Here is a 110,788-nt window from a genome sequence, read left to right as displayed (position 1 = left end):
AATATAGCCAGTGCAACACATATTCTTTAATCCCTTCAATTTATTTTAATTTTTTTTTTTTGTTCTTTTGAAAAGTCTTAACAATTCATTATAGGCACCCAAATTATCCCTCATATTAATTTTTTTCCTTGTGTCAGCTTCTGTTGGGGATAACCATGTTGGTGTTTTGTTTTCTAATAAATTTTTGTATTTTTCCCATACCCTAATTAAGTTTTTTTTTATAATAACATGGTTGGCAAAGCTTTTATGTATTCCAGCTTTTCCATACCAAATACAAGTGTGCCAACAGTATTTGATGACATGGCCCTCCAAGTCTAGCAACTGTGTATTTTTTAGCAGCAGTACCCAATATTGTATCCAGCACAGGCAAGCAGTTTCAAAATACAATTCTAAGTCAGGGAGTGCGAAAACTCCTCTATCTTTTATGTCAATAAGAATCCTAGGCTTTATCCTAGGCTTCTTCCCTGCCAAATAAACTTAAGACAGATCTTTTCGCCACTCTTTCAGACATTGTTTGGAAAAGAAATAGCATTTTTGGGAGAGTATTCATTTTTATTGCCAAGATTCTCCCCAATAATGATAATTGCATTTTGCCCAATATATCTAAATCTTTTTAAACTTCTTTCCAAGTCCTTGCATTGTATCTTTATAGATATTATTTTTATTTATTAATAGCAACACTCCTATGTACTTAACTTTTTCTCTATCTTCATCTCATCTGGTAATTTCCCCTGATTGGGTTGGTTATCCATGTTCTTAACTAACATTTTGGTATTATCTTTATTTATTTTGAAGCCCACCAATTTTCCAAATTTGATTATCTCCTTTAATACTTCTAGTACACTTTCTAAGGGTTGTTCCAGAGTTAAGACAATATCATCCATGAAAGCTTTTATTTTGTAGTTTTGTTTGCCCACTCTTATTCCTCTAATTTTATCATTATTCCTTATATTTTGCAATAAAACTTCTAAGGTGAGAATAATAGCGGAGAGAGTGGGCACCTTTGTCTTTTTTTTATATATATAAATATTTTATTGAAATTTTTAAGTTACAATATAATAGACAAACCAAGTTATAACAAAACATAACATACTTTCTTATCTTCTTGTGACCTCCTCACATCTCCCGCCCCTACCTTCCATGTTAAAAGAATTTAGTCCAGCAAATTATCACCTTACTTCCATCCTTACTGTCTAACTATCAATTAAATTTAACCAAATGTTTATCCAAAATAAAGATTGTTTTTTCTTACATTTTAACCTATCTTCCTACTTCGCTTCATCTATTTTAATGGTGCCAAATTGTTTATAATCAAGCATCCTGCTTAGCATTCATACAGTTTACAATGTTTTTGCAAGTAAATCTTAAATTTTTTCCAGTCTTCTTCTACCGTCTCCTCTCCCAGATCTCGGATTCTGCCGGTCATCTCGGCCAGTTGCATATAGTCCATCAGTTGCATCTGCCATTCTTCCAGTGTGGGTAGATCTTGTGTTTTCCAGTGCTTCGCGAGAAGTATCCTTGCTGCTGTTGTTGCATACATAAAGAATGTTCGGTCCTTCTTTACCACCCCTTGGCCCACCATACCCAGAAGAAAGGCCTCTGGTTTCTTAGAGAAGGTATACTTAAATACCTTTTTCAATTCATTGTATATCTTTTCCCAGAAAGCCTTCACTTTAGGGCAGGTTCACCAGAGGTGAAAGAATGTTCCTTCATTTTCTTTACATTTCCAACACTTATTATCAGACAAGTGGTATATTTTTGCAAGTTTGACTGGGGTCATGTACCATCTATATATATCATTTTCATTACATTTTCTTTTAAAGCATTACAAGCAGTGAAATTGAACCCAGTAGTCCACAGCCTTTCCCAGTCCTCAAACATGATATTATGCCCAATGTCCTGTGCCCACTTTATCATGGCTAATTTTACCGTTTCATCTTGTGTGTTCCATTTTAACAGCAAGTTATACATTCTTGAAAGTACCTTAGTCTTAGGCTCTAACAATTCCGTTTCCAACTTCGATTTCTCCACCTGGAACCCTAACTTTTTGTCAAGTTTAAAAACTTCCTTAATCTGAGCGTAATGTAACCAATCTCGCACTTTATCTCTCATTTTCTCCATACTCTGCAATTTCCAGTTATCTCCATCTTTTTCTAGTATTTCCCAATACTTTGGCCAGTTGGCCTCCATATTGGATCTTTTTCGGGCCTTAGCTTCCAATGGTGAAAACCACCTTGGTGTTTTATTTTCCAGTAAGTCTTTATATTTTGTCCAGACATTAAACACTGCTTTTCTGACAATATGATTCTTGAAAACCTTGTTAATCTTAACCTTGTCATACCATAAATATGCATGCCAACCAAAAGCATTGTTAAAACCTTCCAGATCCAGCACATCAGTGTCCTCGAGAAGTAGCCAGTCTTTTAACCAGCAGAAAGCTGCTGATTCATAGTAAAGCCTTAAGTCTGGCAGGGCAAAGCCCCCTCTTTCTTTCGCATCTGTTAGTATCTTAAACTTAATTCTGGGCTTTTTGCCCTGCCAGACAAATTTAGAAATATCTCTCTGCCACTTCCGAAAGCACTCTGTCTTATCCACAATCTGTAATGTTTGGAACAAAAACAACATTTTTGGCAATACATTCATCTTGATAGCAGCAATTCGGCCTAACAAGGAAAGTTTCAGTCTTGTCCAGCTGTCTAAATCTCTCTTAATTTCTGACCAACATTTCTCATAGTTGTCCTTAAATAAACTCAGATTTTTTGCTGTTATGTTCACCCCTAGGTATTTAACTTTCTTGACCACATTTAACTCTGTCTCTCTCTGAAACCGTTCTGACTCTGCATCTGTCAGGTTTTTCCCCACTACCTTAGTTTTCTGCTTGTTTAATTTAAATCCCGCCACCCGACCAAAATCTTGAATTATTTGTAATACTCTTTTCGTACTAGATTCTGGCTCCTGCAAAGTCAAAACTAGATCATCTGCAAAAGCTTTAAGTTTATATTGTTATCCTTTCATGATACTGCATTTTTCTGCATCATTCTGAGATGATGTTGTTTACTATAATATTTGCCCATTGTTCCTTATGTAAAGCGTTGATACCTCTTAAGAAGGCATCACCTGGGTCCATTTTTTCAAACACTTTTTTCATAAATATCCAGATGATGTCATGCTTTTTCTGCACTGAGAAAAATCAGGGCAGCCGGTTTTTCACTGTGTACCTTCAGATATTCTATTATGTTGTTAACCTTCCTTACATTATTTTTCAGTTGCCTATTGGGGAGAAATAGCACTTGATCCATATGGATAAACTCATTCAACACTTTTTAAAGCAATCCCACCCCGCAAATAGCTTTGGAGCCTTCTTGCCTCTAGCCTAGCCCTCACCCCTTTTCGTGTTCCCGCTGGAGTCTTCTTTTGCTTGCCACGCCTGCGGGCTCTCTTCCGGCCAACGCTGCCAATGACAGATCTTAAAAACTTGGGGTCGGTGAGATTCGGCAATCACAGCACCTTGCGCCTGCTGGACCTCCTGAGCGGAGCGGGTTGTGTCTTGCTCCTCGTGAAGTAGGGTGAAATGTGAGGAGTGTTGCAAGCTGGTGCAGAGGCAGAAGGTCTGGCCGAGATGGTAGAGCACGGCTTCTCTGTCAGGGGTTTCTTCCTAACCCAGTGGAACACCAGTATCATACGCCTCTTAGATGGGTTGGACATGCTGAAGGAGGTGCTGGAGGCCCAAAGACCAGAGTGACTTAAAAGCGGAGGACGCAGCAGGCAGTTCTCTATCAATGGTGCCAAATCCAGGCAAAGGTTAGCTCCAGTCCTGTTAAATCGATCCAGCAATTATGAATGTTAAATAAGGGATTAATTCCTCAGGCAGTAGGAAAAGACTTTCTGTGGCTTTTTAATAGATGGGAGCCCCCAACTACTGCCACTGTTGCCCCTTCACTCTGCCTGAATAGCTTATGTCACAATGGTTCCTTCATCAGGTGTTTGTGAGCATGAAAATGCTGTTGGGAGTTTCAGCAATGAAGGCTCAGGCATAACATACTGTTTGAAAGTCTGAACATTTCCTCTCTTTTTATTTAACAAAATTTATATACCACTTTTATAATTTATATACAAATTATTAGGAGAGTAAGTTAAAAATATACTGTAGTTTATTCACTTATAGGCTAGTTAACATACTTTATTCCTTCTTATACTTCTATCCCACCTTTCCTCCACAGAGCATACACACTTCAGCCTCCACCTTCTCCATTTTATCCTGACAGCAATATTGTGAGCTAGGGCCATAGCTCAGTGGTAGAACAACTGCTTAGCATGCAGGAGGCATCAGGTTCAGTCCCCAGCATCTCCTGGTGGGTACTGGGAGCGCTTCCTCTTGGGAGGCTTTGCGTTGCTATCGCTGAAGCCAAGGAGCCTGCATTCGCTCCTTAGGACGCACACACATTTCCCTTTAATTTTGGAGGGGGGAAAGTGCGTCCTATAGAGCGAAAAATACGGTAACTGTACAGAATAGGCACCTGAATGTAGAAGCAAATCCAAAGGGAGTGGTGAAAATAGTAACTGGGATCTGTAAGTCCCTGGCGAGACCTTGAAGTGCTTGCCAGTCAACTAATAAAAGAGTTCACTGCTTCCAGGCCCTTCTTCCCAGGGCTCGCCTGGCATTGTCCAAACAATAAAGTCTCTACCCGGAACTTCAGTCCTGCAGCAGGAATCCCTGAAGTTCTCTGCTCCAGTCCCTAGTTTCCCTTTTCCAGCTTTCCACCAGCCTGGTTCTCCTCCGCCTGTTCTTCCTGCAAACCACATCAGTTAACAAACATGGCTACATATGCTATAATGTTATTGTACTAGTTAAATACATTGTTTAAATTGTTATTAAGGAAGTGATTGTTTTTCTCCTTCCAATAAAGTACAGGAGAAAAGTTGTCCAAATATAAACAGTTAATTTATTAAACCTCACAATAATTTCATAATTATCCGTCTATGTATGTGCTTTGCTTTTATTTAGTTTATGGGAAATGTTACTGAATATTGCCATTGCATTTTTATTGTGCATTGTTCCATTATTGTTTATATTGTTAGACAGTGGGTTTTATTTCAGTTGGGCGGGTGGGGCAGCCAACATGATACCCTGCAGATGATTGTTGGAATAAAGCTCCCATTAGCCCCAGCAGCATGACCAGTGGGCATGCATGATGGGAGTTATAGTGGAACATCATCCAGAGGGCACGAGTGAGAACACAGAGTGAGCTGAACCATTGCAACACCTGTGTGAAGGAACCAGTGGCACGATGTTATCTCAGATAGCCTCTTGCCATTGTTATAGCTTCTCTCAATTCCGGAAGGAATATTGGAAGTCAGCCGATATAAACTGGGCAGAAAGCCTTACCACAGTTTCTTTCAGTGTTACGTACACCAGCATTCATCTCAGAGTGGTCTAAAGGCATGTGATGCTGCCACGTTGTTGTTGTTTTAATTGGGTTTTGTTTTTTTTAAATGGTGCAACATTGTTAAAGCTACATAAGGGTCAGACTCATCATCACTTCAATAGTAGATTGCCTGGGAATTCTCTATAAATGGTTGAGCTTCCTGAAGGAAGAGTGCAGAACACAGCATGTTAAATAAAAGAAGTCACAAGCAACAAACTCTTCTTTTTCCCCTGTGTTGTTGATTCCCCCCCCCCCCCGAGTAAATCCCTTCTGGTTGGCATGACTGAATGCAGCTGAATGGGAGCCAAGCAAGAGATAGAGTAGGGGGCCAAATGACTAGTTAAACTGCTAATATTAGCCTTACTCTGTCATTTCACCTGGAGCTTAAATTCACATGCAAGGAAGTGAGAGGATGCACAGGTGTGCCAGGTCTGAGTCATACACACATAAACATATCCCTGTAACCCTTAGTGTGTTCATCGCCTGCAGTGGGGATGTCAAATTCAGATTCATTAATAAGGCAACAAAATACAGGTTGCAGTCAAAGATTATACATAAGAATTATACAAAATGATAAAAATGGAAATCTATGCAATAATACCTAAAGTACCTAAAAACCAGAACTGACCTCCTTTGAGGTACATGCCAAAGTGTCTCTCTGTCCCCACTGCTGTTTGCAGTGTTTATAGAGGCACTTTCCTTAAAACTTTGTGGGAACACTTCAGTAAAAGAGATTAGGGAGAGATGCGTAGAACACAGCATGAAAATGTTTGTGGATGACACTCTCTTGATGCTCCAGAACCCCCAGGTGGCCTTCCCCTATATATTAGAGCAACTCAATAAATTCCACAAAGTGACATGTTTGCAAAGTAATTACAGTATTCAGAATCCACCATCCTTTTGGTCGACCTGAACACAGAGGATCACAACTGGCTTCTCTCTAACTCATGGTTTCTCTAACTTGAGTATTCAGCTGTTTTTTGGACTACAACTCCCACTGCTAGTCCGGCCACCCAGGGATGATGGGAGTTGTAGTCCACAAACAGCCGAAGACGCAAGTTAGGGAAACCCTGCTCTAAACCTCCTGCCACAGTCCTAAGAATAGCTCTCACACCTGATATTAAACAGTTCCCTGAAGGAACTACAGGGAACTACCATTTTGCACGTGGCCAAGGCATGATAATGTTGGTAGTAAGCAAGTGAGAGCCCAAGAGACAAATGGCAGCACTAAAGCACCATTCTTTATTACGCACACCTATTTTACAGCACGCGCCGCTTGATCACTTGTGCGGCTTACTTCCCAGCAGCATTGCACAGGATCAGGCCCTTAATGCTGTGATCTTAAACAAGGGCCCTGCCCAGAGGAGAAGCTCCCAGTCCCTTGCACACCAATGAGAGGAAGCAAAGCATAGCATTAAAGCATAGCATTGTCAGCATCGCCCTTGAGCCAGTGCACCAACTGGACTCATGCACCTCAACCCCGACTGGGCTAGGCGAGCTGGGTAGCACTGCCAGAGACCTCCTTTCTCACAGGAACAGGTCACAGTGCTGTGGACTCACAGCTTAGAGCTGAGAGCACCAGATTCACTGTCTCAATAATACAGTCGTTGCGCAGCAGAGTTTTGCAGAGTCTTGCAGAGTATAAACCACTCGGAGAGCAGCTCTGTAGAATATCTTCCTTTTATTCTGTAACTACAACTATGATACAAAACTATATACAGAGCTGAATATTCTAAGTATAAATCAATGCTACACTGAGAGTCTGCAACTGCACTTAGCAGCAACCTTATCTCTAGGATCTCTAACACACTCTCTCTCTCCGATACACTGACTGACTGACTCTCTCACACACACACATTGATGTGGTGCTGGGCAGAATAAGTAGATAGCAGGACATGCCTCCTCCTCTCTGGAGAGTCAACAGAGACCATCAGGAGATCATCAGGAGATTCTTGGGTATGGGAGGGGTGAAATCTCCTCAAGCATAGCATTCAATCATATATCATTCTTTCATAACATTGGAAGTAATGGGCATGGTTAACTTGGGCCCGCTAGGTCTACCACACCCTGGGAACAGCTTCGACTGGCTGGCTAAACCAATGGGTCTCAAACCTTTGGTGAGTTAGGGACTTCCTCTGCATGTTGAAAAGAACCAAAATGCTCACCAGCTGGTCTCCAGTTCTTAGGGGATTCCATGAGCCCACTAGGTGAAAGGATTCCCTGCGGTCGGAGGGTTTCAAGAAAACAGGCAAGACCCAGGCAAAACTTAAAGCAAAGTGGCTAAGAAGCCTGACCTTTATTTGTAAGCAAAACTGCTATAGCAGGATCTGCACTCCCCTTGCAAAGAGAAGAGTCAAACCCCTCCCAGAAGGTCTCCCAACTTTTATTAGTTTCCCCATTTCCAGTTCCCCCTCCCACCTTTCATCATCACTACATCATTTCTACATCATCAGAAGGGGAGGTGCATGGGCAGGGCTGGATGTCAGGTAGCTTATCCTCCGTGCCTTTTATCTATCACCTGACACCCGATAAAAACAAGATAATAAAACTACACTTCCTGACCCAACTGGTCAAGTTGCTCGCTATCCTCTGTTCTCCAGAGTCAGAATTCATTCCTGGGCTGCAGCTCTTTGTGATATTGATGGCTACCTGTCTGGCACTTGGGTTAGGTAAATGACCGTCTAGAGTCTCTTTTTCCTTGTGCCAAGCAGGACTTATGGAGATGGAAAGAACAGATGCTTTTAGTGGATTCCTGAGGTTCTGCACAGTGAAAGCTGTCAATGAGGTGGATTCATTCCATTTGGCTGCAGTAACAGTATTACATGCTCTAGGTGGCACTGTTTGATAACATTCATTGGCTGGAGCTCGACAAGTCATTAAATACAGACACTTCTAAATACTCAGTTCTTTCATTAGCTATAGGTAATAGTGCTGTTCTCTAGGGTTTTTTTTTAGCTGTCTTTATGTACAGGGACTGTCCACTTTATTTGGAGGCTTTAGGTAAGCACACACAATATAATCAAGAACAGAAAACTGTACTCCTTGTTTTTTCTGTTGTTCAGATCTGCCCCCAGCCATGGGGGTCTTCTGGAGCTTGGGCATATGCATAATTGCTGGCTAATCTGTCTGCTCTGTCCCCCCCCCCCCAACAGGAACAGCTTTGCAAAAAGAATGTAACAGCTACTTGACTCAGGATATCTATAGATTTCCGCTGGAATGTTTGTGGCCCCTTGCAGTCTCATCTCCTGGTGCACATTTCCTAGTAAAAGGTAAAGGTACCCCTGCCCGTACGGGCCAGTCTTGACAGACTCTAGGGTTGTGCGCCCATCTCACTCAAGAGGCCGGGGGCCAGCGCTGTCCAGAGACACTTCCGGGTCACGTGGCCAGCGTGACAAAGTTGCATTTGGCGAGCCAGCGCAGCACACGGAAACGCCGTTTACCTTCCCGCCAGTAAGCGGTCCCTATTTATCTACTTGCACCCGGGGGTGCTTTCGAACTGCTAGGTTGGCAGGCGCTAGGACCGAACAACGGGAGCGCACCCTGCCGCGGGGATTCGAACCGCCGACCTTTCGATCGGCAAGCCCTAGGCGCTGAGGCTTTTACCCACAGCGCCACCCGCGTCCCATTGATGTCCCCTGATGCACATTTCCTAGTACGTAGTCCCAATGTCTGCATCTAATGAATAAACTATTGTCGGTTACCCTGCCTGGTGTAATTTGTTTCACTGAATGTGTGAAGTATGTCAGTGTAGTGTATCAGAAGGCTTGTGGAGTCACCTTTCTGCAATTGTGGTGTTTTTCCCCTCAGGAATAAAGTACAGTTTATGATGTACAGGATTCCTTCATAGTAACATTTCATATAAACATACAAGGTGGCCCCCACCTTCACTGTGTTTAGCACATTGTGAAGCCAGGCTCCAGTAGATTGCAAGGACAAGACCAACAGTGTGGGTCCAGTGGTCAAGAAGGTGGTTTCTGCACATGTTGTAGAGGGAAGTGAGGGGCAGATGGGGTTCGTCAGCCCGGGAAGATAGCCCATCTAGGAGAAGGAAAACTCTGATCCTAACCCTCCGTTGCAGGAGATCTTCGGGAGAAGAAAAGGCTCAGGAGTAAACCCTACACAAATCCAGAGTGGAGCCCCTAAGACGGTTGGATGGTGTTTTGTATGCCACCGTCTGGCAATTTTGGCAAACTGGTGCTGAACGTATTGCTTGGATTTACTTTGGACCACATCAGCAAGGCGGGGGGGGGGGGGCTTTGTGTTTGGCCAACCGAGGACCTCCATACCCATTGCCCAGTATTGCACCCCAAAACAGCGGTTTGACTTCATCCCAGTAAGCACACTCCATTGTCTCTCGAGGCAGACAGATGCCAACGACAATTGTTCCTGCACTGCAAGGGATTGGACTAGCCTTTGGGGATCCCTTCCAACTCCACAAATTTGTCCTGAACCATCCAATATTCAGCTTCATGGGATGTCTACAAGTTCTAGTTGGGGTGGGGAGAAGCGGGTGGCATTTTTCTATCCACTTTCCCCATGGCAATGCATCATTTTATCAACTTCTATCATGTCCCCTCTTTTTAGTGCAGAGAAAAGGTGGCATGACCGAAGTACCTTCTTCATAAGGGAGTTGCTCCATCCCCTTGATCATTTCGATTGCCCTTTTCTGGACATTTCCCCAGCTTGCATTGTTTATTAAATAGGCTGTGTTATTTCTTTGGAAGGCCCGCTGCAGGGAAACTGCATACACACCCTAAGAAATTGAAAGCACATGACTTCCACTCCCAAGAGAATCTCTGAAAGGAGTCTGTAAAGGGTGCTGTGAACAGTATCCCATCGTTTGGTCGAGATATCCAACTCTTTATTCCATTCCTCCTTTAATAACTGTGCATCAAACTGGTTTGCTACTAATAAACATTTATATAAGGTTATAGTGGGTTGTTTGTTGTAGTTACATAAGAGTTAATCAGCTGTTTTAATATCTCTGAGGTCTCTTGAGCCTGTAAAAGCTGCTGCTGGAGGAGAAGAGGGCTCTTGTGCCCAGAGCCTGTCTGAAGGTTTCCCCACGTTGTCACCCCTGAGAACGGGGCACTGGACTAGAAAGGTTCCTTTTCACCTGACCCAGCAGGCTCTTCTTCATGCTTCTCCTGACCATAGTGACAGTGGTGACAATGAGCTAGTGAGAACCCGAGCTACATATGGCAGCACAAATGCTCCATTCCTTAGTCACCTTTCCTTATTCGAGAACATGTTCCCTCGAACAATTGTGGCGCTTACATCCCAGCGGCCGTGTGCAGGATCAGACCCCCTAATGCTGTAATCCTAAACAACTGCCCCGCCCAGAGGCGCGGCTCCCAGTCCCTTGCGCACCAATGAGGAGGAGAGGGAGCCTACACAGGTACCTTATGCTGCACACCAGGGCGGCTTCCACCCCCGCCTGCCTCTTCCATTTGGTATCGCCCAGAATCCTTCGCTTTACGTCACCGCCCACTCTTTCCTTCATCCTCCCTCTGGTGGTATCGCCCCCGCGCCACAAGCCGCAGCATCCCAGCTCAACCCCTCGCTCCCCCTGTTGCCTGCGCAGTGGTACAGCCCGAGCTGACTCGGCCCCGCGGAGCGCCGCCCCTCGCAACGGCAGTGGTGCTGCCCGGTATTGCCCGGCAGCCTCCGCCGCCGTAGTTAGGACCGCGTTGTTTGTGTGTCTCTCTCTCTCCCCCCCTGCGCTTTGTTGAAGTGGTAGAGGCGGCTATCGCTCGGAGTTTCGCCAGCCGCCGCCCTCGCCCCGCTCTCTCGCCTCCGCCGTCCCGCCTTCCCTGGGGGGCCGGTGGGGCTGGTGTGTATGAGTGATTTATAACCGCGACCCCGCGATGTCCACGCCCGCCCGGAGGCGCCTCATGCGGGACTTCAAGAGGTAAGCGCGGCGGAGGGACGGTTTCCCGAAGTGGGGGAGCGGGCAGGAGAGCGAGGAAGGTGGTGAGGTGATCAAACATGGCGGCGGCGGAGGGAGCGCTGCGCCGCTAGCGTAGTGGGCAGTGTTGCGCTACTTGCGCAAGGCGGGCAGGCGAGCGAAGGGCGCCCGTAGAACGGGGGGGGGGGGGAACGCTACGCAGTTTGCGCAGGCTGGGTGGGAAGGCGGCGCTGTCACTCCTGCCACTGAGCTGCTGTTGTCCCTTGTCCCTTTCCCTCCGAAAACAGGCTTCAGGAGGACCCCCCGGCGGGAGTCAGCGGGGCTCCCTCGGAGAACAACATCATGGTGTGGAACGCGGTTATTTTCGGGTGAGTAGGCAGACCCTCTCCTCCCACCTGCAAGTGCTCCCCCTTTCAGGGTAAACATTGGGGAGAGGGACCGGGAGGGCAGAAGAAGAAAAAAGAGGGCTAGAAATTTAACCTGTCCTCCCTTTCTCTGAAGATGGGTTCTGAAGACAGCTGGTGCGGAATTCAAGGGCCAGGTTGCAAAAGGGTTTGAGCCTGTGACACCGATCCTGGTCTGACTCTTCGCTGCCAGTTAGTTTCATTCAAATTGCTGGTTTTGACCTATAGAACCTTAAAATGGTTCAGGACCACAATATCCCTGTAAGGGGCAGGTGCATATTCCTGCATTGCATAGGGTTGAACTACATGGTCCTCGAGGTTCCTTCCAACTCTTATTATTGTGTGAGATAACTGAGATACTTCCAGTTCTGCCTCTTCCCATGTGAACCGATCTGGACCCTGCAGTCATCCATCACCTGAGGTCCTTCTTCATGTGTCCACCTCTAGGAGAGGTCTGGAGGGTGGAAACATGCGAACGAGCCATTTCTGTGGTGGCCCCACTTTTTGGATTGTTCTCCCTAGGGAGGCTTGTCTGGCACTTTTGTTCCACATCTTTAGGTGCCAGGCAAAAATATTCCTCTTTTCCCAGCCCGTTGGATAATTAAGCAGTCTGTGGCCTTTTAAATTGCTTATGTGAGTGGTTTTTTTTTTGGTGGGGGTATTGTTCTTGTTTGTCGCTATGTTATTATGTTTGTATTTTATATTGTAAACAGCTCTGTGTGCCTCAGATGATGGATGGTATAGAAACTGAATAAATAAATACTAATAATACAGTTTACTACTAGTAGTACTTATTCGTGTTAACTCCTGAGCCTTGCTGCACCTTCAAGTGATCAAGATGTCACTGATCTGTTTTTCACAAACATAGGCATATGCGTACATTTATTCCCAAACATAGGAATAATAGCTGTAATTATTATTATATTAGAACACAACAGCTTGTATCCCATGAAGAAGAGAAAGATGATGATGATAGTATCATCATCATCATCTTTATACCCCACCCATCTGGCTGGATTTCCACAGCCACTCTGGGCGGCTTACAGCATATATCAAAATGCAAGTGTAGGAATTGTAATTGCTATTATTGTGCTGGTAGTTGCATCTTGCTCCTCTACTTCCAATATGCTCAGGGTGGGGCGTTTGTGTTGCTATAATTATTGCTTTAATGATTATCATGGTCATATCTTGCTTTGCTCTTTGTCCAAGGAGGTTAGGGCTGTGTGGTTCTGCAGGGATGACAGTATAGCAGCTATTTTTCTTAATCGTATTTTGCTCTTTGTCCAAGGAGGGCAGGTGGTGTTGGTTTTTAATCTGCACAACAGTGCTAAAAGGCTATATATCCAGGCTGAGAAGCATGTGAGAGAGTTTCCAAATACTAGATCTGGCGTTAGCCATAATTTTTTTAAAAAAATCTCTTCCTGTAATGCAGTGATCACCAACCTTTCTGGGCCTGTGGACAAATAGACTTGAAAAAAGCATTCCGTTCTGCCCAATAGAATAGGCTGTGATGTGTGTGGTGCTCACAACCATTTCATCCATTTGCACAATTTCTGTTGGGGGCAGAAGAGGACCTTGTGGGCTGCAGCGGAGGCCTCTGCAGGCACATGTGTGCTCATGAGCACCATGTTGGCACCCCCTGCTCTAAGGAGCTTTAGAATGTACACATGGTTGTCATTCCATCGCTCTCCCTATTATCCTTGTGACAGACCTGTAAGTAGATTACTTGGGGTTGGTGTGGAAATATTGTTGCCAGTGGTGACCAGGAATCTTAATTTTGTTGACAAGCAAAGCAAAACTCCCTATATACCCCACCAGGCGCAATGTTTTTATTTTTAAAAAGCTGCTGGCAGTGCAGGGTCACAAGACTGCAGGTTTCATGTTTATATTGGAGCACTTTCAGTGCCTTGGTCTGGGAAAGGAATGGGAAACCTGTGCTCCTCTAGCCAGTGTTAGAAATGAAATATGAAAGCTGGGAGCTAAATGGCACCTTAAACCTAGGTTTATAAGTGCTGCAATGGAACTTCTAGGTGTGCATTTTTATAACAAAAATACAAAGCTGAAAATGAATGAACTGCAACTAAAATAATATGTTCATTTCCCCGTGGTCTAGTCCTTCCTCTGCCCACCCCCTTAATATTCTTACGAGGGTCTTTTATCCAGTCTTCGGAGAGTAGCTGGAAGTGGGAAGGCAGTTTTAATCTGCAGTTTTAATCTGAAATCTTAGGCGCAGTTCTACTCCCAGAGCTCAGAAACTGCTTGCGCTAATGAAGTTCCCTGTCGCAAAATGTGCCTAGAATAATGGGAGTTTCGAACACTGCCTCTAGCTGTTGCTGGACTACAACTCCCATCATACCTGAATATGGGCCACGTTGGCTGGGGCTAATGGAGTCTCACAACATCTGGAGGGATGTTCCCACCTTGGTATAGAAATAAAGGGTTGTTAAAAGCATGCAGTAGAAACATTGCTCCTCCCTATAGCCCTATTTTCTGCTATACAAGGGATATACATTACTTTTTGTGGTGCAGAAAGCAAGCAAGCCAGGCTACTAGAAACAACTGTTGGCTATCATGTCTTGCTAGCTTGTAGTGAACTTTTGTAAGTTAGGGTGAGAGAGTAGCTGTAACTGGCCTAAGAAATATGGGGCAGTGGTTGTTATTTTTGTTTGTTTCAGTGTAGGCATTTTATATTGTAAACCACCCAGTGATCCTCGGATGAAGGGTGGTATAGAAATTTAATTTAATTTAAAATTAGTAAACATCCTCTGTGAGTTTTGTGGCTGGGGAACAATTTGACATCTAGTTCAGGTCCTTGCCCCCAGCAGCATTCAGAGGGATACTTTTCTGCTAAGGAACTGCTGTTCACTGTAGAGCATTCTAGAGTTTGCTTTAGGTTGGAGACTCAAATCAATAAAGCACTGACTGAACTTTACTGCTCCCATATACTGAGAGTAAACTGAGGAGTGTAATGAATGTGCTTCCTTGGCTGCACTTTGCAGGGAAAAGTCAGTAGTGCTGGGCAAACCTTCTGAGCGCAGTTTCTATGTCATTACTGATCTTTTAATTGAGAAACTCCACAACAAGCTTCTGAGGAATTGTTCCCTCTGCTAGATAGAAAAACACTGCCACCTCTGTATCCAACCGTATTATGCAAGTTTGCAAAGCTGCAGTGAAACTCTCCCCCTTCAGCCTGTTTTTGTGGTGGTGGAGCCGATTCCTGCCCCAAATTTTCAGCAAGTATTCTTTTCTTCTCATATCCAGGGAACTTCCTTGCTCACTCACTCCTATTTAGCAACCACCACATGCTGTAAGATTGTCCAAGGAGTAGGTACTGTTTCTGCCTTCTGAAGTAACAAAGCCACTTAGGTAGAGCCTGTGCCAAAGCTCCTTGAGTGACCTAGTCAAGAGCTGGTTGAATGATTTCCTCCCCCCCTGCAATACACATCCTTATTTTTTTGCATGGGATACTAAGCTTGCCTTGCCTTAAAGGCTAGGGAAACACTATATTGGGGTAGGAAGTATCTTTCATGCCTTTGGAAGTATTGTTCTTTCATTTTATTCCCTGCAGAAACTGTGCTTCAGTAGTGCATAGCTCAGTTGGTTAGAGCATGGTGCTGATAATGTGAGGGTTGCAGGTTCAATCCCCGCAAGGGACAGCTGCATATTCCTGCATTGCAGGGGGTAGAACTAGATGATACTCAGGGTCCCTTCCAGCTCTACAATTTTGTGATTCTGTGTGGGACTGTTTTGTTCATATTCTTCTCGTTTCATTTATCTCTGCCTTCCCCAACAGAATTTAGGCTGCATTCCTCGGGGCAGGGATCTTTCTCTTTTATGTTGCTCTGCAATGTGTTATATATATTAACAATAGCTAGAAATCTTCAGGTTGGTCAGCAAATTGAGCAAAAACCCAAAATCCACTGAGTGTTGTGTTCTTTTATTCAGGGGAGGAAGTATTTTCTGAGTATATGTCCAGTTACCTGTGGCAAAGGGACGCGGGTGGCGCTTGCTGATCAAAAGGTCGGCGGTTCGAATCCCCGCGGCGGGGTGCGCTCCCGTTGCTCGGTCCCAGCGCCTGCCAACCTAGCAGTTCGAAAGCACCCCCGGGTGCAAGTAGATAAATAGGTACCGCTTTATAGTGGGAAGGTAAACGGCGTTCCGTGTGCAGCTCTGGCTCGCCAGAGCAGCTTCGTCATGCTGGCCACGTGACCCGGAAGTGTCTGTGGACAGCGCTGGCCCCCGGCCTATAGAGTGAGATGGGCGCACAACCCTAGAGTCTGTCAAGACTGGCCCGTACGGGCAGGGGTACCTTTACCTTTACTACCTGTGGCAAATTGGTTGCCATCAGCTCCGAGCCATGCACAACCCTTGCGCTGCTGCTATATTGAATTTAAAAATACCAGCAAAACTGGAGTTGGGGATAGTGAGCAGCGGCAAGCGTGCAGCATCCTTAGCTCTGCCATTTTAAAATGAAACAGTGCTATGGAGCCTTTGGGTATGGCACCCCCACAATTTGTCCTGGATAGTTTCTAGGTTGAGAATAGAATTAGAGGTGGCAGCAGCATGGGAATGGGTGTCAGTTTTACTTTACACAAGTAAAACTACCCAGGTGTAGAAATTGTGAAACTGCTAAAACTTTGTTTCTTGTTCTAAAGCCCTTAAGCCTTGCTCATTCTGACTCCTGTTTCTGTTCTGGGCACGGATTAAACTACATGTCATTTTGTAAAGGCTGAGTGCCAGTTTAATAATGAACTAACTTCACTAAGCCAAATGTAAGATGCTGACATTCTCTCTCCTCTTTCAGGCCTGAGGGAACCCCATTTGAAGATGGTAAGTATTAAAACAAAACAAAACATTTTCAATGGGCAGAAGGGTGATGTGATCAAATTGTTAATCAGTCTTAGGATTCCACACCAGAATTTCATGGATCAGTGTAGCTCAGAAGCCGAGATTCAACTGTTTGCAATCTCTCCCTGGCCTCTCAGTATAATTTAAATGTTTCAGAGAGAGAATGATGCCAAGTCCTCCTCCTCCCCCCCATCAGCCACCCTTTCTAGAAAGGGGATAGGTGTGTGGGAGAAGAAAAACTTTGGTTGGAAGATAAGACAGCTGCAGTTAAGCACTTTGCTTTGAAGTGGTGACCAGGCTTACTGTGTAAATAGTACCCTTTACTTAAGAACTTTCTTGAAGCTACTCCTATAAACAAAGTCTGTTTAGGGTACATGTTCAGAAGCATCATATCTTTCATAACCTGTGTATTGGGGTACATGAAGGATGGCTGTCTCCATAAATAGGGAATGTTACAAATATATCCCTTGGATGAAAACTGTATCATGCCCTCTCACTTTGACTATTGTGGCCTTCTCAGTCCTCTTTCTAGCACTTTTCTACCAGCAGCATTCACATCCCTAGTTATTCTGATCACATAGTGGTCTTTCTTAAATTTGCACATTGTTTTCTTGCCCTTCCCTTGATCCAACATACCTTCCACACCAGAACCCTTCATGGCCTTGCCTTCTCTTAACACCCCAACCTATTCCTGCTCTTTTCTACTCCACCTCCCTGCTCTCAGCCATCTCAAGATCTGTAGCTTCCTTTGACCCACTCTATCCTTGGTGCCGCTTATGCTTAGAACTGCCATCTAGAACTCCTGTCTTCCTTCAAATCCCTCAGAACCCACCTTTTCCTTGATGGCTTTGGCACAACTCCTTAGGTCCCATGTCTTACTGTAACTAGGCCTGTGTACACGTAACTGAAATAAACAAAATCTTCCTCTTTTTAGCGCTGCTGCTTTCTCCGTGTCAGATCATATAAGCCGTGGGGCAGGAGCCTTTCTAATTGTACTCTGTGATGTGCTGTTCACATTTGCGGTGGTACATAAACAGTAACTCTTTGGCTGTGAGCTTCCTAAAGCCATTTGGCTGAGGAAAGGTGGACTAATCTTTGAATCTCATGTACCAAGAGAATTTTGTGAAATGGTTGGTGCTTCTGCACTTGAGACCAATGGGAACAGGGAGTTTCCATTTGTGAACAAGATACTTATAACTTGCCTCTCCCCATTGCAGGAACTTTCAAGCTTACCATAGAATTCACAGAAGAATATCCAAACAAGCCACCTACTGTTAGATTTGTGTCTAAAATGTTTCATCCAAATGGTATGTACCACCTAAAATGAAGCGATTTGTTTCTTAACTGCAGTAGTGGTCACAGAGGTGGACCTGATACTGATAGTTGCAGGGAATTTTGGACTGTGTGTGTGTGTGTGTCCCCATATGCTAATTGTTGCTGAGTTCAATCCTACCTGGCCTCTCAAGTTTCTAGTGCAATCAGATTATTTCCCTCAGTGACTTCCTTGATCACAAAGGTGTAGGGTTCTTTAATTTTTAAAGGCAAGGGGGAACATATTTAAATAAAACCAGATCTACTTCATAGCAATACTTGCTCAGTTTTAGGATTCCTTATAATCCTAGTTCTTGTCTGCTGATTCTGTTTTGGTTATATGACTTCTGATGGAAGCATGAAGAAACTTTTCTTGTGGTCACTAACCAAGTGCACCCAATTTAATTTGTAGCACTCCTACAGCTGCTGATGCTTTTGTAAATGAGTTTTTAATGGCTTTTTTTAACATGATTTTGTCATCTTGCATTTATATCTTCCCCACTTTATGAAGAATTTTAAATCCTATGTTGGAAAGTTCACATTAGGCAATGGGGTACATGCTGTCACTAGGGTGATTTGCATAGATCTTTGAAAGAAGACACATTACTGCTCTTTAAATTTTTTTCTTGAAATGCCATGCTGTGAACTTTTTAATAATCAGAGTTGTGAGGTTATAAAGGAGGACGTGTTGGTGGAAACAAGGTGAACTTTAAAAATTCATTTCACCAGGGGCCTGTTCCATAACTTGTTGAAATCAGGTATTTGAGGCACAAGCTGCCAGATGCTTGTTCTATGGGCAGCTTAAGATAGTTATGCAGGAAATGTTGATAATTAGCTGGGAGTGACAACATAGCAAGAGAAACTTGAAGGCACTGATTCTTGTTATGAAACTCATTAATTTCCTTTTGCAGTCTATGCAGATGGTAGTATATGTCTGGATATTCTTCAGAACCGTTGGAGTCCTACCTATGATGTGTCATCCATCTTAACATCCATACAGGTAACATCAGGGCTACTGATGACCTTGCTAATACAGTTTGAAGCAGTGTAATAACTAAGGTGGAAACCTCTATCTGCCATGGGATTCCATCATCATTATTTATGACCCATCTTTTTATTTCTGTAAATTGGTTTGTGAAAGTATGGAAATGCGTATTTATTTCTCAGTGATTATTATCCACTGTATTCACAAGTGTACTTAAAAAGATCAATAAAATGGTTTCACAAACTGAAACAGCTATATATTTAAAAAGCATTGCATCTTTTTCTAGTGGCGGTAATTATATTTAGTCTATTTTTGTACCATTGTGTTTTTAGGTGTATTTGGTGTAGCAGAGCCCTATTCTTACAGTTCAGAACGTACTTTCTTCTCCCTTTGCTTTTTACACTTCTGTCATTCACCATCAAAGTCTTGCCTGAAGCCAATGCAAGATGACTGCTGGCAGACCAAAAGCCCTGTCCCCCCCATTCTCCATTAGAATGATGGAAGAGCAGTCCATCAGAGTTGATTCTGAGTCTAGTCCTGTAGGCTTAAAGAAGTGGCTCGCTGTGCACATTAAGCTTTGCTGTCGAAACAAAGATAATTGTTAATCATGCAACTAGTACCTGTGCAGAGTCCATGTCATTGTGTTAAAAGCAATGGGATAGGTGCAAGCTAAGCAGCGGGCTTGAAATAGTCAAGAGATGTTCCTAATATGCACGGCATCTTTTGCTACATTAATCACTTTGCTTGCATTGTGTGAAACCTCATTATGACGCCTGATTCATCTTTTCTTTTCTCTCCCCCCCCCCAAACAGTCTTTACTGGATGAGCCTAATCCAAACAGTCCAGCAAACAGCCAGGCAGCTCAACTATACCAAGAGAATAAGCGGGAATATGAAAAACGGGTTTCTGCAATAGTAGAACAAAGTTGGCGTGACTGTTGACCCTGGATGATGCAAATGAACACTCTGATGAGGAAAATATATGTATGAAGTGTCTGAGTCATCCTCCTCCTCCTCCTCCTCCTAGCATCACTGCATTTACTTTGAAAAGCAAAATAGCTGTTGTGCTGTTGCCACCCACCCTTGCTGAAGCTTCTTTCTCCTTGGACATCAGAAAGCACCCCCTCCCCTCCCTCTTGAGGTCAAATGTACCGTACTTGGGTTACTTGTGAAAGAATTACTTAAGGCTGAATTCCACTGTCTGTGATCTACCATCTCCAGTCTTAGGGCAGCATTGTGCATTTCTGTAGTGGACACTAAGCTTTTAAGTGTAATTGTGTTATACACAGTGATGCTTACGTGTAGCTTGATTTTAAAAAAAGGGATATTTATATACAGTATACATTTTTAAGTATGATTCAAGTGCTAGCATTTTAACTGCTGCTATCAGCTTCAGTGCATCTGTAAGTACTGTGTGAAGAACTAGATTTCCCTTCTGCTTTATCTTCCCCCTGGGTTTTTTTTCCCCATTTAGCAATGTGATGAAAGTATTTGGAATTGAGATGAAATTGAGAAATGGACTATTATGTCAAGCTCGGGAGCGGGAGGAGAGAAGGGGGTTGCAGTCTGCTCTATGGGTCATGGGCAAAGTGATCTATCATTGTGTGTGGTAACATATTCAAGGTTAAGTGCTAGGTATCCTTTCTGTAGGGCTCTGCTTAGTTGTTTTTCGAAGCTTTTGAACATGGTTATGGGACAGGGGCGGACAATAACTTTACTAATGGTAAAAGAGGACAGAGAATGAGGAAAAACCAAAGTGCTTCAAAAAACTTTTATTTCCCTTAAATAATTTTCATCCAAACTGCTCTTGAGAAGATATCAAGAAGCTACTGTTATGTTGTTGAAAAAAGTAGCAAGGTCAAAAGTGCTACTACTGTATGCTTCATTTTTTCTTTCCCCACCCCTGTGCAGTTTTACAAGTTCTGCCTTTGCAAAAGCATTTTTGTAAAGCAAAGCTCAAATCAAACATTTTGGATACCCTAGGCAGCAGTGTGGGAGGAGACTGTCAGTGTGCTTGTCTGCTCTACCAGTGTCTTCTGTGTACATTGATCTGTTCAACTTTGCACAAGTAACCCATGTAAGAAACTGTACATTTTTCAATTACTTGTAAATAAATTCTTGAAGGGAAGATACCTATCACTATTTTTATTATGGCAAATTCTTCTGGGGGTAGTTAATCCTCCTCAATCAAGCTGTCTTAATCCACTGTGGATGGTTACATCTTGTAGAAACAGTCTTGGAACACTGACCTCATCTTCCTATCAGCAGTGGGGAGCCTATATTCCTGGGTGTTGAGATACGACAGCTCCCATTTTCTCTGACCTTGCTGGCTGGGGTGGAAGGAAGAGTTCAGCAGGATTTTTGCCTTACGTTGTATCTTGATGGTAAATTAGTATTATATACAGTTGTCATAAGGCATCCCTCTTTGTTAATGTCTACATGAAGGGAGAGCTCATCGCACTTCTGCCACAAGTGGTACCCCACATGCTATTTTATAAAGTAAAGCAGTTTAAAACCCAATGGACAGTATAAGGTTTCTGGCAAAGTGTTTCTCACTACTTAACTTGCTACCCTTCCCTGAAACTTGCAGGGGCCAGTTGTCAGCTGTCACATTCCATTTACACTCACATTGGTTTCTGAGAGCATTCTGTGCCGTATTCAGCAGCTGCTTGGGGGCTGTGCATTTCCCAGCATCCTTTTTGTAAACACCACAGTTACTTTTTGTATTGGCGACTGATAAGCAAAACAGAAAACCAAGAGCAGGTAAGCTTGCATGCTAGGGAACAGCTTGCGGCATAGGAATAAGCTACTCTTAAATGGAGGCTGGTAAGCTAGCATACCAAACCAACTCTATAGAGCCCCCCTTTGTTTTCAATTAGCTTTGCTATCACTGCTTTAATTTGGTTTCCTCACTTAGGTCATGGGTACATTCTTTTCATATAAGCTAGCCTTGTCTGGTTTATCCCCACCAAGTAAATCTTATGTTTTCTTTCTTGGATGCTCATGCTGTGTTTCAGGAGTGGTTACGATTTTTGGTCGAAGGGGTGCATTTACCCTTGGAAAGGGGGGTGGAGCATTGCCAGTGGTGGGTGTATCACCGTACACATATAGGCACTGAGCTTCCCCTCTCAGCTGATCTGTGCACTTAATGGTCCCTCTGTGCTTATCAAACCAGCCATCAGTATGGGGAAGCTGGTAATTTGTACAGCCATCCAGTTGCCAGGCTGGACAGTTGACATTTTAACTTTTCTGCCTCCCTTATTGCTGCCTACTTCCTTTTTGCCACTACTACCAAAATTATTGGGAGGCTTGGAACAGCCTGAAAAATATGGGGGTTTGGATCAGGTCTCTGGGTTGGGGGCTACCCATCCACCCCTGCTCTATCATTGATTGATTGTATATACTGCCCTATACCCGGAGGTCTCAGGGCAGTTCACAGAATAAAATCAAAACAAGCCAATAGCCACCCCCCAAATTTTAAAAGGACATGGGATGTCAATCAAATCAACTACCATTTGTAGTAGTAGCAGTACTATTTCTGTTCCCTTCTGAGCTAGGAAAGAGATTTTGCTGGCACACAGTAGCTAGCTATCTCCAGTATTACCTCTCTTTTTTTAGTTCTCATGATTGGCAAGAGAAGCTATGGGTTGTTACATGCTTCAGTACCTTTCCTAGGTGGCAAAGGTCCAAGAGAGTAACCATTAAATAATTAGTTAATTCTTCAGGGTGGTCCCAGGTAGCCCAGTAATATCTAATTTATTAATTTTGAAAGCCTTCCTGTTGATGGAAATGGTGCTTCTGATTAAATTGGGCAATGGGTTAAAACTCTTGGTACAAGTCTCAGAAGAGGTATTCCACCTTACCTCATCCATAAAGAGTGCCTCTTCTTGGACGGCACCTGCAATGATCTGTGTGCATAAGCTAAACTTGTTTTTATGCATAAAACAAAGTTACACAGGCTTAGTAAATCAACCAGATTTACTCATGGCACCCTCTACTTATTGTTTCTAGCTATGGATGACGGTTCCCAGGAAGACAAGTAGATTGAAAAGGTAGTTGATTTTTGCATCCTTAACAAGGCTGCATTTTCTTTAAAGGCTCCTGGAACTGGGAGGGAGGTATGCCTTCAAAAAAGCTTAGTTTTTGCATAGGAAATAAGGGGAAGTAAGAGAATTACGCACACACTAATCAAACGCCCTACAGAGAGAACCTTTTACTTGTTTCTCTCCATATTTTATACGAGCACATGTACACAAAAAATGCAGTGGAAGGAAATGAAAAGTGGAAGCAGCACACATAGAAACAAATGGACCTGAACCAAGAGTGTTTATTTTTTTAAAAATACTTCACTGAACAATAGTTGTAGGAGAAATCCACTCCACCAGAGTTCATCTTTCTGTTAAGGTGATAGAAAACGCTTTAATTTATTCACTAACATCATCAGATTTGGAAAGCAAAAGCATGGCCACTTGAGGCAAAACCCAGAGCCTTGTATGTTCTGCAGCATGCACAATAAATCAATTTTATGTCAAAGAATTACAGATTCTGGCTCTTATGACGGAGGTGGGGAACCTGTGGCCTTGAACCAGATTTTGCAAGGCAACAATTCTCATCGCCCAAGGACTCTTGGGAATTGAAGTCTAACAACATCTGGGTTCCCTATCCCCTGCTCTATGAAATAACAAAAATTAGACCAAGCTTGCGTGTGTTTACATAATCTCACACATACAGAGCTGTGACATACTCCTCAGGCGTCCTCCCCAAGAGGAAGCAGAAGGCATTGCCTCAAACTCTGAAAGCTATCTTAGAAACCGTATGCAACTTGCCACAGTTGAACACACTTAAGGCCCACTGATTTCAGTGGAGTTTTATGCCTTTGTGCTCCTACTAAAATTAAAACAACTCAAAATTAAAACAACTCAAAACAACTCCCACCCACTTATGAACTTTGGCTTATAAATATAGATTTTAAATAAAAATCTGAGACTCGGGCTTTTGTGACTATCTCCCATTCTGGGTTTATATCGGGGATGGAGAACCTGTGGACCAGATGGTGACCAGCTCCTAATTCCCCTCAGCCCCAGGCAGCACGACCAATGGCCAGGGATTGTGGTAGTTGTAATTCTGCAGCATCTGGAGAGCCACAGCTTCCTCATCCTTGGCTTTTAGGGTACAAATGAAGAAGGCAGTCTTGGGTAAACCAAATCACTAATTACGGTAATGATGCTGCATTTTGAATAAACTGAAAAGCAAGTTCCCCATCCTTCCCACAATAAAATCCAACATTTTAAATACAAAACATGCAATTCTTTGCATGTCCAGAAATAAAAATCTATTTATTATTAATACCAACTTTACATAGTTTTCTACATATTGCCACCTTCTTTATTTTTGTATTTTTTATTTTTTTTAAGTCAAAAAATAGAGAAGGAAATCATCCTACCCTTTTGCTTTAAAGTGGTGTGCAAACTTTCCCTGTCACACAAAGTGTTCCTGCTATTACAAAACTAGGAAAATGTGAAGGAAACAAGCCTTTTCCAAGAGATTTCATAAAACAGTTAAACTGCTTATATAAAGCTCTTATTTTTTTCCCTAAGAAAGTTTTAGAAAATTAATGAACAAGTAAAACAGGTTTCAATCATTCCCACATCCATGTGCAACTTTCGCTCGGTTTAATGGAGAATTCAGCCTCAGTCTGAACATCCCCAGAAGAAATGGATGGCCCTCAAGCCTTATTTATCCTGTGGCATAATGAGTTCATAATGGCCAACCTGGCCATCTTGCTTTAGCTGGTGTAACAAGTCTTCTTTACGCCTCTTTCGGCTAACCACTAAGTATCTATCACGGCCCTGCCCGTGGGATTTACTCTTAAGCCCGTATTGTTGGGCTATCTGATGAATCTGTTTGCGCTCATCGTTGGTCAGTTCTGTTGAGAACGTCAGATCAACTTTGCTGTCTGAGAAGGCATAATTCTGGATGATCTGTTCAACATCTTTCTTTGCAATTTTTGACCCCCTTTCATTGTCCAACCCAAGCCCTTCCCTTTTGAACTGTTCCTTCACGGCAATCGGTTCTCGGATCCCTTCCCCACTTTTCCCCAAGCCACCGCCTGTCCAGCCCATTTTCCTTAGAATCTGATTCCCAATGTTGTCTTCCTTGATCTGCTGCTTCGATGCTTCTTCTGCTGAACGCCCGCAGATCTCGTTCCTTGAGATGACGTCTTCGACGGTGCCTTTTTTCAGGTTGTTGATGACTGTTGGTTGGGTTCTTTTCAGGACTCTGACAGCCTCTTCTGCCGCCACGTGCTTGACACTCTTCTTGACCCCAATTGCTTCAGCGATTAATTCCTTTTCCAGCATCACCTTGCACTTCCACCGGATCCCCATCACCCTTTCAAAGATGTACTCCACTGTCATCTTGTTGAACTGAGCAGTGTCGTTCAGGGTGCACACAGGGTTCATGGAGTTCTCATACACAACAAGTTCCTTCAGACTCTTCTTTTTTGGGGGAATACGAGTGGCCCCGCTAAATTTGCGAACCTGGACTGCTTTGGTGGGCCCAGTACTGGACTGGGTCTTCTGGAGAACTTTCAGCGCTTCGTCTGCTGCAGCATGCTTGCTTGTTTTTTTCGTGCCATACCCTTCGGCTAAAAAGTGGTCCTGCAAATAGACACGGCAGCGCCACAATCTATTTGGCATCATGGCATATTTGTATTCAATTGCCATTTTGTTAAAGGAGGCTGAATTGTTCAAAATCCCAATGGCATCACTGGCGTTTTCTGTGAGGACAAAGTTAGTCCAATGTTTAGCTGAACTGGAGCCCTGCTGGGGATTAAAGGTCAGCTGTCCAGGTGACCATTCTTTCGTGGAAGTGACAGTGTCATCCAAATGCTTGAGCACTGGAGGGAATTCAGGAGGAGATTTGCCCTTCTGACACAGCACTAAATCCTCCAGGGTGGTGTTCTTGTACTTTCGCTGGGCAACCTTAACCTCCACAGGCTTTTGCAGCAGAATCATTGCCAGTTCCGTCGCTCGGTCCCTCGATCCATTTTTGCTGCTGGCATAACCTGTGGCCAAATATATATCCTGACACCTCACCTCACAAGCAAAACCATCTTTTAGGAGCTTCTTGTTATCGGGAAGGTCCTCAGGGGAAAAATATTTCAAGTGGGAATAAATATACTCAGGGTTTGTCCTGCAAGCCTGTATGGATCGTGTCAACAGAAAAGTGTAGTTAATTTTGTCTGGCTCGCAACTAGCTTCAGGGCTAGCAAGATTATTGCGGACTGCCACTCCAAGTTTGTTAATGAAATACTGCTTGGCTACTACAACCGATTTGGGAAATGTTTCAGAGGCAGCCTGGAGAAGAGAAGGCCCCCACAAATCTGCTGCAACACCACTGGCAGAAGAGTCTTCGTTTTTGGAAACCACTTCAGCTTCCATTTGGTTTCCCTGGGTACTTCCATAACCTAAACCTACTGTTCTGGAAAACTGTGTGTCCTCATCCTGGGTACTGAAGCTGCTGAAAACCCGATCAGCGTAGTTTTGGATTTGCTGGGTTATGTTCTCACTGGCCTCCTCTGCTTCATTTTCTGAAGCAGGCTTTTTTCCTTCATCTGGAGTATTGCTGGCTACAAAGTGTATAGGTTCAAAACGAGGCCTGACATGGTATTTGGCAGTCTGCTTCCTTGGAGGTTCGAGACCTATGCAATGTAAGAAGTTAAAAGAGGATTTTTAAAATGAAAAATGAAACATGGGTGAAATATAACTTTTCTCTGCAGGCATGAGAAATTGTAACTTTGGGCCGGGGGGGCAGAAGTGGAAGGCAGATTTTCAAAATATTATATTCCATAGCTGTGTAATTAAAGCTATGGCTGAAAACGCATACAGTCCTCGGAAGATCCACTTATTTAATGGAACTTATTCTCAATTAAGCATACATAGGACTGCAACTTCAATATTCCAGTGTCAGTCAGTTTTATTTAGTTTCTTTAGGGGGGGAGAAGAATTGTAAAGTGGCAAGACTTTGCAATTTGAAAGAGGAAGCACTTTTGGTTTGGGAACTACAACTGTATGTTGCAGTGTTGCAGTGTGGAGGTGTATCTGAGGATCAATTTAATAATCCAACAATGGGGCAACAAAGAACTGCTGTTGCCTGTATTAGGTTCTGACAGTGATGAACCTTCCACAGAAATCCTGTTTTGCTGTTGACAGTAGGAGGGGGAAGAGTTACAGAGAGGTGAATTAAAGGGGCAGAGGAGGTGAAATGAAGTGAGCAGAGTTAAAAAAAGGAAAGTGAAGGAGACATAGAAAGGTAATATCAGCAGATAAAAAGGAAGCAAAAGAAGGTGAGAGAGAAAGGAAATAAATTTTTGAGAAGGTAAAGAAAATGTGGAAGAAGGCATGAGCTGATAGAAAGAGGAAACAGGCAAGAGACCTAGTGATAGAAAACATTGAGAAAGAAGGTAAGACAAAAGTAAATGACAAGAGATAAAGGACTGAGAGGGTGCAAGGAGGAGGCAAAGAGAGGGAGGGAGGTGTAGAGGAGAACAACAGAGGCAAGACAGGTGATGTGAGTCCAAAAGTGCAAGGTAGTCTCCCATCCAAGTACTAACCAGGCCAGGTCATGATTGAAGTTTAATAAAAAATGGGAAATCGATGGAAGGGATCTGAGTCCAACTTAGGATAGAACTAATTTTTTTTCCTTTTTTTATAAAAGATGCAATACTAACATGCTAAGGAGAGAAAATAATAACTTGCTGACATAATTATGGGAATTGGGATGTATGAAGGGGGGGTGGGGGGAAGTCAAGGACCAAGGTTAAGAAAGTAAGATTTTCGAAATTATACATGTTCTTTGTTTTTGTCTTATATGTGTGTGTTATGTCTTTATAAAATGTGAAAAACCAATAAAAATTATTGGGGAAAAAAATGTAATATGAAAGCATCAAAAAAAAAAAAAAAGTGCAAGGTAGGCAGAGAAAAAGGCACCAGCAGTTGACAGAGAAAAGTTATGGAAAGCTAAAAAAGTGACAGAAAGCCTTTTGGAGGGCAATATAACACAAATATGACTTGCCCTCTTGCTCAGTGTTAACCATGGAGTAAAGATAAAATATAAAAGAGGACACATCTACTAAAAGCATACAAAATTTGACCGATGATATATTAAATATTGGCTCACATGCTTTTTTAAAAAATAGTGTGTGACGTGTGCTGAGATGTTAGCACAATTAAGTATAAATCAAAAGTGAAAATCTGAATGTGGGTCCCATGTTGCTGGTTGGGATGTAGAGGTGGGTCTCAGGTCTAGATTGGCTGAAGACCACCGTGCTGGTGCAACTGTTGCAGCGCTGGATTTCTCAGCTGCACAACATTTAAAACTCACTCGTCCACTAGTGCATGAGGCCTTGGGCTAGTGGACAAAGAATATTAGATACAGCCTTTGGTCTTTTCATGCCTGACATTGCTGATTCATTTATCGTCATTAAAGAGCCAATTCTGCTGTGAATGGAATGGAGGGAAATGGAGACACTCACTACGAGATGGAGAATAGTCCGGCAGGGAGCGTGGCCTTTTAGTTGCCTTGGCATCAGGCACCAATTCAAATGACGGCATCTCGCCAATGTCAATCCCTTCGGCCATATGGAGGACTTTCTCCATAACTTCAGGGCTATACCTGCATTTAAGCAAAGGAAGCTTTAAGTTATAGATTGCCATTACAAAACCCCCCCATTCATCTCTACTCCTACATCTGCCCACCAGAGGACTACCTAAGTGGGTGTCCTGTTGGACCAAGAGATGTGTGGTTACAACACCTTTTCACACTTTTGCCCAGCGAAACATAATACAAGATACAGGAACACAGGAAGCTGTTTTATTCAGAGTCAGGCCACAGATCCAGGTAACTCAGTACTGTTTATGCTTGGAATAGTCCATGTGGCTCCCTCCATATATTGTTGGACACTAGCTCCATCATCCCTGCCAAGTTGTATCCTGGCTGGGGCTCATGAGAGCTGGGAGTCCAGTAACATCTGGGGGGCCACAGATTGGGGTAAGCTGCTTTTGGCAAAAGGAAAACTATCTGGAAACTCACAGCTATACTAAAGAAAACTGTGGATGCAAAACTTTCCATCATGATATCTAACTGGCAACTATCTCCAGTTCAAATGTAAACAATGGACAAGATAAAGGAATATGCTGGCGTTGATCTTTGGCACAAGGGGTGCTATGGAGAGACACGTGGCATTTCCAGCAGCAGGGTATGAGAAAAGAACCCAGACATTGTGAGGGCAACTGTTGTGACAGAACAGACAATGCTGAGTTAGAAGGACTAATAGTCTGGCCTGGTACAAGACTCTTTCCTATGTTCCTAAACCTTGTTGATTTCTGACCCAGTTAAGTGAATGGAGAAGGCAGCCACTGGTCAAGGACAGCTTGATTCTTAGCATATGCAACCTCTTCCCCACCAGCACTTTTTTTAAGGCTGGTAGACAAAACAGGGAATACTGCACTGAATACTTGAAGGTCTGTTTTCAGTGGCTGCTATGTCATAATGGCAAAGGCCACGCCATACATTTAAAGCACTACTGTACCACTTTAGACAGTCATGGCTTCCCCAAAGCATCCTGGGAATTGTCATTTGTTAAGGGGGCTGAGAGATGTTAGGAGAATCCTTTTTCCCTTTGAGAGCTACAAACAATCCCTCTTCCCATAGAACTATGTAAACATTGGCTCTCAGAGGGAAATAGGGGCCTCCTATCAACTCTCAGAACCCTGAATAAACTACAGTTCCCAGGATTCTTTGAGGGAACCCATGGCTGTTTAAAGTGACACAATGTATGGTGCAAGTGTGGCCCCAGTGGTAAAAAAGACAGGGCTTCCATGCCCTCTGATCTGCCTGTAACTTTCTTGTTTTGGGGGGGAAAGAGAGAAGAATGGGTGATAGTTATTCTGGGGAGAAATAAAGGTATTTGGCTCAAAATGAAGTAAAGTTAAGGAAATGAGGGCTGCCTACCAGAGCAAACCCAAACAGGGTACAACAGTGAACATGGCAGACTGTTAAAGATCCCCACAAATATACAAGGCCTTAAAATATTTGGAGAAATATTGCTTATGAAATAGAAGATTTGTCAAGGACTGGTTTTGACCCACGACAGTGATGCCAAGCCAATAAGCAATGTTCTTTTGAAGAAGACCTGTACAGCCTCAAGGGTGTTGGGAACTTGCAATTGTTTTGTGAGTCAATAAAGAAGCTAAACAGAAATTTTAATACGTATTCTGCCTTCCACTGGCATTGCTCTCAGCCTCTGTTGCTGCTCTATAATGGCAATCAGACAGATGTCAATGAGGTGCTCCCATGAGGGCTGGGGAGATGGAGGCTAGCACCACCACCTACTGTCGTACTACCCCTTCCTTATTCCTGATGAACCCTTATACGGAGAACAGGGCGAATAGGGGGCTTTGCAAATTGCCCTTGCAAAAAGAAACTTTGGAATATTCTTCCTGCAGAGATTTGTCCAGTTTCCTCTCTGTTGCCTTTTGAACCAAATGTGAAAGAATTTTTATTCAATAAGTCTTTTCATGGTTAGTTCTACTGCTGTTTTCCCAAAATATTTTATTTACTGTGCAGTTGATGTTTTTAAATGGGTGGTTTTAGTGCAGCATGCCCTTGTTGACTGCACTGCTACTGGTTTTCTGTGTGCAAACTGTCCGTAGCATTTAATTGCTAGAAGAGCATGACTAAAATATGACATACCAAACACTAATAATCACTGCATGGAAAGGAAAATGAGTTGTGAACAGAGAGTAATGGGAAGAGAAAGGGGAAGGGTCAAAGGTGAGTGGTAGAGCATGCATCTGCTTGGCATGGAGGTCACAGGTTTATTTCTTGACATCTCCAGACAGGGCTGGGAGATATCCCTGCCAGATATTCTTGAGAGCCACTGCCAGTCGTTGTACAGGATGGGGAGTGGGCAGTGGCGTAGCTATTTATTAACAATTAATTAATTAATTAATAATACCTAGGGATGGGGAGCCAGTGGCCCTTTAGACCTTGTTGGAGTCCAGCTCCCATCATCCCTGGTTAATAACAACAGCACTGGCCAAGCTTAGTGGAGCTGGTGGAAGTTGCAGGCACAAATTCTCCACTGCTCTTGTGAATTAGAAGAAAATCTTCCTCTTGTGAACTTCTGAACTAGGCACACCAGTGGCTGCCGCTGGACAAGGCAGCGTTTTGTACCTAAAACCACTGTAGGGAAGGGCTGCAAATCAGTGGCAGAGCAGCTACTTTGTTGGCAGGAGATCTCCCAGGTTTATTTTCCTTGAAACCCTGGACAGCCGCAGCCGGTTAGTACAGAAGACAGCATGGAGCTGCATGGACCGGTATAATAGTTGCGCTGAGTCCCTAAGCAAAACAACCGGAAACAGCTTAAGGGCTGAATCAGTGAAAGTATGCTCAAGGCCAGGCGTGCGTGGGAGGGTGGGATCACAGAGTTGTAGAGTTGGAAAGGATCCTGAGGGTTGTCTAGCCCAACCCCTTGCAAATATGGAATCTTTTGTCCAGCACAAGGGCTCGAACCCACAACCCTGAGATGAACAGTCTCATGCTCTACCGGCTGACTTATCCCAGCAGCTCAACAGACCTCTATTAACAACTCAAGCCCCCTCCTCCTCCTCCGTTAACTGCGATACGCACCCACCCAACGTGTCACCAGGGCTGTACACACCACCAGTTTAACCCCCCCCCCAACACGTGTCATTGCGCGCGCGATCGATCGCTGAAGTGGGGAAAAGAAGCGCCCCGCGCCTTACCTGCACCCCATGAAGACATGGTTGGCCCAGGCGTGGGAGAGCGCCAGGAGCTTCTGGAAGGAGACGTCTCCCGGGTAGTCCGGCAAGTTGCGGAGAAGGAACTGCCTTCGCACCGCCCAGTGCCGGTCGCTCTCCTGCTTCTCGCGCCAAGGCTCCAGGTCGGGCTCCTCGGGGGGAGTAGCGGCTGACCCCTCGGCAGGAGGCTGCGGCGGCTGAGGAGGCACCGGCTGGGCAGAGGAAGGCGGCCGCGGCGACAAGAAATCCCCGCCGGGCAACGTCCACCCTCCGCCGGCCATGGGCTGGCCTTGTCCGGGCACCAAGGCCAACCGGCGCCGGCGTGAGGCGAGCGGGAAGGGGGGCAGCACTCTGGACGGGGCTCCCCGGCGGACCGATCCCGCCTAACCCCGATCCGGGTGCGGAAAGGAGAGCGAAGAGCAACCGTGTCCGTTCACACGTGCGTGAGACCCCGCTCCTTCTCTCCCTTCAAGTCCGCTCCCCTTTACCCCTCCGTCTTCCTTCCTTCTCGTGAGCATGCGCGAGCGCTTCTTCCTAGCTCCTCCCCCCAGTCCAGCCCGCTGCTTTCCATCTCTTCTTTTTCCGCTTGTTAGACGCTGCTCGCGTGGGCGGGATGGAACGTTCGAGCCGCGCGAGATCTCCGGAGGAGGCGGGGGAGCCTAAGGGAGAGCGAGTGAGGGGGGGCGGCATGAAGGAGCGCGCTCCGCTTCTCCCACAGCGCCACCTGGAGGTGGGGAGGAAAAGAGCCCAGGCAAGCGAGCGAGAGCGCTTCGGCCGCGAAGGGGAGGAGGATGGAATCATTATTTGAGTCTGGGGTTCGAGTCCCACGTTGGGTGAGAGTTTCCTGAATTATAAAGGGTTGGACTGGGTGACCCTCGTGACCCCTTCCAACTCTACAATTCTATTAAGACGACAGATGTTTGCTGTTGAGGAAGTTCTGTGAATGCGTTTAATGTTATGGTCCTTCTCTAAAACCTATGCATATTTGGAATCAAGAATATGTTTACCCCCAAGTCATATGAGCACAATGGTTGACATATATTTTATTCTGAGCTAGAATCACACAACTGTAGTTTTGGGAGGGATTCCAATGATCATCTAGTCCACCCCTTGCAATGCAAGAATCACAGTTAAAGAATCATTGGTGGATGGCTTTCCAACCCATTTAAAAACCTCTGGTGAAGGGGAGTCCACTACCTTTCAATGTAGTTCCTTCCACTGTTGAACAGCTCTTAACATCAGAAAGTTCCTCCTAATGTTGAGTCAAAATCTCCTTTATGGTAGTCTGAATCCACTGCTTCAAGGTTTCTTACCCCTGGAGTAGCACAAAACAAGCTTTCAATAATCTTAGCTTCAGCAGTTCTTTAGCATCAGGAGGGAGGAGCATAAACACAGGTGAGCACAGTAAGTCCAGATACAGCATGTTCTTTGCTTGTAAAGGTAAAGGGATCCCTGACCATTAGGTCCAGTCATGACCGACTCTGGGGTTGCGGTGCTCATCTTGCTTTATTGGCTGAGGGAGCCAGCGTACAGCTTCCAGGTTATGTGGCCAGCATGACTAAGCCGCTTTTGGCGACCCAGAGCAGTGCACGGAAACGGCGTTTACCTTCCCGCCGGAGCGGTACCTATTTATCTACTTGCACTTTGACGTGCTTTCGAACTGCTAGGTTGGCAGGAGCAGGGACCGAGCAACGGGAGCTCACCCCATTGCGGGGATTCGAATCGCTGACCTTCCGATCGGCAAGTCCTAGGCTCTGTGGTTTAACCCACAGCGCTACCCGCGTCTCTCTTTGCTTGTACAGTATGTTTATTTAATCTCTGGGTTGGGGTGTGTTGTTTGTTATGGATAAAAGCTACCTTGCAACAGCTTTAATAAAGGTATTTCTACATCAGTTTCAAGCCCCATGATGCTATTCAGTGTGTTTATTTCAAATCTGCAATCCATCAACTGACTTAGATTTATAGGAAATGCTGAAAGCTTGAGATAGGTAACAAAATCATACTGACCCCTGTTTTTGTCAAATTCCACCGAAGTATCACCCTCCCTTCCCAACTAAACCCTGATCTGCCCCATCCTAGATTGGCAGAACTTGCTACACTTCTGAAATATGATCTGTCTTGAAGTGTGGGTGGTGGGTTTGTAGAGGGAGTACCAAAACTGGGAGGCAACCACTGAGAACAGCTCTCTTCACACCTTTGATATTGGAACATGATACACAGATAGTGTTAATCACAGGTGGCTCTTGGTGAATTTCAGATTATAACAAGGCACATGATCAAAGGAGACTATCTCCAAGACACCTTGGGCTTATGTTATTCCTAATTACTGCTGCCAACCATACTTCTGAGTGTGTGGGTAGGTGAATGAGTTGGTGGGGAACAGTTGTATAGTTTCTGTATAAAATTACAGAATAAATTGTAGGCAAGTCAAATGGTTTGTTATGATGAATAATGATGTCATTCAACTTAAATAAATCTTGCACTACAACCTTAGGTATGTTTACTAAGAGATAAGTCTTACAGAACTTAATAGACCATACCCTCTTAAGTTAGCATGTTTAGGGATTGCACTGCAAGACAAGTAGACTTTGAAGCTGATCACGCAATAAAAAGTATTTGCAAACAGGGGTTCTGAAGACGACAAGCATGCTTCTTTTTAAGATGTTGTATGTATATGTCAAAATTATCTTAGAAGAGGCATTCCCTTCTGCATGAGTGAAGGAGAAGGGAATGCCTCTCTAAGATGGTGCCTATCACCTACTGTTGCTATAACCATGACTATTAAAATTAACATTTTAAATATGTTTTTTTAAAATGTGGAATGCCTTTTTGGTCAATTAAAAAGGGTTGTTTTATTTTTTAAAAAAATCAACTAATCTAGCTGATGAAACAAATAAATAGTTCTAATAGTTCTAAATAGCTCTAATAGTTTCCAGAGCAGTAATCATGCTTGTGGCAGCCAAAACAACACCTGTACCAAGTTTTACATAGAGCAACCAGCTGAAATCAATGGCCTCAAGTTACTCATGCCCATTAATTTCAATAGGTCTACTCTAAATATGACTGACACTGAAAGAGGAGTTTGGACTTGATATCCTGCCTTTAAGGAGTCTCAAAGCGGCCAACATTCTCCTTTCCCTTCCTCGCCCAAAACAAACACTCTGTGAGGTGAGTGGGGCGGAGAGACTTCAAAGAAGTGTGACTAGCCCAAGGTCACCCAGTAGCTGCATGTGGAGGAGCGGGGAAGCAAACAACCCATTGAGTTTTTTAGCACTTTAAAAAACTAACCAATTTACAGTAGTACCTCGGTTTTTGAACGTCTCTGTTGAACAGTTTGGATTTCAAACACCGTAAGAGCTTCAGTTTTCAAACAAGCGTTGGAAGTCAAACATGCCACGCAGCTTCTGTATCGAGTTTTCTGTACTGAGTTTTCTGTTTTGAGGCTTCTGTTTTGAGATTTCGGTTTTCGAATGTTTCAGAACTCGAATGGTCTTCTGGAATGGATTACGTTTGAAAACCGAAGTGCCACTGTATTATGGAACACGATTTCATGGACTAAATCTGCTGAAATGAACTAGAATTCACAAAACATTATAGCAGGGCTACCTGGAGTACCCTTCAGAGGCTGTTGGACTGCAGCTGAGATGAGTCCCTGCTTGGCATAGCCAATGGTGAGGGATGCGAACAGTCTTCATCCAGCAACATCTGAAGGGCCACAGCTTCTCCATCTTTGACAACAAGCCATACTGCATTTGCAAGTATTTTAAAACAACAAATCTTTGCTGTTTTAGTCCCAATAACATTTGACATGCAAATACAATGTAGACTGATCCCACATGTTATGTAATCTATGTGTGCATCAAAAACTACAGCATAATGATATAAAATTAAGCTCAGTGAACACAATTCATTCAATGGATTCCAGAAATAATTACCAGGGGGAAATGTTTCTTTTTTTTTTTGGGAGGGTTACTTTTTATTGAAAATTGACAACATTAGAAAGGTATCAAGCTCAACAGTGCTGGTTCTTTCGTGTGGGTCATGTAAATAGATACTGAGTGCAGCTGTCAAATCACAATTCTTGTTTGTAGAGAGACCAAAAACAAAAAATAGAGAGAAAAGACAAGAGAACAAGGTATTGGGAAACAGACCCCCATGCAGTGAACGTTCCAGAAAAGTTCCAAGAGTGCTCGGAAAATGCATTATTAAGGGCAGTTAGCACTTGACTTGCATGATAACTTTTAAAGAAACAGATGACCAATTACAGACAAATTTCTCCACAACCTTGATATCGACAATAGAAAAGTCAGTTTGTAAAACCCAGAAGACATCTGGGAAGGGCTGAACTACGGGGATTAAATTAATCATGGTTAATAATACTTAAGTCTTTACTAAAATGCTTCCCCCTCCCCCAGCGTTCAGAAAACACTTCACATATTTTACCGTGGTAATCCTTACAACATGACTGCAAGGTGGGCAAGCTTGATTATTCTCAGACTGGAGGAGGGTGGACAGCTGAGGCTGGAAGAATAAGTAGTTTGCTTAAGGCTATCCTTGTAGTGAAAATGTATAAATGGTGTGCTTTCTGGCTCACAGTCCTTCCTCAGCCACTAGGGTCTGTGGAAACTTTAGTGGACCTTTTTTTAATTTAAAAAAAAAAGTTAAATGAGAAATATTACTCAATCAACCTGATTATTATTTTTTTTCCGAAATGGCAGAGGTTATCTATGACCCCAATGAAAAATATACTTCCCCCCAACCCCTCCCGCACTGTCCTTTGCTTCAGTGTTAAAATTAAATATTCCTCAAGAGGTAGCAAAGTCGCGTGTTTCTCTGTTTGCTGTTCATTGCATAAAACTTGTATATTTAAAGTTTTTGTTTAGTTTTTAATCCAAGCAAACCAACGAATTAGCACATTTTTTTTCACAGATACTTATAAACCACCCATCATATTTATATTGAGGCAAAATAGAAAGGAAATACTTTGCTTAAAAAAAAAAAAAGAATCTGTCTCAGTGTCACTTGGCTACATCAATAATTTGCCTGCCACCTTTAGGTTGCTCCTCAAAGCTTTTAACTGATACACAGATGTTTGCCTTTCCAATATTCTCCCTGTCTTGCAGCAAAAACCACAAGACACCCCAGCTTTAAACACACCCCATGCACATCAGAAAAAAACGGGAAAACAAAACCAAGTCTTTCCAGATATCCAAAGACTTATTCATTCCTCCCCCTCCCAAACAGGATGGGAATTCCTAAACTCTTCCTCAAGTGGAAATCTTCTCCATCAGACATAGAGCAGCAGGTGGAGACAGATCAGAAAAAGCTAGAGAAAGAAAGCAAGAGAGAGAGGCGGGGGGGGGGGAGAGAAAAAAAACACAGATCATCAATTAAATGCAAGGAGGGGTGGAAGAAGCATTCAAAGAACAAGCAGAGAAAAAACAGATCCCACACACAATTAAATTGAGAGAGAGAGCAAGACGACAGATGAATGGATCAATGCTTGTGCTACCATTGGGGCCCCAGACAGAGCAGCATTGATGCATCAGAAGAGTTCAAGCATGTTAAATATTTGGACACAATGCACGATACACCTTATAGTAGAGTTAGACTGTAACACACTTTTAACAAAATGCATGGAAGCACAATAAAGTATATATGGAAAGAGAGGGTTTGCTTTTCAGTGCAGTGCAAACATTTATAGGATGGTTAAGAAACAGCACAACAGCAGTCCTGTTGGCTCAGGGCACCTAGTGCAACTTTCTCTTCCCAAGAGGCACCAACCAGATGCCTCTGAGGTGAAGCCTACAAGCAGGGGCATAAAGCCAAGAGTGCTCCACTGTTTCTTTGTCACTTTCTCCCGCTGCCACAGTCAGTGGCACCCTGCACTTGAACATGGATTCATGGAGGAAGAAATCGTAAACCGCTCCCCCACCATGACATCTCCATCCTGAAAGGATACCTGGCTTCTGACCTACCTCACAAGGCTGTCATGAGGGTAAAATGAGTAGGTTGCTTTGAGCTTTTTTTGGAAGAAGAGATCAATATGTAACTAAAACCAATGGACACAGCCCTTGCTTGTTTTTGTGGAGCAGCAAAAGAGCACCCTCCTACAGCAGGGAAGAGGAACCTGTGACTACAACTATCAGCCTGTACAGGCATGGCTAATAGTAAAAATAGAAATAGAAGTTGAAGTTCAACAATAAATATCTGGAATCCTCCCTAAACTTGGTTGTGACCCATGGATCAGGATTGGCCTACCTTTGACCCTGACTGGGGGGGGGGGTTACATCACTTCTCAAGTCAGCCACTTGCAGCTGCAGGTTCATTTTTTGTTTTGTTTAACCTAACCAGGGGAACAACTGATGCTGTTAAGAGTGTTCTCTTGATTTCAACACTTCCATCCATCTGAGGCCACCAGAAAGAGGCCTCACCATGTCACAATATGGGTCTTTTGTTAAGAGTTGCACACTTCTGTTGCATTTAAATCTCCTAACAAATTTGAAGAATATCAAACATATTTCAACAACTGGCTTAAGGGTAATAATTGTAACTTTGCAACTCCTATGATTGGCCAATGAAGAAAGGAACCTTCTTTCAAATATTAATTGATATTTTAAGAGGTCATCTGCACATCCATACAGAACTTCTCTAAAATGCTTATTGTTCAAAATCTTGTGGAACTTCTGATCTTGCTAGGTGCCTGCCCCATAAATATATAGCTGTGTGTGAGCAACACACTTGTGTCTCTGAGTACACAGCAGTTGAGGATCACATCTCAATAAGCTAACCACATCAGGTTCTACCTTACCTGTTTTTCCAAGTGATGGGACCAGCTAAATGTCCCCAAAAACATTGACACATATAATGACAATACCATTACTGTACACAGTGGTACCTCGGGTTACATACACTTCAGGTTACATACGCTTCAGGTTACAGACTCCGCTAACCCAGAAATATTACCTCAGGTTAAGAACTTTGCTTCAGGATGAGAACAGAAATCGCACAGTGGCAGCGTGGTGGCAGTGGGAGGCCCCATTAGCTAAAGTGGTGCTTCAGGTTAAGAACAGTTTCAGGTTAAGAACGGACCTCCGGAACGAATTAAGTACTTAACCCAAGGTACCACTGTATAAACAATGTTTAACTGTTCTCCCCACTCCAAAACTAAAGTTAGTGATGTTGTCCTGAAACAAACAACCCACCAGTCAAAAACCAAGTCATTAAAACAACAGATGAAAGAACTACTATTTTGTTTGTCAGATGGAAAGGTTAAAGGAATATATATATATATATATATATATATATATATATATATATATATATATATAAATTTAGCAGGCCCGTTAGCATGCCCTTCTCTTTTCCCCTTCCTCTTTACACATTCACCAACAGCAGACCCTGAATTAGCATGCTGAAGAAATGGCACAGGCTACTCCACCATTCAGAAGACATCTCATGTGAATCACTACATTCGCATGTACAGCTGATCACAGGTGCTCTTTCTGGGGCTTTTCTTAACCCCCAGAAAATGGGTATTGGCCTAAGGGCTGTCTGCACAACTGACTCCAATTTGCATGGAACACTCTCCTCCATTGGTGCAATGGAGGAGTTCTGGTGCCACCCAATCACCACATTAGTTCAGAGCTGGCCCCTGGCAAATGCATGAATTGGGGCTCAAGTCCCACAGTAAGGCAGGGCATGGGGTCTGGCAACACACTTGACTAATATGGGGGCAGCCAACCTTGTGCCTTCCAGATGCTTTGGACCGCAACCCCCCATCAGCTCCAGCCAGCACAGCCAATCATCAGGGATGATGGAAGCTGGAGTCAAAAACATTTGGAAGGTACTACATCCTAAGGACTTTTGTTAAGAACATAGGGGGTCACTTGCTGGATTCAGACATTTACAAACAGGGCCTTTGCAACATCTTGACAACAGGACAAGGTCCAGCTTAGGTGTAATGAGTTAAATAAGCATAGTGTGGCATAACAAGGGCATTGATCCATGCATACAAAGGCAAGGACGACCAAGGTTCACAATGGCAGACTTTGGGGGTGAGCCAAGGCTAGCAGGTCAAAGCTTGGATGATCACAGGATGCAAAGGCCCCTGGTTTGATGGACAATGCTGCCTTTAAACAATCAGATGACTGGATGGCCTGGCAAAGAAAGGTAGAATACTTTTCCGTCAGCACAGAGGCCAAGCCAGCTGCCAGAGGATGGAAGCTAGCCTCCAACATGCTAGTAAAAATGTGTTTTATAATAGGCTAGTACCTTTGGGGTGGGGGCTTATCAACAAGGTTGGTATCCTAAAAATTCCACAGCGTCTTCAAACTCTATAGTGTTACTTTACATGGTATACAAACACACACCATTATGCAGTCAAAAATAAAATAAAAATAAATCAGATACTGATTAATGTAGAATATGCATCTAGATTAACACAATGGTGGAAGCATCATGAGAAGACCATGGCTGAACGGAAGCGTATTAAATAAGTGAAGGTCCAATTCCAGCCCCATGTACTCAAGGGAAATTACTCAGTACACAGCCATGGGTTACTGTAAAAGAAGGGCAAAAGAACAAAAAAACAAAAAAAGGATTAACCAGAATTATTGTACGAAAGAAGTTTATTCTTTTAAAAAAAGTTTTCCATAAAAAATATAGACTGTAACAAAGCAACACAAAGATAAACATTTTGTTACATTTAAGGGGACCTCAAGATTTCAGTGCAAAGATTTCACTTCTAAATAAGTACTTTGTAATCCAAGACTAATACTCTGATTCTAAGTGTACATGTTTGTCTAGAAATCCAATTAAGGATAATGGGGTCGTGCATGCAAGTTTCCAGGAGAAGGGGAGTCTACACAGAAACACTGTAATCAGATTATAGCTTCTTTTAGCTGTTTGTCTCAGAGATAGCCAACTTTTGCATCCTGAGGTGTGTGGGGGGGTAATTCCTAAGGGAGAAAGCTAAGGGACACAAGTGTATTTTACTGCTAAAGGACCTCACCCTCCCTCACAAGTAGTCTGATTCCATTGCTGAAACTGAAACTGATGCCATCAAATAGAAACAGGTGCTCAGGCAGCTGGGGTTGCTGCAAATCCAAAACAGAGATGAAATGCTGTCATGAAAGCTTCCCCACTTGTGCATTTAAGGAAGACAACCTGCTCTTTTTGGTGTTGAAGGTGACATATATGAAGTCACATCTACACTATCAACTTACATCAGTTGCATACCACCTAATCCAAAATGGCTTTCCCCTCCAAATACCTCTATTCCATATAGAACTATGGTTTCCAGGATTTATTTATTTTTGGGGGGGGGGGGGGAGAGAATGAATACTAAGCCAGACCATAATTTTTCTCAGTATTCTTATGCTATATTTTCCTGCTTCATTAGCTCATTTTATATTTCTTTAAACTAGGCAAATTTTAGTATTTCACAATTATCTGAACCCTTTGAACTCTCACTTTAAAAATGTAACTCTGCCCACCAAATTATAGTGAAATACATGTAAAAGACTGAAGGCTCTGAAAAAACAAATCAGATTTCCTTTTCCCAAAGGGTGAAACTTCTAAACAAAACCTTCCAGTATAAAAATAAAGCTTTCAATAAATTTTAGTAAAAATGAAGGATTTAAAAAAAAAATGAATATATGGTTCTTTTCAACTTTTGGGAAGGAAAAATACTTACTATTTTCCAGACTAATCATAAAGCATGAGAAGAAGTCACATTTCTAAAATATAGTCGATGTTTAAGGCGAAATACTACAAGGCGAAATACTTAAATTTAATCAGATTTAAGGGGATAGTCCTGCAATGCCAGATTTGAAGCAAGCTTTATTGAAATGAAAGGGTTGCCAGTGAACAGGTTTAGGATATGGTCTGACTTCGTATAAAGGGCCTCCCACGTCCCTAGAAAGAAAGCTGTGGGAATTCTGTTCAGATAAAATAATTCTATCCAAACCATGCTTACTAAAAAGCTGAGTTCCACTGAATTCAGCAGGACTTCTTAGTAAACATGTTATAGGATCAGTCTAGTTACCTGGCCTAGTTCTCGATGTGAACAACAGGCCCAAGGACAGAACCTTGAAGCACCCCGCGGGTCACATTTTTCCAGGATGATGATGAACTCTTTGGGTTCCATCAGACAACCCATTTAAAGTCATATGATACTGATTAAAATGTATAGTGCAGATGGGGACTCACATCCCTGAGGTTTTTTTTTTTCATCAGGCCTTTGTGACAAGTTCTGCAACTGTCAAAATGCAGCTAAAAAGGTGAGGTGTGGGAGAAGGAATCTTTTGCACACAACTTTTTTTTTTTTTTTGCCTTTCTCAGAGAGTCTGCAACAGGGCTCAGGCATTGCAGAACAAGTAGTAAGTGAACATGCTGCCCTATCATGCAGAAGCACGCATCAATGCATTAATGAGATGCTGAAAAAGAAAGTCTTAGGACATCGGTCCTGCAAGCTTCTGACTAAGACAGAAAAGTACTCAGAGCCTTTCTTATCAGCTCCACAGAAGTGACTGCCAAAGAGTTCTTCACCAAAACAGCCTCTTTTTGGTGTTTAGGAAAAAAGCAAAACAAAAGCAAAATGGGGTTTGTGTAGTGGGGAGGAGATGGGTAGGTGGGTACAGAAATGCACTGCATGTTAATTCAAAATGCGGGGTGGTCGTTTCTGGAGCAAAAGAATAGGATCTACAGGAAACCTGAACTGAAAATGGAAAAAAAAAGAAAAAGGATTAATGTTTATCTGGATTAAAAGGAAGTTAATAAAATATATAGGGGTGGGCAACATACCGTACTTTGGCCACAATGGAAACAAATGAGACATAGAGGTCGTTTGCATGGATATTACATGCAATTTGCTCACTATTACATCAACATGGTGAATTTCAATGATTGCTATATAAATTGTGATACTTCTGTTCTGAAACTGAACATGAATAATCTAAACAAGGTTGTTTGTATGTTAAATAATTGTCTTTGGAAATAAAGAAACAGCTTCAATAACAGGCAGAGATCAACAGAAAAGAATGAATTTGAGTCAGTGTTTAACTGCCTGGTTTCTGAGCCATTGAGCTTATAAAAATTGACATCACATTGTCAAGTGGACTAGATATTTAAAACTGATGTTTAAATCTGGGATTCCAAATATGCAAGCAAAAGAACACCAAAGAATCTGGGTGCCTACATTTATGTAGCCTGTGGCTGTGCACTGCCCACCCCGGTCCCTCATTTACAGAAGGGAGGGGGAAAACACACACATTAATATGGTTTTTAATTTTACTTAAACATGCTTGAAGACACAGTAGCATGAATGCAGCCTTTGAGTTCTCAGCCGATTGCAGCGGGGTTGTTCACTTAGATGCAAATTGTTTATGCTCTGGCAAAAATGAGGAAGCCACGCAAGGCTTTTCAGGCCAAATCAATACTGGAAAGTGTTTTGTGAATCGTTGAACAGGATTTTTGGCTATTGCACTTGGCAAGGACAAATGCTCCCATTCAGAAAGGGCATGTTTGCAAATTGTCTTAGGAACAAAAGAAAGAAAGAAGAAGGCCTATTTGAGCCACTGACCAGCACGCCACAGTCTTGCATATGGCGGCCTGCCAAAAACAATCCAGAGCTAACAAGAACACACAATGTTTACTCCTGCTACTCTCCAGTCCCTAGATATGTTCTCAGGCCCCATATAAAACACTCCTATTGTTTGAGCTTATTTTTTCAAGTCTTGAAGACCAAACCATTGTTTTCCCATCTCACCACTTGCGTCCCTCCCTTTTGTTCTGTATGCTTATTGTTCAGGAGAAAGCACATTTAACCCAGAATAATTCCCATTCAAATTACATACCAGGCCAGACAGGGGAAACAAAACAAACAGTGGCACGAAGGCAGCTTGGATTCAAACAAGATGCCATACCGAACACAGGCACTGTTAAGAGTGCATGCTTCCTTGCTAGCAGATTGGCTGGCAGGAGGGTAAATTATTGTGGGACCCTAATGTTGACCTCTACCCAGCAACTAGTTGTGTTTTTTTAACGGGGTCAAAACTCTGAAGCAGAGCAAGAGGGAAAAGGCAGGAAATGCTGGTTCCACGGATTGTTATATGGGCAATAGGCTTATTAATCCTTTCCTATGTGAAAAAGAGACATGTTGAAATCCCCACCGTCACCACACCACTGCACCTTAGGCTATGAAGAAGTCAAGCAAAGACAAAAAAAATGTTTAAGTAACAGGAGTACATATAAGAACTTAAAAGATAGGTTTTGTGGCTGGTTCATGCTGGACAGGAGGGGATTAAAAAGCCCTTTGCTTCCTGGAAAAAAGTGGCAGAGGCACATTATTATTATTATTATTATTATTATTATTATTATTATTATTATTTGTATATTGCCCTTCATCAGAAGATCTGAGGACAGTTCACATAACTGGAGAGTGTGTATGTGCTGGGATTGCTGGATCGACTAGAGGCCAAACTGCTGGTTCAGAATACATTGTGTCTGTTTGCACAAAGTGCCCATTCGGATCCCACTGCAATGGCTATTTCATTTAGTCAAGCTTACCAGCACAACGTGCCCTCATGCACCATGCAGCAAACGGCAGGGTTAACTGTAAAAATAGCATACAAATGGCAACTAAGGAAGATGAAGGCAACTGAGTGCACCAAAAACGAAAATGAAAGTGGGGTGGTAGTGATCAGATCTTGATTTTACACCCTGCATTTTTTTAAAAGAAAAAAAACACCTGACATAAAAGCAACTTGCAGGGCTTGTTCATGATCTACATGTGTAAACTGCTCCAAATTTAAAATATGACAACTCGAGCAATGTTCAAATTAGGGGGAGGAATGATCCCTCTTAAGTTCTGGCACCATTTAGAAGACTAAGAGGATAGATTTTACCAGGCAAGGTTGGAGACTCTGTGGCCCTCCACATGTTGCTGGACTCTTAACTTCCATCAGTCCTGGTCAGCATGGCCAGTGGTAAAGGAATGATGTGTACTGCAATCCATCAACATCTGGAGGGCCACAGGTTCCCCTCCTCTTTTTTAAAGGCTCCCTACCTTTGTCCCTGTAATTCAAGCACTGGAATGGAGCAACGTACCTAAGCCTAAAGTTCTGAAGTTGAAGGCTAGATGATGAAGTGTTGCTCTATCCCTCCACGTCTGTGATGAAAGCCCTATATGCCTGCCATTGGTGATGACGAGCGGCAAGCAGTTCAAAAGTGAAAATAAAGGATATGCCAAAAAGGTTAGGATCCCTGCCAATGGGGTGAGCTGATTAAGGTGCAGACACTGCTGCCCCATGGAATAATTAAAATGTGGCCTCTGTACAGCAGTCAGCATATAAAAAAACAACTTGTTGTGAGGCGATTCCTGCCTGCTAGCACAGGCCGAGACGTGCTATAGGAACAGGTTTTCCTGATAGGCCTTTCATTTGTCTAGCTTTTGCCAGCATGAAATCAAGGTGGGCCAAAGACTTATGGGGCAGGGGAAACACTTTTAGCGACAACTGTTTGAGGTAGAACATTGTAGTCTCCCACCCTACTGTCCCAAGCCCTTGCCTGTACTCAGGCCAGGGTCTGAGCAAAGGGCTTACAAAAGCCAAGGCAAGGGCGGTGGTGGGAGAAAATGATGAGGCAAAATGCCACCCAACTGAAAGCCAACTTACTTCTTCCTCTCCTTGTCCCTTTTCAGAGTTTGCGAGCCTCCTGCCTGCTGAGCCTGAGACTGGAGTAATTCGGCTGCCGTCTTCCTCTGCTTAAATGCGTTGACTTCGTCATCCAGGGATTTCTTCTTGTCCTCCACTTTCTTCTTTTCGTCCTGGTGCAGCTTCTTCAGGCGGTCAAATTTCTCATGCAACTGGAATGGAAGCCCAGGGTAAAAATATGCATGAGTGCAAAAACAGGGCGCTGGGGGATAGATGCTTGGCATACGAGATTTCAAAGCTATGCTGCAGGGAGCCTTCAGGTTCCTCATAAACCTACCACGGGGATCCTAAAAAGGAAATCAGCGATGATGTCCCTGAAAGACAGCTTGCCCACTGCTATTGCTTTCCCTACAGAATGCAAAGCCACAATGGAGTGCTGAGGGTGTTTCTAGGATATACTCTGCACAAGGCAACCACAAGACCTAGTAATTCTGCAACCACTGCTATTCATGAAGAGACTATACACCCAAGAATATGCTCCCAAAGCCAATGCACTGCTTGCAGGAGTTTGGAGAAGCAAGTCAATGCCTATGTTCACACATTGCAGTAAGCCATAAGCTGGGGTGTGGGATCTTTTGGGCCTGGTGGATCATATAATTATCTGCCCCCACCCCTGCAGGCCAACTTAGGCAGGTGGGCGAGAGGACAAACCAATCAGCTGACTGCTGCATTGTCCTGCCCACCTGTCAAAGTCCCTTTTGCTATGCTAAATGGCTGTTGGGTGCTTGGGAACCACAGAAGAAGGGGCTTTGCCAACCCTATGCTCAACAAAGCACCAAGCAGAGGGCTGGCACAGCTGCTTTCTGCAGGGATTGGCTTCATGGTTGAGTTCTCCATGGAGAACTCAGTCATGCAGCCAATCCAGCAGTGTGAACGACTATACTGTGATACGCTGTGCAACTGAGACTCTGTTGGGCAGCCAATCCATACATGTTCCAACCTGCTCCATAACTGATGTCACATACGATGTTAGGTGGGCTATTTGGGAGAAGTGGTTTTGTGGACCAAGCTGTGACCCATAGTGGGCCAAATTTGGCCCACAAGGCAGAGATTCCCCACTTCTGTCACAACCATGGCTTGCTTACTGTGCACAAGTGAAGTCATGCCTGCTTTGCTGCTCTCAGCTCATACCGAGAGGAAACAATTCACAAACCCTAACTTAGTTACATCTGAACTAGGAATCATGGTTTGTTTCATCCCCAGCCAACCACAATCTGTATCTGAGGATTGTTCTTAGATTACAGACTGTGATTTCTTGGGAGCAAAAGCACGTACCACATGATCACAAGTTCAAACAAAATGCTATGCCAGAGACCAGGGTATGTTTCTTTCCAGTACAAGCCAGGAAAAGCAAAGCAGGTAGACAATGAGAAAAGGGTTTTGTAGCAAGATCAAGAGGAAAATCAGGAGAAGATGCATGTAGTATTATAAGAATGTGAGAGGGTGAGCAAATAGCCCTGCTTTCTAAATCAGAATTTACTGGTTACATGGATAAATTTTCAGTTGTTAACTTTAAAATACACAAGCTTGCCATGGTGTGGAAGTGAACCAACAAATGTGAGGTGATAAAATAGTGCTAGTTTTATTACACCAATAAAAAAAATTATGTGATTGATATAGAATACATTTTATATTAATTTTGTTTGATTTGTATATTTTATAATAAAAAGAAAAATTTAGCACTAGTTAGCCTTGATTAATCTGCAGAAATAAACCTCCCTGGTTATAGTTAACCTGAACAACACACACAGTTTAAGCCCAAAATCAGAGAACACAGTCAATAAAAGTTATCACGTTAACCTCTTTTTCAGCCTCTTTCAATTCCGCTTCTTTCTCCTTAACTCTCTGCACAAACATTTGCCGCATTTCCTCCTCCTTTTTCTGCAGCTCTCCCAGGAACTCGTTCCTTTTGGCCTCGTACGTTTCTTGTAAACTGAGGTGACAGGATGGAGGATGAGGAGATAAAAGAAACATTTCAGAGAGATACAGAACAGGGAAAGCAAAAGGATCAAATTTTGTTTCCCACTCACGCAACCAGAAACCTACTAATGCCGTGAGAGTCTACAAATATACATTGCTGTGATAATGCTGAACTGTGTGAAACAGGACCTCAAATCTCAAAACGCCATGTCTTAGGTTTTTGTTAAAATTAAATGCTGCACGTTTCTAGACTTCAAGGTTGAAAAGGGGAAACTTTAAAAACCTTTGGTAAACTGAGGCTGGTAAGTTTCTTCTCACTGCAACAAACCTCCTTGTGTCAAGAATGAAATAATCTTTCAATAATCAAATTCCCTCTGAGGGAATCTAAAGTCCTGTGTTCAGAAAGGAAGGTTGAGTAGCTCTCTTGCCTATTTGCTGTGCACAATATATTATCCTTCAATTGTTTGCAGCTTCAAATTATTTTAAGGTGTTTTTAAGATTGAGACAGCATAGATGGAAGAGATTTTAAGGACGTGGAGAGATCAGAAACCATGCAAGGAATGGCACATGGCACTGAAGCTTTTTTCTACACACTGTCCATATATGTTTCCAAACACTTCACTAAAGCCATGAGGACTAGAAACAAAATTTTCAAAAACATGACATGAGATTCTTTGAAAGCCAAAATTTGGTACAGGACATGTGTTCCAGACACACACTACTAGACCCAAAATTTAGTGTTCCTCACGGTGTTCCATGGCCAATTAACAAAGCGTTGGCACTGTTCATTTAATATTTTCTAAGTGGACAAGTGTTCCTTTCAAGTCATGTCTCACCAATGCCTAGTAATAATATTCTGGTGAAATACAGGCGTCCCCCCACTTACGCGGGGGTTACGTTCCCAGATGCTGTGCGTATATGTGAAATAGCGTAAAGTGGGGAGGTCGCTGTTGAGAGAGGCTGGGAAGTGGCTCTCTCAGCAAATCCCATCCATCACACCCACCTTCCCTGGGTGGCGATGCGCCCTTGCACATGCATGTGTGTGACCTGGCTGCCTCCAGTGACTGGAAGATTAAGCTAGAGGTCAGTGGGTCCAATGGGCCATTGGCTGGGTGGCTCCCAGTGCCCAGTGCCACTGCAGGGCCTCTCAGCACTCTCCCTGTTAAGTCTTGGAAGCTGCTGGAGACCTTTCCCCCCCCCCCCCCGCCATCCCCCACCCAATAAATAACGTTGCTGCTTGCTTTTGGGGCAGCAGCAATCGGAGGGCAGAGGGTCTCTCAGATCCTACCCAAGGAACAAAACTGATAAAAGAGAACAAGCAAAGGGATGGACAGGTTGGGTAGAGAGTGATGGCTCTGCAGGCCAAGGAAGAAGAAAGTCAAGGAGGATGAATGAGTGGGGGCAATGAGACACTCTGAGCAGCCATGCAAGCTGTCCCCCCTCCCCACACTCTCCAGCTCTGTCCTGCTATTTTCACACTGTTTTGGATCCATTTTCTGGTTCAAGTTATTTATTTATTTCGCTGCTGCGCGTAAACGCGGCTGCACACGAGTGGAATGGCCGTAAGTGGGGGGATGCCTGTATACCTGAATGGCTTGCTGTCTGGATCAGTGTCCTTAAATCCCATTTCCTCCAGTTTACATCGCCGGTACAACTCGTAATGGCGCGTGTGTGTCTGTTCACGGAGATCCTCCATGTTGACACGGATCAACATCTCTCTTAGCTTCACAAAGTCACAGTGCGCTTCGTTTTCCACTGTTCATGGTAAAAAGAGGAAGGGCCACTTGAATGCAGGCGGCTCTAAGTATGTGTTACACAGAGTCCTCCATAGATAAGGAAACAAGAAGTTTGAACCTTCCCTTGAGGGAAAAAAGAACTGGCACAATGAAGCCTATACAGTGCTCCAAAAAAACAAAAACAAAACAAAAACCCAAGCCAGGAACTTGGAGAAAACATGGAAAGGTGGTAAAAGTTGGATAGAGGAACAGGGAGGAAATGGTATATAAAGGCCGTAATATTTCAAAACATTCTTAGACATAAACAGATTATTACTCCAGACAAGTCTACCCACCCACAGTAAACCCCAGAAAAGTGTCCTCTCTCAGTTCAGCTCTTACTGGCACTTATTTTCAGCAGTATTCACTATGGGTGTTCTCCATAACATCACCTACATTAGCAGTACCCTGTAAGACAGCTAGATGGATTTAGCTTAAGGTAAGTACAACTAAAACATTGGCAATGACTAGGTGGCTGCTAGTACGTCATCAGAAAATGAGAAGAGGGAGCACGTATGTACTGATAATTTATATGTGCAAAATTAGAAAGAATTGCTATAATTCAAATAGAAATACATCTCACAGCAACCTAGTGAACTGTGTCTGCTAACTACTGGTGAGCAACTTCAAGGTCTCCTCTGCTCATCTTTCTTATAGCTATTTATCTTTAAACTGAGGGCTGCAAAGCAGCTTCCACTGCTACCTAGCAACGGCTCCCAAATATTTGGGAAACCAAGGATGAACCAGAACCACGTCAGGAGAGGATTTCATCTTGGCTAAGACTGGTGCAGCAGTCGCTCTGCTCTGTTATTCATCCAAATGTAAAAAGAGAATTCTGGCTTCCCAGTTTTGTACTGTGCTTGGCCAGCATGCTGCCACCCAATCACAGGGGTTATTGGACTTATATATATATAAGTCCTTGTAGTTTACTAGATGTTGAAGCTCTGGCCTGGAGTAATTTCTCATCGTTGCCAGATGTGTAGGGCCTGGCTGTGGTAGCCATGATTAGGGAAACCATTGTTAGTTAGGGAATGGCATACTCTAACATGCTAGGCCCGGCCCCATATTTCCAGGGTTAGCCACAGAAATAAAGGTTGAAGTGACATGCTACAACACTTTATTCCCATCTGATACTGAACTGGTTTTCCACACCATCTTCCAATGCAAAGAATAAACCATTTTCACCCACAGGGTTGCCATGGGGATAAAGCAATGCTATTTTGTTCCCACACAGAATTGCGGGCCAGTGGGTGCTTTCATTTTTTTATGGGAAAGTACAGCTGGCTGCCAGTCATCTATTCATATAGGCATTTACGCAGTACACATAAAAACACTTCGATCTTTTCCATTTGCGTATTTCGAACCTTTTCCTATCTCTGTGGAGTGAGGCTTAGATAACATAGCAGGGGATAAGGCCTGTATGTATGTAGCATTGTGGGGAATTACCCACCAGAGGTTCAAGAAACATTGCATCACTTTTGTGAGGCCGGAATCCAGAAGTGAGGCCCAGAAAAAAAAAAAAAGCATCCACTTGATCAGGATTTTTCCATTTATTCCATACTCGAGTATTGAGGTGCAGCAAACAAGCAATCTGGGAACCTAGCAAGAAAATGGCTGGACTACAAACAAAGGGCTCTGGGGTTTTCTATATTCATTTTAAATCAAACAGAATTTTACTGGCAGGAGGGGCTACCTGTCTGCCTCGTGAACATCATCCCACCAACTACAATTCTGGCTGGACCTGTTTTTCCCCCAGATGTCTCTAATTCCTGCTACTTTTACTTAGGTTCATTGTTCTGCACACATCAATAGCAACTCTGGTCTGGGTAAAAACGCCACCTCAGCCAGAGCCATCACTTACCCTGCACCGTCCCCCAGGGATACTGCCGGGCCTTCATCATTTTGTTCCCTATCTTGATTTCTTCTGTGCTGCCAATCACGGCAAAAGGTAAGTGGGCCTAAAACGGAAGCAATTCAAACAATGATCATAAGGAACACGGCATACCTTTTAATTTCTTTTTTTTATTTTATTTTAGAACTTGTGAAGGTGGTTTCATTGCTTTTAGAATTTGTTGAAACGATTTTGTTGGGGTTTCCCCACCCCACCCCTGAACTTCTCGATGGTGGTTGTTTTAAATCTTGTACTCCTTGCAGGTAAATGTGTTAAATAACAAGGGTGGTATTCAAGGCTAGCCCTACTCAGAGAAGACCCACTGAAGTTAGTGGGCATGACTAGCTTAGGTTCGTTAATTTCAGTGAGCTTGCTCTGAGTAGGACTTGGATGAATACCACCCCCATATCTACAGCCGTTTTCCAGAATGTTCAAAGCGTTTGACAATAAACCTGAAAAGGCAAAGAGAGCACACTAGGATCCTGTTGCGATCCTTCCCAGTCTTTCTCATGAAGGATTTGGATAATTACTAAACCGCACACAACCCAAAATGTTTTATGGTTTGTTATTTATATGGTGCTATTAGCCAGGAGGGTACTTTTTAGAAAGCACAGTAGCATTAGGTCCCTTCCCCCAAGGAGCTTACAATCTAAAATTCTCCACGGCAGGACCAACAGAAGGAAGGAAGTGGACAGCAGGGGAAGAATGTGTGATTGATTCTGTTACAAGTGCTTAGGCACAGTTACCACAGATTATGAGAGGAGGGGTTCTGCCTAAAGCATAGTGGAAAACAGGAGTTTTTAGATTACCCCTTGTTCTTTCATTTAAAGTACAGACACATGATCATTTTATACTCTGAAGCCATCAATGGGACAGAAAGGCAAGAAAAATTCATAGGAAGCTGCTTTATACTGAGTCAGTTACTAGTTGGTCCATCTGTTTTAGCATTGCCTGCACTGACTGGCAGCATCTCTCCAGATGCTCTAGACCTGAGGTCCAGCCCTTCATCCAGTAGGACTGGATTTATAGCTCTGGCTAGTGCTGCTTCTTAGGGACGCAGGTGGTGCTGTGGGTTAAACCACAGAGCCTAGGACTTGCTGATCAGAAGGTCAGCGGTTCGAATCCCCACAACAGGGTGAGCTCCCGTTGCTCGGTCCCTGCTCCTGCCAACCTAGCAGTTCGAAAGCACGTCAAAGTGCAAGTAGATAAATAGGTACCGCTCCGGCGGGAAGCTAAACGGCGTTTCCGTGTGCTGCTCTGGTTCGCCAGAAGTGGCTTAGTCATGCTGGCCACATGACCCGGAAGCTGTACGCCAGCTCCCTCGGCCGATAAAGCGAGATGAGTGCCGCAACCTCAGAGTTGTCCGCGACTAGACCTAATGGTCAGGGGTCCCTTTGCCTTTTTAGTGCTGCTTCTTACTGGGGCAGGTGCCTCTCTCCCAGAAAAACCTGACAGGTGAAAAGCAGCATTGCACCTTATGCACTCAAATTCCTGACCAGTTAAATACAGTGGTGCCTCGCAAGACGAAAAGAATCTGTTCCGCGATTCTCTTCGTCTAGCGGTTTTTTCATCTTGCGAAGCAACCCTATCAGCGGCTAAGCGGATTAGCGCTATTAGCGGTTTAGCGGCTTAGCGGCTATTAAAGGCTTAGCTGCTAAAAGGCTATTAGCGGCTTAGAAAAGGGGGGGGAGTGGGGGGGAAATCGCAAGACTAGCAAGACGTTTCGTCTTGCGAAGCAAGCCCATAGGGAAAATCGTCTTGCGAAGCAACTCAAAAACGGAAAACCCTTTCGTCTAGCGGGTTTTCTGTCTTGCGAGGCATTCGTCTTGTGGGGCACCACTGTACTAGAAATCCTGCCATGCGTCTTCTCCAGCTGCAGGTTTTGATACAGCAAGTCTGGCAACGTCAGCCCAGACACACTCAGGAACAACAGACCTTTCCATGTATGGCAAGATTTACATTAAACAAAAACAACCCTAAATGTGTTATAGACGACCTTTTCGTTCTTTCATTTCAAAATCATCCTTACACAAAAGCGGATCACGCGATAGATATTTATACACAAGCAGATCACAATTCTAGGTTTGGAAAAGAAAAAAGCGCCAAGCACAGGAACAGCATGGCTCCCCAGCCACGAGAAACACACGCCTCCACCCTACAGGAAATGAATGGGAAATGCTATTACTTGCAGCACTCCACAGCAAGAGCCAGGGATGGCTGCCAGAAAAAGAAACACATTTCGAAAAGCAGCAGGGGTGGTAGGGGATATAAGGTTGTGTTAGTGACTGAAAAAGTGATCCCTTGAGAAAATATCTACAAGGCTGGGTTTTGTGCATAGCTACACACTTGCTGAATGCAACTGTGACAATAATACTACAGCTGCACACAGCTATTATAATAAAAAATTGTTTCTATGCTATTTTGGTGAGACTCAGCATAATGCATGTGGGCAGGGCTGCAGAGCACTTAATACTTTTCTCATTCATCCCCTCAACCTACTCCCTGTATATCCATTTATAAAATGGGAAGTCTGTGCACAGAATAAAGGTAAAGGGACCCCTGACCATTAGGTTCAGTCGTGGCTGACTCTGGGGTTGCGGCGCTCATCTCGCTTTATTGGCCGAGGGAGCCGGCGTACAGCTTCCGGGTCATGTGGCCAGCATGACTAAGCCGCTTCTGGCGAACCAGAGCAGTGCACGGAAACACTGTTTACCTTCCTGCCGGAGTGGTACCTATTTATCTACTTGCACTTTTATGTGCTTTTGAACTGCTAGGTGGGCAGGAGCAGGGACTGAGCAATGGGAGCTCACCCCACCGCAGGGATTCAAACAGCCAACCTTCTGATCGGCAAGTCCTAGGCTCTGTGGTTTAACCCACAGCGCCACCTGCGTCCCTTGTGCAGAGAATAGGAGGGTGCTAAATTGGGCAGCTCAGGTGGGGTAAGAGCAACTCCGCCCCTACCCGCAAGAGTTGTGTTCAGGCCCCTCCCTTCCAACTGGTATGCAGATGAGAGATGCAATCTCAAGTCTCCTAAAATCAGTGGTAGCAGAGAGAAACATGCAGGCACCAGCTCTCACCCACTCCAGCAGTAAATTGTGGGGGGGGGGGGGCTGCCCTTTGCAAACCAAAAGCATTGTGAGGGGAGAGTGAATTGGGCTAATTTGAAGAACTAAATTCAGGAGAGAATGTGTCAGCTTCTAACTGACACACTAATTCCAAAAGAATGTGAATTTTCACAGGTCCCTGACTTGTAATTCTTATTTCAGTCATGCATATCCAAGTCATCAATGTGCTACTCAGCGTGTTTCGTGGTTGATGTGTCAGGCCACAGTTCAAACACTCCTCTCACCAGATCAGGGTTTTCCAAACTTGGGTTTCCAGCTTTTTTTGGGACTACAATTCCCATCATCCATGACCACTGGTCCTACTAGCTAGAGATGGTGGGAGTTGTAGTCCAAAAACAGCTGGAGACCCAAGTTTGGGGAAAGCCTGCACTAGGGTTATACTTATGTGTGGACTACATGCTATCTATGGAATAGGATATACAGAACTCTAGTGTTGTCAGGGTGGTTTTGGTTTTTTGTGTAAGAAGGTAGCAAGCTGCTAGTCCCTATGGCTTAAAGGGTGCCGAAGTGGTTTTGGATAAGCTTAACCATGAACAAGGAGCACTTCTTCCATGCAGTACCTTAGCGAAAAACCCTGGTGTGCTCTCAGCTTCAGGGCAAGTTCTTTTTAGCTAATGTAGCTTGTGGACTTTGCTGGACTCCCTGCACTTCATTCCACCAGGGCTCATCTGACTGAGGCAACAGCCATGTTCGCACATGCCCCAAATCCCGGGTATGCCAGGGTATGTACTTAAATTTTGGGCTAAATGTTGCAGCTGGTGCCTATGAAAGTAAAGCCAACAAATCTCTCACACTGCAGTCAAGAAAAATGTTCTGCCCACCAGGTTATTTCAGCTGCTGAAAGATTTGTTTTTCACTATCACATCACTCTTGGCTGAGACAATATGGGTGCACTTTCATAAAATGCACCCCACACTCTATATGTAAAAATAACAACGGCAGCATTTATATTGTGCTTTTTGAACATTCGAAGTGCTTAGTGTACATCATCAAGGAAATCATAACAACAGCCCTATAAAATGGCAGGCTGGTATTTTTACCCCTGTTTTGCAAACGTAAGAGACAGAAGGAAATTTGCCCAGAATATACTATAGCATCTGGCATTATTGCCTTACATTCATAGTCCCGTTTATCTCTGCCACGGACTCGTCATCTGTAGGGAACTGATAGATCTGCACCCCGTTGCTGACAAGCTCACTTGTGATCTTAATCTTGAATTTCGTCAGCTCGCTTTTGGAAATGGCATCGGATTTGGCGATAATAGGAATGATATTTACCTGTGGAGAAACCAAGAAACAAAAGGGGGGAGGGGAGGGCTTTGAATGTTTAAAGTTGCCCTAAGTTTCTCATTGAACATATGAAACGACCTTGCACTGAACAACCTTACACTTAGCCCATTAATGTCCACTCTGAAAATAAGTAGCTATGGTCTCAGGTAGGGAGACGATATTTGAATTACCTGCTGCCTGATCTTTCTTAACTGGTGATGGCAGGGACCTGGGACCTTCAGCATGCAGAGCACCTGGTCTGCCACTGAGCTTTGGCCCATCCCCAAAGTATAGGAAACAACATGGTAGATGTGAAAAAGAAGGAAGCAATTTGTAGTTGAGCTGAGACGAGAATAACGACCAATGACATTTCCCCTCTGGGTGTCAACCTGACTCCTACCTTGCTATCGAGCTTTTTCATTGTTACCAAATCCAGGGATTTCAAAGAGTGGCCCGTGGGGGCAATGAAGTACAAGCAGGCATGGATGCGGGAGTCATGGTAGTTATGTAGCACCCGCTTGATCTTCAGTTCCTCTTGCAGGTAAGATTCGAACTGGGCATCAATGAATTCCACAATAGATTTATAGCTTTACAAGAAAGAAAGAGGGAGAAAACATGGAACATGTTGTCATAAGTGAAATCGTCCAACGCTTCAAGCATTAAAGAAGCAAAAGTTTCTTCCTAATTTATGTAACCACACAAAGCCTTTCATGAAAAGCAATGTCTTCCCCTCAAAGCCATCCTTGAGTCAACCAGGGTCATTCCGATGAGCAAACACATCTCCACAGAGTCAATTCAGACAATACAATGGAGGTCAACTTGCAAAGTAAAGTAAAGCAAAGCAAAGCAAAGTGAAACAAAACAAAACAAAACAATCATGCTCATAACACTACTATTACTACTACAGGGTGAGTCTTTTAAAGGAGACCCCATGGAACATGTGTACTCTGTATCCAGGGGGCTCTTTTAAAGGACTCACCCTGTAACAGTGGTCTGCTCCATCTGAGCAATGTAGAACCACAAAAAACCCTAATGGAAGAAGATCGCAACTGTGTATTTTGCAAGCTGGAAAAAGTTGGTGACTTTGGGGCAGTTCATAGACATGAAGTTGTATCATACAAACAGACAGACTGGTTCATTTAGCCCAGCGTTCACTAACCTGGCGCCCATTCTGGTTGGGGCTGATGGGAGCTGTAGTCCCAAAACATCTGTCGAGAACCAGGTTGGTGAAGCCTGATCTAGCCAACTTGTCTGATATAACACAGATTCCTAGATCTTTCCCCCAATTGGCTACTAGCCTATATTCAGAGCTGACAATCATTGACTGTTAGACAGGCAATAAAGTGGGGGTGGGGGTGGGAGGACGACCTGATTTCCATTTAATCAAGAACAAACTTTTGCTTACCTGTCCTCTTTGTTAATCTGATCTCCAAAGCCCACTGTGCTAACAATGGTCAATTTCAGATGGACATTGCTTTCCTGGAGATCGTAAGTACTGGATTTCAGCTGAACTCCTGGCTGCGAATGAGAGGCTGGCTCACCTTCAAACTTGGTATTGAAAAGGGTATCCATCAACGTTGATTTCCCAAGCCCTGTTTCTCCTTTGGGGAAGGGGGGAGGGAAGCAACATGTTTTACAAGACATTAAAAATACACAGTGCCTCATTTTGGGCCTGTAGTTAGTTAAGAAAGTTGAACATTAAACAACAGAGTCAGAACAGTGCTGATGAAAATTGTTTATTTTTGTCTTATGTATTTAGAACCCTACTTTCCCATTGTCTGTATTCAAAGCAAATAACAAATAACAATTAAAAATCATCATCAAACAAATCGAAGACCCATAAAATCCACTGGAAAGCAGCAGAAAACATAAATCCTCAAACTGCTCAAACAGTGAAGCACACACACACAGCTTTTCAAAAGAATTCAGACTAGGCAGTAGGAGACAATAGAATAGTTTGCTCAGGGTTGTTTCTAAAAATACAAAGATAAAAATAAAGTACCATAAAAAGACAGTATACATTAATTTTAAAAGATTCTGGAAATAATGAATGTTTTTTATCATGTTAGTCCTGCACATTTCAGCTCAGGTGAGCCTTCTCTAGAGTCATAAATCACTAGTTGTTTTATCTACGGTTCAAAGACCATTCATCCTACAGGCAGAATATCTCCGCCTGGAAGGACAAGAATATTTTCACAGCCCAGTTAAAACCCATAAGAGAAAGGGCCAACTATCTCTAAGAAAAAAGTAACATGACACCCATTTATATAATGTGTGATATTCGCCCACCAACTGCTCATCTGTCTTTTTAGACAGGCATCATTCTCTGAACTGAGGTAAATTATCCTCAACATGTAATTGTTTAACACTGCCTACACATGTGAAATATCTTCTTCTTCTTTTTTAACATTATGCCTTCATTTACGACGATTTCATCAAACGGGATGTTTTATAGCTCGTCTCACATGGATATAACTTGTTTAGTATTTCTCTTGATATTCAAAATTAATTAAAACATTAGTAATAAAAGGGAGAGAGGGCCCTTTTCCAATCAGAATTGGAGCAGAAGAACAATCCAATTGAAAAGCTGATAAATTAAAGCTGATACTTCAAGTGTGTGGTGGTTTAAAAAATAAAAGTCTTGCTGTATATTTTCTCATCCTTTATTTTATCTAGCTGCAGTTCCATTTCAGGTGTGTGGTGTTTTTTTAAAAAAGCATTTGGATTTTGCAAAGGTGTATCTAAGCATCATTTGTAGCAGCAATCTAAATGTGTGTATAAGGCTCTCCATCAAAATCTAGCAACATCAACCAAGTGCAATGTTACAACTCACTGCTGATCTGTCTCCAGCCTTTCTTTCCTTTTAGTAGTACATTAATGCACTGACACACATTTCCTGCATCACAGACTAGGAAAGCATTTGCCCTCAGGGGATGGGGGAAGGCAGGGAAACCTAAGCCATTACAAGAGAAAATGCCTTTTAGTCCATTAAAAAAAAATCCATCCACTTTTAACAGGCAGACTTTTTTTTTTTTTTTAGGAGAGCGAATTCCCAGATTCCTAGCTTTCATTTTAAAAAAACCAATACGTTTTTAGCATTTGTATAACCTGAGATAACAGGCAAAGCGTTCAGACCCTGTTCTTCTCATTTGCTTGTGTGTGATAAACCAGCCCACTCCCTTCTTTCAGTGATTTATTTTGCTTGCTCCTTGGTAAAATTATTGCAGATACCCATGGTTGTGCACCTCTTTAGTTTTGGGTTACCGCTGCAGTGTGAGTACTGCCTTGAAATCACTACCTTGGAGCCAAATGTCATGTTGCCGTGGTAACCTAGATAGTATCAGGTAGGGCAGGATGGGGAACTGTTTTTCAGTCAAAGGCCACATTCCCTCAAAGGGGGGGGGGGCAGAATCTGTTGAGGGCTGTATGCTGGGGGTGGTGTGGCTGAAGAATGGTGAACCTAGATCACTATTACTTCAGGTAGTTGAGGACGATTCTCAGGACATTATCAAAACTATAAAACCTGCATTGTTTTGGTACCACTTTTGAGGGCCATGGCTTCATACAACACATTCTGAGAATTATACCTTCAATAAGGGGCACTGATGATGGGGGTGGTGTGGCTGAAGGCCTTGGAGCCAGAACCAAAAGTAAACAGGACATCCACTTTTCTCACTTTCTGCCACCCTACTTTCTCTCTTGACACTTCCTTCCACCCGTTTTCCCCACCCTCCGGAAACTAGGCTGTAGGGACTCATGTAGACCTGAGGCTGTAGGTTTCCACCACTGATGCAAGTCACAAGTTAGTCCACTGAGCTACTCCAAAGGAGGTATGGTCCTGGTGAGGGAAGCAGCAGTGTGTCCTGTGCAAGGCCCATACAAGGCGCTTCCATAGATTGCCATGGCAGCATGATCACATGTATGAACTGGGGCCAAGTTCTTTACCACACAAGAGCCACCCCACTGAAAAGTGGAGCTCATCCTGACATACTAATTACCAGCGCTCACCACATGATGGCACATTCAGTTCACCATGGTGAACCTGGCTCACCATTACCTCCGATAGTTGAGGATGATTCTCAGGACATTATCGGAACTATAAAACTTGCATTGTTTTTGTACTACTTTTGACCGCCATGGCTTCACACAACACATTCTGAGAATTATACCTTCAGTAAGGGGCACTGATCATTCTCTGTTAATAGATCCCTACAGTCTAGCTCGCTGGCAGTTCCTAGGGCAAAGCAAGTGAGCATCCAACCAAAATTTTCCTCTCTTACCACCTAAAGCAAGAGTGTGGAGCCAATGGGCACTACCTATGGGCCCTCCCAGTTTAGGCCTGCCATAAAAGACTTGGCTGTCCCACCCCTAGCTCATCTTTGTCGCCAGCATCCAGTATTCTGATGTATACTGCATGCTCCCAGGTTTGAGACAACGTGGCTGTAAAGACAACATTTGCGAGTAGTATCTGTATGAAGTGCAATGGAAGATGTCTACCATCTTTCTCTGTGAACATGGATAGGAAAGCTTTCTGCCCAAAAGCTAGGTATTTCCCAGTCAGCGGTAACAATTCTGGGCGAGACAGGACATTGACCCAGCAATTTAAGTGGCTTTCCTGCTCCCTTTCTGAGCTAAGCATTTCCCCCCCTGTAAAAGCACCTTGCATTAAAGGACCAGAGACTGCCAATTATTGTCCATTTGGAGGCATAATTATCTAACTACAACCAAGGCTGAAGCCGTCTCCAAGTAGTAATGGCAGAAAAGGAGAAGGGTGCTGCCACGGCATTTAAAATGCTCTGGGTCAAGGAAACCTTTGCAGGCCTGCCCCCCCCCCCAGCCCCATATCAAAATATGTTTACTTTCAGAGGTAAATATTTCATGGCCCACAGCACATGATCAGTCCAGACCAAAGTACCACCATTTGATGAGGAGCAACATGGGAGGTACTTTCTGGAATGGAAGACTAGACGTAATTTCTAAAACACATGCAGGGCCTCCAGATACAAATCCAGGCTTTCAAATAACCAGCTTACCTGACCACTGACCCAGCATTGGTACTGTGTAAGTGGCTAAGAGACTGGACCCAGTTCAAACATCACCAATGAACGGTAATCAAGCATTGCACATGGATGTGTAAACCAGCTCCAGGAAGCTGTTCTTCCTAATGTCTGTGAAAATGCTAGCTGTAGTTTCCACCCCACACCAATGAGCACTCTGTGTGTGGTCAAAGGCACTATCCTTTTCGTGACTGCATATGCTTTGGGGCTAAAGCCCTGGGTTAACCCCATATTGGGCCTCTTTACAGTGCTGGGAACACAACAGCAGCATAGATGGCATGGATGCCTGCCATCAGTCTCAGGAGATACACCATGTGCCTGACTATGCCAATCCTAAATTAGAATCTCTTTCTGCCTTTTAAAGAAAAGTATCAGCTGGCTCAGACATTCTTTCCCACCAACTATAGTGAACCTTGTCTCTTTGGGCCAGATTTAATTCAGGGATATATCTAGCTATAAATAAGTATTTTTATTGTTTAAGAGAACACCCCACGCTGTGCTAAAAAAAACACCCCTGTCATCACTAAAGGCCATTAAAAACACAGTTTTAATTAAAACTGGCATCATGTGAGTTGGGGACACACACACATAAACAGCAAACATTTAAACTACAAGAAATGAAGCAAATCACGATTCCTATGCACTGCTTAGAATTGCTAATGATTGCGCCCTATAGAAAAGCCTCAAATAAATAAATCTTTAAACCATTTCAGGGAAACAGTTAAATGGACATTCCATAAAGAGCCTGAAGTTACGATCACAGCACTAAGAACTGAAGCGCTACAAGTGGGTGACATCTGGGCTGGCTAGGCTGAAAGGAGATGTGGTCCAAAATATCCTAAAGGGCACCAGGTTGGAGAAAGTTGATGGTTTGTTTTTCTTGGCCCCAGACTGGAACCGTAGTATGTGGGGTCAGATTTGACTACACCCCTGTGCCGTTTTCATGCTGAAATTCCTCTCCCCAAAACTAACCACACTTAAATGGTGCCAACTGCAGTGAATGATACTTGCAGGGTAAAGAGCAGCAGGAAAATGGCACAGAAGGCAGGAGAAAGCCACCAATACCTTGTGTCTTCCTGCACACTATTCTCATGAAACTAAAGCACCTTGCATTTTCAGTATTCTTAAATGCTTAGCCCTGGAGCATACAGTGGCTAAAAAGCTCCCCTTTTCCACTATTAGGGTGACTCTAGGACACTGTACACAGGGACCCCGCTTCAGAAATAGTAACGAGTCTTCGACCCCCTGCTACCCCAGACACTACTGGGAGTCATTGCTTCTTTGTCCTTGGTGCAACTAAAGCAGTGAGGCACAACCTGAGCTAATTTGTCTGCAAAGAGCTTCACTAAATGCCATTTTAAGACTGAAACAGATTGCAGTCTGAGCTTCCATCTCATCTGCTACCAGCCTTCCTACCCAGAACTCCACCCTGTCACTTCCTTTTCTTTCTTTTTAACAATTGAGCATGAGGAAGAGTTTTCTGGAATTCACAAACCAGTTCTCTACATTTTGCTTTTTTTTCAACCAGCTCTAATAAAGATATTGGGTGCTACTGCCTTACCAGGGTTATTGCCAAGAAACAGTAACGGATATTTAATGAGCTGCGGATTTCCTGGAACAGAACCCAAAAGAATGGGCCCTCATCAGAAGGAGGTGCAAACTGCATCACATTTCTGGGAGGAAAGTGTATGGATTTATTGCTTTTGAATTCAAGAGTTTCCTGGAATGGGACATTACAGACCAGTCTCAACTCTCAATGAGACTCCATCCTGGAGCTGTGCCCAGGCAGCGCTTCCTGACAGAGAGGTCATCGAGTTTTGAACATGCAATCTTTCACAGCTTGCCAAGGCTAGGAAGTCTTTGCCAGACCCAACTTTTAAAAGAAGAGGGACAGAGCTCTGTGTGTGTGTATCAGACCATGAGTTCCTGATGATCAAGCAGAATGCATCTAATTCCTGCATTCTTAAAACATTTTTATACAGAAAAATAGCATCTAACTACCCCATTGGCATGATCTGGCATAGCCAAGTTGGGTAAAGACTGAATACATTCACTAACTGAGGTCATCGAAACAAAAGCAATTTGGTAAGGTGGCCTGTACAAAAATCCAGTTTTTAAAGAAGACAAAGTCTGATGCAGCCATGGTAAGAGTTCAAGGTGGCGTTCATTGCTGCCCGCTTTGGTGTACAACAAGTCTGTAGAGATTGGTTAGGCTGAGAGAGATGGTCTGTCCCAATGTTATATTCATGGCAGAGTTGGAATTTGAACTCTGATCGGTTTTAACCTTGCACTCTAACTACGACACCACAAGAGCTTTCAAAAAATCATCACATGGCCTTAGGCCACCCTCCATGGCTCTCCCTGACCCAGTCTCCCTTTTGCAATATAGGTATAATAAACATTGCCCAACATTTCAGGGTTGTAGCAGTAAGGCTTATTTATGCAAAATGCTTTTCAACACTTTAGCGCCAAATAAATGCTAAGGTATTCATATTAGTAATACGCTGAGGTATGTGGTTTCCTCCTGCTTATAAACGACTCGTAAGATCAGGTTAGTGCTTTGAGGGCCATGACAGGTCCTCACTGGTTTTTAAAACGAAGTATCAGAATGGACAACCTTGTATTTACTAAATCCCCTGGGGGGACACCACTGTTAGCCTGTAACAGAATTCCAGGCTAATGGGAAAGTGGGTTGCTCTCCTGTCCACCGAAGGTAATAGCTGAAGCGCAGCTGTCAACTCCCTTCAGATTTCTTTCCAACTAAACAGGGCAGACAGCACATTAAAAACTGCACAAGGCAGTCAAATTTTATGTGCATAATTCACTCAACAGGAAGGCAGTGAGTCTCGTTTACCAAAACTGTATTACCGGTGCCATATGACCTGGAATGCTGAACCTTGGTTAGTGCTAACCGTAGTTTGTTGCTTTAACCCTGGTTAAGATCACAAATGGACAATGAAACCAAGGTTTAGTTTACTGAACAAAGCCCTGCCCTGGAGGATGTGTACAGAAAGACACCAGCAAGACTAGCCACCTTATAAACAGAAAGGATGGAGAGGCAGGGTAACAAGAGAACCAGCCCTATCAATACTGGCATTCTCCTTGTGGAATGCTCTCTCCAAATATGCTCACCTGGCACCATCATTACATATCTTTAGGCACCAGGCAAAAATATTCCTCTTCCATCAGGACTTTGACTTTTAACTACCTATAGACTTTTTGCATGGGTGAGACGTAGTTGTTTTTAAATTTATATATAATTGTATTTTAGATTTTCTAAAATGCTGATTTTAATGTATGAATGTGTTTGTTTTTTGCTTAAAATACTGTAAGTTGCTTTGAGCTGCCATGGCAAAAAGAGTAAGTAATACATTTAATAAATAAACAAACAATTTAACCAGGATATGTTCAGTGCAGATGAAATACTTAACCCCCAATCTTAGTTTGCAAACCTTTTACAAGTCATAGTATCACAGCCTGGTTGGCAACCAATATCTAAACAGAAGTAAAGTGTTCAGAGGCAATGCCTAACTTTTTTTATTAATGCACTGAGCCTCAGAGAACACTCTGCTTTCTGCCAAGCTCTACATTTTCTGCATTTCCTATCAAGTACAGAAATATTTTTCTGCTACGAAATCTAGAAAGCAGCTACTTTAAGCTCTCTGATATGATTTCAAAGACTTTTGTTTGTAATGTAATTGGAACAAAATGTAATCAAAAGAGCAGGCTTGCATCCAATTGGGTTCAGAAGGGAGGGGGGAAATGCAGAAGAGAAAGAATTTATGTTTCTCCAATTTCCATCAAAGGTGACTTGCGGCTTCCAAAAATAAAGCTTGCTTAAATGCCTTTTTTGTACCACTTTCAATTGCTTCACTCGCTTTCATAGTGGAAGCTATCAATAATAATCAACTAAATTTCAACAACTGCTTGACCATAACAGGTTCTGAAGAAGGATCTGAAAAATATCAGTGAAGGGCAGTAGCTCAGCAGTAGAGCACCTGCTTTGAATGCAGAAGGTCCCAAGCTTAATCCCCAACACCTTCAGGTAGGGCTGGGGAAAACCTTGTCTGAAACCTTAGAAAGCCGGTTGTCAGGCAGTGCAGACAACAGCAAGCTGGGTGGTTTGACTCAGCGCAAGGCAACTCTCAACTCCCAAAGCTGACAGAGACTGTGCTGCACTGTTCTCCAGCAGTCAAGAGAGAGAACTGGAATGAGCCCAGGAAAGTGCCTTATACTAAGTCAGGCAATTGGTCTATCAAGCTCAATACTGTCCTCACTGACAGGCAATGTCTCTCTAACGTTTCAGGCAGGAGACCTTCCCAGTCCTATCTCAATATGCAAGGGGCTGAACCTGGGACTTGCATGTAAAGCAGATGTTCTAGGACTTCCCTGAAAACATTAATGGTGTCAATTCATGCCCCTTAGCTAATCGGGACTGAAATCTAGGCATGCTACTGGCATCCAGCTGCTGAGTTTAGAACAGGGATGGGGCACCTGTGGCCCTTCAGATATTGTTGGGAGTATAAATCTGAAGCTCCCTTTCACTCTCAAGGAGCGAACAAGGACATATCTTTGATCTTAGCGCTGTGGGACCTCAGTGCTTTGATTGGAGATCTCTGCTCCTAATGTCATATGGCATCAGGTGTCTGACCACTGGCCATGCTGGCTAGAGCTGATGGGAGTTAGTGTCCAGCAGCATCTATCATCTTCCCCACCCCAAGGTTCACCATCCCTGATCTAGGAGGTCTGGCAGCAGCTGCAGCAAGAAGCATTTGACAACAATTTGGTTTGGAAACTGCAGCCTCTCCTAGATCAAAGGGCTCCGTGCCTGCAAGCATGCATCCTCAAAGGCCATCTACTGCAATGTGCTCTGTGTGGTTCAGAAGCTACAGTTGGTGCGGAAATAGCAGCTCACTTCCTGGCAGAGGAGAAGCCACAAAAGCCATGTTCGCAGGCAGATTTCTAGCTCAAAGTCCTGCTTCTAGTTCGAAAGCCTTGCGTCATCTGAGTCCATTAATACCTTAGGGAAGGAAAGGCTTCTCTCAATGTCAGCCCTCATGTCCTCTGCTGTTATCAGAAGAGGCCATGACAAATTGAATGGCTGAAGTGGGGCCTTTCTAGCTGTGGCCCCAACACTGCAGGGCATGTTACCCAACGAGTACTGGAATCAGCTCAAATCTATTCTCTCTTCCTTTCTATTAAAAAAACAACACTTATTGTTTGAATCTCTAACAGTGGGTACTTACAATTATTATTTTTCTTTCTAACTGAGCTTATTGTTGATTTTAAAAAAGAGTAATCTTTTTTTTTAAAAAAAGAGAAAGGAGCCTTAAAACAGAAAAGAGGGTGTTGGGGGGGCAATGCTTTAAACAGGATCCACAGGGATAGTAGATCTGACTTCCATGGAATGCATCTGCGGCTGCTACTGCTGCAATGCCACTGGTGGCTGCAACATACTCCTTGGAGGCTGGATCTCCCCCCCCCCCCCCGTAACTTCTACCATGGTCTCTTGGCGAATAGGAGGCACTGCTGGTCTCCTCCCACCCTTGTTCCCAATGTTAGATCATTATTCCTGCCCCCACCCCCTTGTAGAACTTCACTCACCCCTTATTCCCTGGCGAGAGGCACCATTTCATGGTTTGCCTCAAGTGTCAGAATGTATTGGACTGGTCTTGCATGGATCAATACAGCTGCCTGTGTTCTTGGACTCCTTGGGGTAGTGGCATGGTTGGTGGAGGAGGACTGTCTTGAGCTGCTCCCCAACTTCAAAATGTACCACAACAGCACTGCTTCCTGAACTATGGAATTTTCCTTCTAGCACACCTGCCATTGTCTATTAGCATTACCTTGAAACTAGAGCACCGTCAAGAGAGCGTGTCACCTAGTTACATATAGCAACTCGGCAGCTTCCTACAAAGGCAATCAGCAAGTCGAGCTCAACCTTTCAACATGCAGGGTTTATGCACAACACCCCATCCCAGAAATACACACACAAACACACAATAGATGTGTTACAGCAAACACGGTGCAGAAGATCCATTATCAGCTCTCCTAACTTGATTTACTTTAAAGCAGCTTCAGTTTTCATCAGAGCAGAAGGAGGTATTTAACTACCCCCCCCAAAAAAATGCTGTTTTACGAATGTAAATCCGAATCCCTCAAAGCTGCTGAAAGCCCTTCTGTAGGGAGGAATATAGGCATAATACAAGGATCTGTAGGATCTGTAGTATTTCCCTCAGCAGGGCTAACAGCAGCTGTCAGTTGGTGGCAGTTTCGATCAGGAAAAAAGCAGGTGGGAGATATTTAATTAGGAGCAGAAAGAAGGGAGTTTCCCCCAGGCCACAAGGATGCTGAGATCTACCTGCTGCTTAAGGGGTCCTCCCTGAACCCAGAAGTGGTAAACGACTAAAGCCCAGTCACCAACATCCCCCTTTTTTTGTCAAGCTGCTCAAGAAGGTGCATAGTCAGAAACAGATCATTTAGACCCAATTCAACCAGGGTTTTCAGCTGTGCAACTTCCCCGCCAATAACTGATGTTGTGCAGTCCAGAATCAGTTCTCTCTCTCTTCATCTGCTGTTTTAACTAGGGGTGGCATATCTGCAGAGAAAGCCTGCTCTGTGAACTTCAGGCTCCCGCTGTGATGTGGAACCCTGATCAGAGAGGAAGGCAACACATGTAGAGCAAGCTCCCCTTTGCAGACAAACTCATCCAATGCACAGTTCCAGAGATCAAAAAGCAGGGTGTGTGTTTTTTAATCCATGTCTGGATACAACGGAATGCCAGCTTGGTTCAAAATGGTGTCCAATTGTGTCCCAACATAGATAAAGAACCTCTCCTTCATCTCCGGAACCATCTTGCAAAACTTGATTAAAATTGGTACAGCTCTGAAAGGTTCAGTCTGCCACCTTGATATAAAAGAGCACCCAATTGTATCCAAAACACAGGTGACTAGCTGCTCCTCAGGAGCTATCATGCAAAATTTGGTTACACAGGGAGACCATCTAACACAGCCTTGTTCTCACTCTTCCATGTGATAACTAATCATGTGGTGGGGGATGCCTAAATCAAACTTAAATGAAGGTACATCATTGGAGCTAGCAAACTCACAGCAACAGCATTACATTTGGAAGAACCTCTGTGTGTCTATTCTTTGCAGCAACAACGGGCTTAAAAACAAGCCACCCGGCTGATTTTCCATCAAAGAACATCACATCCCAAGTCAACAAATCCTACACGCCTTCAGTGTAAACCTCTGTGCTTTTGCTCATTTGTCCCAGCAAAACACAACACATCCCACCTCATCATCTTCAGACCACCCAAAGAGGCAGTGATCCTTGTTTATCTGTTGTTAAAAACTGGATCAGATGACAACACATAATGTGTGTTCTGGATAAGTCAAAGGATTACTTTGTTAGGCAAGTTTACCTTCATTCAGCAACAGAATTTTCCAAAAATGGAAAAGAGGGAAGAAGTGTTGTACTCACCCACACACAAGATGTTGAAACAGAAACCATGGCTAACTGATTTATTAACCAGCTGGTCAGGAAGGCTGTCAAATCCTACATGGCCAGAAAGAGGGACAGTACGGCAGCCTTCGCCCTAAGGAAGTTTGAAAGAAAAGACATGTTAAAATTAGATCTAAAAGAACATCACATTCTATTCCTGGTGGCCTTTTGAAAATTCTCCCTTCCAAAGAAAGTACACCATGGGTACTATCCAATGCTAGTCCAAGAGTAGACCCATTGGGTGGCATTCAATGAAGTATTACCGGTACTTGGAGCATGCCCATTGAAATGAATGGCTATGGCTTAAGTAAGGTCCATCCATTTCAATGGGTCTGCTCTGAGGAAAACTTGGTTGAATGCCACCCACTGAAATTAACGAACCCAAGTTAGTCATGTTCATTAATTTCAGGGGGTCTGCTAAGACTAGCATTAGATACAGCCCCACTTCTTTGTTTTGCCATCCAAATCTCAAAACAGGTTTTTGCATACTTTTCGAAATCTTTTTTTCTTGACTGCCAGCATCCCTGACTCCTAACCTGATAAGGAGTCAACTAAGAAAGCAAAACACAACTGCAATGTGACATTCACATATCACAAAGGCTGTTTTGCACTCATAAAATTGTGTTTCCAACAGCGCAAGCAATGCACACACCATTTATAACTACAGTTACAGATGGGTAGCCGTGTTGGTCTGCCATAGTCAAAACAAAAAAAATTCCTTCCAGTAGCACCTTAAAGACCAACTAAGTTAGTTCTTGGTATGAGCTTTCGTGTGCATTAGTTCTCATACCAAGAACTAACTTAGTTGGTCTTTAAGGTGCTACTGGAAGGAATTTTTTTTGTTTTGACCATTTATAACTGTTAGCATTTTAAAACACAAGGCAATTCAAAAGAAGAGGCACACCCAAGGACTTTTTCTCTTTATAAAATGCAAGAAGGGTGGAGTAGGAAAAAAATAAACTAAAAAGTCATCCTGAGTCCAGAAGCAATAGTTAAAAATGGAAGCTGTGACTGCATTATGACACAATTTGAAAGCCTAGCCAAAAAGGAGCAACATCTGGAAGCTCTGCTCATATGGCTATTTGATCAGTTTGAACAATAAGGTTCCAAGACATAAAACACTGCAAGATAGAATTTCCCTAAGTGGCTTGGCCAAAGCTGTAGTGGACAGCAAAGTAGTACAGTAATGTGGAATTTCTGCAAAATTTTGAACTGGAAATTTTGAATGGGAATTTAGGGTAATCTTCACAGGGTAATAGTACTGGAAACAATTCAGGTTTTATCTGAAAACGTTCTGATACCCTAGTGAATCAAGTGGGAACCACATCCAGAACTGGACCATCTTCTGTGGGCCATTTTTGACAGGTGGCTGGGGCCACTCACCTGTAAATCACCTGGCATCAAACCTCAAGCCACAGAACAGAGACAGACTTATGTCCGATCTTAGCACTCCAGTGACATCCCACAGGGCTAAGTTCAGATATAAGCTTCTGCTTCTCCCTTTTACTATCAAGGAGCAAGCAGGGGCATATCTACAACCTTAGTGCCGTGGGACCTCAGCACTTTGCTGGAGATCTCTGGTGTCAGGTGACTGAAAGACACAGGCAGCTGTAGTTTGTCCAAAATGGCCTCGTTGGCTAAATCCAGAGACTACTTAGACCAAACTAGGACTGTGGGCCAGAGATTCTGCCCTCGTAAGTGATCCACCTCAGCACGTTTATTTTATTTGCATTTAGTAAATGAAAGTGGGGGTGGGGGTACTCCACGTTTTTGTTTGTTGTCTATTACAGTGGCACCTCGGGTTAAGAACTTAATTCGTTCTCAAGGTACGTTCTTAACCTGAAACAGTTCTTAACCTGAGGTACCACTTTAGCTAATGCTGCCTTCCACTGCCACTGCACCGCCACCGCGCGATTTCTGTTCTCATCCTGAAGCAAAATTCTTAACCCGAGGTACTATTTCTGGGTTAGCAGAGTCTGTAACCTGAAGCGTCTGTAACCCTGAGGTACCACTGTAAGTTGCTTTGAGACTTTTGTATAAAGCAACTGACAAATATAAATATATGATTAACTACTACTACAACAACAACAACAACAACAACAACAACAACAACAACAACAACAACAACAACATTTTCTGTCCCAATATACCACAAGTATTTGACCTGAAATGTCTGAGGCAAAAATTAAAGCACACATAGGGCAATCATCTGGGGTGGGGAAAACCACATTAACTGCAACTTTGAAACTGCCAAGCTTGCTTCCTATTGTATCTACAATTGGCATCTATTCATCCTTACTAATTAACTTATGAAACATAACTTTCTTCCACCTCACATCACTACAGCTGAGGACCCAGGGACGAATTCGCAAAGATGGCTCTATGTATGTATGCATGTATGTATGCATGTTTGTGTACACATATCCTGGTAAACTGCCTCAGATTCGGGAAAGGCGCAAAGGTGCAGAGAGAAATTTAAAACAAACATTTGGAACACTTTTAAGTGGGAGCTGCCTACTGCACAAAAGAAACATTAGAACAGTTCTGCTTGATAAGACACAATATCTAGTCCAGAATTCTACCTCTTTGGAAGTCTACAATGAGATCCACAAATCCACACACCAGCAACTTCTAACCAGAGGCATGCTCACTTTGAAACAGTACCTAAATGTTGGGCTGCCAGCTCCCAAAAAAGAAAAACAAAAATCCTGACCCTTAAAAGGCAAAGCCAAAGAGCAAAGCCTAACCTTCTGTTGACAAGTCCAGAGACATAGACCAACACCAAAGCTGTGTGTTCAGCCACATTGGGTTGCCAGACTGGCGTCCTCCAGAAGTTATAGACAACAACTCCCATCTGCCACTGCTAGCTTGCCCAATGGTCAGGGATGATGGGAATCAAAACACAGCAGCATATGGAGGGCACCATGTTGGCTCCGCCTGAGCTACATACATGATGATTCCTTATACTAGGAATATACGGTAGTATGTAGCATATTTCTTAAGCTATTCATTATACTATTAGTCCATCCAGTCCAATATTTTCTATCCTTTTGGTGCAGAATTTGGTGGCTAGGTAGCTCACCGGGGCAAGACGGCTTGAGCACTGAAAACCAATCCTGGCCCAACTGCTCTGGCTGCCAACCACTTTCCGAGTCCAGTTCAAAAGCACCCTTCTAGACTGCACTAATGCAGTAATGCTGGAGATGCATCACAGAACAACAAAGTGGAATGACATGCAGACAGTCCAGTATAAATCCACCACTAACGAGCTATTACTGCATCAAAGGCATGTTGCAGAATCTACCCACACACAAACCACCAATCCGGAGGGGCCCTTTATGTCTCAGATGCTGGATACATGTGCTTCTCCATCTGCCCCACTGCATGCATTTCGACTGCTTCTCTCTTGCCAACATCCTCACCAAGTATGGTATCATTGCACATTCCAAAATGCCCTGCCACAGTCATATATTTCGTAGAGGAATGCATTTCTGCTCATGCAAAGGTTCTCCTCCTGAGGCCTTACAAAGCTACTTGCCCCAAGCTGCAATCCTTCAAAAAGTATGTCTTTATATAGAGCAAATAGCTGTAGTACAGAATCAGAAGACCAAACTATAAAGTTTTTTGGGGGGAGGGTTTAAACAAACAGAACTGAGAAAAGGAATGAGAAGAATCAGTAGTAATCAGATCAATCTTCCCATTTATTGGGTGAGGAAAAGAGAAAGCAAGAAAAACAGCAACATGAAGGGAGTCGCATCAATTACATTTTTCAATAGTGGGTCAAATGAGCATTTCAGAAATGTTTATGCTGTAAGCCATTTGTCGCAAAAGAGTAAGCAGGTGTCTAATTCTCCTGTTGCAGCTCCTCTCTGTACTTTATCCACAAAACATAAAAGCAATGCAGGTGCAACACGTTAAAAAAAAAAAAGTCTGGCTGAACCATCTATCAAGAGGACATTCTTTTCACTACAGTCATTTGCCGTCATTTCATCTACACTGAACTTGCTACATTGAAATTTCTGTTAGTTTTCAAAATCACAGATGACTTTAGAAGTACCGAACTGCACAGCTGCAAGATGCAGCAGCAAACTGTCACACCTTGGGGGTGCTGCAGAGGTAACTAAGGTGGAGGATCTTCTTTGGAAGCAAGCACACCCACCCTCTAATCCCTTGCCATTCTTGCTCCTTGCATGCAGAACAGGATGCTTAGCATTTTAAACAACTGAAAAAATAGGTAAAATGAGTCCATGTTGCTTCCGTTCCATTCCAGGAGGTGCATTGCAAGATGCACTTACTGGAAAATACATCCAATTACAGCAGTCCAATTATAGATGCTCCTGCTGAGGAAGCTAATAACCTCATTGTGTTTTCGATCTTTAGAGCAGCACCAGCAACCTGGGCTTTGCCCTTGCCACACCATACAGAAATGCAGCATCTTCAAGAGTCACTTGTTTAAAGCACAAAGCAGGGGTGATTTATGGTGACCAATAAATGCCACCATGTATATGGTAACCAGCATCTGGCCAGCAGAGCTTCCCTAAAGCAGGTTTTCCCAAACTTGAGTCTTCAACTGTTTTCGACTACAGCTCCCATCATCCATGGCTAGCAGCATCAGTGGTCAAGGATGATGTGAATTGCAGTCCAAAACAGCTAGAGACTCAAGTTTCCGAAACTCTACCCTAGAGCAGTGTTTCCCAACCTTGGGCCTCCAGCTGTTTTTGGACTACAACTCCCATCATCCCTAGCTAGCAAGACCAGTGGTCAGGGATGATGGGAATTGTAGTTCAAAAACAGCTGGAGGCCCAAGATTGGGAAACACTGCCCTAGAGATTTGTGAGGGCAGAACAAGGCAGCTCCCCCATCAACACTGTGTTCCTCTTGCTATGCAAGCTGCAGCTTTCAGCTGAGAACCAGACCTTCAGGATGCCGTGCGTCACTCCAGCCTCCTCTTGGCTCTACCTCTACGACTAGAGGAGGAACATAGGAAGAGACCTGCTGGATCACACCAAAAGCCCATTCTAGGACAGCATCCTGTTTCCAGAGGTGGCCAGCCAGCTGCTTCCTGAAAGCCCACAAAAGCCTGAAGGCAACCCCCAACCCCTGCTGTCTGCCCCCAACATCCTCAAACAGGCTCTCAGGGGTGAGACTTCCTGGTGGAACTAAGCTGCTGTTATCTCTCTTTTGAAATAGGCTTGCACTGATGGGGACTCTTCCAAAAACAGAGTGCTGCAAATTCCAGGAATGAAACAGCCTAGATGTTACAAGATGGGTAGCTGCAAGAGCCTTGGGAAATATTAGCAAATGCAAAACTCCCCTCCCATGGGCATGTATGTGTGATTCTACTCTTGGTTCAGAATGTGGTCAGTCTTCAAATACATTTCTCGACTGCCTTTTGATCTGCAGAAAGGGGAAATGCCAATTATGCAATGGCAGGAATCCTTGTTGGAATATGCATGTGTCATTTTGCTTTGCTGCTATTGCACACACATTGCAAACGTGCAGGAGGAGGAGCTCTGAATTTCTCTCTCTCTCTCTCTCTCTCTCTCTCTCTCTCTGGTGTTAGTAAAGCCAGTAAACTGTGTACAGTGGTACTTCTGGATGTGAACAGTATCCATTCCGGAGCCTGGTTCGCATTCTGAACAGAACGCAACCCGCGTCTGCGCGTACATGTGCGCAGGTCGCGATTCACCACTTCTGCGCATGCGCGTGATGTCATTTTGAGCGTCTGCACATGCGAGAGCAGTGAAACCCGGAAATAACCCATTCACTGGAACACAACCTGAAAATGCTCAACCTGAAGCGACTTTAACCCGAGGTATGACTGTATAAGGCAGAAGACATTACATGTAGTTTCAAAATGCACTGAGCTCTTTGGCCAACCTGAATTCACAGTTTCTGACTGCTTTTTGACTAGAAACTACAGTAATGACAAACTATCTGGATATTTTAACGGTTCAATTTTCTTCACTGAGTCAATCAGGAAGAGGAGGATAAAAAGATACCAGCCACTACTTTGTTATTACAGGGAGAATTCGGCAGAAATTCACACAAATGGGGGAAAGCACTTCCTTCCAGCTCTTGCAAGGAGGAGCTGGAGTTCACAAGAAGGGCAGGGAAGCATGCAGAGGCTAGGATGGCACAGAGTCCCCAGAGTCCCCCGTAGCAGAAGGACATGACTGTAAACCATTGCACAGCTGGGTGGGGTTCTTCCTGAATGGGCAGGAGACTGTTTTTCAGCCACTCTTGCTCTGGTGACCTTGCATGTCACAATTCCATCATGTCAGAAGCAAGCAGCAATTTCAATCGCTAAAGAGGCAGGACAAGCATAACATCACCCCTTCTCATAAACAACAGCTGCAGCCCTACCTTGACCCATTTCTCTTGCCAACCTCTATCCCATGAAAGAGCCATAATTCAGTGGAAGAGCAATACGCTTTGCAGGCATAAGGTCCCAGGTTCAATCCTTTGCATCTCTAAGTTGTTGGTGCTGGCATCTGTATGTTTTGAGAAGCAATGGAGTGCACCTCCTCTAACACCCCACTGGTCCACATAGCTCAGAATTATCTACACTGACTGGCAGCAGGTATCCGGGGTTTGAGACAATGGCCTCTTCCAGCCCCACCTGAAGATGCCAGGGTCTGAACATGGGACCAAATGCACAGAATGCAAATGGCTTCTACTGAGTGATGGTTCTTCTCCAATGGTTTGATTTGGTTTAAGACAGCTTCCTAAATTGTTCCCCCCACACTGCAAACTCCGTAGGGTCCGGACCACATAAAGAAAGCCTAATGCTTTTTAAATTGTGTATTAAAGGGCCAGATCCCCAATTTCCCATAATCTGAAATATAAACTTTTGATTGTAGAGCAGTGTTTCCCAACCTTGGGCCTCCAGCTGTTTTTGAACTACAACTCCCATCATCCCTGACTAGCAAGACCAGTGGCAAGGGATGATGGGAATTGTAGTCCAAAAACAGCTGGAGGCCCAAGGTTGGGAAACACTGTTGTAGAGGAAACTATTTCCTTTGTGCACCTACACATCCCAGGTGTGTGTGTGTGTGGTTTTTTTCTTGGGAAAGATCCATCAGGTTTGTTGCAAGATCAAGGCCATAATTCTGCAAAAGGTAGCAATATCAACCTTTCCCCCCTACTTTGCACTGCAAGAAAATTACCTTGTAATAATGTCACAAATAGGAAAGGTGTTAAGAAATCATTGCACTGCAAAGAAACTGGTATTTCTGCACAGCTGAGTAAATAATGCATTAAGGTCAAGCAGAAGTCATCTCCCCCAAAACTGAAAAGAAGAGGAAGGAATTGGGCTACCTGAGGCCTCTTAATAAAATGAAAATCTTAATAAAAATCTTATTATAAAAAAAAAAGGAATTGGGCTACCTGAGGCCTTCCAGATATTGTTGGACTCCAACTCCAATCACCCCCAGCCACAATGGCAGATGGTCAGGAATGATGTGATTCATAGTCCAACAACATCATGCAGAGAGCAGCTAAGTTCCCCTCCATTGGCCTAGGCCAGGCATGGCAAACTTGGCCCTCCAGCTGTTTTGGGACTACAATTCCCATCATCCCTGACCACTGGTCTTGTTAGCTAGGGATGATGGGAGTTGTAGTCCCAAAACAGCTGGAGGGCCAAGTTTGGCCATGCCTGATATATGGCAATTTCAGTGGTCTAGGTACATAATCATCAGTGGAAATTTGGCTTTTCTGCTGTGTTTGATCAGGTTCAGTAATTTCCTGATGGATGCTGGCTGTCTTGGGCTTGGGTTAGCGGTGCTTCCACCACATGAAACATAAACTAGTTAAGGTAAGAGTTGAGGCACACATTATGGTTGCCTTAAAGCTTTTGATTGTTTAGAATGGAAATACCTCTTAGAAGTATTAACCAACTTCCTACAAATCCTTAAACAAATTTACTCCCAAGCTTCAGCAAAATGTAGGATCAATGGTATGGACTCTAATACCATAGCAATACAAAGAGTGACTAAACAAGAGTGCCCACCATCTCCCTTCCTATCCATCCTGGCCCTGGAACCCCTAGCAATCCAAATGTGAACAGCCCCACAAACACACTAAATATTACCACCCCAATCTCCTCTCTCCCTCTCCTCTTTCTTCTTCCCCCACCTTATTCTGTATAATGTCTCACATCAAAAGTAAAAAAAGGACTCTACAACATGAAAAAAGACAATGCACATTTTTGTGAACCAATAAAATCTTTAATAAAAATATTATTATTTTTTTTAAAGACAGCCAGCGTGAGTCATGCACTAAAATGAAGACATTCGCCGTTTGTGGTAAATTCATTTCTTGCTTGTCAAAAAGCCACACACATTAAGACAACCCACTAACTCTCATTTGCCTGGAAGCATCAGCCAAGCCTTGTTACCATCCATGGCAGGTTGACAATGCATGTTAAATAGACCTATGCACGCTCAACACAGAAAATGCAGTTAGGATTTTAAACATTCAGGTTTCTTTAGAAAGGCCTTCCTTATATATCTGCTCAGAAGACAGACTGCCAAGAAACATGAGGGTCACAACCCTGCTCATTTTGCTTGCTGTTCGACTGGAAACCAGAACAGCCTTCCTCACCTCTCCCACAGGTGTATTCTACCAGGCACTCTGCATTGTGTTAGGGAAGGAGGAGACCTCAGGGGTGTAATAATGACAATAAATTAAGATTCAGTTTAGTTTAGAGGAAACGCAAGTAAGAGGAGACAAGACACAGGTGTGTAAAATTATGCATGGTGGAATGAAAGTAGATTAAGAGAACAGTTTATCTCCCTCTCTCTTAATACGGGAACTAGGGGCTACTAAACTGAATGCTAGAATATTCAAGCCAGACAAAAGAAGGTACTTAGTCACACAGCACAGAGTTAAACTCTTGAATTCATTCCCAGAAGTAGTGATTGCCACCAAGCAGGATGGCTTTGAAAAAGGATTAGATGAATTCAGGGAGGATAAGGCTGTCAGTGGCAACTATCCCTGATGGATGGCTATGTTCTATCTCCACTGTCAGAGGAAATGTGCCTCTGAAAGCCATCTGCTGGGAATCTCAGGTGGGGAGAGTGGTGTTGGACTCAGGTTCTGCTTTCAGGCTTCCTCTAGTCATCTGCCCAGCCAAGGTGAGGACAGGATGCAAGACTAGATGGATCATTAGCCTGATTCAGCAGAAATAGACTGGAAAGAGAAGCTGCTGAATTGCAACTCATTACCAAACTTAAAACCATGGAGAGACCTGGTCTGAACAAAGACATTGGATTCTTATCTCATTATACATGACAAAGCCATTTTTCACCTTCTCACCCCTTGCTTTTTCCTGTAAGACCTATTGCAGTCGTTAAGAGTCGTCAACAGGCTCATCACAGCTACCTGCCAATTACCCATTCCCACCACCCTTCTGAGTAATACCCCTCCCCACCTTCTCACTATATAGAAGGATCTGGCAACTTCTGTTTCAGTGTATCTGAAGAAGTGTGCATGCACACGAAAGCTCATACCAAGAACTAACTTAGTTGGTCTTTAAGGTGCTACTGGAAGTAATTTTTTTTGTTTTGACTATGGCAGACCAACACAGCTACCTATCTGTAACTGATTCAGCAGGTTCTTCTTAGGTTCTTAATGGATATCAAACCACCAAACCCTTGCTCAGGCACAACCGGTGCTATTTCTCCATGAGACAACTGTGTACATGCACACTACATGGTAGATTGCACCAGATGCTACCCACTTCCCAACCTTCTTCATTTTTCAGTTGCACTGCACCAAGGCCACAGCATTCATTTCCCACATCCTGAAACATTCAGCTTCTTAAATACTTCCTCAGTGCTCTAAGTGCAGGCCTATCTCAGCGGAAGAAGTAGCCCCTGTATAGAAGGATCTACAAAATATGAATTCTGGCTGAATGCATCACAGAAAGGCAATGGAAGTGAATGCCTAAATATTATTGTTATTGTTATTATTAAATTTTGTATACCACTCTTCATACATAGATCTCAGGGTCGTTCACAACATAAAATACAAGACGAGCAACACAAAATGCATAATAAAAACAGCTAGACTGGTGAGGATCTTCACTGGCTCCTAGTACGTTTCTGAATACAGTTCAAAGTGTTGGTGCTGACCTTTAAAGCCCTAAATGGCCTCAGCCTAGTATACCTCAAGGAGTGTCTCCACACCCATCGCTCAGCCCAGACACTGAGGTCCTTCTCCAAGGGTCGTCTGTAGTTCCCTCACTGCAAGAAGTGACGTTTCAGGGAAACAGGCAGAGGGCCTCCTTGGTAGGGGTGCCCTCCCCGTGAAACCCCTCGCTTCAACGTCAAGGAGATAAAGAACTACACAACTTTTAGAAGACATCTGAAGGCAGCCCTGTATTGGGAGGTTTTTAACGCTTGATGTTTATAAAATTATATCATGGGCGGGGTATAAATCATAAAAGTATTATTATCATCATCATCATCAACAACAACAACAAACCAATAAACCCCTTCCCACACCCACACTAGAGGCAAGGAGCACCACTCTCACCACTGGGACACATGGAAGGGGAGGGGTAGACCTGTCAGTGCCAAGAATACTGAGCTAGATGGACCAATGATCTGACTTGGAATAAGGTAGTTTGCTATGAACCTGTGTCCACACTAGGCTCCAGTCTCTTCTATCCTTAGGCAGAGTGACACACACACACCCTAGAGTACAAGTGAGCAACATCCACAAATAATTAACATGTCTTGCTGTAAGAAAAACAGGTTATTTCTACCTCAATAATCTTCCTTCAGTTATGTTTTGGAGCATCAGTGTTGGATTTAGAATAGGGGCAGGGAACATGTGGTCCTCCAGATGTTGTTGTTGGGCTCCAACACCCATCATCCTTAGCCAACATGGCCAGTGATCAGGAATAATGTAAGCTGGGAAGAGCCAAAACATTCTCCACCCCTGATTTAGGGCTCTTCTTGCACTGCCTCTCAGTCTACATGAGGCTAGGTAGGCAACTACCTTGGGCAGCAGATCCAGCACCCAAAGAATGCATCGCCTGCTGCCACCACCATGGTAACAGCAATAGCTGTGGTGTGCTCTTTGGAGGCTGGATCCGGTGCCACCTTGGCATTTCCCATCCCCACTCCTGAATACTGTCTCTTGGCAAACAGAAGGCATTGCTGGTTTCCTCCCACCCCCAAGGAAGTAATTGCAGGAGCTGCCCTCTGGGTGTCTCCTGGACTCTGCACCCACCTGGCCTGATTCAGAGTGGGTCCCTTTTCCCTCCATGGCAGCCTCTGATCCCCACTTCAGCTGTTGGGTAAGGTTGCTTCGCTTCCTCCCCTTGTTCCCGATGTAGATCTTCACTCACCCATCTTGTGGTTTGCCTCGGGTGTCTAAATGTCTTGAGCCAGCCCTTTGCATGTCATGTGGCAGAAGGGTGACTAGGGATCTTGCGTTTGTTATGGCTGTGGACAGAACGGCTTGAGTACATGGGGATTGCTGCGTTTCCCTAGGCTAGCAGCTAGGTAAAGGTAAAGGTACCCCTGCCCGTACGGGCCAGTCTTGCCAGACTCTGGGGTTGTGCGCCCATCTCACTCTAGAGGCCGGGAGCCGGTGCTGTCCGAAGACACTTCCGGGTCACGTGGCCAGCGTGACAAGCTGCATCTGGCGAGCCAGTGCAGCACACGGAACGCCGTTTACCTTCCCGCTAGTAAGCGGTCCCTATTTATCTATTTGCACTTAAGGGTGCTTTCGAACTGCTAGGTGGGCAGGAGCTGGGACCAAACGACGGGAGCTCACCCTGCCGTGGGGATTCGAACCGCCGACCATACGATCGGCAAGTCCTAGGCACTGAAGTTTTACCCACAGCGCCACCCACGTCCCAGGCTAGCAGCTAGGTTAATTTAAAAGAAGCTGCAGCTTTCTTTTAAAAATTCAAACCAGCTGAGCAGATGAATTGCTGTTGTTTTTATTTTTTTATTTTTTTAAAAAAAAATCTTAGTTGGTGGTGCTTTGGAAATCAGGCAACCTGGGTAAGAAGCTGCCTTAAACTTAAGAACATAAGAAGACTCCTGTTGGGTCAGGCAAATGGCCCATCTAATCCAGCAACCTCTTCTGTCTGAGGCCACCCAGATGCCAGGCATTAGCCATGTGGATTGGCAGTAGCATGTTCTGCAGTCCCAAGAAGCCTTCTCACTGTGGTCTTCCACTTAAGTGCCTTTACAGGGAGCATGTGACACACACACACACACACACACACACACACACACCATGTCACAACAATTTTCTCTGGCTATCAGTCTGTTTTCAGTCTCTTTGCTGGTTCTGACCTACAAAGCATTGCACAGAATGGAACAGGTTGTCTGAAACAGTGCATTTTCTCATACAAGCTTTTCCAGATCCTTGGGAAGGGCCCGTCTTCCTGTCCTGCCAACCGGACGCACATTTGAAGGGAAGGTTCACAGCTCAGTGGCAGAGCATCTGCTTCGCTTGCAGAAGGTCTCAGGTTCAATCCCTGGCATCTCCAGGCAGAGCTGGGAATGTCCCTGGTCTGAAATCCTGGAAAACCATCTACCATTCTGAGTAGACAATCTGGAGCTCTCTGGAACAATGTTCTGACCTGATATAAGGCAACTTCCTTGTAGGAGGGCATTTTCATAGCTGCTCCCAAGTGCAAGAACTCATAGCCAAGGGGTGTCTGGCTAGCCTGCTGCTAATTACCTAAACTGACATGTTGTATGGTTGTTTTATTAACTTTTATTAACTTTATTGCTGTTTTACCTGCCTTATTCTTATGCTGTTTTCACTCGGAATCTTATTGCCCCTTATTGTTTTATTTTGCTTTTTTATTATTGCCTTGGGGAGCATTTGGTGGAAAGGTAGGACAAAATAAGGTACAAGTGGAACAACCAGGGCCCACCTTAGAAGGTGGTGGGCTCTCTTTCCTCAGAGGTTTTTAAACAGAGGTTGGGTGGCCATCTGTCACAGATGCTTTAGTTGAGATTCTTGCATTGCAGGGGGTAGGACTAGATAATTCTCACAGTCCCTTCTAGCTCTAGCATTCTATGATTCCTATTAGTCTACCACAGAGGACTCAACATGCAGCTCTCTGGTTGTCTAGTGCTGCCTTTCAGTTGCTGGAAACCATAGGAGAGCGATCTTGTACATCCAGGTCCTATATTTGGGCTTCCCACATGCATCTGTGCCAATGTGGTATAGTGGCTGGAGTATTGGGCTAGAACCTGGGAGACCAGAGTTCAAATCCCCACTCAGTCATAAAGCTCACTTGGGTGACCTTGGGCCAATCACCATCTCTCAGCCTATAACCTACCTCACAGGGTTATTGAGAAGGTAAAACAGAGGGACAGGAGAACCATCCATGCCACTACTTTGAGCTCTTTGGGAGGAAAGGTAGGGCAGAAATGTCATTGTTGTTAAAGAATTCACTATGAGGACAGGATGCTGGACTAGACAGATGGGCCATTGACTTGATCCAGCAGCCTCCTGTGATGTTCACCAGGTTGGCTGGCGCTGACTGCCAGCTGTAGCCCAAAACAACTGGGAGCCACCAGGTTGGCAAAGCGTAGTGTAGCACATTTATTTTTAACTTTTTATCACACTGGCATTCCAAACCTCAGTCAAGATGTTTATTAGGGCAGCATAAATGAGGTCATCACATTTTGTCTTCAGAGCTCTTTTGAGGGGGAATAGATTACAAGTGACCTGCAAAGGCCTCAAAGTGAGCTTCATGGATCCGAGCAGGGATCTGGACCCTACTCTCACCATGCCAAGCCAAATATATATCACTCTGATATACACTTAGAACGAATTGTGGATACCACCCAACTGAACAAACTGAAATATTGCACTCTGAAGGTCAGATTTAGGGCTATGAGGAGCTGTCTAATACAAGCTAGTTGTCCATCTAGCCCCAAACTGCTTGCTCTGACTGGCAGCAGTCCTCTAGAACCTCAACTAGGGGTCTTCCATTCACTTGCTCCCCATTATTTGTTTTAACTAGAGATGCCAGAGATGAAGATCTGGGACCTTCTGCATACAAGGCAAATGTTCACTAACTGAGTTATGGTCGCTTCTCTTTAAATATTTGAAACTGGAGAAACTGGATTCATTCCAGCCCTAGAACATCATGCAGTACAACACATTATTTTAACACACAAAGATGATCCATTTAAAATGGGGTGTGGAACCTCTAGCCATCCAGCTATTGTTGGACTCCAACTCTAATAATCCCCAGCCAAGATGGCCAATGGTGAGGGATGATGGGAGATGTAGTCCAGTATCTGGAGAGACAGAGAATCCCCATCCCCAATTGCTGTACTACACTGCATGCTCCTTCTTCTAAACATCCTGGCAGGTTAGAAATCCGAGGAGTTCCTGTGGTCCTTTCCCTAGTTAAAATGAACAGGGAATTGCAGACAAATTAAACCCATCTACAAGCCAAAAGATATTCAATTAATTTGGTTTGCAAAGGGCTCCATCTCCTGCCCCAGGAGTGCCTCTGTGCTCCCTTTCATCACAGCAGAGACAAAAGGGCAGGTGAGCTCTGGACATTATAGAGCTTGTGCAGAGACAAAAATCTCCCACCCTTCCAATTAAAAAAAATAAAGAATTATTTGTCATATTGGGAGATGCCAGGCATTGTGATGTGAGTGATGCACCCAAAAGAAAAAAGCCAATATATAGGAATCTAAATGGAGCCAGAAAGAGAAATGAACACTTTATGGAAAATGATCACAATGAAAATTAAGCTGCTTGAAGATGAAACAATTTACGATCAAACCCAAAGCACTTTATTTATGGAGGTGCCTGCTGTGACCCCTGGCAGTTGCAACCCCACAGCCTGAAATAAATAAAGTATTTTAAAGAAATAAATATAAATAATCCCTCGTCTGCAAAATGCACACTTGCACCACAGCTCCAGTTTAGCATAGCCCAGAAATGAAGAAGGCTCCACAACTGAGCAACCCAAACCTAGTTAAAATCTGCCCCCAACTATCCCACGCTAATGCAAGAAGAGGTCACACCCACCGCATCATTCAACCCACATCTCCCCGTTTCATCAGGCCAAGCCTTTAAGACAGTCATCTGCAAAGCACTGCTTCCTTCGTCCTATGCAAAACGCTACCCAATAAATCCGGCCCGTCACGGCCAGTCAGATCACACACAATTCAAGCCAACCCTCTTTTGTTTAATACAAAGGCTCTCCCTCAAAAAAAAAAACACCCCAAAACCCATCACCTTTAGCCAGTAACATCCTCTTGTCCTCCTGTCTTCCCACCCGCCCCCGCACACACGCGTATAAAATCCAGCTTGCATAAAAAGACAAAAAGCAGCGGCAGCAGCAGCAGTCCATAGCCTCCCCGCATTCGCCATCACCCGAACCTATAACGGGAAAGTCACCGCCAAGAGCATCACCCCAGCGGCTTCTCTTATATCACCAGCCCGCTCCACATCCCTCTGCGCTGACAGTAACAGCGATTTGTAAAAATAAGACCGAGATTTAAGAATTCACATCTCTGATCATTTAACAAAAGACGGTTTCGGAATCCCCCAGCACCTCTCCCGCTGTGTTAACGCCCAGTTCTTAATTTGGAACCATGGGAATATCTCGGGCTGGGGAGTGTATATGCAGCTCGCGCCCGCTTTCCTGAAGTGGCCATCCGGGTATCCACCCAGCATTCATTCATTAGCCAAGCTGCCTCTTTCCTCTCTGGCCCGTTGTCGGCATCACCACCTAGCCGCGGCTTCTCTCGCCAGAGAAGCGCGCGCAAACCTTGCCCGTCCCCGAGAGCTGGAGTTCTAGCGGCAGGCAAGGCAAGCTAGCCAGCTAGCCGGCCGGCCGGTCAGCCATGCTCAGGGAGGCCCACCCGAGTCCGGAGCGCGGTGCGCCCTCCACGCCAGTCGCCGCGCACTCACCACCTGGCGCGCTATCTCGGTGGCCGCCATGGCCCCTTCGCCTCGCCTCCTCGGAAGCCGAGCCCGCTGCAAACTCTACCTCAGTCCAGGAGACACTGTTACACTGACTGAGCGGGTGGAGGAAGGACCCGGCTACTGCGGCATGGGGGGGGGGGAGAGAGAAATGGGGCGTGGACACGACCGAATCCTCTGCCACTCGTTTGGAGCTAGAAAGCCGGCTAGGGCGCAGAGAAGAAGGGCGCTGGCGGGATCCTTCCTTTCTGAAGCAGTCAGCTCCTCCCGCGCGCTTCGAGGAGTCTCCACAGGCGACTCCACAGCATTCCTCCCCCCGACGCCTCCCCCGGGCGAAATGGTGCAGTCCGAGACGCGCGCAAGGCTAGGGTCCGTGCGGCTATGGTGTGACTGTGCGCTTGCCTGGGTGGCTTGAATGAGACCGGGGAGGAAGGAAGCCAAAGAAAGGGGAGGGAGGGACGGAGACCGCGAACTAGAGCGGAGGAGGAGGAGGGCGCTCCAGCCTTACTACTAGCGGTGCCCTCAGGGCAGGACTTCAGGGCCCCCACGCAACAGAATTAGCAGGAGAGGCCTCCAGGTGCAGCAGTGCTGGCTGACCTCAGCTGGAAATAAGTGAAGCATGGCACCTTAGCATCTAAAAAGCTAAAACTACCTAACCGTAGCTGTCGACGTTTCCCTTGTTTTAAGGGAAATTCCCTTATCCCGAATAGGATTCCTCGCAAGAAAAGGGAAACGATGACAGCTATGTACCTAACTTAAGCCTAGCATTACCTCTAAGGCTCTAACTGCACCGTTGCTTACTAAGCTGGCCCTGCAATCCCCTTGAGCCAAGCCAGCTTCTCTCCTGCTTGGGCTGGATCAGGGCTAGGCAACCCTTTTCTCTCAGAGGGCCACATTCCTTTCTAGGGAACCTCTCTCAGGGGCCACATGCCAGTGTGGGCAGGGCCAGAAGCAAAAGTGGGTGGGGCAATAAATGCTAATTTACTCGCACACCTCTCTTTGTCCACTGCCTTGGGCAGACAGGATAAATCACAGAATCAAAAGAGTTGGAAGGGACCACAAGAGTCATAAAATACAACGCCCTGCAATGCAGGAATCTTGTGCTCTATGTGAGCCCAACAACCCGAAAAGCTCCAATTTCTACTTTTTGTTAAGTATGTATTTTTATTTGGGGTGGGCATCTCCCCCCCCCCACTCCCCGCTACGCCCCTGTACACAGCCAAAGGAAACTGGAAGCAGCATCAACATCAAAGTCTTGTGGCATCTAAAAGCCTAACAGGTTTTATTACAGAATGTTGAGTCCATTTCAACAGATGCATTAAATGTAAGTCTCAGTTGGCAGCTGCAGATGCGTTTGCTCTGTTGAGATAGAAAATGTTGCGAACAGCAGGGCCCCATAGCCATGAAATACAAGAAGTACAATCTGTGACAATTTCTTTGTAAAGCTTAAAGATAAGCCAAGTGACCCTTCATTAACAGCTTATCTTAAGCTTTGCATTAAAAAACCACATACTGTATTTGTTGCATTTTGCGGCCATGTGTTTCCCCTGTTTACAATTTGTTTTTCTCTTTACTCATGCACATGTGATGAGACTGAACATTTATATGGGCTCTTTCAAGCATTCAATGCATTCCACATTCCAGCCCTTACAAAGTAAATCAGTATACTATCCTCTGTGTTGCAAAGGCACCAAGAGAGTAGTTTGCCAAAGTCCACCTGGCAAGTTTGGAAGGAGGTGACATTCAAACCAGGGACTTGCCAGTTTGTAGTTGTTGTGAAATTGTGTTGTATTTTTGCACACATGTCCTGCATGCACGCTTCCCACAGGCATTCTGGTTGGCTACTCTGAGAACAGGACCAGACTGGACACTGGCCTGAAATATCTCAAAACAGTGAGCAACCTTCAGTTCTCCAGAACCCTTAATGAGGCAGGATGTTAAGCAAAGTGAGAGCAGAGGTTAAGGGAAGACAGAGGAAAGCTGGCTTGAGGTAGCCACAAATCTTCATTTGGTCACAGTCTTACAGTGGAGCATAGGAAGAGATCAGAACTGGATCAGCCTCAACTAGGTGCTCTGCGCGTAACACTCTCCACCTATTAACTGTAGACACAGGACTGCACTGTGCATACCACAGGCACCATATGTGAAGGGCACTCATACTGGAATCCACAAACAACAGCACAATGGTGTTGACCTTTAAAGCCCTAAATGGCTTCAGTGCTTTATACCTAAAGGAGTATCTCCACTCCTATTGTTCAGCCTGGACACTGTGGTCCTTCTGGCAGTGCAAGCAGTGAAGTTACAGGGAACCAGGCAGTGGACCTTCTTGGTAGTGGTGCCCATCATGTGGAACACCCTCCCATCAGATTTCAAAGAGATGAACAATTATATGACCTCCCGTAGACATCTAAAGGCAGCCCTGTATCAGGATGCTTTTAATGTGTGATTTTCTGCTGTGTTCTTTTTATATCTTTTGTTGAAGCTGCCCAGAGTGGCTGGGACAACCCAGACAGATGGGAAGGGTACAAAAAAATAAATCTATCATCATCATTAAACTTATTCTCATGGAACTCTCCATGTAGGCACACTCCCTTTCCACCTTTCACAAAAAAATTAAAGCCTTAAAAAGAAGAAGCTGGCTTTTAAGAAGTGATCTGTAGTTTTCAGGAGATTTGTATTAGTGTTTTATCTTGCTGATGTATTAGTGTCCTGTTACTGAGCCTGTCAAAGTGAGCATGCAATTTAAGTGTTTCCTTTTTTAATAATGTATTTTATGTTTCTCTTGCAGGTTGCTTTATCATTGTCATGCAAAAGTGGGATGAAAATATTAATCGAACTTTTAATAAACCATATTTGTGGTTTGTATTTGGAGGGGAGCTGAAGGAGATCACTTGGAGAATGAACTGTTGAATGGAGCTTGAAGAGGGTTGTGGGGAGAATTTGGTTGCCAATTGGAAGCAGGAGAGGGATGCCCATTTGTAAAAAGGTAAAGGGGCCCCTGACCATTAGGTCCAGTCGTGGCCGACTCTGGGGTTATGGCGCTCATCTCACTTTATTGGCCAAGGGAGCCAGCGTACAGCTGGCCAGCATGACTGAGCCGCTTCTGGCGAACCAGAGTTGCTGTTTACCTTGCCACCAGAGTGGTACCTATTTATCAACTTGCACTTTGATGTGCTTTCAAACTGCTAGGTTGGCAGGAGCAGGGACCGAGCAACGGGAGCTCACCCTGTTGTGGGGATTTGGACCGCCAACCTTCTGATCAGCAAGTCCTAGGCTCTGTGGTTTAACCCACAGCACCACCCACGTCCCTTTGTATCCATTGTATCCCTTTGTGCCCATTTGTATCTGGGACCAATTCAAGGTGCTCACATTATTGCTTAAAGCCCAAAATGACCAAAGTCCCAAATATCTGAAAGGCCATTTCCATCCCTACTGACCTTCTCAGGTGTTGGGAAATTGTGTCCTAGGAGAGGGTTTTCTGTGTGGCAGCCACCAAATTGTGGAATGCCTTCCCTACAGAGGTGTGACTAGCACCTTCACCAAACAGCTTCACCCAAGATGCACTTCTTTATCCTAGTCTTGGACCATTAAGGTACTTTTTTTCCTGGGACTCACCTCTATAAGCTGAAGTTATATAGACCCCAACCCACTTGGAGCAGTTTCATGTGTTTTACCTTGGTAGTGGTTTTTTTATTTATGCACTTATTTTATTTTTTTAAATAAGTGCATATTCTATTGCTGTAACCTACCCAGGAACCTTATGGTGAGGGACAGGTAAGAAATCTTATAAAATAAATAGGAATTAGCTAAGTGCTAATGGGTTCAGCACAATAAGCAACTCCTTAGCAATGCATGCTTCCTTAGAAGTAAGTCCCAATAAGTCAAATTAGACTTACTACTTACCTTTGCAAGTGATGTATTTGGGATTGCAACATCAGTTTCATTTAGGAATAAACAGGTCACACGCTACCCCTAGTGGATATTTCAAGAAATGCTTAGGAGAAGATGCAGACTGGAAAAGATACTGCTTTTATCTTCCCTATAATTAATGAGAAGCAGATTTTTAAAGTTCACACCTGCCTATCGGGCAGCATAAGGGAAAGCTGAATGCTTGTATTCTGTTTGGTCAGCCTAAACTGGCCTAAAAATCATTGATTTTAACATACTTTATGTCTCTCATTTGCAAGAACCAATACGGTAATAATATTCTAGACCACAGTGTTGCAACTTCCATTGAGAAAACTGTGTTGGCTGGTTGCTGCAGAACCTAAGATTCTTGTGATATCGGAAAGCTGCAGTCTTATAAAGCTTAATAATAATAATTATTTATTATTTATACCCTGCCCATCTGGCTGGGTTTCCCCAGCCACTCTGGGTGGCTTCCAACAAAATATTAAAATACAATAGTTTGTTAAACATTAAAAGCTTTCCTAAACAGGGCTGCCTTCAGATGTCTTCTAAAAGTCTGGTACGGAAGTTGTTTCTCTCTTTGACATCTGGTGGGAGGGCATTCCACAGGACGGGTGCCACTACTGAGAAGGCTCTCTGCCTAGTTCCCTGTAACTTGGCTTCTCACAGTGAGGGAACCGCCAGAAGGCCCTCAGCGCTGGACCTCAGTGTCTGGGCTGAACGATGGGGTGGAGACGCTCCTTCAGGTATACTGGACCAAGGCCATTTAGGGCTTTAAAGGTCAGCACCAACACTTTGAATTGTGCTCGGAAACGTACTGGAAGCCAATGAAGGTATTTCAAGACCCATGTTATGTGGTCTCGCTGCCGCATTCTAGATTAGCTGCAGTTCCCAGGTCACCTTCAAAGATAGCCCCACATAGAGCGCATTGAAGTAGTCCAAGTGAGAGGTAACTCGAGCATGCACCACTCTGGCAAGACAGTCCATGGGCAGATAGGGTCTCAGCCTGCGTACCAGGTGGAGCTGGTAAACAGCTGCCCTGGACACAGAATTGACCTGCGCCTCCATGGACAGCTGTGAGTCCAAAATGACTCCCAGGCTGCGCACCTGGTCCTTCAGGGGCACAGTTACCCCATTCAGGACCAGGGAGTCCTCTACACCTGCCCGCCTCCTATCCCCCCAAAACAGTACAGTGGTACCTCTGGATACAAATGGGATCCGTTCAGGAGCCCCGTTTGCATCCAGAAGCGAACACAACCCGCGTCTGCACAGGTCACGATTCGCCGCTTCTGCGCATGTGCTTGTCGTCATTTTGACCATCCGTGCATGCGCGAGTGGTGAAACCCAGAAGTAACGCATTCTGTTACTTCTGGGTCACCGTAGAGCGCAACCCAAAAGCACTCAACCTGAAGCAACTTCAACCTTAGGTATGACTGTACTTCTGTCTTGTCAGGATTCAACCTCAATCCATTAACCGCCATCCATCCTCCAACCGCCTCCAGACACACAGGACCTTCACCACCTTCACTGGTTCTGATTTGAAAGAGAGGTAGAGCTGGGTATCATCTGCATACTGATGAACACCTAGCCCAAACCCCCTGATGATCTCTCCCAGCAGCTGCATGTAGATGTTGAAAAGCATGGGGGAGAGGACAGAACCCTGAGGCACCCCACAAGTGAGAGCCCAGGGGTCTGAACACTCATTCCCCCACCAACCCTCCCCCACCAACACAGCACAGGAGGAAGGAGCGGAACCACTGTATAACAGTGCCCCCAGCGCCCGGCCCCTCTAGACAGTCCAGAAGGATGTTATGGTCGATGGTATCAAAAGCCGCTGAGAGATCCAGCAGAACTAGAAAACAGCTCTCACCTTTGTCCCTAACCCGCCGGAAATCATCAACCAGTGCGACCAAGGCAGTTTCAGTCCCATGATGAGGCCTGAATCCCGACTGGAAGGGATCCAAATGGTCTGCTTCTTCCAGGCATGCCTGGAGTTGTTCAGCAACCACCCGCTCAATCACCTTGCCCAAGAATGGAATATTTGAGACTGGGTGATAGTTGGCCATATTGGCCACATCTAAAGATGGTTTTTTAAGAAGCGTTTGGATGACCGCCTCTTTCTGCAGGTCTGGGAAGGCTCCCTCACAGAGAGAAGCATTCACCACCCTGCAAAGCCCATCGCCCAGCCCTTCCCGGCTAGCTTTTATAAGGATCAAGGAAACAGGTGGTTGGTTTCACTCATCCAAGCAGCCTGTCCACATCCTCAGAGGTAACAGATTAGAATTGATACCATCTTAACTACTGGGATAGCTCAGTTGGCAGAGCATGAGATTCTTAAGCTGAGAATCACGTGTATGAACCCCACACTGGGCAAAAAAAAATCCTTCATTGCAGTATGTTGGATTACATGACCCTCATAGTCCCTTCTAACGCTACAATTCTATGATTCTATGTTAAGTATATTGTTGTTATTAGTTTAGCAATCCCCATTACATGCATTACACATCCTCCTCAAGCAGAACTGGTTTCCTGCATTAACAGCAGGCAGAATTGATTTGCAGTGGTGCAAAAACTCTGCCCCACCAGACCTACCTAAGCCCAGCATGGGGCCTAACTTGGCCCAAAAGGCAGTCTCCCTCCCAAATATACCCACCAGCCCCACACCTAAAATCAGGTAAGCACCATGGCTCAGTGGTAGAGGACCTGTCTCACATGCAGCTGGCCCAAGGTTCAGTCCTCCAGCATCTCCAGGTAAGCCTGGGACTGTTCCCTGACTGAAGCCCCTGACAGCAGCTGCCAGTCAGTGTAGATAATACTGAGCTTGGTGGACCAATGTTCTGACTTGGTATATAAAGCAGCTTCCTATGTGCCACGTGTGGTGCCAGGTGTGAAGCAGGTAAAGACATGTCTGCCAAAGGACACTCCTGGTTGTTCTTTGTTTGGCCACTGTCAAACAGCTGATCAGGAAGGGATTAGCAGCGCTAGGAAGTCCACCACTGAGAACCGCTGGCCCCCATCTGCGCTATATAGTTTAAAATAGTGTGATCCCCTTCATGGATCACTGTCTTTCCGTGGCGAAGGGGCTTGAATAACTCAGAGAAGCTATGAACTATGCCGAGCAGGGCACCCAAGATGGACAGGTCATAGTGGAGAGTTTTGACCAAACATGATCCACCTGGAGCAGGAACCAGCAAGCCACTCCAGTATCCCTGCCAAGAAAACTCCATGGACAAAGACAACAGGCATATAAAAGTTATGGTGTTCTCGAAGCTACTAGCATGAGTTTGACCAAACTGTGGGAGGCCGTGGAAGACAGAAGTGCCTGGCGTGCTTTGGTCTATGGGGTCACGAAGAGTCGGACACGACTAAACAACAACAAGTGTGATAAAAGTAGGCTTCCCCCAAAGAATTCTGGGAGCTGAAGTTTAGGACGTGGTGTACTGCTGAGAGTTGCTAGGAGACCCCCTGTTGCTAGGAGACCCACTCATTCACAGAGTGGTTTCACAATCCTTCTTTCCCAGGGAACTCTGGGATTTGCAGCTCTGGGAGGGGAATTGCCTCCCAGCAACTCTCAGCACCCTGAGCAAAATGCAGTATCCATGATTCTTTTTCGGAAGCCGTGGCTGCTTAAAGTGGTACCACGCTGCTTTAAAAATGCATAGTGCAGATCGACTCTCCGGAACCATAGAACGAATCGGCCCCGGACTGTACACTAGATAGGTAAGCAACCCCTAAACGGTTTTTAAGGTGCCAGTCCATTTGGGGACCGTTGTCCCTGGATAGGGGCAGGCTTTGGTCATCTTTGGTTTCCAGCGAGAAGTCAAAATTTGGCGCCCCCAAACGGATCTTCTCAGTTATGGGTCTGTTCAATTTTGCGGCGCCCTGTGCGGGAGAACCATCCGCACCGCCCTAAATCCGACTTCTGCAACTCCGCAGAAGGGGAGATGTACAGCTGCGTCCGGAGACCACCACCCTTTTGCTTCTCCCGGAATAAAAGATCGCTGGCTGTTTAAGTTTCTCGCCATGCGGAAGAACGCAGCCAGCATCACATGCGGCGGCTTAATCTATCCCAGCCAATAGGTCGAGAGCAAAGGTCACGCTGTTGCTTTTCTGCAGCGCTTCGAAACTCACCGATGGCAAACTTTGCACAAAGGAACTCCGGAGAGGCGCTGGCTGGAGACTGCGCTGAGACGCGGAAGGAACACAAGGCTCAGAAGGGGAGGAGGAGCCCCGAGGGCGGCTGCGCCTCCGCAAGGTGCCCCAGCGGCTTCCAAGCTGGGAAAGGCCTGGGGAGCACCTGGTCCGAGCCGCTGCCCCCCGCCACCCTGCAGGTACGCTTGGAAAAGGTAAAATGAAAAGCGTTGGGAACTTCCCCGCCCTTCCCAAACTGCTTCCTCATCCTTTACTGGAATAGCTAGGACTTCCTAGGGGGGTTTCTTTTTCAGGAGCCCCAAAAAAGAAAGTGTACAGGTGTCTAAACGTCAGCACCCAGGGAAGGTAGTTCGAAGGCTAAGTGGAACATGAGACGGTGGTTTTTCATGCAAGACGCCGGATCATTCTCGCGCTACGCTGAAGTCAGGGCTTTCGTGGCAGCGTCTCAGAGTTCGTTTTACAGACGGTCGCGTCAGGGTATGAACTTCAGAAAGTTGCCCCTTGGGATTCCCCAAAGAAACTCGGGGAAAGCCATCGTTTCCCGTCTTTAGGAAATGTTACTACTATTGACAAGGGTCATAATAAGGCCGATTCGGGGTATGCAAGTGGGTACGAGCCGAGGAGGTGCGTGCGTGCGTGCCCCGAGATCTACCTGCGGGGGAGGCATCCTCATGGTCGGAGCTGCTGCAGCTGCGGGCGTCTTTGCTTCCTCCTCCTCCCCTCACCTCCCCCGGTCCCTGCTGCAGACAGGAGATTCGCTTTCCCGGACGAGGCGCAGGTGGCACTTGTGGGAGGGGGAAGCTGCAGCCAGGTCACAATCCTGCGGGCGCTTCCAGAATCGAGGGTCAACGGTGGAGACGAGCTGGCTCATGCACCCTGAGTGCGCAGTGGTGTGGGGTGGGTGTGTGGATTTTGTCCTCGCTCATGGTGCCATATTACCCAAGTTCGCCTCTGACAAGGGTTGCCAGGCATTTTGAACACAAGGATAACTACTATTAATATAAATGCTACATATCAATTCATCCACGTGTAATTCCTACTTCAGAAGTACAGTAGATTCAGTTTAAAGCATGGCTTTCTCCCACTTTTTATCCTGCAGTCACAACATTCCTAGGTAGAAATTAACAGCTTGAGGGGATCAAAAGCATTATGTTGTATGTTCATTACATGGGTGAACATTGCAAACTGCTCTGCCTGCATGTTGTTGAATCCACACCTAAGACATTCAAGCTCAATTTGTGTGTTGGGGTCATGCCCAGAGCATATGAAATAAGAACAAAGGATGGTGCCCTTGAGCAGGTGCAGGGAGCATTTCTTTCATCACTGAATTGTAATAGCTTGTGTTTGGACTGTTGTTGTGCCACTATGCATTAGCACAGTGCAGCAAGAGAAAGCCGAGAGGTCTGAATTTAGGCCATTTACACATAAGTAGCCATAGGCAAACCAATATACTTGAGCTTAAAAGGTAAAGGGACCCCTGACCATTAGGTCCAGTCATGGCCAACTCTGAGGTTGCGGCGTTCATCTCTCTTTATTGGCCGAGGGAGCCGGCGTACAGCTTCCGGGTCATGTGGCCAGCATGACTAAGCCGCTTCTGGCGAACCAGAGCAGCGCACGGAAACGCCATTTACCTTCCCACCGGAGTTGTACCTATTTATCTACTTGCACTTTGATGTGCTTTTGAACTACTAGGTTGGCAGGAGCAGGGACCGAGCAACGGGAGCTCACCCCGTTGCGGGGATTCGAACCACCAACCTTCTGATCAGCAAGCCCTAGGCTCAGTGGTTTAACCACATATTACAGCTTAGTTAGCTGTAATATGGAGACAATTAAAGCAGGCAATCTGGTTCTGTCTCTTGGGTGTTATGTTGGAGGAGTAAGACAAGTGGGAGGCTATAAGGGCTGCTTTTCTTAGCTACCATAAAGTTATGTCTGTGTGAGTTATTACTGATAAGGAGGAGCTGCTTTAAAAGAACATCAGCCTACTTTACAGGGCTGTAGCAAGGATAGCTAAAATAAGAAGGGCTGTCCAAACAGAGAGCATTTGCATGGAGACTTGAGTTCCAGAATCTCTCTGATGCCCCCCAACAGAAAAATAACCCTGAAAGTTGCTATGTTGGCTGAGGAAAGAAGTCACAGATCAATAATTCCTGTTTATCCAAACTACGGTGGAAAGGGAATAAAGGAGAGACAACTGTGTTTGCATTTTAGAGCTTATTTAACACTTTTGACCATCGGAAAAGAAGTGTCAGAAGCCTATTTAAAAAAAATATTTTAAAATCAGACCAGAATTTGCCAAAGTGTATGCCCGAGGGTGCTGGGGCTGCCAGGTCATTTCCATCTGCTGAAATAGGTCTGAAATCAATAGAATAGGTGGGAGGGTGTGGGTGTGGGTGTGCAGATGTGCCCAGGGCCCAAAACGTTGGGCAACCCCTTGAAAAAGATGTTTGTTTCACATTGTATGCCTGTGTACCTCTCAAAATGTGTCTCAACAACACCAAGCAAAAGGAAACTTCAATTCATCTCTGGAGGAAAAGAAGTGGGTGTTGTTCTTTTTGGCTCCGGAATATTTAACCTGTGTATGTCTCTGACAAACAGGTTTTAGATTCCCCAGAGTTCCCTGAGAGGAGGAATTGATTATTGAACCACTCTGGAATTCTAGCTCTGCGAGGGGGAATAGAGGCTCTCCTACGCATTCCCATAGCCCTTAATGAATATACACTTTCCATCATTCTTTGGGGGAAATCCATGGGTGTTAAAAGTGGTAGGATAATGCTTTCAATGTATAGTGCAGATTGAGCCAATGACAGTGTCTCACCAGTATGACAATATTTCACGGCGTTTGACTTACAGAAACAGTCAAATTTCAAATAACTCTATATATGATGAATAAGCACACATCCCACCAGGGAATGGCGTAATAAAATCTGAGCCATCCTAACTCAGTTCAGAATTATGTCTCTAAACACCCTGATCATTTATTGGAGAAATAGTTCTCATTGTTAGCATGCTTGGACTCTTTCTTGAAAGTGGTCTCCAGAACCACCAGAGTCTATTTTATGCTCCATTAAAAAGACACAGTGTATATCAGCAAGCACTCATCTATACAATGCACAGTATATGAGATATTTTCACTACCAAGTATTGAATGCTCTGCAAATGCACACCCACCCATGAACATATTGTAAAGTAAAAAGCAAAATGGAACGAAAAGTTCAAAAATGTGAAGTAGAGAAAGCTTTACTTTGACAAAGGCTGCATTCCTATGCGCACTTATTCAGAGGGTCTTCTGAATAAGGTCATTCAGTGAGACTTACTTCTGAAAAGACATGCACTGGATTTCACTGTTAATTAGATCTGGCTGTGATAAATTTTGCACTTTGTCTTGCACTTAGCACAGTCTAATCTAATTAAGTCCTAATCTTAATTAAGTACACCCAGTGCCTCCTGCACTCTATCTTAATACAAACTGCGGGTTTGCAGCACAACTCCCCTCTATCCCCTGTTTGTCTTACAGACCAGCCTAAAGAGGAGTTCTGGAGTCTGGACTCCATGCAATTTTGCTCACTAATCTGTCACACTTTAGTTGGTTCTAATGAATGAAGAACTTCCTATGCTGCTGGGTTGTTTTTCTTCAAATGACCCAATCTTGCCGCCAACCATTGTTGTGAGTTTCAAAAACCTTATTGTGTAGAGGCGACAGTGGAGCAATAGAAATCTGCACTATACATTTAAAGCAGTGGCACTTTAAATAGTCATGCTCCCCCCCCCAGGAATCCTGGGAAATGTAGTTTGTTAAGGTGCTGAAAGTTGTTAGGTGACTCACTTAATTCCTTCACAGAAGTACAGTTCTCAGAGTGGTTTAACAGTCAATCCCTCTTCCCAGCTAACTATACAAATTGTAGGAATAGAGGTCTCCTATCAACCTTCAGTACCCATAACAAACTATCTCTCTGTGCTGCAGGTATGCATACAACCTAAAAGACCATTGCTTAACAATGGCAGTGTAGATTTGCAGTGGAACCCTATCCTTCTCTGGCCAGATGGTTGCTGCTTGCAGTTGTCAGTTTCGCAATAAGTGTTTTCTTCCTCCTTTGTAACAAAACTAAAGTTTCTGTTCCCCTTTGCATGCAGAATCAGGAAGCCCTGCAGCACTGAGACCTCAGGAGGAGCTTCCTTCTTATCTACACAGGAAAGCAACACATTGAACATGTGGCTCTTCCAGAAACTGACAGTGACTTAACGGGAGAGTCAGGAAAAACCCAGGGACTTTGGGGGATTGGTGCACTCTGGAGGAGACGACATGGCAGAAAAACAAAGGGAAGATGGCTTGGAAGAGGGACAACAGGTGCTTCCAGGTTTTAAGCCATGCATACAGGAAGACGCCACCCGTGCTCGGCCGCAGACTGCTGTTGGCAGCCAGTCTCCCAGGCCCAGCAGCCGGGCTGAAAGCTTAATTCTCCGACGAGGACAGTTGTTGTCCAACTTCAGCAGAAGCATGAACAGGTCAAGCAGGCGTTCGGGGAACTGGGCAACGGGGGTGGACACAGCCAGACTATCAATGGGTTATGGTAGCACGAGAAGGAAGGGACTGAAGGATAAGCTCTTCCAAAGCAGCCAGGCCAAACCTATGTGGGTGACAGCTTCCCATCAGGAGAGCGTTGTGCTGGACACCCAACCAGATCAGGAACCTCTCATGGATGGGAACACTGATGACTTGTCCTTAGCTCTGGATCCAGTGGAGCATGAGTGGATGTTGACTGTCGCCCAAGGAGACGCAGAGAGCATCCTCAACTTACTGGCCAAGGACCCCAGCCTGCTCTCCAGGAGAGACTTTGTGACGGGCTTCTCTGTCCTCCACTGGTTGGCCAAACATGGCCGCCATGAAGACTTGATTGAGGTGATTTCTTTTGCGGAAAGGAATTGCTACCCATTTGATGTCAACATGCCCTCAGCCAGTGGCAGACTAACCCCTTTGCACCTAGCCGCCCTCCAAGGCCATGAGATGGTCATCAAAGTGCTGGTGGGAGCCTACGGAGCCAATACAAGCCTTCGGGACCACAACGGCCGCAAGGCGTGGCAGTACCTCCGAGCAGATGCTTCCAGAGAGTTAAAGGAGCTCTCGGGGGCTTGTGAGGAAGACCTGGCCCAGCTAGGAACTGGAAACGCCAACAACAACTGTGCTCCATCAGCGCGAGGTGGAATTGGCATGTTCAAGGGGGACAGCAAGGAAGCCAAGGGCAGAGGACACAGCCAGAGGGCCACGCCCAGACTGTCTTATTTCAGGAACAAGTTCAGACAAGCCATTGCGTTCTTCCAAGAGCGTTAGATGCCTGCTCTGTGGTTGAGGCAGTTGGACCTGTTGGCTGTGAGTGGTCTGTAATCAAAGCCATTAAATGAGAGGCTGGGACTGTAGAAGGAGGAAGCACTGGAGGTGGCTGTTGTGAGATTGAGATATGTCGCCAGAAGGGGATAGCTTCAGCAAACCTGCCTGCGTTTGCTTTTTGGCCTCAGGTATGAGATCCAAGGCCTGAAATTCGGAAGGAAGGGGTGGGAGTGACAAAGGGGATTGGTGTGACAAAATGGGTAAGGCTAAGTTTGGGGAAACCCCTATTTGTCTCCTTGTTCCCCAGAAAGGAACCTGCAGATAGGGGAGGGGGTGACACAGTGGATTGGTGTGACAAAGTGGGTAAGACTAAGTTCGGGAAAGCCCCTATTGGTCTCCTTGTTCCCCAGAAAGGAACCTGCAGATAGGGGTGTGCATGCAGTGTCTGAAAGCAACTGTAATTCTGCACTAAGAAAAATAAATTCCGCAACCTGTGCAAGGTTTGCTCCTGTGGAAAAAACCTGCGTATTTTTCTCTTCTTTCTTTCATATTCCCAGAAAGAGAATAGGGGTTTGCTAACAACTCTCAGAACCCTGAGGACCCCTAGCTTATTCCCACATTGCAGGGGGGTTGGACTAGAGCAGGGGTCAGCAAACTTTTCCAGCAGGGGGCTGGTCCACTGTCCCTCAGACCTTGTGGGGGGCCGGACTATATTTTGGGGGGAAAATGAATGAATTCCTATGCCCCACAAATAACCCAGAGATGCATTTTGAATGAAAGGACACATTCTACTCATGTAAAAACACGCTGATTCCCAGACCGTCCATGGGCCGCCTTTAGAAGGCGATTGGGCCGGATGCGGCCCCCGGGCCTTAGTTTGCCTACCCATGGACTAGATCCCTGGAGCCCTTTCCAGATATACTGTTCTGATTCCCCACCACCGGTGTAGTTCTAGCTTAACCAACAGTAAGTGGGAATAACTTTCAGGGTGACTCCAGAGGATCATTCTCTGTTTCAAATAAAGGACTGGGGTGTTGGAGTCGGGGAATCCTAGCCAAATTGAAGGCTCTTTGTCTCCATCAGATACAAGGGGGCACATAGACTTCCTCTCAGAACTTGACAAGAACCAACTTTGAGATGTTTACATGTGTATGTAAAAAAAAAAAGGACAATTCAAACTTCTAGCACTACACAGCTTATGAAGGGGGTGATGGATAGAGAACCAAACTAGGGAGACGTGAACAAAATGCAGTATGATGTGCTCCTATGTGCATCTGCAGCCAGCCACACCCACTTTCAGTATACTCCCTTACAGTCCCTACTTCCCAACACTTTCTCTACATTGTGGCCACAGAGCTCTGTCACCATTAGCAAATTGGGCTTCATTCTGGAGCTCAGTTGGCCCAGCTCTGTGATGTCTGAAGCATCGGCTGCATCATCTTCAAGTACTACATGGTCTTCACTTTGTTCCAGGTGAGTACTCCTCACAAGGTGAAGCAGAATTGTCTGTCGCAACGGTTCTCAAAACTCCTTCCCTCCCCAGCATGGACCACTTGAAAATTGTTTGGGAGTCTTCCTTAATAGGGACGCGGGTGGCGCTGTGGGTTAAACCACAGAGCCTAGGACTTGCCAATCAGAAGGTCAGCGCTTCAAATCCCCGCGATGGGGTGAGCTCCCGTTACTCGGTCCCTGCTCCTGCCAACCTAGCAGTTCAAAAGCACATCAAAGTGCAAGTAGATAAATAGGTACCGCTCTGGTAGGAAGGTAAACGGCGTTTCCGTGCGCTGCTCTGGCTCACCAGAAGCGCCTTAGTCATGCTGGCCACATGACCTAGAAGCTGTACGCCGGCTCCCTTGGCCAATAAAGCGAGATGAGCGCTGCAACCCCAGAGTCGGCCACGACTGGACCTAATGGTCAGGGGGCCCTTTACCTTTACCTTCCTTAATAATCTTCATAATTAAGAGCATGGGTTGTGAGTTCGAGCCCAACGTTGGGCAAAAAGATCCCTGCATTGAAGGGGGTTGGAGAAGATGACCCTCATGGTCCCTTCCAACTCTGATTCTATAAGCAACTTCAGCTGAGCGGATCCCTCCCTCTTTGAGTGCCGTTTTGGCTACATAAGGATATGAACTCATAGATGACTTTGCTAGGACATAGGAAATTACAGCAATTTGCTGTGGTCACGATGGCTGGAGCTGAAGGGAGTCTAGCAACATCAACCCCTCCTTAGTTGCCCTCAACAAGCAGCTCAACAAGAAAGGAGAACTAATTTAACAATGAAAGGAACTTAACCCCTCACCTCAGGCAAATGTAACAGAATCAGAAAAGTAATGGCAAGGGCACTAGACTGCTGCTGCTGACACACCCACTCACATTAAAAGGAAATAGTCCTTCACACAGCATATAGTTCAGCTATGGGAATTCGCTCCCACAGGAGGCAGTAAGGTAAAGGAAAAGGATCCAAGGACAGTTAAGTCCAGTCAAAGGCGACTATGGGGTTGCGGCGCTCATTCAGGCCAAGGGAGCCGGTGTTTGTCCACAGACAGCTTTCTGGGTCATGTGGCCAGCATGACTAAACTGCTTCTGGTGCAATGGAACACCGTGACAAGTGCCAGAGCACACGGAAAAGCCGTTTACCTTCCAGCCTATTTATCTACTTGCACTGGTGTGCTTTTGAACTGGTTAGGTTGGCAGGAGCTGGGGCAGAGCAATGGGAGCTCACCCCATTGTGGGGATTCGAACTGCCGACCTTCTGATCAGCAAGCCCAAGAGGCTCAGTGGTTTAGACCACAGCGCCATCTGCAGGAGGCAGTGGTGACCACCAACTTGGGTGGTTGACCACTGTGAGAACAGGATGCTGGACCTAGGTGAACTAGGTCAGTTTTTCCCTAACTTGGGTCCCCAGCTGTTTTTGGACTGCAATCCCCATCACCCCTGCTAGATAGGGATGATAGGAGTTGCAGTCCAAAAACAGCTGGAAACCCAAGTTTGGGAAACACTGGACTAGATGATTCAACATGTCGCTTCTTACATACTTATCCAAATGAACTAATAGCAATGTACAAACCAGCTTGTATGTGTGGTTTAGTTGTGTTGGGAGCTGCATTCTTCCCAAAAGGATGTACCAGACAAACAAACCTTTGAGGGGCAGAGGGAAACAAGAGACTTGCCTCCAGTGCCTATTTTCAATGTAAGCACACTTCATCTGGAAGGCTCTCTAGGTCATACATTAATGCACTCTTAAATTTGCCCATTTTCCTGTTCTTCCGATCCAATAAGCCAGCACACATCTTTACAAACTGGAACTGGTTAACATCAGACTTAACTCCAAAGTCGGCTAGGAGATCTAGGCTGAAGAGGGAGCACATCATTATTTATCATTCTTCATCTTTAACTACCCATTTAATTCTGTCAGAATTTAATTTATACATTTCCACCTACAATATGGCATATGTGATTTATTAAGATCAGGGGTCAGCAAACTTACCGCACCTCGGGCCAGTGTCTCCAGCGCTGAGCATGCGTTGGGCTGGAGGGCGGGGGAGCGTGTGTCCTTATGCATGCGCACACGCTATTTCTGGGTTGAAGGAGCACCAGAAATAGCTTGTGCGCATGTGCATGGGCCTCCTCCGACATGGATGTGCACCGGAAATAACGCTTGCACGTGCGCAAATAATGCTTGCACATGCGCACAAACTATTTTCGGTGCTCCTCCAACCCGGAAGTGGGCAGCCGCGCAGCGCAGTGCTGATAAGAGCGGGCGGCGGCAGCAGGGGTCGCTGCGGGCCAGATAAACGAGTCCCTCAGGCCTTATCTGGCCTGTGGACCTTAGTTTGGGGACCCCTGATTTAGGTCCATCACGTTTGGCATGTGGTGTTCCATGCTGTGTCTCAAAGACCTTGTGTTTTGTTCCTTCGTTGTCATCATTGCTTTCTTTATACAGTTAGATCTCCTGGCACTGTAAATACAAAACTTACAAGCTCAACAGAAACCAGAAAGCTATTTCCTTGTACAGCAGCCTCTCCACTGTTTACTCTGCTTAACAGTACTGTACTGACAAGATGCATTGATTGCCTTCTGAGAACCTACAGAGTTCAACCAGCCTTTTTATTCTTTCTTCCCCTAAATGCTATTTGAGAAATACAAAATAAGTTTTAATAGAATCCGGTTATGTTTTCTTTTAAAATATATTGAGCCAATCCAGGCAGGGTGGGGAGAGCTACGGTAATTCCAGGGGTCTGCAAACTATGGTCCGGGGGCCGGATGCAGCCCCCTGGCTTGTAATTCTGGCCCGCAGACTCTGCCACCTGCTCAGTCAGTCCCCGGCCACTGTGGACACCTCGCTGCACGGGGACTGACTTCTGCGACGCTGGCGCAGCTTCTGGGCAGGCAGTGACGCTGGCGCAGCTTCGAATTGGGTGAGGAAGAGGTGCTGCCACATTTGCAGGAAACTGGGCTTAGGTGTCAGGTGCAGGGCTGCTCTCCCGTCTCCCTGCGGCAAAGCGGAGGAGACGATTGTTGCCAGATTTGTGTGGCGCTTGCACGGAGCCAGCAATTATGCACACAGAGACCTTGCCCAATATTGTGACCGTTGCGTGGTGCGCACTTACCCAGTTGTTGTGCTTTGGTGGGACGTGATGTCAACTTAACTTTTATGCAGAGGGCAGGCCCGCTGGAATGAATGGACCCGGGTTAGGCATGGCCACTCATGTCAACGGGTTTACTCTTGAGTAAAAAATAGGGGAGCGACTTCTGCATAAATATGCATTTTTTAAAAACAATATCCCGGCCTCCGGCAGTGTTTGAGGGACAGTGAACCGCCCCCCCCCCCCCGTTTAAAAAGTTTAAGGACCCATGGTTAACTCCACAGGCAAAACTGTGAAGTCCCACTGGAGGTTTTAAAGAGTTTGGATTTGTAAATTACGTCAACACCAAGAATATTACCAAGTGGAAAAACCATGGTAAATGTCTGAGTGCATGCCTGTGAATGCATTATTTTGTGTGTGGATGTGTTCTCCATCAAAGTGAACTGGAAGCCTTAAAAAAAAAGACCTTATTAGAGCAGAGGTTGGGAAATTTTGGCTCTCCAGATCTTGCTGAATGACAACTCCTGTTGCGTTCGCAAAGTAAAGGAAGGACTGGATCCTGATTAAAAACAAGACATGAGGCTTTGACCAGCAAGGCTCTCGGAGAAAAGTGCGTCCACCACACCCCTCGCCAGGCCATTTTATTAGCAAAAGAATCTTTTACACAGTGCTCGTAAGAACCAATCATATTTCCTCTGAGCATTTCATCAAACCCCACGTGGGGGAAAAGTTACACCACTAAAACTAATTAAGCACAAATATTTCTGGGGTAAATAAGTTGACAACTACAAAGAAGAGTATCTGGCAACCCCGGAGGTCATAAACAATCAGTACACATGATAAGGAGGATGGCCAGGAGGATAGCAATCAGTATCACCTTCATGTGAGATCTGTTTCCTGGCCCTAAGATTAACACCCTAAGATTAATATACATTAGAGAGCTACTTCAAATAAGCTTGCCACACAATCTTTATGGCCCAGGATGCCTGCCTGGCGAAGCAATTGCTGAGCTGCTGTGTACGTGACTTGTGAAGAAGAGAGGAATGGGCAGTAGAGGCAAAAGGGCATGAAAAGGACATGAATGTAGAATCTTATGGGATTTAATCAGAAATTATCGTCAATATATCAAACCTAGTCAACACAATGCTTTTATCGTGGACACGATGGCTTGATGTATATTCTATAAATCCTCATGGTAATCCCATCTGACCCTTACAACTCCCATCACCTGTGACCACTGGCCACAGGGCTGATGGGAGTTGTAGTTCAGCAGCACCCAGAAAGCTTTGTTTCCCATGCCTGAATTGAATCACCAGAATTTTGAGAGTACTTTCTTGTATATCATATAAAGTATTTTATATAATTGCACATAATCCCCTCCCTCAGCTTGTCCTTGCAGTGTTCTCAGATTCTCCTAAGAGTTTTTGGCAAGGGTTTGAAATTCACTGGTAGAGCACAGGTATTGCATGCTAAAAGTTCTCTGGCTCAAGCTCACATCTACTCCATGGCTTTTAAAAACTCTTCCCTTTTTTTGGTTCTTCATTGGTTACATCTGAGGTGCTCTACCCCACCTCTACGCATTCCTGCCCCCATTTCCAGCTTTTGCTTGGTACTTCCTTAGCCAAAGCCTATGGCATTCCAATCCCACTTCCAGCCGTGGAGGACGGTGATTGTCACTGTGGGGTTTTTTGGCCAGCTTGTTTCAAACTATTCACCCACCAAGACACAGTTGGAAATTCTCAGCCTTCAATGCAATACATGCCAATTTCACAGCTATTAGCCTTTTGCACTGCTGCCAGCTCCCCTTGTGTGTAGCAAGTATAAACAGTAAATCCAACCAGAAGTCGCTAATTCGCTAGACTATGTGGAATCTTATATTTATTAATGAGCTTCTCTCCACTGTCAACAAGAATTCAGCCAGTACGCATGGGACTGAGAACCAAAAGACATACGCTAACACAATGCTTTTCATCATTCAGTTTTTAATTCATTAATATTTGTATTAACAAATATTTTTACAAAGTTGGGAGACTGCACAGCACAAGACAGAATTCCAGCCCCGATAATGTGGCAGGTTGGTAGGAAGAGACCATTCTGGTGCTTGAGAGTTTGATGGAAGATTCAGGGTTGTGCCGGGAAGATTGGAGCTGCTTCTCTTTACAGGCCGAGCTTGGTCCTCCTCCAATGTCTCCTTTTGGAGTTGTACCTAGAACAAAAGGGACATGATTAGTAAGCAAGGCACAGCTCTGTCTCTCCAGCAGACCAAAATCCCAGGCTGTGTTAAGCAAATAGTAAGCAAGTGAACTGGTCACCCCCTTGCAAACTGCATATGGCACTTTTCAAAGGGACCCACATCTGCTAGCAGAAGAAAGTGTGACTTTCCCAGAGCCATTTGTGCTCCCCTGCTTCCTCTCACATGAGCACATATTAATATTGTACTATATATGTGAGATAATTTCAAGAATTCAGAAGGTACACATGCACATACCCAAAACCCTATGCACTAAGTACTGGTGCATTTCCTATTCTAACAAAATTATAATTTTTAACCAAAATAGTTTTACATTATGGGGGAAAATAAGTTTACATTCTAAACTTAGAATTTAAATATTTTAAAAATACTACCTGTGTGATTACCTTCCTTTTCCATCCTAATTAAGCTAACAATTCCCCTTCCTGTAGAAGAGGCTCTTAAATACCAGCCTACTTAATTGACTGGGTGTGGGTGAATTTTAACCAAAGCTTTTGACTTATCTATTAGAAATCTGAACCAATGTCAACTGGTGTCAACTTAAACTTGGGATACATTGTGGGGACAGCTCTTTGTCCCCAGTAATAAATAAAAATGAGTCTAAAACACCAGCCTTTGGGGTCTGGCAAACCACAAAGAAACTACGGGTGTTTGGAGAATGGCACACGTGTGTAGCAGGCTTTGGGAAAAGGTATGGCAAGAAGGCAAAAAATATGCACACATTATGTATCACTGACTACTACCTTTGTCCATGCAGCAGTGGCACCAAGCTGTGCACAGTGGATAAGAGATGTACTGATGGAGTTATCAATCAGTAGTTCTAGCCACTGAAAGTCTTCATGGCTTGTTTTTGTGGGGAAAGAATTCCTTATTATTGCACAACATTTAATTCCTTTTGAGAGGCCTGGAAAGATGGGACTTCTGGATTATCTTTCACTGATAGAACATGGCCTAATAAAAACACAGCCCTTTATTCACAACCATAGAGGAATTTCCTGTAGAAAAGCTTCCACTGGTCATTTTCACTGGAAGTGTTCACGTTGTTTGGAGTTTTCCTTGCACACCTGTCACTGCTAAAAAGGGAGTCCGATTTCACCAGAACAGGTGAAATCGATTCCTAAGTAACAGAATTGCTCTCAGCAGGGACATGGCAGTGCTCCCACAGAATGAAGCACTGTAATTGCAGCCTGCTTTGGGAATACACTTTATCTGGAAAACTCACCTCTGAACAGCTGATATTGGAGACAAAGCTCAATGATTCCAACACAACAGCCAAATTATAGCTAGTGGGTAGGTATGGAAAACCCATCATGCTCAAAGGAGGCGTAAAAAGAAACAGTAGGAAGAGAAAGTGTTGTTGCAAGAAAAAACACACACACACGAAAGATCTGGGAAAAACTGAGTAAGAACGGACCCTTTGACGCTGAGGTTCTAGGGTATGTCAATAGAGACCTTCAATATACAAGGCCTGCAAGTCACACAAGGGGTTGGTTCTGGGAGTCCATGTACAAAGGCAAAATCATGCGAAGTCAGGAAACCCCCAGAACCCCAACCCCCCTGCGTCTGTGTGCAGCGGGCCTTTCCCTCTGGGAAGGTTGCACAGTATCTTGGATGGCCCCTTCTGACCCCTCCCCCGGCCAGGCTCTCCGTGTGTTTCTAGCAGGACCACTGCAGTAAAAGGTTCATGTGAAGGTTAGAAACGAACAAAAGATGTAAGCTGGAAGTTCAACCAACCAACAGAACGTCCTGTCGCCAATAACAGGAAAGCACTAAAGAGAGTTCACTGTGGCATTTACTGTTCAATCAGCCAAGAAAGAAACTCATGGCTGCTTTCCTTATGGGCAAAGGATAGCATCCAGCACTTTCAGAAAGATCATGCCCATGGTAAAGAATCAGTTAGCATAGAAGTCTGTAGGGGACAGGATTCTGCATTGAGTACACTTACAGCAGGAAGTGCAAGCATGATGCAGTATTCCCAAGCAGATGAATGATAAACCACCAGGAGTGGGTATTTCCCATCCACAAAAAGTCCAAGGGAGCTAAATGCTCCAGCAGGACCCCAGTTTCCATGCCTGGAAGGCAATAATCCCCATACCTGATTTTATTGCCTGTTTTCATGCGGATCCATTGCGGGATGGGCCGGTTCTGCTTCTGCTTCTTAGCGAGAAACCGCTTGATTTTGAAAGTTTTGTGGGAAGACTGGCAGGTTGGAAAGAAAAGATAAGGAGTTTTAATTATTATTTCCTATTGGGGGCTCAACACCAATGCTCAGAGACGGTAGAAGATGCCAATAATCAACATCTGGAGGGCCATAGCTTCCCTATTAGGCTCCACTGTAAGACCAGGGAGGGATTCCCTTTCTGCACTACATATTTACAGCTCTGCTATGCTGAATGAAGCGGTCGGGTCTTCCCAAAAAAAGAATCTCGGGAGCTGGAGTTTGTTAAGGTTGCTGAGAGTTGTTTAAACCACGTTAGGAATAAAAGCTCTCCGAGGGGAACAGGGGTCTCAAGCAAGGCTCAGGCATCCTAAGCAAACTACAGCACCCAGGATCCTTCTGGGGAAGCTGTGGCCGTTTGAGGTTGCGTGATGCTGCCGCCAATTCTAACAGTGCAGTTGGGGCGAAGGGGAGGCAACTCAGCCCAAAAGTTTACACGGCGAGCTCCTCAGTCTCTCGGAGTGCAACCTACCTCTCGGGGTTGTTGTGAAGATAAGAATATTATGGGATATTGGGCCTGCCGTCCTTTCCCTCCCATCTATTTTGTACTGGGCTCCCCCCCGCCTCCCCTTGCAATGAACGAACCAGGATATCAGGGAACCCTTCCCCTCCCCCAAATAGCTACTAGACTTCTGGGGTTTGGACGAGGACGGGCGTCTCACACTAATTCTACGCGGGGTGCCACGGGGATGGTTAGCAAAGCTGCCCCAGCGGAGGATGGCAACGGATTAACTTACCATACTGAAGCACCACGAACCGCTCACCACAATGGCTACAAACGAAAAGAGGAAGAGGAAGCGGCGCAGAGGCTGATGGGGGAAAGAGGCGGCGTCAGGAAACGGTGCTAGATGGCCTCCAGGGTACATACGCGGAAGTGCCGTCAAAAGACGGCAGCGCCCTCTGGCGGCTCCAGGAGGCCGTTGCAGACTTCCGAGCGAACACGTGCGTGTTTATTAAAAAGTGTGTTTTGAGCTTTGCAACCCTTAAAGCAGTGGTTTTCATCCAGTGTGCTGTGACACCTTGGGATGGGGTGCTTTGAAGGATGGTCATGGGTGACGCAAGCAACACTAGCCTCTGTCCCTCTTTCCTTCCCTCCCTCCTCTGATGCCCTCTTGCATCTCTGCCCCCCCCCCCCCGGCTTGCACACCCGTTTGTTCCAGCAGCCCTGGCTACAAGCTCCCCAGGCGAATGGTGCCTCCGGGGCTGGCCAGGGGGTGCTGGTGGCCAGGAGATGAGGGTGATAGGAATTTTGAGGTTTTAGATACATGGTAAAGTTCGTAAAGGGGACGCGGGTGGCGCTGTGGGTAAAACCTCAGTGCCTAGGACTTGCCGATTGCATGGTCGGCGGTTCGAATCTCCGCAGCGGGGTGAGCTCCCGTCGCTCGGTCCCAGCTCCTGCCCACCTAGCAGTTCGAAAGCACCCCTAAGTGCAAGTAGATAAATAGGTACCGCTTTATAGCGGGAAGGTAAATGGCGTTTCCGTGTGCTGCGCTGGTGCCGGCTTGCCAGAGCAGCTTCGTCACGCTGGCCACGTGACCCGGAAGTGTCTCCGGACAGCGCTGGCCCCCGGCCTCTTAAGTGAGATGGGCGCACAACCCTAGAGTCGGACACGACTGGCCCGTACGGGCAGGGGTACCTTTACCTTTAAAGTTCGTAAGTGTACCAACCAAGCACGTGCATAGATCAGCGCAGGAATAATGATGATGATGATGGTGATAATAATAATGATTTATTATTTTTACCCCGCCCATCTGGCTGAGTTTCCCCAGCCACTCTGGGCGGCTCCCAATCAAGTGTTAAAAACCGTACAGCATTAACTATTAAAAACTTCCCTGAACAGGGCTGCCTTCAGATGTCTTTTAAAGATAGGATAGCTGCTTATTTCCTTCACATCTGAAGGGAGGGTGTTCCACAGGGTGGGCGCCACTACCGAGAAGGCCCTCTGCCTGGTTCCCTGTAACCTCACTTCTTACAGTGAGGGAACCACCAGAAGGCCCTCTGCGCTGGATCTCAGTGTCCGGGCTGAACGATGGGCGTGGAGATGCTCCTTCAGGTATACAGGACCGAGGCCGTTAAGGGCTTTAAAGGTCAACACCAACACTTTGAATCGTGCTCGGAAACATACTGGGAGACAATGCAGATCACTCAGGACGGGTGTTATGTGGTCCCAGCGGCCCCTCCCAGTCACCAATCTAGCTGCTGCATTCTGGATTAACTGCAGTTTCCAGGTCACGTTCAAAGGTAGCCCCATGTAGAGCGCGTTGCAGTAGTCCAAGCGGGAGATAACTAGAGCATGCACCACTCTTGTGAGACAGTCCGCGGGCAGATAGGGTCTTAGCCTGCGTACCAGGTGGAGCTGGTAGACAGCCGCCCTGGACACAGAATTAACCTGCGCCTCCATGGACAGCTGTGAGTCCAAAATGACTCCCAGGCTGCACACCTGGTCCATTCAGGACCAGGGAATCCCCCACACCTGCCCGCCCCCTGTCCCCCCAAAACAGTACATCTGTCTTGTCAGGATTCAACCTCAATCTGTTAGCCGCCATCTATCCTCCAACTGCCACCAGGCACCCACACAGGCCCTTCACCGCCTTCACTGGTTCTGATTTAAAGGAGAGGTAGAGCTGGGTGTCATCTGAATACTGATGAACACCCAGCCCAAACCCCCTGATGATCTCTCCCAGCAGCTTCATATAGATATTAAAAAGCATGGAGGAGAGGACGGAACCTTGAGGCACCCCATAAGTGAGAGCCCAGGGGTCTGAACACTCATCCCCCAACACCACTTTTTGGACACAACCCAGGAGAAAGGAGTGGAACCACCTTATAACAGTGCCCCCAGCTCCCAGCCCCCCTAGATGGTCCAGAAGGATGTTATAGTCGATGGTGTCAAAGGCCGCTGAGAGATCCAGCAGAACTAGGAAACAGCTCTCACCTTTGTCCCTAACCCGCCGGAGATCAACCAGCACGACCAAGGCAGTTTCAGTCCCATGGTGAGGCCTGAATCCCGACTGGAAGGGATCCAAATGGTCGGCATCCTCCAGGCGTGCTTGGAGTTGTTCGGCAACCACCCGCTCAGTCACCTTGCCTAAGAATGGTAGATTTGAGACTGGGCGATAGTTGGCCATATTGGCCGGGTCTAAGGATGTTTTTTTTAAGAAGCGGTTTCTTTCAGTGGGTCTGCGAAGGCTCCCTCACAGAGGGAAGCATTCACCATCCCGCAGAGCCCATCGCCCAGCCCTTCCTGGCTCGCTTTTATCAGCCAGGATGGGCAAGGATCAAGGAGACAAGGATCAAGGATCAGGTGGTCTGTTTCACTTGTCCAAGCAGCCTGTCCACATCCTCGGAGGTAACAGATTGAAATTGATCCCATGTAACAAGACTAGACAGAACTCTAGCACTCTCCTGCCCTGGCCCTGCTCCCACGGTGGATTCTCCTTCTGAATCTGAGCAACTTTATCTGCAAAAAACTTTGCAAAAGCATAGCAGGAGATCTTGGGGTCCCTACCAGGCCCCGGTGGTGCAGGTGTTTCCGATAGATTGCAAACCACCTGAAAAAGTCTCCTGCTGCTGTTTTCTGCAGATGTAATGTAGGCGGTGCAAAAGGCCCTCTTTGCCATTGCCATTGCCACTTGATAGGCTCTACGTTGAGCTCTAGCCCGTGTCCAGTCTGATTCAGAATGAGTTTTCTGCCACCGGCGCTCTAGCCATCTCAACTATTGTTTCATCGCCCTCAGCTCCATGGAAAACCACGGGGCTGTCCGGGCTCCATGCAATCGGAGAGGGCGCTTCGGAGCCAGACAGTCAATAGCCCTGGTTAACTCTGCATTCCAGCGTGCCACCAGGGAATCAGCTGAAAGGCCATCAACTTGGGATCAAACATCCCCTACCACTCTCTGGAAGCCAATTGGATCCATTAAGTAGCGGGGGCGGACCATCCGAATCAGTCCCACCTCCCTGCAGAGGGGAAGGGTTGCAGAGAAGTCCAGTTGCACCAGGAAGTGATCTGACCATGGCACTTCTTTTGTTTCGCTTTTAGTTAGTGTCAGATCACCAACATCCGTAGAGGTAAACACCAAGTCTAAGGCATGTCCACAGCTATGAGTTGGGCCAAACTTATTCAGGGACAGCCCCATGGAGGCCATGCTTTCCACAAAGTCCCGAGCGGCCCCTTGTAAGGTCGTGTCGGCATGGATGTTAAAATTCCCCAGGACAACCAAGCTAAGTGTCTCCAGGAGCATATCCGCCACGACCTGAAGCAGCTCGGGCAGGGAATCCTTGGTGCAGCGGGGAGGTCGGTACACCAATAGGAATCCTGTACTGCCCCTATTGCCCAACTTCCAGAACATGCACTCAGAAAACTGGGTCTTCCCAATAGAATGCCTGGTGCAGACTTCCTAAAAATCACTGCAACCCCCCCCCTGCCCACATGACCTGGGTTGCTG

At 45.0% G+C, this 110,788-nt stretch overlaps 5 protein-coding genes and 1 non-coding gene across 13 annotated transcripts; 2 read left to right on the top strand and 4 right to left on the bottom strand.

The window, feature by feature from the left end:
- Positions 1-10,944: 10,944 nt before the first annotated feature.
- UBE2A (ubiquitin conjugating enzyme E2 A) lies at positions 10,945-21,009 on the top strand. The gene is made up of 6 exons (XM_028714545.2): positions 10,945-11,337; positions 11,622-11,702; positions 16,543-16,568; positions 17,804-17,893; positions 18,809-18,897; positions 19,695-21,009. Exons 1-6 carry the CDS (start codon positions 11,294-11,296, stop codon positions 19,821-19,823), a joined length of 459 nt encoding a protein of 152 aa, XP_028570378.1. The 5' UTR covers positions 10,945-11,293; the 3' UTR covers positions 19,824-21,009.
- A 2,181-nt stretch (positions 21,010-23,190) lies between these two features.
- On the bottom strand, positions 23,191-32,332 carry NKRF (NFKB repressing factor). 2 transcript variants are annotated; one of them, XM_028714544.2, is made up of 3 exons: positions 31,691-32,332; positions 28,417-28,556; positions 23,191-26,583 (listed from the first exon to the last, which is right to left on the bottom strand). In XM_028714544.2, the coding sequence occupies exons 1-3, from the start codon at positions 31,984-31,986 to the stop codon at positions 24,614-24,616; spliced, it is 2,406 nt and encodes an 801-aa protein (XP_028570377.2). In that variant the 5' UTR covers positions 31,987-32,332; the 3' UTR covers positions 23,191-24,613. The 2 variants fall into 2 exon arrangements, with proteins under 2 accessions (XP_028570377.2, XP_028570376.2); XM_028714543.2 differs by lacking the exon at positions 28,417-28,556 and having other exon boundaries at positions 31,691-31,840.
- Positions 32,333-35,656: 3,324 nt separating this feature from the next.
- Positions 35,657-84,312, bottom strand: SEPTIN6 (septin 6). Of its 6 annotated transcripts, none has more exons than XM_028714191.2 (11): positions 83,890-84,311; positions 67,942-68,056; positions 56,805-57,000; positions 55,800-55,986; positions 55,247-55,408; positions 50,977-51,073; positions 48,927-49,095; positions 47,221-47,353; positions 45,382-45,572; positions 44,276-44,321; positions 35,657-37,031 (listed from the first exon to the last, which is right to left on the bottom strand). In XM_028714191.2, exons 1-10 carry the CDS (start codon positions 83,917-83,919, stop codon positions 44,318-44,320), a joined length of 1,284 nt encoding a protein of 427 aa, XP_028570024.1. In that variant the 5' UTR covers positions 83,920-84,311; the 3' UTR covers positions 35,657-37,031; positions 44,276-44,317. The 6 variants fall into 6 exon arrangements, with proteins under 6 accessions (XP_028570024.1, XP_028570022.1, XP_028570020.1 ...); XM_028714190.2 differs by lacking the exon at positions 35,657-37,031 and adding an exon at positions 41,031-42,425; XM_028714189.2 differs by lacking the exon at positions 44,276-44,321 and having other exon boundaries at positions 83,890-84,310.
- Positions 84,313-91,357: 7,045 nt separating this feature from the next.
- Positions 91,358-97,881, top strand: SOWAHD (sosondowah ankyrin repeat domain family member D). Of its 2 annotated transcripts, none has more exons than XM_077922267.1 (2): positions 91,358-92,141; positions 96,097-97,881. In XM_077922267.1, exon 2 carries the CDS (start codon positions 96,266-96,268, stop codon positions 97,289-97,291), a length of 1,026 nt encoding a protein of 341 aa, XP_077778393.1. In that variant the 5' UTR covers positions 91,358-92,141; positions 96,097-96,265; the 3' UTR covers positions 97,292-97,881. The 2 variants fall into 2 exon arrangements, with proteins under 2 accessions (XP_077778393.1, XP_028571659.2); XM_028715826.2 differs by having other exon boundaries at positions 91,358-92,156.
- A 5,958-nt stretch (positions 97,882-103,839) lies between these two features.
- RPL39 (ribosomal protein L39) lies at positions 103,840-107,224 on the bottom strand. The gene is made up of 3 exons (XM_028715412.2): positions 107,081-107,224; positions 106,221-106,324; positions 103,840-104,080 (listed from the first exon to the last, which is right to left on the bottom strand). The coding sequence occupies exons 1-3, from the start codon at positions 107,207-107,209 to the stop codon at positions 104,032-104,034; spliced, it is 282 nt and encodes a 93-aa protein (XP_028571245.1). The 5' UTR covers positions 107,210-107,224; the 3' UTR covers positions 103,840-104,031.
- On the bottom strand, positions 105,188-105,319 carry LOC114589615 (small nucleolar RNA SNORA69). Its single transcript, XR_003704715.1, has one exon. It is a non-coding gene; the product is annotated as a small nucleolar RNA SNORA69 (small nucleolar RNA).
- Positions 107,225-110,788: the final 3,564 nt, after the last annotated feature.

Source organism: Podarcis muralis, chromosome Z (genome assembly GCF_964188315.1).
Source record: "Podarcis muralis chromosome Z, rPodMur119.hap1.1, whole genome shotgun sequence".
NCBI classification, from domain to species: domain Eukaryota; kingdom Metazoa; phylum Chordata; class Lepidosauria; order Squamata; family Lacertidae; genus Podarcis; species Podarcis muralis.
Note: the sequence above shows the minus strand (reverse complement) of the source record. Positions and strands in the feature narration are given on the sequence as shown.

What these genes read in the sequence shown, in the direction of transcription:
- UBE2A (XM_028714545.2), top strand. Translation starts at nt 11,294, where the DNA reads ATGTCCACGCCCGCCCGGAGGCGCCTCATGCGGGACTTCAAGAG. An exon ending in GGGAACCCCATTTGAAGATG is followed by an intron (nt 16,569 to 17,803) that starts GTAAGTATTAAA and finishes TCCCCATTGCAG; the next exon opens with GAACTTTCAAGCTTACCATA. An exon ending in TAAAATGTTTCATCCAAATG is followed by an intron (nt 17,894 to 18,808) that starts GTATGTACCACC and finishes TTCCTTTTGCAG; the next exon opens with TCTATGCAGATGGTAGTATA.
- NKRF (XM_028714544.2), bottom strand. Translation starts at nt 31,986, where the DNA reads ATGGCCGGCGGAGGGTGGACGTTGCCCGGCGGGGATTTCTTGTCGCCG. An exon ending in CATGTCTTCATGGGGTGCAG is followed by an intron (nt 28,557 to 31,690) that starts GTAAGGCGCGGG and finishes GCTTAAATGCAG; the next exon opens with GTATAGCCCTGAAGTTATGG. An exon ending in GGACTATTCTCCATCTCGTA is followed by an intron (nt 26,584 to 28,416) that starts GTGAGTGTCTCC and finishes TACATTGCATAG; the next exon opens with GTCTCGAACCTCCAAGGAAG.
- SEPTIN6 (XM_028714186.2), bottom strand. Translation starts at nt 83,919, where the DNA reads ATGGCGGCCACCGAGATAGCGCGCCAGGTG. An exon ending in AGATAAACGGGACTATGAAT is followed by an intron (nt 51,074 to 55,246) that starts GTAAGGCAATAA and finishes CTTCCGTTTTAG; the next exon opens with GCCCACTTACCTTTTGCCGT. An exon ending in CCAGACAGCAAGCCATTCAG is followed by an intron (nt 47,354 to 48,926) that starts GTATACAGGCAT and finishes CTGTCACCTCAG; the next exon opens with TTTACAAGAAACGTACGAGG.
- SOWAHD (XM_077922267.1), top strand. Translation starts at nt 96,266, where the DNA reads ATGGCAGAAAAACAAAGGGAAGATGGCTTGGAAGAGGGACAACAGGTG.
- RPL39 (XM_028715412.2), bottom strand. Translation starts at nt 107,209, where the DNA reads ATGTACCCTGGAGGCCATCTAGCACCGTTTCCTGACGCCGCCTCTTTC. An exon ending in GTTCGTGGTGCTTCAGTATG is followed by an intron (nt 106,325 to 107,080) that starts GTAAGTTAATCC and finishes CCAACCTGCCAG; the next exon opens with TCTTCCCACAAAACTTTCAA. An exon ending in AAAACAGGCAATAAAATCAG is followed by an intron (nt 104,081 to 106,220) that starts GTATGGGGATTA and finishes CTTTTGTTCTAG; the next exon opens with GTACAACTCCAAAAGGAGAC.